A 144,179-nucleotide genomic window follows, 5' to 3' on the forward strand; every position below is an offset into this window, starting at 1 on the left:
AAACTAATGGGCCAAATTAATCCAAAGTTGGCCACAATCATCTTTGGGGTATCTAGTTTGAAAAATGTGTGGCGTGACCCGGTCAACCAACCAAGATGGCCGCCACGGCTAAAAATAGAACATGCAGTTTTTGGCTTATAACTCAAAAACCAAAGCATTTAGAGGAAATCTGACATGGGGTAAATATGTTTATCAGGTCAAGATCTATCTGCCCTGAAATTTTCAGATGAATCAGTCAACCCGTTGTTGGGTTGCTGCCCCTGAATTGGTCATTTTGAGGAAATTTTGCTGTTTTTGGTTATTATCTTGAATATTATTATAGATAGAGGTAAACTGTAAACAGCGATAATGTTCATCAAAGTAAGATCTACAAATAAGTCCACATGACCTAAATGGTCAATTGACCCCTTAAGGAGTTATTGCCCTTTATAGTCAATTTTTTTTTCTCTGTTACTAATGGGCAAAGTTCATTATAGATATAATTGTAAGAAGCAAGAATGTTCAGTAAAGTAAGAACTTCAAACACATCACCATCACCAAAATACAATTTTGTCATGAATCCATTTGTGTCCTTTGTTTAATATGCACATAGACCAAGGTGAGCGACACAGGCTCTTTAGAGCCTCTAGTTAAGAAAACATTTCAGATACATGTACATGTATAAAATTTTATGGGTGGATTGCTGATAAGCAATATAACCCATAAACTCATACTAAGTAGGACTGTCAAACTGTCATCTAAGATATGCTTTTTAAAAGCTTTGTTCAATTCATGCCTAACAAATGAGTTGAAATGTAAACAGTAATTGTTTACGTTTTCAGATAACATAGATGTCGAAAATATCACATTAGGCATTTAGTTTTAATTAAAGTGCAATAATGTTTGTCATATTTGAACCATTTTATTAAGCATGTCAACCATTTGTTTTTAATAAGCAGTAGTCATAGTTTTATTATGATCTCTTATATTTATTTAAAAAATAAATAAAATTTGATTTCCTGATAAAATGTGAGTTGTTCTTTTTGACTCCAGTCATTGGAAAAGGATAAAGGATCACTTTATTTAACAGAATGTGATGAAGTTAAGCAAGTCACCAAAGATTACTGGTTTATGTCAATTACTTGGAGTTTTTTACAATAAAATTAAATGTCACAGAAATGTAGACAGTGGCATGCATCTCGCTGGTTTTGGGTCAAATTTGCTTAATTGAGATGCAACCATAGTTTTAGAAAACAATGTAATTGAAAAAAGTAAAAATCTAAATTAAATTTTAAACCTAAAAAGTAAAAATCTAATTTAATAATGTAAATCATGCTATTGCTGAGGCAGTTGCTCAATTAATACCACATATGATGATAAATTTCATTTACAAACTGGCAGCTATGAGATATTGTATAATGCTGTAAGATGTGTTACAACACCAAAAAAGCAATCAATTCATCAACAAGCAGTTAGTTCCTGACAGTGACAGAAAATTTGTCCAGAAGTTAGGATGTCTATTTCTAGAAGTAAGCAATCTCTCTCTTTATAGTGAGAGAGACCACAATGTTTCCATACTTACAACTGTTTTTTATGAAGCTTTTTTGATGGATTCTGGATACGGAAAATTGCTCAATTATAATGCGAGATTTAAATTATTTTTTTTTACATAAGAATGTTTGTTTCATGAATATTAATCAGTTGTTGGTTCATATGACTATAGTCATTGTACAGAGTTAGTATATATGAATCTTCTGCTAAAATCGTTAAGTCATTTTTGTTTAAACTACTTGAGAAGGACAAGGTATATTTATATGGCCATGTAAGTTTAAAAAAATAAAATAAAAATACTGTACAATCATTATTAATAGTTCAACTTGAACTATGTCAAGTTCTACTTCTGTAATCACTCAACCAGTCAACGTTGAGGTTGTGACTTAGAACCTTCTTGTGCAAGTAATTTTGACTCCAATCTTAATTGACAAGGATTATCAGTTTTACTATTGAAGGTCAGTGGTTTTCTCAAGGCACTCCGGCTTAATCTACTAATAAAAACTGGCCGCAACCAAATAGCCCCACAGAGGCCCTAAAGAATGGCGTTAAAACATCAACAATCAAACAATCAAGTTAAGAAAATTGAAATATTTGTCAATATAAAAACATAGAGATGTGGTATGATCATCCACGGGAAAACTATTTATCGAATCCCAGATGAAGTAACTGAGCAATTATATGCATCAATACAGCTTTCAACAATGAGAAAAACTCAAGCTTTGATGACACAATTTGTCTCTGATTTCATAAATGGGACATTCTACAGCAGAGTTTTATAATTTTAGTAAAAATAGGCTAATTTAAGAACGTTTGTATAATTTCACCATTTTGGTTAAATTTCATTTACTAGTAATTTTTAGCTGTACAAGACAAGGAATTGGTTTACATTTTTAAACAAAACTACAACATTTAATAAATAATACATTTATTCAACATTTGCAAACTAGAGGGTGTATTAAGTACATTTTACTTTAATATCAATTTGACCCAAACCTCTTCTTAGTTCTATACCAGTTTATATTTATCAGGAAGATGATGTTTCTTCCAATGATTCCATTGTAACTCACATAGCAACAGAAACCAAAACTGACATATAAACAATAACTCTGACCAAGGATGTATAACTAACAATGACATATAACTATCTAATATAAGTCCTTGCTCTTATTGAGGAAAGTGGGGGATCTGTCAGAATTTTGGAAATCTAAATTGTGATATACATATCTTCTAAATTAAACTTTTATGTTATCATCATTTCATAGAACTTTCATGGATCAATTAAGGCATACAAAGTGCAAACTGGGATGAAGTTAAGCATTTTAATAAGAATAATAGGATAAAGGACATTTTATTTTCAATTTACATTAAACAGTCATCCAGCATGATCATAAAAAATAGGTTTTTTTTAATAAAATTATCAAGATTCAAGTCTACCGGTAATTTACAATGACCAATGCACACAACTATTACAATGATCAAGGTAGAGTGATCAATGCAGACAAATATTACAATGACCAATGCAGACAAATATTACAAATGATCAATGCAGACAAATATTACAATGATCAATGCAGACAAATATTACAATGATCAATGCAGACAAATATTACAAATGATCAATGCAGACAAATATTACAATGATCAATGCAGACAAATATTACAATGACCAATGCAGACAAATATTACAATGATCAATGCAGACAAATATTACAATGATCAATGCAGACACAGTACATATTACAATGATCAATGCAAATATTACAATGATCAATGCAGACAAATATTACAGTGATCAATGCAGACAAATATTAAAGCGATCAATGCAGACAAATATTACAGTGATCAATGCAGACATATATTACAATGATCAATGCAGACAAATATTACAATGATCAATGCAGACAAATATTACAATGATCAATGCAGACACAGTACATATTAAAATGATCAATGCAAATATTACAATGATCAATGCAAATATTACAATGATCAATGCAGACAAATATTACAGTGATCAATGCAGACAAATATTAAAGTGATCAATGCAGACAAATATTACAGTGATCAATGCAGACATATATTACAATGATCAATGCAGACAAATATTACAATGATCAATGCAGACAGATATTACAATGACCAATGCAGACAAATATTACAATGATCAATGCAGACAGATATTACAATGACCAATGCAGACAAATATTACAATGATCAATGCAGACAAATATTACAATGATCAATGCAGACAAATATTACAATGATCAATGCAGACAAATATTACAATGACCAATGCAGACAAATATTACAATGATCAATGCAGACAAATATTACAATGACCAATGCAGACAGATATTACAATGATCAATGCAGACAGATATTACAATGACCAATGCAGACAAATATTACAATGACCAATGCAGACAAATATTACAATGATCAATGCAGACAAATATTACAATGATCAATGCAGACAAATATTACAATGATCAATGCAGACAAATATTACAATGATCAATGCAGACAAATATTACAATGATCAATGCAGACAAATATTACAATGATCAATGCAGACAAATATTACAATGATCAATGCAGACAAATATTACAATGATCAATGCAGACACAGTACATATTACAATGATCAATGCAAATATTACAATGATCAATGCAGACAAATATTAAAGTGATCAATGCAGACAAATATTACAGTGATCAATGCAGACATATATTACAATGATCAATGCAGACAAATATTACAATGATCAATGCAGACAAATATTACAATGATCAATGCAGACAAATATTACAATTATCAATTCAGACAAATATTACAGTGATCACAATCTGATATATTAAAAAAAGATCCCATGATCATGCTTTGAATACAAGGATCTGACAACACTCACTTCTGAACTCTGTTCTGAATATTATAAACATCAGCATATTAAAAATACCAGGCTTAAAACTATTGAAGATGTGTTTCATTGCGACAAGATCAAAGGAGTCAAAAGGCTTTTAAACAGCAGAAAGTGTAGAAGAATAGTCAGACTTTGCTTGAACAAAGTGTCTGTATTTTAATAAATTTCAATGATCAAAGCAATACAGACGAATTTTATGAATTGATTGCATTGCAAGCTCGGTAATAGGTAATGTATTTACCTCCCCTTTTCAAGATTATAATGCGCATGATCGTAAATATGGCAGATGAAATCCAGATCGTCATGAGCAAAAAACGACGACTCATCGATCAATAACAGCCTTGTAACTTCTTAAATATATAGAAATAATGGCACAGTGCAAACAGAATGCACAAGAGTTTGTGCAGAACACGTTTAATCCACATGTTGCTGTGTTATGCAGCCGTGATGCGGAAGTCCTATGTCAGAAAAATAATTTGACATTTGTGGAACTTGTTCAACCTTTTTGCCGGTTAACGTCAGAAGGTGAATCTTCTTTAGTATATTAACCACACTTATATATGCTTTGTCTTAACTCTGAAGAATGATTCCGTTTCATTTAGATAAGTTCTTGAGCATAATCAGTAAAAGGGGGCGGACCTTATGTCATACTTAGTCCCTATGTTTATTATTTTGCAATATCAAAACAGCATGACATTACTTTTCTGTTAAAAGTTGGTCAATGACAACTGCAGCTGCAAAAGGAATTATCACACTGCACGCTTTATGTATCTTTCTTACCCGTTATATTTTAAATCAATTTTCAAAACTGAAAGTGACACACATACATCACTTGTCAAACTGACTGCCCTTATAATTATTAAATCCAAAGATGAGAAGTAGTTGGAAGGGTATACAGTTTATCTGTTGGATACTTAACCCAATACTTTGTCAAGTTGCAGCTACTTGAATAAATGTACTGTATTGACAGTAAATTGAACCTAATGATGATGGTTACTTAGTGGTAGTCCAAATAATTATGACGTCTTGAAAGGCTATTATAATTTTTTTCTTTGACGCCTAACTTCGACCTCAATGCTGAAGCCGCCATTTTCGGTTGGACTTTGAAAGCATATTTTGCTCTCAACTTTGAGACCCAATTGAGCCAGCAAATTTTCATTGAAAGCTAAAAAAAATTGCATACATAAAGATTCTTACCTTTTATGTGTTTGTTACTGTTAGTGCAAAATATTTCAAATTAATCCCTTCAAAAATAATAATATAAGTAACAGTTCCATCTGAGGCGGGAACATGTCGACTGCATTTTTTAAAACGTTTTTCTGATTTCTTTTTATGAGATTATAAAATAATTTTTACACCAAACTCAGACCCGAATTTCTGGAACCTTTGTTAAACATTATCTGGAAATTCAGGTCCGTCAAAATGTACCGAGTTTGGTTCAAAAATATGTTTTATACTCCTAAAATGAAGCATCTTGAGGAGAAATCAGCTAAACGTTTTAATAAAGCAGTAAGTTCCCTCTTAAAGTCCAACGGAAAATATGAGTTTGGCGTTATGACGTCGCACTAAGGCGTCAAAGAAAAAAATTATTATAATAGCCTTTCAAGACGTCATAATTATTTGGACTAACTTAGTGGTAGAAGAAGAAGGGAATTGGCTGGAAATTTATTGTCTATGAAACAGAATATGCCCTGTTCTAATTTTTGATTATAATGGGTTTTGAATTATATGTAGCATAATGCTAATAATGAAGGAATTAAGTAAAATTGAAAATGGAAATAGGGAATATATCAAAGAGACCACAACCTGACCAAAGAGCAGACAACAGCCGAAGGCCACCAATGGGTCTGCAATGCAGCATGAAAATCCTGCACCCGGAGATGGTCTTCATCTGGCCCCTTAAAATTGAGTACAAGTTCAGTAAAAATAGAAGTGACATTTAACTCCAAACTATATAAATGGGCAAAAATTTAAAAAACATTAAAAAAACATACAAGACTAACAAAGGCCGGAGGCTCCTGACTTGGGAATGGTTAAAAAATGTGGTGGGGTAATACATGTTTTGTGAGACCTCAACCCTTCCCCTTTACCTCTAGCCCATGAAGTCTCAGTCTGATGTTAGAATAGGTAACAAAAGAAACTATAAAAAAATGATAATGATGTATATATAAACAAAGGGCTACTAGCAGTTCCTGACATGCCAGCTCCAGACCTCAATTAAACTGAGTGAAAGATTGCAACACTCTCCTTGTGAAATACTTGTGCATTCTATGGCAATTCTTCCTGACATTATTGGGCTTGAATACTTTGATAGTAGAATCTTAACTGGAAATTTTGATTACATTTAAAACCTTCAAATTGTTAATTGTCAAAATATCATTAAATTTATTTCTACTGATAACGAATGCTTCATGTTTATTCAATCATTAGGACTTATGTACACTTCAAATATCTACTAACTTTTATTCAATATAGTGAATTTTTGAAACAAAAGGGAAAAAAATTAGTGGAATGACCCAAATATATTACTCAATTTATTTCACTTGACTGGGCCGAGTTTATCCAGTTCGCTCATAATAAACCAGTCCATCTATACATAGGTGTTTTAGGATACACTCATCAATGCATTGTCCAGTCATTCTTTTGTAAATTCCTTTGAGGTCACTGTTAGGTGATTAGAAATCAGTAATAACTATAACGGCAATCATCGTAATCACACACATTTTCAAATCGACTGTCCTCATGCAAATGAAATAACAATGAGAGAAATGTATATTCAAAAATGTATAACTAGTGTTTGTATACAAAATTGGTGTTTTAAGGCATTCCTTACTTTTACTATAATTATTGTTTACCTCAATGTAGACTAATAAATTTCAAAATGATAAGATTTGAAGTATTTGTATGACAATGAAGTTCTATTTACAAGATTAATATTGAGAAGGACATATTGCAGGTTGTAAGCACTTTAGACTGTAGGTAACTTTTCACACTGCAAATTTCCATAAAATACCATTATAGGAATAATAATTCATAATACAATTCTGTGTCATTTGCATCATTTATTTAAAGCAAAACAAAATCTGTTATAATTAAAATTTTGAACAAAACTGAAGAGTTGTTTTATTCAGGTGTAATAAAATAAACCTTACTCTACTAGTAGCATGGTAGTCTATATCAATCTATTTAGTTAAAGATCTTTCTTAAAAACATTTTTTAAATTATAAGACTATTAAAAAAAATCTGTAGGTCAAATAAATGATATAAAAACTTCAGAATAAGTTACAGACTTCATATTTTAAAAAAGCATTGATATTAATATTTGAAAAATATATATAATTTTACAATTTATATTATTAAACACAAATCCTTAACTGTAACACCATAAAAGGTACATGTAATTGAAATGTAATTCAAAAGTAATTGAGCATTACATGCTTTTTTCGATGTAATTAATTAAATTACCATTACATGTAATTAAAAAAATGCTCAATTACACATTACATTCAATTACATGGAAAATTGTAATGCATTACACTTAATTACCATTACATTTTTAATTACCCCATCCCTGATGGTAGAGCACTTGTACATGTACAAGAATACATGGTTTTATGTTTTTTGTTATTAGCAATAAATGGTAAGTAATAAAAAGATGCACATTGTGCTAGTGTCACCACTCACAATACAGACAGAGACGGAAAATCATACCTTTTGATAATTCACTGTTATGAGATTATCTCCCTTTCAAATAAAACATTTCTGCGCCTATGATTGAATGAGGTTTGACCCATAGTTTGCTGTTTATTGAACATGACAATATTGTAGTAAAAATAGGGCTCATTGAAGGTCATAAAATTCACTCTAAATACGAAGGAAAGTAAGGTACATGTAATATAAACTGTTTAAGAAAATCCACGTTACAACTTCAGAATGCAACAATTATTGTTTTGATTGTGAATTTAATTCGATTTGTCTCTGTCTGTACTGTATTTTAGTGAAAAAGATCCTAGCATATCACAAAAAAACATATCCTTAGCCTTTTTCCTAATTTATATTCAAGTCTGTAGAAATTTTTGGTTATATCCACAGACCACAGACAGAAAATGCTGTGATGCACACTTAACAAATTAATTTAAGATGAAATAAAGCTGCACTTTTAGTTACTAGATTTTAAAAAATGCATGCAAACAGAGATGGGTCGGATTTCTTGCAATGTTATTGATTAAATTACAATTACTAAATGTCAATTGTACGATTAATTTAAATGAATAATTAATAAATGTTGAAACAACAGTGAAGGATTTTTTTTTACGACATCTAAGTACATTTAATTGAATTGACACTAATGGAATATATCAATTTGTTTCTGTCCTAATAGAACTGATTGCATATTGGATATGAATTTCGAAACAAATTCAAATATGAAGCACTTTGAAAGGATTAATAACCTATGCTGTATTAAACCAAACCATACCAAAACTAAGAACAACATATTGGTTTAGTTTACTTGAGATTTGGGGTTACAGGGAGTTCAAACTGAAAACCTTTTCTTGTCAGGTGAAGATTTTACATTTATAAATTAACAAGACTTATTTTATTCAAAATATGTATATATGCATAGTTTTAGAAAATAACTTTTGTATTTGTAGTTCACATACGGGATCCAAACAATGTTCCTCACACGATTAGACATTTGAAAATCACCATGAGGGACATGTCAGCAACTTTGCCGCAGCAGTCGGTAGCAAAGAAAATCCTCAATGATATTGTAGCTGGAGCACAACCACAGCTGGTAGAGGGAAACAGAGGGAATGTGGTATCTGTTGGCAACTATGATCTACAATTAACATGTATGTTTTCTAAAGTGTGTAGTCTTGTGTATTCCAACAATATTCAGTCTTTTTTTAATTAACCTAGCAGGGGAGCATGTTTAACTGGTTTCATGTCCATATTACACACATTTGTTTTGTGGGTCTTAATATTGTAAAACCACAATTTTGTTTTGTTTAGTCCAGTTAAACAGTAGTCTTGAATGTACATAGTTATCATACTTGAGATGGCCACTCATTAGCATAAAGTGTTGTCATAGCCATTGTTTGTTATTCAATCATTGTTACCAGAACATCTAGAGATATCAGATATTGAGCTCATTTTGGGTTCATTTCTGTTTAATGCAAAATCATAGATCTAGTTTCTGTTTTGTTTTATTATGATTAATAATTAACTGCACTTCACGTCACTTGGCAAATGGTTGAAAGATTTCAACATCCCTGTTTCAATGTATTAAGAAATGTGTATGAACTATGATGAAGTACCGTAAGTGAAATTATAACAATTCGCAAATAATAGTTTTTGCTTACAGAAAAAGAATATTAACATTGGTATTTTCAATCTAAGAGAATTGTAGATTATCAAAGTTATACTCATATATGCAATACTACTGCTTTTGATATAGCATGCCAAGGGTAATCATTTTAATTCATCATATAATATGTTTTATCATTCTTAACAGGAACAAAAGATATTACAAACTAAGGCATATATTTTTATGTGTTACAGCTACAACCCCATGGTTTGAGGCATACAGAGAAAAGTTTCTGCAGATGTTACCACCAAGTGACCATGACTTTCTCAATCATTGTTTAGGATGTATCCTTTAAGATAACTAAAGTAACATCTAAAGGTCACAAGTTTAACCAAGTGACCATGACTTTCTCAATCATTGTTTAGGATGTATCCTTTAAGATAACTAAAGTAACATCTAAAGGTCACAAGTTTAACCAAGTGACCATGACTTTCTCAATCATTGTTTAGGATGTATCCTTTAAGATAACTAAAGTAACATCTAAAGGTCACAAGTTTAACCAAGTGACCATGACTTTCTCAATCATTGTTTAGGATGTATCCTTTAAGATAACTAAAGTAACATCTAAAGGTCACAAGTTTAACCAAGTGACCATGACTTTCTCAATCATTGTTTAGGATGTATCCTTTAAGATAACTAAAGTAACATCTAAAGGTCACAAGTTTAACCAAAGTAACATAGTAACATCTAAAGGTCACAAGTTTAACCATAGTAACATCTAAAGGTCACAAGTTTAACCAAAGTAACATCTAAAGGTCACAAGTTTAACTAAAGTAACATCTAAAGGTCACAAGTTTAACCAAAGTAACATCTAAAGGTCACAAGTTTAACCAAAGTAACATCTAAAGGTCACAAGTTTAACCAAAGTAACATCTAAAGGTCACAAGTTTAACCAAAGTAACATCTAAAGGTCACAAGTTTAACCATTTGTTTGTAATTAATGGTTATTAGACTTTGTGTTTAATAAAGCATATTGTGTTATTCTAGCCAAATAATTTTTCGCTTAGCAATTAATCTCAAGAGACCAAAACTGGAAACTAAAAGATTGAAGCTAACATCTGATTCAAGAAGAACGCATGAATGTATTGGATACTTGACTACAGAATGACAGAGGAAATGATCAAGATTATTTTAAATGAATATGCCTGACAACAAAATAAACAACATTATGCCAAATTTTGAAAGTTATGTTGGACATCCATTTACAAGTATATTATTCTTTGGTTTGAGTTGATAGATCACATAGTTAAAGGTCAAGAATAATGAAATATATTTCATGCATTTTTACATAAAAAAAAGTAAATTTCCATATTAAGAGTACTGGTAAGTAATGTGATATGTGTCACGTAAATTGTAAGTGAAATAAAGATTTCCAAAATTCCTTAACAATTTGAAGGTGTATTTGTTGTTTCATCAGGACATACAGATCCACTGAGCATGTTCAACAGTCTAGTGAACCAGCAGTCGACACAACAGACTCAGAATCCCAGTAAAATACCCCGATGGTTTTGTCCTGGTACCCTACGATACTATGTTTTACTTCATGATGTCATTGAAGGAGAGGATGCAAAGTATGACATAAATCAGTATCAAAGTCTAGGCGTCAGGTGTTTACCAAACTTGATGTTGATTGGTCATTTGCTATGTGTGTTGTCATGTTTTATTCCACCATTTTGTTTGGTTGTTCTAATCTACATTTTATTGTATTTTTCTGATTGTTCTGTTCTAATGTGTTGTAATGGTTTGTTTTCTTCTAATAACTTTTCATTTATTTATTGTATGGTAGGTACTAATTTTTGAGGGTTATTGTTGTTGAATTTAAGGATGTATTCTTCTGACATTTCAGTCTCATGCAGTCTCATTGAAATCTCGTTCTGGAATTATTTCAAAAATATGTGATACAAGTGGAAAATTGCAATGAATTTGATATTTATCATAATCAAACTTAACTCTGTGAAAGAATTATGTATTTCCAATAAGTAGTTTTTGAGTAATGAAATTTGATAATTTTTTTACTAACCAAGTCAGTCTTTTTAGCTGAAATTTTGAGAGAAATGGGTAAGGGGAACATAAAATGATTTTACCAGAAACATAAACATCCAATATAACTTTTTCTTTTCAAATTTCCTAGATATGTATTTTGTCAATCATTTATAACAAGGAAGTTGAAATAATATGCATTTTATTCTTTAAACAGAGAAAAATCACAAATACCAAATTGACAACATGGTAAATTTGACAAGAAAAAGCATCAAAATATAATAAAACTTTCTTATATTAACACCTACCTATAGTTTTTTTAGTTGAATTTATTCAGATTGGTCAACTAAGCACTTCATCTTTATTGAGAGTATGAAAAAAAGTTTAATTGTGGAACTGTGATTTATTTTTCACGATAATAGCCCAAAAATGGGAAAATCATCAAAATTAGTTACTTTCAAAGGGCCGTAGCAAAAAAAGAAGCACACCACCATATGATGTTTTCTTCACCAATTATTTTTTTACAGTCATATAAACCCAAAAATTAGGTTTAGAAAAAAAGTTTAGATTCTAGAAATTTTTGGCTCCTCAGAGGTGTACATCCTTAAGTGCTAAACGAAAAAATGTTATAAACCATTTTAATTTGTTTCTCAATCCATAAATACCTGTACATTTGTAGTTCCCAAGAAAAAATATGAAATCTTAGTATTTTGCATGTCATATCTTCAAAAGATGTTGTTTAGCTTTATGTGAAATCTTTTTAAACAGTTTGGTAAAATTTAAGGCACTAGACTTACACTAAAAAATAAGATTACTAAAAACACTGTACAATTAAACTAGCCAATGATTGAATGAAACAAGTACATGATCACCTGATATCTTATAGACATAAAACTGTTTAAATGGAAAAGCTAAGTGCTTTGTTCATTCTAGATTGTAAATCATCATGCAAACATTTATTTTTTTCCACATGTCAGTTGTATTTGTAACTATTATGTCCAGCATCTATTGACATAGTATGGGGTAAATACATGTTCAGACTTATTTTCAGTTTATACCTTAGATTTTAATAAATTCTATTTATACCAATTTATTCATCTAGTACATTTTAAGAAGTTTTAGAAATAATAAAAAAAATCTTATCAGATGATACTTGGAATTTTTAACCGCAAACTCAAAATTATATTCATGACCCACCAAGGCAATATTTGAACTTAAAAGTGGTTTACATGTAACTGAAAACACTGTTCATTATAGATAATTGAATCAACTTATTTGGTTTTGATTTCAGAGCGGATGCTATTTACCAAAGTATGAAGTCTACTTACGGAGCAAATGTGTGCCATCTTTTAAACATTAACTCCAGAAGTATCCATACAGCTGAGAGTCTAAAGACAGACAATAACCTTCCTGATCCATGGAGTCAGTTCCTTAACAAAAATAACACTGAACAACCTGTGGTAGGTTTAAGATTAGATACCGTCATACTGCTTAGTACATTTAAAGTTTTTGCAAGACTGGTATTCATTAGCTGCTAGACTGATTTGTAACTTATTACTATGTGTGCAATTTTCTTGTGAAAATGATTTTGCTGATACTAAAATTGATTTTCCATTACTTGTAGTTAGACTTTTAAACAAAGTCCTAGATGTTTCTAATAGAACATAGTCTTTTTGTGTGTTTTAGTACAATTAATTAATTATTGTTCAAGGGAAGTAGAAAAATTGTACTGTTAGTATGATTTTCTCACTTTATGGCAATTCATATTCACATGTGATGTATAAAAGAGTTTTATTAAATTGATATGAATCTGCAAAATTTTTGTAAAGACATTTCTGTTTTAAGAATGGTTTGTTTATGGTTTTTGCCTTTGGTATTGATTTATGTACATATTTTTTAAAATGAAAATTAAACTTCTAGAATATGTTACTGGAGATAATTAGTTTCTATAGCTGTAACTAGATAGTTTAGTTAATTTTAATTCCAGAAAAAACAACAAAAAACTAGATATTTCATAGCATGGGTAAGTCCATTGTATGTGGGGTCGTTCTTTTTAGCTTTATCAATGCTGTCCATGTATTTTGTTCATATTGTAATAACTTTTTTCTTTAATTTTGTAATTTCTTCACTTTATAGGTCACAATCAATCAGTTTTCTGTCAAAAACTGGAAATAAAGCATTTAAAAATAGATATTTAGCTGATAAAAGTATTATTCATTGACAGCTTGTGTTTTTGTCCAAATAGTTTGCTAGTTTAGATGCATGGTTTAGATTTTTGTAAACAAAACAGATTAAGAGAGTAATTTGAAAATCTGTAAGAATTTTTATCATTTATTAAAAAAACTTGTTTAAAAGGGAATAACATATTTTATCAAAGTGTATTTATATATGTTTTGTTCATTAATTTTTTTTTGCATTCAGAATTAATTTTGTTTAATATGCATATACATTTGTTTTTGATGTATTTGCAGTTTTTCTGTAATTTGGTTCTTTTGGCCTTCATTCTACTGTAGAATTTAATGCATGGATGTGCTTTCTATTGAGATAATGCATATTTCAAAATATCCTTAGTTACCTTTTTGTGCATGAGCTAATTCTTTTTTAAAAGGAAATACACCAAAAAGAAAACCTCAATGCAGTCATGTGCAGGCATTTGAGAGGTTTATTGGAAGCCTCTTTTATTTCTTTACTTGTTGTCATTCTGACATTTGTTATGAGGATGTAGTTCATTCAGTGTTTTGCATTTGCGCCGATCTGCATTTCATTTGCGCAGATTTTTTTACAGGTAAATTACAGGTGAATAGATATAAGAAGATGTGGTATGAGTGCCAATGAGAGAACTTTCCATCCAAGTCATGTTATTTTTCATCTATCATTATAGACCTCTTCCGTTAGCCACTTGTACAAATTTAAGGAATTATCAATAATCACATGTATATAACTAGGGTTCCCTGCTCACCACGGGGAGGTGGAAAAAGGCCTACAAGATACATCTCCAGACTTTTTCCTTGGCCGTACCTGTAGTTCTTTAGCCTCTCTCTTTCGGACATCTGCCACATGGTTATGCTCGTTCTGTGTTTTGAAAATAGAATCCGTGGTGACTCTAGCTTTACACGATTTTATGGTACATTAGTAAGATATGTTGTTATGTTTCAGGACACTGACCTCATGATATGTTTGGCCCTCGATGATTAAAGAATTGACTCCTCTGCTCGTTTCTGTGTGCAATATGTCCATCATGTTACAACCAAGTTCCATAACAATATGAATCAGAATTAACATAAATGAACAACATTTTTAAGCAGATTTTACCAATGGTATAGTACAGTACATGTACAACAAGTATTAATTTACCTGTAAATCTTATTAGGAGCAAATATAAAATCGGCGCAAATGAAAGAATGAACATTATCAAATTTGGCGCAAATGTCATACCCCAGTTTATTGTCCAATTATAAACTGTCCTTCCTATTTAGGAATTGGTAGGCAAGGGATACTGTTTGTCATACTTTACAAATATCTAAAATAAAAACAAAAGTTGTAAATTAGATAATGACCTTTTGTATACAATATATTCAGCTATATAAGTGTATAGATGGACATGATGCAGGACATCTATTTGTGTCTGTGTGTTAACATCTGACTCCAGCACATCCCTATCACATTTTTTTCAGCAACAACACATCATCAGTTCTTGATCTATGGCAAAAAGCTTCATCTGGTTTTGACATATAGTGTGACAAGTATGTAAGCTCTTTCAGTGTTTCATTTCCTGTCTGCCAAAAACTCAAAATACATATGAAATGTTCATCCCTTTTAATTCGGCAGTGGTCTAATAATTAAACAATACCTGACAGTGTAAGCCTTACATATTTGTAGGAAGGAGCAGATTATGATATAACCAATGGAAGTGGTGCTGATGATGCTGGCTTTCCTAGTAAAGTGACGGAAGGAAACATTGATCAGACTAGTGTCACGGACAGTATGATGGCAGACCTGTCAGATACTGGTGATGGTGCGTATTTTAGAATTGTCTCAGCCATGCATTTACATTATTGAATCCATAGAAAGGAGTAGGTCGGGTAAGGTCCGATTTTGGCCTCAAATTTCAGGTTCATCTAACGAAAGATTTTGGACACTTTTTAAACACTTAAGTGTCTATTTCAGTTGATTCAATTAGTTTCTGTACAAGACTTAACTATTGTAGTCATTAAAAACGCTCCGATTCAGGCTAAAATATGAAAAATCTATCAAATATGCCAAAAATGATGTTTTTTGTCAAAAATGAAAGTGGCCGCATCTGTGTTCATCTTCAACATTTATATGTTATGTATTATCATCAAATACAACTTACATTTCAATATTGAGAATGAACACAAATGTGGCCACTTTCATTTAAGGCGGAAACCGTCTAAAATTTGACTAAATTACTAAAATTGTAAAGATTTCAGTAATTTAGCATGACTGGATGATGCTGGTACCCGATATATGTGCATTGTATTGTCAAAAACCGCCCATATTTATGTAGCAGAAGCATTCTTCCTTCCAATAAATAACTAAAAGTTTACATTTTAACAATTTTGTAAAACTGCTATATTTTGGGGCCAAAAAAGGGTCTTACTGGACCTGACCTACTCCTTTATATATACATTTAAAGTCTGATTCAAAATATCAGTTTTTAGATTGCTGGTAGTTTTAATAGTATAATATCTTCAAGGCCTTAAGATTTTAAGTTTTATACGCCAGTCTTGACTTTAAAAGGCTTTATCAAATAACCCATTTACTTTCTAATATTCAAAGAATTTTGTGATATATTTTAGAAATTGTATTTAAATTCTTTGTAACTGTTAAATTATTTTATTTCTTTTTATATTCAGCAGCTTCTTCAGGCTCCAGTGATTTATTTGACCATCCACTGTCATTGATGGACCATTCTTCAAACTCCATCAATCATATAGATGATCAGCTGTCACCAGATGGCACCTCATCTCCTGAATCAAGTAACAATTACTCTTATTCAAAAAACAAATCATCAGATAAGAACAAACCATCTTCAGGACATGGAATGTGCTTGACAACCAGTGATCAGGATAGACTTAAAATATTTATACATGAATTCTGTGTTCGAGCATTGATCCCATGGGCAGAAAAGCATATGAGGATTCTAAATGATCAGGTTGGTGTGTGATGAAAACACTGTTGGATGTGCCAAAACTAAATGTATGGATGGGACTAGGGGGGATTGGAAGGTTTATTTACCAAGCCATGCATAGAAATCTAATTGATTCTTTCCAATAATTTCCATGATATCTTTCTAATTTATCCACCACCCTTCAAATTATATTAAAAGTGCCTCCTACAATAATTTTTGGAACCGCCCTAAGATTCTCTAAATTACTGTTAATACAGAAACATTTGTACAGAACTGAATGTCAAAATGTCAAATAGTAGGACATTAATGTGACATGTTTTTAATAGATCAATATAGAATTCATCAAAAAAACATTTATTGTGCTCTCTGTCTATCCGTCAGAGTTATAAAATTCACTTATATAACAAATTTTCCACATTATTTTTCATCATGCTTTAAGAAATAGACCTGATATTTGTTATATAGCTTAAACCATGACAAGTTATAAATCAAGTTAGCATTTTGTTCCAAAACAATGAATTTTTAACCAGTAGGGGACTATATATTGCCAAGCAATACTAACAGAATGCTTGTTTTTCTAATTTGACCCTTGTCCGTCTGTCCATCCATTTGTATGTCCCAAAATTGGTTTATGTTCTCCAACTAAGTATGCCTCAACCAAATGTTATGACAATGCTTACCTTAAAACACACCAAGTGTGAATTTTGGTGGCGTCACTTTTACCTTTCTAGTGTTATATATACTCCATTATGAATGAAAAAACACTGTATTTTTCATTTCCATTCTTTAGTTTTCCTCACACCAAATGTTATGAATAAGCACAATGCTAATTACCACAAGACACAGATCAAGTACAAATTTTGATAGTGTCACTTTTACTGTTCTAGATTTATGTCTCTTTATAACGTTATATACAAGTGGGGACATCATCTTGTCCCAGGGACATATTCCATATTTATATATTTAATAAATGAAATGTTGTATAGAGTGGGGTGCTCATTTTCGCCGGGGACACAATTTCGCCGTTTAAGGATTTTGAGGTGTAAAAACTTCAAAGGATGGCTGAAATCGAAGAAATGTACCCGTAAATTATATTTTTATAACAAATATAATATTTTTTTAAACTGAGACAAAATTGCGGCTCCTACCGAAAATGACCGAAAAACAGACAACGATTTTCGGACAATTTCCTGAATAAAAAACATGATTTCAAAGAAGTATTTCTAAGTAAATATTTGACTGAATGCCCTTATTTTGAATTCTTTATACCTTTGAAATGTCTGCTATTCATCTAAAATGCAATTGATTTGATAAAAATTGTTAAAAGCTGCGGTTATTTGGTTTTAAATAGATGTGTAAAAACGGCGAATATGTGTCCCCCATTGACAAAATATCCGGAAATTTCAAACACCCTTTAATCTAACTTTTCAGATGATTTTCTTAAAACAAACCGGTTTTCAAGCTTAAGTATACTTTGCATTTGAAGTTATCTTCATATAGAAATATCAGTATACTTCAAAAATATTAAGACCTGAACATAAACTGTAGAAAACATGGAAAGATGTGGCGAAAATGAGCACCCCACTCTATGTCAAACATTTTTAAAAGACACAGATTTGGGAAATAAGAAAGTAAATGTCCTATAGTCTTTATTTGTTTCTTAAACTATGGTAGTATTTTAGAAATTAAGTGATCCCTTATTATTCATATTTCATTCCAGCTTACCTCAAGGAAGGGCATCCACAGGTCATTATTTAGTGCTACAAAGAAATGGTTTGGTGGAAACAAACCTGTCAACCAAGCAGCCACAAATCAGAACACCACTGTTGTGTAAGTTTTATAAAAACAAAATCTTAACAACAACATTAATACTTCTGGTTATTTTAAAAGTTTGCTTCTTTAGTTCAAAAGGATGTATAAATTAATGGTTAGTGTTATGCAGGCAGTTTTCAGACATTTCAAGATAAAAAGATGTGAGAATGAACCCTGCTTTGTACAAGACCTAAGCATGGACCTGATTATCAACATGCCAACTCAAGGGAAGATATGTTTCCAATCGATATATTTTTTTATGGCTCTTAGCTGACAAAGTGTGGAAGTTTTATTTTTATAAGATACCATAAACAAACAAATTTGGTGAATTGGAAGTAGAAAAATAATGTGACCACTATAAATTATAGGGAATGTGTCAAATTTGGAACTTGCATGATCACAACAAATTTTGTAATCTGTCTGTACTACTTCTAAAAATATTAAGGTTCTATTTATATAAAGGTGAAAGGAAAGTACAGGATGCACATTTAAACTTCAATCATTTGGACTGGCAATTAAATTTATAATGTATATTGGACCAGTACAAAAGTATAGAGTTTAATTGACAACTTATAGAACAGCAGCTTTTAATATGTTTTTATCTGATGTATTTATAGATACACAACAGAAGCACCTGAGCTACAGATGAGAAGATTAGCAGATTTAGCCTTCCTTTTCCAGATGTATGATTTTGCCTACAGAACATACCATACGGCCAAGAGAGACTTCAATAATGACCATGCATGGCTTCATTATGCTGGAGCTTTGGTAGGTTTAAAAAAACATTTCTTAGAATTTTCAATAGTTGATGTATTTTAAATTATCAAGAGGTAGCAGTTAGTTAATCTTGAAATGAAAACTAGACAAAAAAGACAAATGTAAGAGTCTTAAAAATATATAGGATCTTTGATTGACAAAAGTATAAATTACTTATTTTTGCATACAAGTTGTTTTGTGTGTATCTTTGATAAGTATACCCCTGCTTTAAAAAAAGAGGGGTTATACTTTTTTTTTACCTCTGTCTGTCCTTCCATCCAACCGTCTGTCCATCAATCTGTCCCATGAATATTTTTCGTCACATTTTTCTCAAGAACTATAAAACAAGGTTTTCTGAAATTTGGTTTCAGGATTTATATATAAAAGCAGCTTTACCGTGTGATGCATTTTCAGATTCTTCCCTCAACAACTTCCTGTTTACCGAAAACTTGTATCAATTTTCACATGATAGTATAAAATTTTTCATCACACTTTTTTCTGGAACTACAATACAAGGACTTTTGAAATTTGGTTTCATGGTTTATATATGTCAGCTATCTTGTGTTATGCGTTTCCAGATTCTCACTCAACAACTTCCTGTTTACTGAAATATTTGGGGGAGGATATCATCAGTGAGCAGTAGCTTACAGTTTCAAGTATTATTCTTTTAATTCAAAAATATTTTCTTTTCAGGAAATGGCCTGTATAGCTATGTTTATGGATCCACAGGAACAAAAGTATCCTTTCCATTATATGGAGAGTGCTATACAGACTTACCTACAGACCTGCAAGTATGTCATGGAAAATTTATGTTAATAGAAACATTCTTATGTTCAATACTTCTTTTTAGTTGAGGATTCTGGTTTTATTTTTAAATGAATGTGTTCCAGTGCCCTTGAAACTAAATATGTGTATACTTGACAATTTGAATTAATGTATTGTTTGTTTTGATGATGGTAGTAGACAAATAACTGCTTATATTTTTGGTGTTTTGTGCAATTTAAAACAAAGCTGAAAATATTTGTTAACTACCTATAAAAAAGTAAGTCCCCACAAACCTTGCTTTTTCTACTGGTGCTAAAAATTAGTACTAACATATTTTTCATATTCCCAGAAATCCCCTGTATGCTGCTCGGGCCACAGTTGTTAGTACAGAAGCTTTAAAGAGTCGACGGATGTACCATGAAGCTGCTTTACAGTTCATCAAATTAACTAGTGAGGTAAGTTAAACTGTCATGTCCTCAATACTGAACTTTGTACTTTGAAAGAGTCTCTGTCTTTACATTTGAAACAATAGACAATTTAACCACTTTTCTTGTATCTGTTTGAAAATAAATCTAATGTTAGAGCTATTTGTATTTAAACATGTCGAAGTCACTGTTGACCATTTTGAATTCACTTTCATTGGTGGAGTACTTATTTTGTTTGATTTAATGTTTCGTCTCTCATAGTTCTTTTAAGAATGGCACATGCATTCTAAATTTTATATTGTGTATTAAACGTTGTATCAAGTTTATACTTGTATGTATGTGGTGAGACTTTGAAAAATGATTGAATCTTGATTGATGTTTATAGTTGAACCATCAATTAAGATACTTAACAAACTTACAATGTCTATGCTATACTGTAAATTCAGAAATTATTGGGTGCATTTATTATTGCTTTTTTGTCATTTTAGACTCAAATGCGATTTAAATCTTTGCGATATTGAGAAAAATCCTTTTTTATTCATATAAAATATTTCAATATGCAAGTTTAAATTATTGCGATTATAACCCTTTCGCATTTTTCGCAATAATAAAAATATCGCAATAATTTCTGAATTTACAGTAGTTGTTTTCGGTATTGGACAAAATTATTAAATCAAGAATCCATATCACTGCAATTTTTTTCTCTCACTTTAATAAACATTTGTACTAAAAAAAGAAGGTTTCCACAGTTTATGATTTTTTATTGTGACATGTGAACACAAGTTGTACAGATAAGCAAAGTTTTTTTTATATAAACTTTTCAATAGTCTACCATTTTTTATTGCTTTTCAGGTTCAAATTATTTACCAATTTAGCTTATGTTGTAACTTGGAGCTGATTAATTTATTCAACCTTTTATCAGATCTGAACAACTGATGATTTTTTTATTTGCTATATGTTCTAACTCTTACTGAACATTAAACAGTTAATATCAATCATATTTCTTTCCGACTTGATTGTTTTTTTTACATCATTTTTTTAGGATTCTGACTTGAGAAGTGCCTTACTACTAGAACAAGCTGCTCATTGTTACATTAACATGGAAGTTCCTAAAGTCAGAAAGTATTCATTCCACATGATATTAGCTGGTCATCGATTTAGTAAAGCTGGACAGGTAAGAGAAACTCAAAATTGTTACACAAAATGTCATGCATTGTTGATAATAGATTGATAATTTTAGCAGGAAAATGATACTGGAACACTACTTGTCATTACTTGTGATCAACAAATTGAATGATAGATTATGATTGAAATCTCTCTTTTTTTTCTTTTTTGATTTTGAATAGGATAATACAAATTGAAGGGTAACATTATGAGCCAATATCCCTTCGAAACCCTGAATAACAATATTATACTTGAGTGTCTGGATTTCACCATTCATAACTATTCTGATCTTCATTTTGTTCACAGGGTATTTTTGTCTCATATACCATGTCAATTTAACCAATGAGAGTGTATGGTTAACCGGTAATCTTCACTCCAGTACAATATATTGAAAGGTCTTCAACACCAAATATGATATGTCTGTTATCTTAAGAATCATTTAGAGGAAAATACCAAAGTGGATATATGAAAAGCTCATTATTTATATCAGCAACTTAAAAAAAGCCTCAATCTATACTACAGTTTAATTTTAATATTGAAGAATGATTTGTTATAACCATGTCCAAATGGTGTATAGTGTCTACTTGTGAGTTTGGAGAACAAACGGAATACAAACTTGATCATAAGCTGAAAAAAGTTTGAACATGGAACTCTTCGTATAAACTTGAAATTTAAATTATCATTTCTTTTCAGCGTAAACATTCCTTACGGTCATATTCCCAAGCATTACAAGTTTACAAGGGAAAAGGATGGGCATTAGCTGAGGTGAGAAAACGATCTAAAATTTAACAATTAGGAGATAACTGTATTGTATTTTAAGCTCCGACGGCATCAATTGGGGATTTGATGGTCGCAAATTAAGTTTACTGGCGACGCGTTAGCGGAGACAGTAAACGGGTATTTGCGACCATCAAATCCCAAATTGATGCCGTCGGAGCTTAAAATACAATATTGTTATCTCCATTCTAATGAAACTGACAGAAAACAACGATAAAACATGTATTTAAAATCTGTCAAATGCCGTCTGGGCTTGCGCGTACGTCCCATAGCATCAATTGTCAATTGATGCCATGTAAGAAAGTGACGTTATCCAATCAAAATGAACGTTACAAACGTTGTTGCATTAGAATCAGGAATTAAAATGATCCTTGATGTTTATTTTATGTATTGAGTAAAGTGAGTTTACAGATCATTGTTAGGCCTCGAATTTGAAATGTTCAACAAAATATAATTTTTTAACAGCCTTTTATGTAAAGTTTGTTAAAAACCATGAAATATATTCATTAGTTATTTTTTAATTTTTTGGTCGTATATTGCTATCACGTTGGCGTCGTCGTCGTCGTCGTCCGAATACTTTTAGTTTTCGCACTCTAACTTTAGTAAAAGTGAATAGAAATCAATGAAATTTTAACACAAGGTTTATGACCACAAAAGAAAGGTTGGGATTGATTTTGGGAGTTTTGGTCCCAACATTTTAGGAATTAGGGGCCAAAAAGGGCCCAAATAAGCATTTTCTTGGTTTTCGCACTATAACTTTAGTTTAAGTGAATAGAAATCTATGAAATTTTGACACAAGGTTTATGACCACAAAAGGAAGGTTGGGATTGATTTTGGGAGTTTTGGTTCCAACAGTTTAGGAATTAAGGGCCAAAAAAGGGCCCAAATAAGCATTATTCTTGGTTTTCGCACAATAACTTTAGTATAAGTAAATAGAAATCAATGAAATTTTAACACAAGGTTTATGACCATAAAAGGAAGGTTGGGATCGATTTTTGGAGGTCACAACAGTTTATGAATTAGGGCCCAAAGGGTCCAAAATTGAACTTTGTGTGATTTCATCAAAAATTGAATAATTGGGGTTCTTTGATATGCCGAATCTAACTATGTATGTAGATTCTTAATTTTTGGTCCCGTTTTCAAATTGGTCTACATTAAGGTCCAAAGGGTCCAAAATTAAACTTAGTTTGATTTTAACAAAAATTGAATGCTTGGGGTTCTTTGATATGCTGAATTTAAAAATGTACTTAGATTTTTAATTATTGGCCTAGTTTTCAAGTTGGACCAAATGGGGGTCCAAAATTAAACTTTGTTTGATTTCATCAAAAATTGAATAAATGGGTTCTTTGATATGCCAAATCTAACTGTGTATGAAGATTCTTAATTTTTGGTCCAGTTTTCAAATTGGTCTACATTAAGGTCCAAAGGGTCCAAAATTAAACTAAGTTTGATTTTAACAAAAATTAAATTCTTGGGCTTTTTTGATATGCTTTATCTAAATATGTACTTTGATTTTTGATTATGGGCCCAGTTTTCAAGTTGGTCCAAATCAGGATTCCATATCAAGTATTGTGCAATAGCAAGAAATTTTCAATTGCACAGTATTGCACAATAGCAAGAAATATCTAATTGCACAATATTGTGCAATAGCAATTAATTTTCAATTGGAGTTATCTTTCTTTGTACAGAATAGTAGTTGATAATATATGTTGGAAATTTGCCAGACATGACTATGATGTCATTTTCTATTTTTATTTGCCAATAACTTTATGTGAATAATTTCATTGGAAATTTGCCAATATAAAATGTTGCTGATGAAGCTTTTTTTCCTTATCTTATCTAAAATGTTTTTAGATAATGTATGTTGGACATTTGCCAGACATGACTATGATGTCATTATCTATTTTTATTTGCCAATAACTTTATGTAAATAACTTCATTGGAAATTTGCCAATATAAAATGTTGCTGATGAAGTTTTTTTTATTGTTTTATACAATAAACAATGTATATTCACTTTTACTACCTACCAATCTTTACCATCCAGTGATAACAAGCACTTTATTTTACATTTTAATATTTTATGATGTATTTAAAAGAGTAGTTATTGTTGCAAACTCCATTAGAAATTTGAATTGATATCAGTTTTGGAAAAAGGGAAACGGGGATGTGAAAAAAAAGGGGGGGGGGTTAAATTTTTCTCATTTCAGATTTCATAAATAAAAAGAAAATTTCTTCAAACATTTTTTTGAGAGGATTAATATTCAACAGCAAAGTGAATTGCTCAAAGGCAAAAAAAAACTTTTAAGTTCATTAGACCACATTCATTCTGTGTCAGAAACCTATGCTGTGTCAACTATTTAATTTTAGATTTAAAAAGTTTGAAGAAAAAATCTTTAATTGATTTGTAAAATCTTGACATTTGTTTTGTGTAAAAAAAAAACCCATGTAATGTCAAAAATTTGATCACAATCCAAATTCAGAGCTGTATCACCCTTGAATGTTTTGTCCATACTTGCCCCAACTGTTCAGGGTTCGACCTCTGCGGTTGTATAAAGCTGCGCCCTGCGGAGCACCTGGTTTTTTTCTATCTTCTATCCTCTGTCCTAAAAAAAGTCATATAAATTAATGAATTCACAGTATCAGAAATTGAAAGATAATTCATTGTGAAATCTCTTGCATTTTTAATCATGTGCAAAGACAAACTAATTAATTAAGCAAATGTCAATACCATGATTTATACTGTCTTGCTATTTGGTCCGGAATTTCTAGGTTTGAATATTTTTGTACATTAAAGTTTCTCATATTCCAGGATCACATTAATTTTACTCTTGGTCGACAGTCTTTCAACTTAAAACATTTGGAGAATGCTACTGCTGCTTTCAAGCACTTACTGACAGAAAACAGTAAACAGACAGCTGGTCAGCAAGGAGCCTTCTTCAGAGAGTACCTCTTTGTATACAAGGTTTGTTATTATATGTTAGATTTTGTCCTTGAGTGACGAGGACCTAAAATACTCTTTGGGTGTCTGTCTGTCCTTACATCATGTCTTTTAAGCACTCTCTGGTACAATTATTGTCAGATTTTGATCAAACTTTTATCAGTTATCTTCAATGTCTCCAACAAGTCAAAAATCAGTACCTATCAACTAGTTTAAAGAGTTGCATCCCCTTGGAAATATTGATTATATGGAAAATAACATTGTAAGCCTACATTTCTCTAAGATATTAAAGAACCATTACCCCATGGCAGATAAAATATTTGCCTTGGGGTGTACGCTAATCATCATTTAAATGATAACTTCTCATTAAACCAGGTTGACATATCATTTATAATTATTTTGACAACTCTGTTATATCAATTGTGTTGAAAAGTTGTGGAAACAAGACCTCTGCATGTTGTTTCCAGACAGTTCTCAGAGGGTGTTTGTAAAGGCCACATGCAAAATATCTTTGTTCACAGTTTGATTATAAATAATGCTGAAAAAAACCATAATACATGTACATTAAGAACATTTAATGAATAAATTATAATGAAAATGATAAATTTAACCCGAAGTATGGTTAATTTTATTTAAACCTAACACTTCGATATATTTCAGCAATTACTTACCCAGGAAGCAGGAGAATTAGGTGACCATTCTGGACCTTTACCTGAATTACCACTGCCAATTGTAGACTCTAACGAAACTAAAGTATTATTAGGCAGTAGGCCTCAACCTAGTCAAGGTAAAGTCTTAACAACCTTGTCTATATTATTGGTACATTGTTTTATGCTTAATGGAATCAACTAGATGATACCTGCCAGAATTTGATGTTTTCATTATGGATTTTGTGTCATTAATTTATACATCATGTCCTTGATAAAAGGTCTATTAATCCTTTGCATGAAGATTTTTGCAAAATTCTGAGTGGAAAATTTTAAATAGTATTTTAATACTTCCTCAAGAAGATGATAAAATATATATTTTCTAAATAAAGATTCAATAATTGGTGAAAAAGGAGGAAATATTAAATTTTAGTTTTAAAATCACAGTTAACATTCTGAGATATTTTTTCAGAACCGGAGAAAGTATCTATTATAGGATTAAACACCTTTTTAAAGGAATTTATTGGTGTGTAAACTCGACCAGGTCACTCACAAACAAATAATAGTTGGTAGGACTTGATGATATGTTTGTGAGTTAAAAAAGCGTTTAATCCTTATAATTCTTTAAAATTGGAGATAGGGAATGTATTTTCTCCCACTCGTTACCTCTATCACACGTAAATTTTATATTTATGTCATTGAATAGGTCTGGCACATGAATATATTTGTTGGTTGATGCAAAAATATGTACTTAATAAATTTTGCTATCTGATAAAAGAATAAACTACAAAAACTCTTATTAGAATCATTCTAACAAATGTTTTTGTGTTTATTATTTAATTTCAAGATTAATGTGCAGTGAAAATCAATTTTTTTTATGTCGATATTATTATCGCCGTCATGTTGTTTACATTGGATACGAAAAAAAGTTCAATCAACGTCATCTATTGAAAAATAACCAATGTCAAGATCAACTACCGGAAGTCCTCTCGACCAATCATATCAATGTATTCCCTTATATGCAAATCAAATAAGAATTATCATTTATTATTTATTATTTTCCAGTATCTGACAAAGTAGCTGTGTCAGGTGTATGGTTTGATCACAGTGAATGCAATCATCCACGGTGGACTCAGATGGAAGAGAGGCTGGTGTCCTCAGCTAATAATGGATTCCTTCCACCAACATTTCGACCAACACTGCAGGTCTTCACAAATAAAACTAACAACAAATATAATCCAGTCGGTTTTGTAGGTGGTGAGTTGATATGTATTTGTATTATAACAAAGAAATTGATTACATCATGTGGCTGGGGCGTAGCTCCATATACGCTGTCACGCCATGGCGTGCACATCGCGGGGTCTAAAAAAATAATTTACGCCGAAAAATAAAATAAAAATACAAACGAGTAAAAAATATAAAATTTAACTTAAACAAGAAACGAAGACAACGATACAGTATAACTATTTTAATTTCGTCACAATAATATTTCCGTATATATCAACCCTGACCGAAATACTTTTTAATTTATTCGTGAGAATTTTTTTTCTGGTACTCAAAGTAAAAAAGCAGCGTAAACATGAGCAGTTCAAAGCGTGACCAGCCGAAAGGGCAAACTTTAGACAATTTTTTCACCAAAATGCCTACTAACAGTACCAACGGTGATAGGCATGCAGAAACACAACCAGCAACAAATCAGGACAATATAGACTCTGAAACGTCAAAGGTTACGATGAACCGGTAGCATAAGCGCCACATCAGTGTCAATGTCAAAGCCAGTACAAAAATATCTGGGACCATCTTATCCAGATATTTCTTTGTTGAAAGATTCGAAATCATTAGGAAAAAATGTAAAGTTACAACTTTTGACTGACAAATGGAAAGATGTCCACACCTTCAAATTTCCGACAAGGTATATTCAATAAAAAAAAATGTAATTCACGTCGTTGAACTAACAGCACTGCAGGGGTTGTAAATCCACGTTTTTATTTGGATGAGGGTTGTAAATTTATATAATTTTGGCAAAAAATGACCAATTGACGTTTGTTTCATTTTTATTCTCTCAACTTTGGATCCAACCCTGAACAATTTAACGAATTACAATAACCTTTATATGAGTTTGACTGTCCTTTTGGTATATTTCGCCCCTCTTTTATATGTAAATTACGATAATGGTAAATATTAATCTGAATTTCCTCTTTAAATCATTGTGTTGAAAGGCTACTTCATATTGTTCTGTTTTGACACCTTCCTGTCGAAATAAAGCCTCAATGCATTAAAAATAAAATAAAATAGCCTTTCAAGACTTCATCCGATTCCGCAGTACTAGTCGTTACTGAAATGTTGCGTTCCGAGCGAAATGATGATAATGAGTGTTTGGAACGAGCTATACCAAATCGCTCTAGATATAGCAGAGGCTTTTGATATAGTTGAAATTGTTCCTAGGTGGTGTTGCAGACAAACCTCGAGAGCTAGCCATCCAGCCGAAACACCTAAGGATTACTGGCGAATTTCTCTCTACTCTACTATCCGTTTCTGGATCATATGATGACGGAACTCGATTCTCGACTTCTGAATTCAGAAAACCATTTTCATGCACAGTATCTTCTTCCGTGTGTATAGTCTGACAAATAAATAATGACCAAATTGTCACAATTTATCAGACATACCTAATAGATATCGGGTTGTCTTTAGAAGACTACAAGAGAGAGGTTGAACGCTGGAGAGCTCGCTGTCGAATCCTACCTAGTGATAAAGTGCCGACAACACTGTGTCAAACGCTTGATATAGTTAACCCCGCATTGTATCTGTCTATTGATACAATACCTGTTGAGAAATGACAGATTATCTGCTTTGGGTTTTATGCACATCCACCGTGATTTTGAGGTCAATTTAGACAAGACCATGGACGTTTTTGTTGCAGCTATAAATGCGAAGGGCAGATTTTTGAAAATTATTCAGGATGTTTCTAAATAAAAATGATGAAATACAGTCCTAATAATTTGCTATTCAAACCAATTTTAGGCCCTCAGAACGCACCTTTTGCATCTAGCCAAAAAAACAAATCTTGGGGGAGGGGGATTCCCCATAACGCCCCTGGGTGGCGTGCACTTCAAAAGGACCCAGCTACGCCCCAGTGTGGTGTGTTTGATTATGAATTGAATAAAATAATTTAGAGGTCAATTTTGTCTTTAAAAAATCTATAAAAACTACTTGTTAAATTTTTATTAAATAGTGCTTTTGGAATGTTTACATATATATTTACAAATTACATAAGATAAAATCAAAAAGCCTTATGGAAGTGATCATTTTCTTTTATTGGATCAAGAGAAGTCATTTAATGAAATAAAGATTCTCTACATGAAATTCAAGACTGCTTTTAGAATGACAGCACACCACTCTCTTTTGCATTTAACCACAGCTAGACAAGTTGTCTTACATGGACAATAGACTATTGTTAATTGGAACATCCCTGGTGTCATTGAGGAAACATTGTGAAGTTCTGTATGGATTGAGTATACGTCACAGCAGAAACAGTATTTTCAAATGGACCCTGATAATACAATGTTGATATATTAATGAAAATAGATATTAGATGGCCAATCAGATTTTGAAGTTTTATGTTTTTGGTAAAAAAACCAAAACATACCAATTTAATACGCTTAATATAATGAAGATGTTTATTTTCAGAATCAATTGTTGTTGAAGCACAGCTAGTGAACCCATTGAAAGTGATGTTAATGTTGACGGAGGTGTCCCTATTGTGGACATTCTTACCAGCATTACCAGGAACAGAGAAACCACAGCTCATTACCAATGAAGTTCTCTCTAATGTAAAGGTAATACTAATGTGCAATTTCAATCATTCAATTAGTACAACTCAAATAAGAGATTTTTCTTTAAGAATCTTATTATTTCATTAATCAAAATAAATAAAAATTATTGCAGTTTGATATTGTCAAAATATTTATGGCTTGTTGAAAATCAAACGAAAAATATTTATTTTATGCAAATTTGTTGTTCTCCCTAAAAATAATGAGAAAACTAAAACCATACAGAAAATTTCAAGAAATGAATGATGGTATTTTTTTTTTTGAAATATTTAGTCATATGGTTAAACATTGTGTTTTTTTTCCAGAATACCTTAGCTAATGAAATCATCTACACTCAAGTAATAGATAGTGTTACTCTTCAGGCTAATGAACAGTTACCTGTAAGTTATTTTATAATGATTCAAACACTACTACTCAAGTTTATTTTACTGTTTCAACTCATCCTATATGTATTTTCGCACTTTGATACCCAATTAAGTTTTCACATACTTATAAAAAGCAGCATCTTTTTGCAGATCATTTGATATGAATGATTGAAGTTGTCTGCATATCATTTGAAAATCATTAGAGAAACAGATTCCAACACCAAATCTTAGGTAATACGATATTTATCCCCTCCAGACAGTTAAATTTTAAATTTGAAAATTTAACTGTCTCGAGGGGATAAATATCATATCACACACAACCTTAACCATAAACAGCAGTAGAATATTTATTTATCTTAAATACCTCAAAATAAAAATACCAAAGGGAGATAATGTCACTTTTATTGCTGTTCTTCATATCATTAACATTGTCTGCATTGATGAGGGAAATACTCATACTTTAAGAGCAAGTTTAGGTTACTCCTACATTAAACAAAGCTGTATTTGTATTGTAAAATTTAGCAGGATGAAGGATTATTGAAGTGTACTTCAAACATTGTGTATCTGAAAAACAGTTAAAAAAAAATTATGTGAAGGACAAATTTAAGATCGCTGTAATCTTTAAAATAACTAGTAAATTATGCTCATCTTCCATGAAAATCCATGAAAATTAGTATCCTTTAAAATAAGGATAAATCCATGACAATCTTTTAAATATATCTCAGTAAATCCTAAAATGTGTTATGATTACTTGATCACAAAGCTCAATTTAATATTTTTTTTATAACCAAGATTAATGACAAATGTATACATGTAGAATGACATTTATATGATTTGACTATAAGTATAATTTGTTTGATTATGAAATTTAAGGTGCAGTTAGTGCTTGTTCCTCACCAAACTGGAGAACTTAGAATAGTTGGACTTGCATTCCATTTAGGAACAGCACAGACTGAAGGACCCAAGTCTTCCAATACTTTATATGTTCGTGGTAAACAAAAACTTGAAGTTCAAGGACCTCGATTAAATAATTCAAAAGAGGAAAAGGCCAGTAAAATGTATGGACCTGATCGTAGATTAGATTTAGTTATTCAACAAGAAATGCCACAGTTACAAGTGTCGTTTTGTAATTTCCCTCAGACGTTATTGTGCGGTGAGGTGCATGCCATCATGTTACAGTTTACGAACATTGGTTCTAGTCCATTACACAAACTCAAAGTAGGATCATCCAGTCCTGAATTTTTTACGTTAGGATCTCACGGTGAAATACCCAAATTTCCAACTGTGTATCAGGAGTCATCTGAAGTGCCAAATAAAAGCTCATCTTGTGAATTTAATTCCAAAATGACAAACATTAAGTCATGTGTCGTAGACATTGCTCTTCCAAATGGTGTGTTACAACCAAAAAATACATTATCTGTGCCAGCCTGGATACGGGGGAATGATATTGGAGGAGTACACGAAACACATTTTATGTTTTATTATGAACCTATTCATTCAACACCAAAACCAAGGTAAGCTTTATATTTTAAGTAACATTAGAACTGAAGGCATTTCTAAATAGTTACTTGTTATTGTTATGATATGCTTTATATCTAAATTTATGATAAAAAAAAATTCAGATACTAATTAGTTCAATAAATATGTTTGAAAGGTTGGCTAACTGAATTTTTTGGATTATCTGAATATATATCATAGGAAAATTGAGAATTATCATTTTCTATGTGGTATAGGGTAGTAATAAGAAATTCCCATTATTTTTATTTTTTATATAGATAAAAAATGATACACTTTTCATTGATATTGTTACCTTTTTACGTGGCATTATCAATCTTGGTTGCCTTTTCCCTTATTGTCACTTTGGCAAAATAAAATAATGGTAAGGAATCTCAATGTTATTTACAATAGCGATGTCAGTATCTAATTGATTACTCAAAGACGACATGTTTCTGAGGTTGAATCACCAACATTACTTACACTCACTGTGTAAATCTCCAAGAGTGGTTTGAACTAAAGCATGTGCATGTTGTCCATTAATGTATTTTACATGAATTGAGAAAAGTTAAGGTTTCATATCATTTCAGGGTATTTATAACTGTTAATTGTAAATATTTCAGATATAGACTGTTAAGACATACTGCTGTGATAAACACTTTAGAATCCCTCAGTGTGAGAGCTGTAGCCAGAAGGGGAAATAACTCATCACAAACAGGGGGCACAACTGGTTCCTGTGTTGTTTTCTGTGAATTGGAAAATTTGAGCCAGGTTAGTTGTCCAGTATATTTTTAAAAATGATATTATTTCCAGGTCAATGGAAAGCATATTTGTTATGAATATAACGTTTCTGCCCATTTAGATGAAGTAGCAGGGCAAATTATATCTTTTCTTTATATATTCCACGTCCAAGTGTCAATGGAATTAACATACTCTTGGAAAGTAGCAATTTTGTTTTAGGTGAAAGGTAATTTATTAATTGTCTTTGAATTTTGATAAAGGTAAATTTTAGCTGCTAGTAATACTTCTTTACAATAATTTATTTGAGTGGTTTTTTTATGCCCCACCTACGGTAGTAGGGGGCCATTATGTTTTCTGGTCTGTGCGTCCGTTCGTCTGTTCGTCCGTTCGTCTGTTTGTTTGTTCGTCCGTTCGTCTGTTCGTCCGTTCGTCTGTTCTCCGTTTGTCCGTCTGTCCATCCGTCTGTCCCGCTTCAGGTTAAAGTTTTTGGTCAAGGTAGTTTTTGATGAAGTTGAAGTCCAATCGACTTCAAACTTGGTACACATGTTCCCTATGATATGATCTTTCTAATTTTAATGCCAAATTAGAGTTTTTACCCCAATGTCACGGTTCACTGAACATGGAAAATGATAGTGCGAGTGGGGCATTCGTGTACTGGGGACACATTCTTGTTTTAAAATATCATTTTCTATTTTACAACAGGTCCAAGCACAAAGAGCCCATGTTAAAGAAGTACAAATTAACCAAGTCTCCTGTGCCAGTGATAGATGGACAATACAACACCTCAGTTCTCAACAAAAAAAATCAGGTAAATAACTTTAAACAAAATTAAGACATTCAGTTTTTGTCGAGCCTGCAACTTTTGTTGCAGAAAGCTCGACATAGGGATAGTGATCCGTCGGCGGCGGAGGCGGCGGCGGTGTTAGCTCACTTCTTAAAAGCTTTATATTTTAGAAGGTGGAAGACCTGGATGCTTCATACTTTGTATATAGATGCTTCATGTCACCAAGTTTCCGTCAGTCACATGTCCATTGTCTTTGACCTCATTTTCATGGATCAGTGACCACTTGAAAAAAAAGTTCAAATTTTTTGTAATGTTGAATTCTCTCTTATTATAAGTAATAGGATAATTATATTTAATATGTGTGTACCTTGCAAGGTCCTCATGTCTATCAGATAGTTTTCACTTGACCTCGACCTCATTTCATGGATCAGTGAACAAGGTTAAGTTTTGGTGGTCAAGTCCATATCTCAGATGCTATAAGCAATAGGGCTAGTATATTCGGTGTATGGAAGGACTGTAAGGTGTACATGTCCAACTGGCAGGTGTCATTTGACCTTGACCTCATTTTCATGGTTCAGTGGTTACAGTTAAATTTTTGTGTTTTGGTCTATTTTTCTCCTACTATATGCAATAGGTCTACTATATTTGTTGTATGGAATGATTGTAAGGTGTACATGTCTAGCGGGTAGATGTCATGTGACCTTGACCTCATTTTCATGGTTCAGTGGTCAAAGTTAAGTTTTTGAGTTTCAGTCTTTTTATCTAATACTGTATGCCATAGGTCAACTATATTTGGTGTATGTAAATATTTTATGATTAGTTGCGCAGGTTTTATTTGACCGTGACCTCATTTTCACGGTTCATTGCACAGTGTTAAATTTTTGTGTTTTGGTCTATTTTTCTTAAACTTTAAGTAATGGGTCGACTATATATGTTGTATAGAAGCATTGTTAGCTGTACATGTCTGCCTGGCTTGGTTCATCTGACCTTGACCTCATTTTCAAGGTTCATTGGTCTTTGTTTAGTTATCTTGGTTAATGTTAAGTTTATGTGACAGTTGTAATAAAGCTAAGCTTTATACTTAGGACTATCAACATAATATCAATGATTAGTATAGAAGGCGAGACATTTCAGTGTGTGCACTCTTGTTAAAAACTATGTGAAGATGTTTACAAATTTGACATATCATTACAGTATCACAAGCTTACTGGTGGTATAACAGTTATATAATACAAATACATTATTGTTTTGTAGAAATACAAGTGGGTAGTAGAGAAACTATGCAAATATGTTTAAAAGCAATAAGAAGTCCTACCAATATAGGTGAGTGTAATTTAGAATACAAAAATAAATCTTATATTTATACAAATTTTTGAAGAAACAGACCATGCAGACTAAACTCAGTCACAAATGCATTAGATGTTTATGAATTTGACCAAAACAATATTTGTTATACTCCACCTACGATAGTAGAGGGGCATTATGTTTTCTGGTCTGTGCCTCCGTTCGTCCGTTTGCTTCAGGTTAAAGTTTTTGGTCAAGGTAGTTTTTGATGAATTTGAAGTCTAATCTACTTGAAACTTAGTACACATGTTCCCTATGATATGATCTTTCTAATTTTAATTCCAAATTAAAGTTTTGACCCTAATTTCACGGTCCACTGAACATAGAAAATGATAGTGCGAGTGGGGCATCCTTGTACTTTGGACACATTCTTGTTTTACAATGTTTTACTTATCTTAGAAGCAATTAAATTTGAATGGGTTGTAGCACAGTAATATTTTGGGTAAATTTTCCAGCCCAGGTTGTACATATATTTTTTGCCAACTTAAAGGGAGCACAGAGGACACCCTTTTCACATCCATGTTATATTATTCAACTATAGTATGTTCTGTATTTAGACAAAATCAATCATTACAAACTGTTTTTATATAAATAATTGTATTTTTAGAATCAATAAAAGGGAAAGACTGTGTATTATTTAGTGATGTTTCCTTTGACAATCAACAGGTAAGTGGTAATTAATCTGTTAGTCGGAGAAGAGAATTTTGTTTCCCATAGAACTTACTTCCTGTTGTTTCTGATTCAAACTAGGATTCTAAAATGTTTCTTTATAATAATAAGGATGACATAGCAACAAGTATAGCTTTTTGCATAGAATTCATTCAAACTTATATTGAGAAATTAAAAAAAAAATTGTTAAATGTTTAGTTATGAAATAAGATGAAATCTTTTCAGGAATTTAAAAAATTATTAATTATGCTCTCCTTTTAGAAATTTTTTAAAACAATGGAGGCTGCCAAAAAATTCGCTTTTATGACAAATAATGCTTGACTCTTTATAAAGTTTGACCGACATAAAGGAAAAGCTGATTTCTTTGTTGTGTGTTTGTAAAATTTGACCCATTAATGAACTATTTAGATTAAGCTTTGATGCTGTAATGCATAATAATATCTGGAGACTGCAGTACTATCAGGAATCTAGCGTGTAACAAAAGATATTGTCTCCATCGTTCAAACATCATTGGTATTTATGATCAGTGACACGTTTTATGAGCCTTTGTTTTGTCACGCTTTAGTCATCGTATCACCATACAAAAAAGAAGATGTGGTATGATTGCCAATGAGGCAACTGTCCACAAGAGACCAAAATTACACAGACATTAACAACTATAGGTCACCGTACGGCCTTCAACAATGAGCAAAGCCCATACCGCATAGTCAGCTATAAAAGGCCCCTATAAGACAATGTAAAACAATTCAAACGAGAAAACTAACAGCCTTATTTATATAAAAAAAATGAACAAAAAACAAATATGTAACACATAAACAAACGACAACCACTGAATTACAGGCTCCTGACTTGGGACAGGCACATACATAAATAATGTGGCGGGGTTAAACATGTTAGCGGGATCCCAGCCCTCCCCCTAACCTGGGACAGTGGTATAACAGTACAACATAAGAACGAACTATAAAAATCAGTTGTAAAAGGCTTAACTCATCAGATGGACAAAAATACAAGTGGACGTAGCCGGGTACTTATACATCCCGACACAAAAAGACACAATGAACAGATCTGAGAGTACTGGCAGTTATCTGACAGCTAGTTCAAAGCCACTAACAACGAATAAAAAAAATTATGCATCTAAGACTAAACTATCAATCAGTACACATCCAACATCCAATGGATTTAGTTTAAAGACGTCATAAACAGCCAGAGAGAAACATGACCTTGTGCAATGCCAAGTTACAGGTATCGACAGATTGTAGATCCATGAATGTATATATGTATATAACATACTAGTAATATTTAGTTAGCTTTTAATTTACTGGTAACAAAATCAATATTTATACCAATAAAAACAATATTCAATGATCTTATTACAGTGTTGAATAGGTAACCTTTTAGAATAAGTTTCTTTAAAGGAGCGACAAGTTTACATGGATCATTTCTAAATTTCCATGCCTATTTTACAGATTTGTAGCTCATTAACACCTTGTGCTGACTTCTACTTCTGCTCCAAGGCCAAATTATCCTCCGATGATACTCTAGGTAAAACTGCTGGAGAATTTAGTGATCTGAAATGTGCAATACAGATAGGATTAACACTAGTAATAATATGGAAGGTAAGCTTTAATTGTCAACACATATTTTTAACACATATTGGTAAGCCTTTTATGATGTTTTGAATGTATGAACACACACTCATGTTTTGTTTTTTACAGAGTTGTTTAATCATTGGTACATGTTGAAAGTATGTTTCATGTAGGTTTTTAAACCAATAACTCTTCAGAGTGGTCTAAAGAAGATCAGTTTTAACCATACCTGATTTACCATTGTTAATATGAACGGTATCATTATACCCCATCAAAATAATTTGGCTAGTGGGGGTATAGAGGAAGCACCTTGTCTATTCAGCATCAATGGAACGGTAACCCTGCAACACAAACCAAAAATAAACATTCAGATTCTCAACTACATGACATTCAGATGTTTTATTTATCACTTTTTCATACTTTAGCTAAGGCTGAAAATAAAATGGAAGCTATTCAGATGTGTTTGTTGTTTAGTGTAAAAACCATGAATTTATTTGTAGGCATTTGTTATCAATGATACTGGTGAGGTACAGATTAGAGTGGGTCAGCACCATGTACATATAGAAAAAATTGACACTATATTTACATCTTATCCTATAAAAGTAAGTGTTAAACATTCTGATATCCAGTTAGTTTTATATATAACCTATGTTTGGCATTTCTTACTGTGTGAATGACAGGAACCCTGGATTCTTCATTAGCTAGTGTAGATAAAGACACAAACTTGTTGGACAGGTCATATGTTATTCTTTTGTTACCTGTTTCTATAAATCTGATTTGTAAAATAAGAATAATTAGAATGCTACTTTTCTGTAGGTACGCATTCAATTAAATATTTTGTAACAAAATTATTAATAAAGGATAAATTTAAGTTATTGCTTTTTTTTTAAAATTTGCTCTTGATTTATTTTTCGTTATAAATAATTTGGCATATATCACTTCTACTGGAGTGATATGAATTTTAATGCCCCACCTAGGGTATTGTTTTTTTCGGTCTGTGTGTCCATTCGTCTGTAGGTCTGTCCCACTTCAGACTTCAGAGTTTTTATTCTGGGATTAAATTAATTTATCATTCAATTTTTGATTTTTGATGAATTAACACAACCAAGTAACACCTAAAATGTGCCTTTCCCTTGAAGAGCATTTAATATAATCAAAGCATAGATTTGAAATGAATTCGGTTTTTATTACGTGTTGCATCAAATATGAAAGTGTTTAGTATATTTTAATATTTTTACCTCTGATTAGGATGATTTAGATACATCTTATCAAGGATTACCTCAGGGATTAACTGTGGTAGGTAATGCATATGTTCTGTGACAAAGAATGTCTGATTTATATAGCATCTCTAATACAGAATGATATTTGTTCAGACTTTCTGTTTGGAGAAATGTGTTCTTTTGTATATACTCTGCTTATTTCGTTTTTTTTGGATTTACATCAACTGAGTCTGGAATTGGATATACCTTTTCTTTATTTACACTTCCAACAAAGTAAATGCAGGTTTAACACAATTAATTATCATTTCCAAAGTACTGACAGATATTCACTAGAATTTATTGTCAGATATCATTAATGATAAAATTGGGAAAACATTATGTGTATTAGACCTGTGCACCACTTATTGCGGACCTGTTTTTGCATTGTTATGAGTTACAATTTATGACTAAAATTAGCAAAGACCCATCAAAACAACATTTGATACAAAAATTTAACAATACTTTTAGATATTTGGATGATATATTGGCTCTAAATAATGACGACTTCAGTATGTATACTAAAGAAATTTATCCTGTAGAACTTACTTTAAATAAAGCTAATGATAACAATGACCACTGCCCTTTCCTCGATCTTGATATCTATATCATAAACGGGAAGCTTAATACAAAAATTTATGATAAAAGAGATGATTTTTCATTTCCTATTGTTAATTATCCATTTTTAGATGGTGACGTTCCCTTGTCACCATCTTATGGTGTTTATATATCTCAACTTGTACGATTCGCTCGTGTATGTAACAATGTATTAGATTTTAGCGAGAGAAATTTATGTATTACTGAAAAATTATTACACCAGGGTTTTCGATATCACAAACTGGTCAAAACATTTACTAAATTTTATCGCCGGTGTCATATGGTATTTTGAACCCCCTAAAAATTGAACCCGGGGTCAAATTACCATGCGGTAAAATGACCCCGGGGTCATTATACCGCATGGTATTTTGACCCCGGGGTCATTTTTCACATATGGTATTTTGAACCCCCCTGCAGTATATTGAACCCCTCTGTTTTTGATAAATAATATTGCAGATAATTTAATTTACAAATTATTGGCTATAATTTTTTTTAATTTGAGGTCTATGGTAGGGGGTTCAATATACCGCAGGGGGGTCAAAATACCATGGCTAAGTAAAATTTTCAAAATATATTTTCCAGCATATTTAATACATACAAACTACTTTTTGGGGTATTATAACTATGTTAAGGAGTTAGAATAGCTAAAATTTTTGAAAATCAAGGTCTATAGTAGGGGGTTCAATATACCGCAGGGGGGTCAAAATACCATGGCTAAGTAAAATTTTCAAAATATCTTTTCCAGCATATTAAATACATACAAACTACGTATTGGAGTATAATAACTATGTAAAGAAGCTAGAATAGATTGAGTTTTTGAAATTCAAGGTCTATAGAAGGGGGTTCAATATACTGCAGGGGGGTCAAAATACCATGGCAAAGTAAAATTTTCAAAATAACTTTTCCAGCATATCTAATACATGCAAACTACTTATTGGATTATTATAACTACATTAAGGAGTTAGAATAGCTAGAATTTTTGAAATTCAAGGTCTATAGTAGGGGGTTCAATATACCGCAGGGGGGTCAAAATACCATGGCAAAGTAAAATTTTTAAAATATCTTTTCCAGCATATCTAATACATACAAACTACTTATTGGATTATTATAACTATGTTAAGGAGCTAGAATAGATTGAATTTTTGAAATTCAAGGGCTATAGTAGGGGGTTCAATATACCGCAGGGGGGTCAAAATACCATGGCTAAGTAAAATTTTCAAAATATATTTTCCAGCATATCTAATACATACAAACTACTTATTGGATTATTATAACTATGTTAAGGAGCTAGAATAGATTGAATTTTTGAAATTCAAGGTCTATAGTAGGGGGTTCAATATACCGCAGGGGGGTCAAAATACCATGGCTAAGTAAAATTTTCAAAATATATTTTCCAGCATATTTAATACATACAAACTACTTATTGGGGTATTATAACTATGTTAAGGAGTTAGAATAGCTAAAATTTTTGAAAATCAAGGTCTATAGTAGGGGGTTCAATATACCGCAGGGGGGTCAAAATACCATGGCTAAGTAAAATTTTCAAAATATCTTTTCCAGCATATTAAATACATACAAACTACGTATTGGAGTATAATAACTATGTAAAGAAGCTAGAATAGATTGAGTTTTTGAAATTCAAGGTCTATAGAAGGGGGTTCAATATACCGCAGGGGGGTCAAAATACCATGGCAAAGTAAAATTTTCAAAATATCTATTCCAGCATATTTAATACATACAAACTACTTATTGGGTTATTATAACTATGTTAAGGAGTTAGAATAGATTGAATTTTTGAAATTCAAGGTCTATAGTAGGGGGTTCAATATACCGCAGGGGGGTCAAAATACCATGGCAAAGTAAAATTTTCAAAATATATTTTCCAGCATATCTAATACATACAAACTACTTATTGGATTATTATAACTATGTTAAGGAGCTAGAATAGATTGAATTTTTGAAATTCAAGGTCTATAGTAGGGGGTTCAATATACCGCAGGGGGGTCAAAATACCATGGCAAAGTAAAATTTTCAAAATATATTTTCCAGCATATCTAATACATACAAACTACTTATTGGATTATTATAACTATGTTAAGGAGCTAGAATAGATTGAATTTTTGAAATTCAAGGTCTATAGTAGGGGGTTCAATATACCGCAGGGGGGTCAAAATACCATGGCTAAGTAAAATTTTCAAAATATATTTTCCAGCATATCTAATACATACAAACTACTTATTGGATTATTATAACTATGTTAAGGAGCTAGAATAGATTGAATTTTTGAAATTCAAGGTCTATAGTAGGGGGTTCAATATACCGCAGGGGGGTCAAAATACCATGGCAAAGTAAAATTTTCAAAATATATTTTCCAGCATATTTAATACATACAAACTACTTATTGGGTTATTATAACTATGTTAAGGAGTTAGAATAGATTGAATTTTTGAAATTCAAGGTCTATAGTAGGGGGTTCAATATACCGCAGGGGGGTCAAAATACCATGGCAAAGTAAAATTTTCAAAATATCTTTTCCAGCATATTAAATACATACAAACTACGTATTGGAGTATAATAACTATGTAAAGAAGCTAGAATAGATTGAGTTTTTGAAATTCAAGGTCTATAGAAGGGGGTTCAATATACCGCAGGGGGGTCAAAATACCATGGCAAAGTAAAATTTTCAAAATATCTTTTCCAGCATATCTAATACATACAAACTACTTATTGGATTATTATAACTACATTAAGGAGTTAGAATAGCTAGAATTTTTGAAATTCAAGGTCTATAGTAGGGGGTTCAATATACAGCAGGGGGGTCAAAATACCATGGCAAAGTAAAATTTTTAAAATATCTTTTCCAGCATATCTAATACATACAAACTACTTATTGGATTATTATAACTATGTTAAGGAGCTAGAATAGATTGAATTTTTGAAATTCAAGGTCTATAGTAGGGGGTTCAATATACCGCAGGGGGGTCAAAATACCATGGCAAAGTAAAATTTTCAAAATATATTTTCCAGCATATCTAATACATACAAACTACTTATTGGATTATTATAACTATGTTAAGGAGCTAGAATAGCTAGAATTTTTGAAATTCAAGGTCTATAGTAGGGGGGGGGTTCAATATACCGCAGGGGGGTCAAAATACCATGGCAAAGTAAAATTTTCAAAATATATTTTCCAGCATATTTAATACATACAAACTACTTATTGGGGTATTATAACTATGTTAAGGAGTTAGAATAGCTAAAATTTTTGAAAATCAAGGTCTATAGTAGGGGGTTCAATATACCGCAGGGGGGTCAAAATACCATGGCTAAGTAAAATTTTCAAAATATCTTTTCCAGCATATTAAATACATACAAACTACGTATTGGAGTATAATAACTATGTAAAGAAGCTAGAATAGATTGAGTTTTTGAAATTCAAGGTCTATAGAAGGGGGTTCAATATACCGCAGGGGGGTCAAAATACCATGGCAAAGTAAAATTTTCAAAATATCTATTCCAGCATATTTAATACATACAAACTACTTATTGGGTTATTATAACTATGTTAAGGAGTTAGAATAGAATGAATTTTTGAAATTCAAGGTCTATAGTAGGGGGTTCAATATACCGCAGGGGGGTCAAAATACCATGGCTAAGTAAAATTTTCAAAATATATTTTCCAGCATATCTAATACATACAAACTACTTATTGGATTATTATAACTATGTTAAGGAGCTAGAATAGATTGAATTTTATAGTAGGGGGTTCAATATACCGCAGGGGGGTCAAAATACCATGGCAAAGTAAAATTTTCAAAATATATTTTCCAGCATATTGAATACATACAAACTACTTATTGGGTTATTATAACTATGTTAAGGAGTTAGAATAGCTAGAATTTTTGAAATTCAAGGTCTATAGTAGGGGGTTCAATATACTGCAGGGGGGTGAAAATACCATGGCAAAGTAAAATTTTCAAAATATCTTTTCCAGCATATCTAATACATACAAACTACTAATTTGAGTATTATAACTATATTAAGCAGTTAGAATAGCTAGAATTTTTGAAATTCAAGGTCTAGTAGGGGGTTCAATATACCGCAGGGGGGTCAAAATACCATGGCAAAGTAAAATTTTCAAAATATATTTTCCAGCATATTTAATACATACAAACTACTTATTGGGTTATTATAACTATGTTAAGGAGTTAGAATAGATTGAATTTTTGAAATTCAAGGTCTATAGTAGGGGGTTCAATATACCGCAGGGGGGTCAAAATACCATGGCAAAGTAAAATTTTCAAAATATCTTTTCCAGCATATTAAATACATACAAACTACGTATTGGAGTATAATAACTATGTAAAGAAGCTAGAATAGATTGAGTTTTTGAAATTCAAGGTCTATAGAAGGGGGTTCAATATACCGCAGGGGGGTCAAAATACCATGGCAAAGTAAAATTTTCAAAATATCTTTTCCAGCATATCTAATACATACAAACTACTTATTGGATTATTATAACTACATTAAGGAGTTAGAATAGCTAGAATTTTTGAAATTCAAGGTCTATAGTAGGGGATTCAATATACAGCAGGGGGGTCAAAATACCATGGCAAAGTAAAATTTTTAAAATATCTTTTCCAGCATATCTAATACATACAAACTACTTATTGGATTATTATAACTATGTTAAGGAGCTAGAATAGATTGAATTTTTGAAATTCAAGGTCTATAGTAGGGGGTTCAATATACCGCAGGGGGGTCAAAATACCATGGCAAAGTAAAATTTTCAAAATATATTTTCCAGCATATTTAATACATACAAACTACTTATTGGGTTATTATAACTATGTTAAGGAGTTAGAATAGATTGAATTTTTGAAATTCAAGGTCTATAGTAGGGGGTTCAATATACCGCAGGGGGGTCAAAATACCATGGCGAAGTAAAATTTTCAAAATATCTTTTCCAGCATATTAAATACATACAAACTACGTATTGGAGTATAATAACTATGTAAAGAAGCTAGAATAGATTGAGTTTTTGAAATTCAAGGTCTATAGAAGGGGGTTCAATATACCGCAGGGGGGTCAAAATACCATGGCAAAGTAAAATTTTCAAAATATCTTTTCCAGCATATCTAATACATACAAACTACTTATTGGATTATTATAACTACATTAAGGAGTTAGAATAGCTAGAATTTTTGAAATTCAAGGTCTATAGTAGGGGGTTCAATATACAGCAGGGGGGTCAAAATACCATGGCAAAGTAAAATTTTTAAAATATCTTTTCCAGCACATCTAATACATACAAACTACTTATTGGATTATTATAACTATGTTAAGGAGCTAGAATAGATTGAATTTTTGAAATTCAAGGTCTATAGTAGGGGGTTCAATATACCGCAGGGGGGTCAAAATACCATGGCAAAGTAAAATTTTCAAAATATATTTTCCAGCATATTTAATACATACAAACTACTTATTGGGTTATTATAACTATGTTAAGGAGTTAGAATAGATTGAATTTTTGAAATTCAAGGTCTATAGTAGGGGGTTCAATATACCGCAGGGGGGTCAAAATACCATGGCAAAGTAAAATTTTCAAAATATCTTTTCCAGCATATTAAATACATACAAACTACGTATTGGAGTATAATAACTATGTAAAGAAGCTAGAATAGATTGAGTTTTTGAAATTCAAGGTCTATAGAAGGGGGTTCAATATACCGCAGGGGGGTCAAAATACCATGGCAAAGTAAAATTTTCAAAATATCTTTTCCAGCATATCTAATACATACAAACTACTTATTGGATTATTATAACTACATTAAGGAGTTAGAATAGCTAGAATTTTTGAAATTCAAGGTCTATAGTAGGGGGTTCAATATACAGCAGGGGGGTCAAAATACCATGGCAAAGTAAAATTTTTAAAATATCTTTTCCAGCATATCTAATACATACAAACTACTTATTGGATTATTATAACTATGTTAAGGAGCTAGAATAGATTGAATTTTTGAAATTCAAGGTCTATAGTAGGGGGTTCAATATACCGCAGGGGGGTCAAAATACCATGGCTAAGTAAAATTTTCAAAATATATTTTCCAGCATATTTAATACATACAAACTACTTATTGGGTTATTATAACTATGTTAAGGAGTTAGAATAGATTGAATTTTTGAAATTCAAGGTCTATAGTAGGGGGTTCAATATACCGCAGGGGGGTCAAAATACCATGGCAAAGTAAAATTTTTAAAATATCTTTTCCAGCATATCTAATACATACAAACTACTTATTGGATTATTATAACTATGTTAAGGAGCTAGAATAGATTGAATTTTTGAAATTCAAGGTCTATAGTAGGGGGTTCAATATACCGCAGGGGGGTCAAAATACCATGGCTAAGTAAAATTTTCAAAATATATTTTCCAGCATATCTAATACATACAAACTACTTATTGGATTATTATAACTATGTTAAGGAGCTAGAATAGATTGAATTTTTGAAATTCAAGGTCTATAGTAGGGGGGGGGTTCAATATACCGCAGGGGGGTCAAAATACCATGGCTAAGTAAAATTTTCAAAATATATTTTCCAGCATATCTAATACATACAAACTACTTATTGGATTATTATAACTATGTTAAGGAGCTAGAATAGATTGAATTTTTGAAATTCAAGGTCTATAGTAGGGGGTTCAATATACCGCAGGGGGGTCAAAATACCATGGCAAAGTAAAATTTTCAAAATATATTTTCCAGCATATTTAATACATACAAACTACTTATTGGGTTATTATAACTATGTTAAGGAGTTAGAATAGATTGAATTTTTGAAATTCAAGGTCTATAGTAGGGGGTTCAATATACCGCAGGGGGGTCAAAATACCATGGCAAAGTAAAATTTTTAAAATATCTTTTCCAGCATATTAAATACATACAAACTACGTATTGGAGTATAATAACTATGTAAAGAAGCTAGAATAGCTAGAATTTTTGAAATTCAAGGTCTATAGAAGGGGGTTCAATATACCGCAGGGGGGTCAAAATACCATGGCAAAGTAAAATTTTCAAAATATCTTTTCCAGCATATCTAATACATAAAAACTACTTATTGGATTATTATAACTACATTAAGGAGTTAGAATAGCTAGAATTTTTGAAATTCAAGGTCTATAGTAGGGGGTTCAATATACAGCAGGGGGGTCAAAATACCATGGCAAAGTAAAATTTTTAAAATATCTTTTCCAGCATATCTAATACATACAAACTACTTATTGGATTATTATAACTATGTTAAGGAGCTAGAATAGATTGAATTTTTGAAATTCAAGGTCTATAGTAGGGGGTTCAATATACCGCAGGGGGGTCAAAATACCATGGCAAAGTAAAATTTTCAAAATATATTTTCCAGCATATCTAATACATACAAACTACTTATTGGATTATTATAACTATGTTAAGGAGCTAGAATAGATTGAATTTTTGAAATTCAAGGTCTATAGTAGGGGGGGGGGGGGGTTCAATATACCGCAGGGGGGTCAAAATACCATGGCAAAGTAAAATTTTCAAAATATATTTTCCAGCATATTTAATACATACAAACTACTTATTGGGGTATTATAACTATGTTAAGGAGTTAGAATAGCTAAAATTTTTGAAAATCAAGGTCTATAGTAGGGGGTTCAATATACCGCAGGGGGGTCAAAATACCATGGCTAAGTAAAATTTTCAAAATATCTTTTCCAGCATATTAAATACATACAAACTACGTATTGGAGTATAATAACTATGTAAAGAAGCTAGAATAGATTGAGTTTTTGAAATTCAAGGTCTATAGAAGGGGGTTCAATATACCGCAGGGGGGTCAAAATACCATGGCAAAGTAAAATTTTCAAAATATCTATTCCAGCATATTTAATACATACAAACTACTTATTGGGTTATTATAACTATGTTAAGGAGTTAGAATAGAATGAATTTTTGAAATTCAAGGTCTATAGTAGGGGGTTCAATATACCGCAGGGGGGTCAAAATACCATGGCTAAGTAAAATTTTCAAAATATATTTTCCAGCATATCTAATACATACAAACTACTTATTGGATTATTATAACTATGTTAAGGAGCTAGAATAGATTGAATTTTATAGTAGGGGGTTCAATATACCGCAGGGGGGTCAAAATACCATGGCAAAGTAAAATTTTCAAAATATATTTTCCAGCATATTGAATACATACAAACTACTTATTGGGTTATTATAACTATGTTAAGGAGTTAGAATAGCTAGAATTTTTGAAATTCAAGGTCTATAGTAGGGGGTTCAATATACTGCAGGGGGGTGAAAATACCATGGCAAAGTAAAATTTTCAAAATATCTTTTCCAGCATATCTAATACATACAAACTACTAATTTGAGTATTATAACTATATTAAGCAGTTAGAATAGCTAGAATTTTTGAAATTCAAGGTCTAGTAGGGGGTTCAATATACCGCAGGGGGGTCAAAATACCATGGCAAAGTAAAATTTTCAAAATATATTTTCCAGCATATTTAATACATACAAACTACTTATTGGGTTATTATAACTATGTTAAGGAGTTAGAATAGATTGAATTTTTGAAATTCAAGGTCTATAGTAGGGGGTTCAATATACCGCAGGGGGGTCAAAATACCATGGCAAAGTAAAATTTTCAAAATATCTTTTCCAGCATATTAAATACATACAAACTACGTATTGGAGTATAATAACTATGTAAAGAAGCTAGAATAGATTGAGTTTTTGAAATTCAAGGTCTATAGAAGGGGGTTCAATATACCGCAGGGGGGTCAAAATACCATGGCAAAGTAAAATTTTCAAAATATCTTTTCCAGCATATCTAATACATACAAACTACTTATTGGATTATTATAACTACATTAAGGAGTTAGAATAGCTAGAATTTTTGAAATTCAAGGTCTATAGTAGGGGATTCAATATACAGCAGGGGGGTCAAAATACCATGGCAAAGTAAAATTTTTAAAATATCTTTTCCAGCATATCTAATACATACAAACTACTTATTGGATTATTATAACTATGTTAAGGAGCTAGAATAGATTGAATTTTTGAAATTCAAGGTCTATAGTAGGGGGTTCAATATACCGCAGGGGGGTCAAAATACCATGGCAAAGTAAAATTTTCAAAATATATTTTCCAGCATATTTAATACATACAAACTACTTATTGGGTTATTATAACTATGTTAAGGAGTTAGAATAGATTGAATTTTTGAAATTCAAGGTCTATAGTAGGGGGTTCAATATACCGCAGGGGGGTCAAAATACCATGGCAAAGTAAAATTTTCAAAATATCTTTTCCAGCATATTAAATACATACAAACTACGTATTGGAGTATAATAACTATGTAAAGAAGCTAGAATAGATTGAGTTTTTGAAATTCAAGGTCTATAGAAGGGGGTTCAATATACCGCAGGGGGGTCAAAATACCATGGCAAAGTAAAATTTTCAAAATATCTTTTCCAGCATATCTAATACATACAAACTACTTATTGGATTATTATAACTACATTAAGGAGTTAGAATAGCTAGAATTTTTGAAATTCAAGGTCTATAGTAGGGGGTTCAATATACAGCAGGGGGGTCAAAATACCATGGCAAAGTAAAATTTTTAAAATATCTTTTCCAGCATATCTAATACATACAAACTACTTATTGGATTATTATAACTATGTTAAGGAGCTAGAATAGATTGAATTTTTGAAATTCAAGGTCTATAGTAGGGGGTTCAATATACCGCAGGGGGGTCAAAATACCATGGCAAAGTAAAATTTTCAAAATATATTTTCCAGCATATTTAATACATACAAACTACTTATTGGGTTATTATAACTATGTTAAGGAGTTAGAATAGATTGAATTTTTGAAATTCAAGGTCTATAGTAGGGGGTTCAATATACCGCAGGGGGGTCAAAATACCATGGCAAAGTAAAATTTTCAAAATATCTTTTCCAGCATATTAAATACATACAAACTACGTATTGGAGTATAATAACTATGTAAAGAAGCTAGAATAGATTGAGTTTTTGAAATTCAAGGTCTATAGAAGGGGGTTCAATATACCGCAGGGGGGTCAAAATACCATGGCAAAGTAAAATTTTCAAAATATCTTTTCCAGCATATCTAATACATACAAACTACTTATTGGATTATTATAACTACATTAAGGAGTTAGAATAGCTAGAATTTTTGAAATTCAAGGTCTATAGTAGGGGGTTCAATATACAGCAGGGGGGTCAAAATACCATGGCAAAGTAAAATTTTTAAAATATCTTTTCCAGCATATCTAATACATACAAACTACTTATTGGATTATTATAACTATGTTAAGGAGCTAGAATAGATTGAATTTTTGAAATTCAAGGTCTATAGTAGGGGGTTCAATATACCGCAGGGGGGTCAAAATACCATGGCTAAGTAAAATTTTCAAAATATATTTTCCAGCATATTTAATACATACAAACAACTTATTGGGTTATTATAACTATGTTAAGGAGTTAGAATAGATTGAATTTTTGAAATTCAAGGTCTATAGTAGGGGGTTCAATATACCGCAGGGGGGTCAAAATACCATGGCAAAGTAAAATTTTTAAAATATCTTTTCCAGCATATCTAATACATACAAACTACTTATTGGATTATTATAACTATGTTAAGGAGCTAGAATAGATTGAATTTTTGAAATTCAAGGTCTATAGTAGGGGGTTCAATATACCGCAGGGGGGTCAAAATACCATGGCTAAGTAAAATTTTCAAAATATATTTTCCAGCATATCTAATACATACAAACTACTTATTGGATTATTATAACTATGTTAAGGAGCTAGAATAGATTGAATTTTTGAAATTCAAGGTCTATAGTAGGGGGGGGGGGGGGGGTTCAATATACCGCAGGGGGGTCAAAATACCATGGCAAAGTAAAATTTTCAAAATATATTTTCCAGCATATTGAATACATAAAAACTACTTATTGGGTTATTATAACTATGTTAAGGAGTTAGAATAGCTAGAATTTTTGAAATTCAAGGTCTATAATAGGGGGTTCAATATACTGCAAGGGGGTCAAAATACCATGGCAAAGTAAAATTTTCAAAATATCTTTTCCAGCATATCTAATACATACAAACTACTAATTTGAGTTTTATAACTATATTAAGGAGTTAGAATAGCTAGAATTTTTGAAATTCAAGGTCTATAGTAGGGGGTTCAATATACCGCAGGGGGGTCAAAATACCATGGCTAAGTAAAATTTTCAAAATATCTTTTCCAGCATATCTAATACATACAAACTACTTATTGGATTATTATAACTATGTTAAGGAGCTAGAATAGATTGAATTTTTGAAATTCAAGGTCTATAGTAGGGGGTTCAATATACCGCAGGGGGGTCCAAATACCATGGCGAAGTAAAATTTTCAAAATATATTTTCCAGCATATTTAATACATAAAAACTACTTATTTGGGTACTATAACTATGTTAAGGAGCTAGAATAGATTGAATTTTTGAAATGCAAGGTCTATAGTAGGGGGTTCAATATGCCGCAGGGGGTCAAAATACCATGGCAAAGTAAAATTTTTAAAATATCTTTTCCAGCATATCTAATACATACAAACTACTTATTGGAGTATTATAACTATGTTAAGGAGCTAGAATAGATTGAATTTTTTAAATTCAAGGTCTATAGTAGGGGGTTCAATATACCGCAGGGGGGGTCAAAATACCATGGCTAAGTAAAATTTTCAAAATATCTTTTCCAGATACAAACTACTTATTGGAGTTCAATTACTATGTTGTGCATTAAGAATAGCTGGACTTTTTAAAATTGAAGGTCTATGGTAGGGGGTTTGTATGTATAAAACATGTCTGAAAAGAAATTTTGAAAATTTTACCTTGCCATCTTATTTTGACCCCCTGCGGTATATTGAACCCCCTACAATAGACCTTGAATTTCAGATATTCTAGCTAATTCTAACTCCTTAACATAGTTATAATACTCCAATAAGTAGTTTGTATGTATTTAACATACTGGAAAAGATATTTTGAAAATTTTACTAAGCCATGGTATTTTGACCCCCCCTGCAGTATATTGAACCCCCTTCTATAGACCTTGAATTTCAAAAACTCAATCTATTCTAGCTTCTTTACATAGTTATTATACTCCAATACGTAGTTTGTATGTATTTAATATGCTGGAAAAGATATTTTGATAATTTTACTTCGCCATGGTATTTTGACCCCCCTGCGGTATATTGAACCCCCTACTATAGACCTTAAATTAAAAAAATTCAAGCTATTCTAACTCCTTATCATAGTAATAATACTCCAATAGGTAGTTTGTATGTATTTAACATACTGGACAAGATATTTTGAAAATTTTACTTAGCCATGGTATTTTGACCCCCCTGCCGTATATTGAACCCCCTACTCAAGACCTTGAATTTCAAAAATTCAATCTATTCTAACTCCTTAACATAGTTATAATACTCCAATAAGTAGTTTGTATGTATTAAACATACTGGAAAAGATATTTTGAAAATTTTACTTCGCCATGGTATTTTGACCCCCCTGCGGTATATTGAACCCCCTACTCAAGACCTTGAATTTCAAAAATTCTATCTGTTCTAACTCCTTTACATAGTTATAATAGTCCAATAAGTAGTTTGTATGTATTTAACATACTGGAAAAGATATTTTGAAAATTTTACTTAGCCATGGTATTTTGACCCCCCTGCGGTATATTGAACCCCCTACTATAGACCTTGAATTTCAAGAATTCTGGCTATTTTAACTCCTTAACATAGTTATAATACCCAAATAAGTAGTTTGTATGTATTAAACATACTTGAAAAGATATTTTGAAAATTTTACTTAGCCATGGTATTTTGACCCCCCTGCCGTATATTGAACCCCCTACTCAAGACCTTGAATTTCAAAAATTCAATCTATTCTAACTCCTTAACATAGTTATAATACTCCAATAAGTAGTTTGTATGTATTAAACATACTGGAAAAGATATTTTGAAAATTTTACTTCGCCATGGTATTTTGACCCCCCTGCGGTATATTGAACCCCCTACTCAAGACCTTGAATTTCAAAAATTCAATCTATTCTAACTCCTTTACATAGTTATAATACTCCAATAAGTAGTTTGCATGTATTTTACATACTGGAAAAGATATTTTGAAAATTTTACTTAGCCATGGTATTTTGACCCCCCTGCCGTATATTGAACCCCCTACTCAAGACCTTGAATTTCAAAAATTCAATCTATTCTAACTCCTTAACATAGTTATAATACTCCAATAAGTAGTTTGTATGTATTAAACATACTGGAAAAGATATTTTGAAAATTTTACTTAGCCATGGTATTTTGACCCCCCTGCGGTATATTGAACCCCCTACTATAGACCTTGAATTTCAAGAATTCTGGCTATTTTAACTCCTTAACATAGTTATAATACCCAAATAAGTAGTTTGTATGTATTAAACATACTTGAAAAGATATTTTGAAAATTTTACTTAGCCATGGTATTTTGACCCCCCTGCGGTATATTGAACCCCTACTCAAGACCTTGAATTTCAAAAATTCAATCTATTCTAACTCCTTTACATAGTTATAATACTCCAATAAGTAGTTTGCATGTATTTTACATACTGGAAAAGATATTTTGAAAATTTTACTTAGCCATGGTATTTTGACCCCCCTGCCGTATATTGAACCCCCTACTCAAGACCTTGAATTTCAAAAATTCAATCTATTCTAACTCCTTAACATAGTTATAATACTCCAATAAGTAGTTTGTATGTATTAAACATACTGGAAAAGATATTTTGAAAATTTTACTTAGCCATGGTATTTTGACCCCCCTGCGGTATATTGAACCCCCTACTATAGACCTTGAATTTCAAGAATTCTGGCTATTTTAACTCCTTAACATAGTTATAATACCCAAATAAGTAGTTTGTATGTATTAAACATACTTGAAAAGATATTTTGAAAATTTTACTTAGCCATGGTATTTTGACCCCCCTGCCGTATATTGAACCCCCTACTCAAGACCTTGAATTTCAAAAATTCAATCTATTCTAACTCCTTAACATAGTTATAATACTCCAATAAGTAGTTTGTATGTATTAAACATACTGGAAAAGATATTTTGAAAATTTTACTTCGCCATGGTATTTTGACCCCCCTGCGGTATATTGAACCCCCTACTCAAGACCTTGAATTTCAAAAATTCAATCTATTCTAACTCCTTTACATAGTTATAATACTCCAATAAGTAGTTTGCATGTATTTTACATACTGGAAAAGATATTTTGAAAATTTTACTTAGCCATGGTATTTTGACCCCCCTGCCGTATATTGAACCCCCTACTCAAGACCTTGAATTTCAAAAATTCAATCTATTCTAACTCCTTAACATAGTTATAATACTCCAATAAGTAGTTTGTATGTATTAAACATACTGGAAAAGATATTTTGAAAATTTTACTTCGCCATGGTATTTTGACCCCCCTGCGGTATATTGAACCCCCTACTCAAGACCTTGAATTTCAAAAATTCTATCTATTCTAACTCCTTTACATAGTTATAATACTCCAATAAGTAGTTTGTATGTATTTAACATACTGGAAAAGATATTTTGAAAATTTTACTTAGCCATGGTATTTTGACCCCCCTGCGGTATATTGAACCCCCTACTATAGACCTTGAATTAAAAAAATTCTAGCTATTCTAACTCCTTAACATAGTTATAATACCCAAATAAGTAGTTTGTATGTATTTAACATACTGGAAAAGATATTTTGAAAATTTTACTTAGCCATGGTATTTTGACCCCCCTGCGGTATATTGAACCCCCTACTATAGACCTTGAATTTCAAAAATTCAATCTATTCTAACTCCTTTACATAGTTATAATACTCCAATAAGTAGTTTGCATGTATTTTACATAGTTATAATACTCCAATAAGTAGTTTGCATGTATTTTACATACTGGAAAAGATATTTTGAAAATTTTACTTAGCCATGGTATTTTGACCCCCCTGCCGTATATTGAACCCCCTACTCAAGACCTTGAATTTCAAAAATTCTATCTATTCTAACTCCTTTACATAGTTATAATACTCCAATAAGTAGTTTGTATGTATTTAACATACTGGAAAAGATATTTTGAAAATTTTACTTAGCCATGGTATTTTGACCCCCCTGCGGTATATTGAACCCCCTACTATAGACCTTGAATTAAAAAAATTCTAGCTATTCTAACTCCTTAACATAGTTATAATACCCAAATAAGTAGTTTGTATGTATTTAACATACTGGAAAAGATATTTTGAAAATTTTACTTAGCCATGGTATTTTGACCCCCCTGCGGTATATTGAACCCCCTACTATAGACCTTGAATTTCAAAAATTCAATCTATTCTAACTCCTTTACATAGTTATAATACTCCAATAAGTAGTTTGCATGTATTTTACATACTGGAAAAGATATTTTGAAAATTTTACTTAGCCATGGTATTTTGACCCCCCTGCCGTATATTGAACCCCCTACTCAAGACCTTGAATTTCAAAAATTCGATCTATTCTAACTCCTTAACATAGTTATAATACTCCAATAAGTAGTTTGTATGTATTAAACATACTGGAAAAGATATTTTGAAAATTTTACTTCGCCATGGTATTTTGACCCCCCTGCGGTATATTGAACTCCCTACTCAAGACCTTGAATTTCAAAAATTCTATCTATTCTAACTCCTTTACATAGTTATAATACTCCAATAAGTAGTTTGTATGTATTTAACATACTGGAAAAGATATTTTGAAAATTTTACTTAGCCATGGTATTTTGACCCCCCTGCGGTATATTGAACCCCCTACTATAGACCTTGAATTAAAAAAATTCTAGCTATTCTAACTCCTTAACATAGTTATAATACCCAAATAAGTAGTTTGTATGTATTTAACATACTGGAAAAGATATTTTGAAAATTTTACTTAGCCATGGTATTTTGACCCCCCTGCGGTATATTGAACCCCCTACTATAGACCTTGAATTTCAAAAATTCAATCTATTCTAACTCCTTTACATAGTTATAATACTCCAATAAGTAGTTTGCATGTATTTTACATACTGGAAAAGATATTTTGAAAATTTTACTTAGCCATGGTATTTTGACCCCCCTGCCGTATATTGAACCCCCTACTCAAGACCTTGAATTTCAAAAATTCAATCTATTCTAACTCCTTAACATAGTTATAATACTCCAATAAGTAGTTTGTATGTATTAAACATACTGGAAAAGATATTTTGAAAATTTTACTTCGCCATGGTATTTTGACCCCCCTGCGGTATATTGAACCCCCTACTCAAGACCTTGAATTTCAAAAATTCTATCTATTCTAACTCCTTTACATAGTTATAATACTCCAATAAGTAGTTTGTATGTATTTAACATACTGGAAAAGATATTTTGAAAATTTTACTTAGCCATGGTATTTTGACCCCCCTGCGGTATATTGAACCCCCTACTATAGACCTTGAATTAAAAAAATTCTAGCTATTCTAACTCCTTAACATAGTTATAATACCCAAATAAGTAGTTTGTATGTATTTAACATACTGGAAAAGATATTTTGAAAATTTTACTTAGCCATGGTATTTTTACCCCCCTGCGGTATATTGAACCCCCTACTATAGACCTTGAATTTCAAAAATTCAATCTATTCTAACTCTTTTACATAGTTATAATACTCCAATAAGTAGTTTGCATGTATTTTACATACTGGAAAAGATATTTTGAAAATTTTACTTAGCCATGGTATTTTGACCCCCCTGCCGTATATTGAACCCCCTACTCAAGACCTTGAATTTCAAAAATTCAATCTATTCTAACTCCTTAACATAGTTATAATACTCCAATAAGTAGTTTGTATGTATTAAACATACTGGAAAAGATATTTTGAAAATTTTACTTCGCCATGGTATTTTGACCCCCCTGCGGTATATTGAACCCCCTACTCAAGACCTTGAATTTCAAAAATTCAATCTATTCTAACTCCTTTACATAGTTATAATACTCCAATAAGTAGTTTGTATGTATTTAACATACTGGAAAAGATATTTTGAAAATTTTACTTAGCCATGGTATTTTGACCCCCCTGCGGTATATTGAACCCCCTACTATAGACCTTGAATTAAAAAAATTCTAGCTATTCTAACTCCTTAACATAGTTATAATACCCAAATAAGTAGTTTGTATGTATTAAACATACTAGAAAAGATATTTTGAAAATTTTACTTAGCCATGGTATTTTGACCCCCCCTGCGGTATATTGAACCCACTACTATAGACCTTGAATTTCAAAAATTCAATCTATTCTAGCTCCTTAACATAGTTATAATACTCCAATAAGTAGTTTGTATGTATTTGATATGCTGGAAAAGATATTTTGAAAATTTTACTTTGCCATGGTATTTTGACCCCCCTGCGGTATATTGAACCCCCTACTATAGACCTTGAATTTCAAGAATTCTAGCTATTTTAACTCCTTAACATAGTTATAATACCCAAATAAGTAGTTTGTATGTATTAAACATACTGGAAAAGATATTTTGAAAAATTTTCTTAGCCATGGTATTTTGACCCCCCTGCGGTATATTGAACCCCCTACTCAAGACCTTGAATTTCAAAAATTCAATCTATTCTAACTCCTTAACATAGTTATAATAACCCAATAAGTAGTTTGTATGTATTAAACATACTGGAAATGATATTTTGAAAATTTTACTTCGCCATGGTATTTTGACCCCCTGCGGTATATTGAACCCCCTACTCAAGACCTTGAATTTCAAAAATTCTAGCTATTCTAACTCCTTTACATAGTTGTAATACTCCAATAAGTAGTTTGTATGAATTAAACATACTGGAAAAGATATTTTGAAAATTTTACTTCGCCATGGTATTTTGACCCCCCTGTGGTATATTGAACCCCCTACTCAAGACCTTGAATTCCAAAAATTCAATCTATTCTAACTCCTTTACATAGTTATAATACTCCAATAAGTAGTTTGTATGTATTTAACATACTGGAAAAGATATTTTGAAAATTTTACTTTAATAGCCATGGTATTTTGACCCCCCTGCGGTATATTGAACCCCCTACTATAGACCTTGAATTTCAAAAATTCAATCTATTCTAACTCCTTTACATAGTTATAATACTCCAATAAGTAGTTTGTATGTATTTAACATACTGGAAAAGATATTTTGAAAATTTTACTTAGCCATGGTATTTTGACCCCCCTGCGGTATATTGAACCCCCTACTATAGACCTTGAATTAAAAAAATTCTAGCTATTCTAACTCCTTAACATAGTTATAATACCCAAATAAGTAGTTTGTATGTATTTAACATACTGGAAAAGATATTTTGAAAATTTTACTTAGCCATGGTATTTTGACCCCCCTGCGGTATATTGAACCCCCTACTATAGACCTTGAATTTCAAAAATTCAATCTATTCTAACTCCTTTACATAGTTATAATACTCCAATAAGTAGTTTGCATGTATTTTACATACTGGAAAAGATATTTTGAAAATTTTACTTAGCCATGGTATTTTGACCCCCCTGCCGTATATTGAACCCCCTACTCAAGACCTTGAATTTCAAAAATTCAATCTATTCTAACTCCTTAACATAGTTATAATACTCCAATAAGTAGTTTGTATGTATTAAACATACTGGAAAAGATATTTTGAAAATTTTACTTCGCCATGGTATTTTGACCCCCCTGCGGTATATTGAACCCCCTACTCAAGACCTTGAATTTCAAAAATTCAATCTATTCTAACTCCTTTACATAGTTATAATACTCCAATAAGTAGTTTGTATGTATTTAACATACTGGAAAAGATATTTTGAAAATTTTACTTAGCCATGGTATTTTGACCCCCCTGCGGTATATTGAACCCCCTACTATAGACCTTGAATTAAAAAAATTCTAGCTATTCTAACTCCTTAACATAGTTATAATACCCAAATAAGTAGTTTGTATGTATTAAACATACTGGAAAAGATATTTTGAAAATTTTACTTAGCCATGGTATTTTGACCCCCCCTGCGGTATATTGAACCCACTACTATAGACCTTGAATTTCAAAAATTCAATCTATTCTAGCTCCTTAACATAGTTATAATACTCCAATAAGTAGTTTGTATGTATTTGATATGCTGGAAAAGATATTTTGAAAATTTTACTTTGCCATGGTATTTTGACCCCCCTGCGGTATATTGAACCCCCTACTATAGACCTTGAATTTCAAGAATTCTAGCTATTTTAACTCCTTAACATAGTTATAATACCCAAATAAGTAGTTTGTATGTATTAAACATACTGGAAAAGATATTTTGAAAAATTTTCTTAGCCATGGTATTTTGACCCCCCTGCGGTATATTGAACCCCCTACTCAAGACCTTGAATTTCAAAAATTCAATCTATTCTAACTCCTTAACATAGTTATAATACTCCAATAAGTAGTTTGTATGTATTAAACATACTGGAAAAGATATTTTGAAAATTTTACTTAGCCATGGTATTTTGACCCCCCTGCGGTATATTGAACCCCCTACTATAGACCTTGAATTTCAAGAATTCTGGCTATTTTAACTCCTTAACATAGTTATAATACCCAAATAAGTAGTTTGTATGTATTAAACATACTTGAAAAGATATTTTGAAAATTTTACTTAGCCATGGTATTTTGACCCCCCTGCCGTATATTGAACCCCCTACTCAAGACCTTGAATTTCAAAAATTCAATCTATTCTAACTCCTTAACATAGGTATAATACTCCAATAAGTAGTTTGTATGTATTAAACATACTGGAAAAGATATTTTGAAAATTTTACTTCGCCATGGTATTTTGACCCCCCTGCGGTATATTGAACCCCCTACTCAAGACCTTGAATTTCAAAAATTCAATCTATTCTAACTCCTTTACATAGTTATAATACTCCAATAAGTAGTTTGCATGTATTTTACATACTGGAAAAGATATTTTGAAAATTTTACTTAGCCATGGTATTTTGACCCCCCTGCCGTATATTGAACCCCCTACTCAAGACCTTGAATTTCAAAAATTCAATCTATTCTAACTCCTTAACATAGTTATAATACTCCAATAAGTAGTTTGTATGTATTAAACATACTGGAAAAGATATTTTGAAAATTTTACTTCGCCATGGTATTTTGACCCCCCTGCGGTATATTGAACCCCCTACTCAAGACCTTGAATTTCAAAAATTCTATCTATTCTAACTCCTTTACATAGTTATAATACTCCAATAAGTAGTTTGTATGTATTTAACATACTGGAAAAGATATTTTGAAAATTTTACTTAGCCATGGTATTTTGACCCCCCTGCGGTATATTGAACCCCCTACTATAGACCTTGAATTAAAAAAATTCTAGCTATTCTAACTCCTTAACATAGTTATAATACCCAAATAAGTAGTTTGTATGTATTTAACATACTGGAAAAGATATTTTGAAAATTTTACTTAGCCATGGTATTTTGACCCCCCTGCGGTATATTGAACCCCCTACTATAGACCTTGAATTTCAAAAATTCAATCTATTCTAACTCCTTTACATAGTTATAATACTCCAATAAGTAGTTTGCATGTATTTTACATACTGGAAAAGATATTTTGAAAATTTTACTTCGCCATGGTATTTTGACCCCCCTGCGGTATATTGAACCCCCTACTCAAGACCTTGAATTTCAAAAATTCTATCTATTCTAACTCCTTTACATAGTTATAATACTCCAATAAGTAGTTTGTATGTATTTAACATACTGGAAAAGATATTTTGAAAATTTTACTTAGCCATGGTATTTTGACCCCCCTGCGGTATATTGAACCCCCTACTATAGACCTTGAATTAAAAAAATTCTAGCTATTCTAACTCCTTAACATAGTTATAATACCCAAATAAGTAGTTTGTATGTATTTAACATACTGGAAAAGATATTTTGAAAATTTTACTTAGCCATGGTATTTTGACCCCCCTGCGGTATATTGAACCCCCTACTATAGACCTTGAATTTCAAAAATTCAATCTATTCTAACTCCTTTACATAGTTATAATACTCCAATAAGTAGTTTGCATGTATTTTACATACTGGAAAAGATATTTTGAAAATTTTACTTAGCCATGGTATTTTGACCCCCCTGCCGTATATTGAACCCCCTACTCAAGACCTTGAATTTCAAAAATTCGATCTATTCTAACTCCTTAACATAGTTATAATACTCCAATAAGTAGTTTGTATGTATTAAACATACTGGAAAAGATATTTTGAAAATTTTACTTAGCCATGGTATTTTGACCCCCCTGCCGTATATTGAACCCCCTACTCAAGACCTTGAATTTCAAAAATTCAATCTATTCTAACTCCTTAACATAGTTATAATACTCCAATAAGTAGTTTGTATGTATTAAACATACTGGAAAAGATATTTTGAAAATTTTACTTCGCCATGGTATTTTGACCCCCCTGCGGTATATTGAACCCCCTACTCAAGACCTTGAATTTCAAAAATTCAATCTATTCTAACTCCTTTACATAGTTATAATACTCCAATAAGTAGTTTGTATGTATTTAACATACTGGAAAAGATATTTTGAAAATTTTACTTAGCCATGGTATTTTGACCCCCCTGCGGTATATTGAACCCCCTACTATAGACCTTGAATTAAAAAAAATTCTAGCTATTCTAACTCCTTAACATAGTTATAATACCCAAATAAGTAGTTTGTATGTATTAAACATACTAGAAAAGATATTTTGAAAATTTTACTTAGCCATGGTATTTTGACCCCCCCTGCGGTATATTGAACCCACTACTATAGACCTTGAATTTCAAAAATTCAATCTATTCTAGCTCCTTAACATAGTTATAATACTCCAATAAGTAGTTTGTATGTATTTGATATGCTGGAAAAGATATTTTGAAAATTTTACTTTGCCATGGTATTTTGACCCCCCTGCGGTATATTGAACCCCCTACTATAGACCTTGAATTTCAAGAATTCTAGCTATTTTAACTCCTTAACATAGTTATAATACCCAAATAAGTAGTTTGTATGTATTAAACATACTGGAAAAGATATTTTGAAAAATTTTCTTAGCCATGGTATTTTGACCCCCCTGCGGTATATTGAACCCCCTACTCAAGACCTTGAATTTCAAAAATTCAATCTATTCTAACTCCTTAACATAGTTATAATAACCCAATAAGTAGTTTGTATGTATTAAACATACTGGAAATGATATTTTGAAAATTTTACTTCGCCATGGTATTTTGACCCCCTGCGGTATATTGAACCCCCTACTCAAGACCTTGAATTTCAAAAATTCTAGCTATTCTAACTCCTTTACATAGTTGTAATACTCCAATAAGTAGTTTGTATGAATTAAACATACTGGAAAAGATATTTTGAAAATTTTACTTCGCCATGGTATTTTGACCCCCCTGCGGTATATTGAACCCCCTACTCAAGACCTTGAATTCCAAAAATTCAATCTATTCTAACTCCTTTACATAGTTATAATACTCCAATAAGTAGTTTGTATGTATTTAACATACTGGAAAAGATATTTTGAAAATTTTACTTTAATAGCCATGGTATTTTGACCCCCCTGCGGTATATTGAACCCCCTACTATAGACCTTGAATTTCAAAAATTCAATCTATTCTAACTCCTTTACATAGTTATAATACTCCAATAAGTAGTTTGTATGTATTTAACATACTGGAAAAGATATTTTGAAAATTTTACTTAGCCATGGTATTTTGACCCCCCTGCGGTATATTGAACCCCCTACTATAGACCTTGAATTAAAAAAATTCTAGCTATTCTAACTCCTTAACATAGTTATAATACCCAAATAAGTAGTTTGTATGTATTTAACATACTGGAAAAGATATTTTGAAAATTTTACTTAGCCATGGTATTTTGACCCCCCTGCGGTATATTGAACCCCCTACTATAGACCTTGAATTTCAAAAATTCAATCTATTCTAACTCCTTTACATAGTTATAATACTCCAATAAGTAGTTTGCATGTATTTTACATACTGGAAAAGATATTTTGAAAATTTTACTTAGCCATGGTATTTTGACCCCCCTGCCGTATATTGAACCCCCTACTCAAGACCTTGAATTTCAAAAATTCAATCTATTCTAACTCCTTAACATAGTTATAATACTCAAATAAGTAGTTTGTATGTATTAAACATACTGGAAAAGATATTTTGAAAATTTTACTTCGCCATGGTATTTTGACCCCCCTGCGGTATATTGAACCCCCTACTCAAGACCTTGAATTTCAAAAATTCAATCTATTCTAACTCCTTTACATAGTTATAATACTCCAATAAGTAGTTTGTATGTATTTAACATACTGGAAAAGATATTTTGAAAATTTTACTTAGCCATGGTATTTTGACCCCCCTGCGGTATATTGAACCCCCTACTATAGACCTTGAATTAAAAAAATTCTAGCTATTCTAACTCCTTAACATAGTTATAATACCCAAATAAGTAGTTTGTATGTATTAAACATACTGGAAAAGATATTTTGAAAATTTTACTTAGCCATGGTATTTTGACCCCCCCTGCGGTATATTGAACCCACTACTATAGACCTTGAATTTCAAAAATTCAATCTATTCTAGCTCCTTAACATAGTTATAATACTCCAATAAGTAGTTTGTATGTATTTGATATGCTGGAAAAGATATTTTGAAAATTTTACTTTGCCATGGTATTTTGACCCCCCTGCGGTATATTGAACCCCCTACTATAGACCTTGAATTTCAAGAATTCTAGCTATTTTAACTCCTTAACATAGTTATAATACCCAAATAAGTAGTTTGTATGTATTAAACATACTGGAAAAGATATTTTGAAAAATTTTCTTAGCCATGGTATTTTGACCCCCCTGCGGTATATTGAACCCCCTACTCAAGACCTTGAATTTCAAAAATTCAATCTATTCTAACTCCTTAACATAGTTATAATAACCCAATAAGTAGTTTGTATGTATTAAACATACTGGAAAAGATATTTTGAAAATTTTACTTCGCCATGGTATTTTGACCCCCTGCGGTATATTGAACCCCCTACTCAAGACCTTGAATTTCAAAAATTCTAGCTATTCTAACTCCTTTACATAGTTGTAATACTCCAATAAGTAGTTTGTATGAATTAAACATACTGGAAAAGATATTTTGAAAATTTTACTTCGCCATGGTATTTTGACCCCCCTGCGGTATATTGAACCCCCTACTCAAGACCTTGAATTCCAAAAATTCAATCTATTCTAACACCTTTACATAGTTATAATACTCCAATAAGTAGTTTGTATGTATTTAACATACTGAAAAAGATATTTTGAAAATTTTACTTTAATAGCCATGGTATTTTGACCCCCCTGCGGTATATTGAACCCCCTACTATAGACCTTGAATTTCAAAAATTCTAGCTATTCTAACTCCTTAACATAGTTATAATACCCAAATAAATAGTTTGTATGTATTAAATATGCTGGAAAAGATATTTTGAAAATTTTACTTAGCCATGGTATTTTGACCCCCCTGCGGTATATTGAACCCCCTACTATAGACCTTGAATTTCAAAAACTCAATCTATTCTAGCTTCTTTACATAGTTATTATACTCCAATACGTAGTTTGTATGTATTAAATATGCTGGAAAAGATATTTTGAAAATTTTACTTTGCCATGGCATGTTATTTTGACCCCCCTACCATGGTATATTGAGCCCCCTACTATACATCTAAAGACCTTTAATGCTAAAATATCTAGCTCCTTTCCATATTTATTATACTCCAATAAGAAGTTTGTATTTATTTTAGTAGCTTGAAAAGATGTTTTGAAAATTTTACTTTTTAGATTAACTGAGCCATGGTAATTTGACCCCCTCCCCCTTTTTTTACCATGGAGAATCAAAACTTAAGTCTACCATTCTATATAAATATTACAAATTTCAAAAAATTAAAGTGTCCAAGCTACATGGTCTAGTTATAATGCTTTCAGAAGTTTTTTGATTGAAATTTTGTTGGTTAAGACTTCAGAGCACTTATACCAAGCAAATATTTTTCTTTTAACCAATCATTGAAAATTGACCTCCCCTTCTTGTATTAATGATTTTTAATATTTGATTAGCTTTTATATAATGTTAAATGTTTTATTAATCATCTAGAATTAAAAAAACAGGGGGGTTCAATTTACCATGGGGGTTCAATTTTCCATACAGGGGGGGTTCAATTTACCATGGGGGGGTTCAATTTACCATAGCGGTATTTTGACCCCGGGGTCATTTTACCATGGGGTTCAAAATACCATATGACACCGGTATAAGGAAATAATTCGTAAATATAACTCAACATGCAGACATCTTATACGTTCAGGTATTTCACATCCAAAATTTTATGGAAATATTCTTTATAAAGCACAAAAATGTCAGTATTCTCCTCAGAAACTAACAAAACCTTTAAATAGACTTATTAAAAGGGGATATAGTTACGATACTGTTGTCAGGTCATTAAAGATTGCATATTTTGGCTTTAACATTGATTCACTGATAGGGTCTTTGCATCGGAACTAAACACATTTATTTCTAAAAAAACAGTTGTTGGCATGACACGGGTTATGTTCTTCTCATATATTTTATGATAGTATGATACTAAACCCCTAACGGGAGGGATTGTACCTGATATTCATATGATGAAGACATAATCTTTCAATCAGTTTAATTGAGGTCTGGAGCTGGCATGTCAGTTAACTGCTAGTAGTCTGTTGTTATTTATGTATTATTATCATTTTATTTATTTTCTTTTGTTACATCTTTTGACATCAGACTCGGACTTCTCTTGAACTGAATTTTAATGTGCGTATTGTTATTCTTTTACTTTTCTACATTGGCTAGAGGTATAGGGGGAGGGTTGAGATCTCATAAACATGTTTAACCCCACCGCAATTTTGCGCCTGTCCCAAGTCAGGAGCCTCTGGCCTTTGTTAGTCTTGTATGATTTTAAATTTTAGTTTCTTGTGTATAATTCGGAGTTTAGTATGACGTCCATTATCACTGTACTATTATGCATATTTTAGGGGCCAGCTGAAGGACACCTACGGGTGCGGGAATTCTCGCTACATTGAAGACCCATTGGTTGCCTTCGGCTGTTGTTTGCTCTATGGTCGGGTGGTTGTCGCTTTGACATATTCACCATTTCCTTTCTCAATTTTATCTTCATAGTTCTAGCCTTTAAAGAATAACATCAAAAAATGTAAATTATGTTTTGTTATGTCTTAGTGACCTTTCTGTACTAAATTATCCAGACAAAACATTATTTTGCATTTATAAACTATTTTTTAAGAATTTGACAGTTTTTTTGCAAATTCTGGAACCTTTTATTGTGTCTATTCCTCTGGTTATTGATTGGTCGTTAAAGTACAATTTGTTTGATATGCGCAATATGCTTAAATTGTATTATTTTAGGGCAAGGACAGCTAATTCCTTTGACATGTATGAATGCTTGAAAACAATGTTACTATAGAATTGAGAATGTCTGCAATGTAAAATACAGATATTTTCCTAGAATTTGCTGTTGGTACTCATTTTGCATTTCCATATATATAAGAATGATTTTTTTTCTTCCTCTAGAATAATGACTATTTTTTGCATCATGTGACCATCTTTCTCCTTTGATATAATACCTAATAGCATGTTTTTCATGAGCTGATCTACTGTAGATTCATTTCCTTTTTTATAGGGTACCAATTTCATGGATTTCGTCACCACTAATTTAAACAATAGATCAAATGCGATTTTTATAGGACCGCAAAATTTAAAAATTTTTTGGTCGTATATTGGTATCATGTCGTTGTCAGTGAGTCCGAAGACAGATGGTTTCCGGATAATAACTTTAGTATAAGTGAATAGAAATCAATAACACAATGTTTATAATCACAAAAGGAAGGTTGGGATTGATTTTGGGGGTTATGGTCCCAAGGGTTTAGGAATTAAGGGCCCAAAGGGGTCAAAACAAGCATTTATCTAGTTTCAAGACAATAAGTTGTGTATAAGTATTTCAATTGCTCTGAAATTGTACAACACTGTTAAATACCATAATTAGAAGATTGGAATTTAATTTAATGTTTATGGGGCAAACAGTTTTGGAATTAAGGGCCAAAAAGGGGCCAAAAACAAGTTTTTTTTCTAGTTTCAGGACTATAAGTTGTGTATAGGTATTTCAATTGCTCTGAAATTGTACCACAATGTTTAATAGCATAAACAGAAGGTTGCGATTTAATTTAAGGGTTATGGGAAAACTAGTGGAGGAATTAAGGGCTAAAAACAACTTTTGGTTAAGTGTATGGATCTCTCTGTCATTGTACCACAATGTTCCATATAACTAAGGGAAGACTGGGATTCAGTTTGTGGTTGATTTCCTGGAATATATAGGAATAAGGGGCAAAAAAAGGGCTAAAAACAAGCATTTTTCTGGTCTCCAGACAGACAATAACTTGTGTTTAAGTGTATGGATCTCTCTGAAATTGTACAACAAGGTTCCATATATACTACAATGGAAAGGCTAGAATGGATTTTTGGGGTAATTGCTCCAAGGGGGGGATCAAAAAGTTGGAGGGGGTCCAATTTTTTTATGGGGTTAAATTTTTTTTCTTCTTCAAAATTTCTCAAATTTCATATTTTTGAACAGTTACAAGAAGAAATTTTTAATTGCACTGTATTTCACAATAGATTTGTAAGATCTTGACATTTGTGTCAGAAACCTATATTATGACAAAAATTTGATCACAATCCAAATTCAGAGCTGTATCAAGCTTGAATGTTGTGTCCAACTGTTCTGGGTTCAACCTCTGCGGTCAAATCAAGCTGCATTAAGTTACTGTAATAGCAGCAAATGATGAAAGCATGAAATTAATCACCCTGGAAATAGAATTTTTTCTTCTAACACAAAATTGGTAACATTAAATGAATCCACAGTACATGCAGTATAATGGTTGAGATTTATTTTTTGCTGGTAAGGTCAGTTTGATTGATATCCACTTTCATATAAATCTATTTTAAAAACTTTCTATTATGTGTGTCCCTCAATGTAATTGAGTGAAATATATCGTCTTTTTGAAAAAAAATAGGTGTTTAAGAAAGTATACATAAATCTTGGATCTGAAGGCAAAAATGGCTGTGACAAGGGATATAACGATTATTTACTTTCATTAATAACTGAATCCTACATGAAACAATTAATTGACTATTTTTTAATTAACTGTTTCAGTTTAAGGATTGTTTTCTTTACATGATAGATTGTATGAAAAATTACAATCTTTGCAACAAAAAAACATGCAGTTTGTCTTGTGATAGCATTTTTACTCTGAAGTCATGATTTAAACTAAGAACTAAGGCTAAGTCAAACCAAGGATTAAGCAATGTTGATTGGTTTTGTATTCAGAACAATATTTCCAGATGCAATTGCTTGTCTTTCTGGTGACTTATCTTGTAATCTAGCTTTAAAAAAAAATTGGACCAGCTTGTCTGTCTTGGTTAAGGTTTATACTCTACTCATATCACATGTTTTCCCCCTGAAAATGATTGAAATAATGTCGGGTGGATGTTTTGAACACCTGTGATTATAATGTTTAAATGTTTTAGCATTTAAGCCATTGGCAGTATTGTTCTTGTGTGATCATTATTATGTAAATGTTGTATACTTTGACTTTAATTGTAGATAAAACCTGATCCACCACCTTTAAAGTTTATAAAAACTGAAGAAGATGAAGATGAAAACAAAAAGTTAGATTCAGAAGTAACTACACAACTGGTGGATATTAGTTTTAGCCATAAAAGTAATATAACACACAATTTTCGGACATCAAGGTAATCAATACAATATCTTTTAAACTTTTTACCAAATTCATCTCAAAACTTTATATGTTGTTTCCGATTACAAAATCAGACTTGCAGTTTGAACTTAAGACAATTTCATACTTCTTAACACAGTCATTTATTTAATGTGTATGAAAATTGTTCATTGTTCTAAAAGTTTAATGCCCAATCCTAAAAAGGTCACTTCAAGGTTAGTTCGGCCATATTGAAGAGGGGGCAGACTTTTTTTTGAAAGAGGTGAAAATAGTATGATAAGACGGGCAATCCTCTGCAACTGCTCCGTTTTAATGATGTTTTCTCATATTTTTCAAACCATTTTAACCTCCATTATGAAAATCTGCCATCTATTCAATATGACCAAACTAACAGTGATGCCTATCAAATTGACAGGTCCAGGCTGTGGGTTGTTTCATTGAGATATAAAAAGACCTCTATCTATTGTATCATGCTATTTAAATGAAAAGTAAAATAACAAAAATACCGAACTCCAAGGAAAATTCAAAATGAAAAGACCCTTATCAAATGGCAAGATCAAAAGCTCAAACTTGTCAAACAAATGAAAACAAATGAAAATACTTTACTTGGTACAGGAGCCATGAACATTGTTATTATTTACATGAGAAAACTTTTCTTTTATTTTCCAGAGTGTGTATTGTACCTGTGGTTGTGATGCTACACAACTGTTCCAAAGTTCCTGTAGAGGTGTTAATAGACACCAGTAAATCACCTGACAGGTAAATAGTTAATGTTTGATCTGAATTCTTGTCTAAATGTCAAAGCTTAGTAGGATTAATATTGTACTCATGATTGATTTATTTTTAGATCTTGGATCAAAGGATTTAAAAAAAAAGAAATTGTGATAGTTTCCAACCTTATATTTACTTACTTTAGTGACAGATGGACAAGTTTCCAAGATGAAAGCTAAAAGTTTTATTTTGCAAGCATTTATTCTAAAGTTCAATCAAAAGATGTTTGAGTTACAAGGATATTTAGTTATTAAGGGTTCCTTTTTATAAAATTTACACTACAGGGACTATTTTTATTTTATAAAATGGCATGATAGTTATTGATGTACAAGAAGACAAGTTCTACTGTAGTGTTCAAAGACACATATCAAAATGGTATTCTTAATTTAATGTATGTGAGTTAGACGATTATTTTGCAAGGATCTTCAATATTAAATTTTTTTTCCAGATTGAATTCTCGACCAGAAAATCTTTTGACAAACCAAGCCTACCCTAGTCACAGTAGCTGTTTTAATTGGGTGAGCCAGACTATGACACAACTGAAAATAGAACCTAATCAACAGAAACCTGTCAGATTGTCAGCAGGCTTCAGTAAACCAGGGATATTCAACCTCAATAGACTATCAGTGTTCGTAACCTACACGTCAGACTCTAGTCAGATGGTGCTGCAGAAACATAACTCTCCGAGTGTTATTGTCGTCAATGATGTATCATGATATTGTTCTATTGTTATATAAAGCTTGTTATTTGTGTAAGAGTTGTATGCTTTTATTAGTGATATACATTGTTAGATAAAGTTGTCCTGCTTCAAGAGTAAAAAGTTAGAAATTGGGAAGGCTCTTTACATATTAAACTGTAGAAAGGGGGAATCATTGATAGAAAATTAAAGCACAGACTAAATTTTATAACAACTTGAGTAAAATTATATAATTGTATTAATAAACCAAATTTAAAAGGTATAATTATATACACAATGTCAGGTTCTTGGCTTCTGTGGTTTGTTTCTACCAATGTTAGCCTTATAAGTAAATACAAGTTGAGTGAATTTCATTCACACTTTCTTTTGAAGGTATATACACAGTTGCTTAAAATGTAACATTTTTTCCAATATTGGATAATATCTATTTTATTTGTTAATGAAAAGCTATAGTATATATGTGTTTTGTGTGCCTACCATTAAAAGTTATTATTTGCATAGTATAAACAAAGTTCAGTGCATAAAGACTGCATTTATAGAAAAAAAGCATGCCTACATTTGATTAAAGACAATGATTGTAGAGCCGTCTGTTATAGCTCAGGACATAGTAGCTACAATATTATGGCGCTCTAATATCTTTTATCAGATATGCTTATTGGTAGTGTTTATGCTGGTATATCTTATAGTCACCATCACGTAAAATTGGCACCATGTTTTTTGTCAAAAAAAAATTAAATATCAGCCGCGTTTACTCAAGATGATGTTTTTCATTTAGCGGAAGTAAAATCCTTTCCAAATATCCACTACTGTCCTACCTTTTATTGGGTTTGCACTGTATAATCCTGACCTTCACATAATCCAAGATTATTTACATTGTAAAACTGCCATCTTGGTTTCTATGAGGATCCCCTATTCCATAACATTCGTTACTCTCCGGTAATATCATTGTCATTGATGATACAATTTCCCGCACTTTTTTTCGTAAAGATGAGGAAAAGCTCCGAGAGACACAAGAAAATGGAGAGGACTTGGAACTCCGGTAATAACAATGTCGGATTCCATCATACAAAATAATCTTGGATTATGTGAAGGTCAGGATAATACAGTGCAAACACAATAAAAGGTAGGACAGTAGTGGATATTTGGACAGGATTTTTCTTCTGCTAATTGAAAAACATGATCTTTAGTAAAGGCGGTCAATATTTAAGAAAATTGTGACAAAAAACATGATGCCAATTTTACGTGACAGCGACTATACAGCTAGTGCCATGAAGAAATATATTTTAGTTCAGTTTTGCCTTTCGTAAATAAAGTAAACCCTTCAAAATTTCAAAAGAAAATGTAATTTTTATGTTCAGATTGTGTCAAGATCAACTTAAGTAAACCCTTCTAAATTTCAAAAGAACATATTATTTTTATGTTCAGATTGTGTCAAGATCAACTTAAGTAAACCCTTCTAAATTTCAAAAGAAAATATGATTTTTATGTTCAGATTGTGTCAAGATCAACTTTTTTATAGTGCAATTTGGGGGAGAAAACAATTATATGCTTGAATAGTGTTAGAAAATTGTTAATATGAGTCATTTTAATATTTGAAATCTGTGATACTTTGTTATTTTGCATTTTATTAAATGTGTTCATGATATGTTGATTGTGGTATTAGTTTATCAGTGTTTAATGTTTTATGTAAAGGAAGTCTAGTTTTAGTCATTAGATCAATCAATTACACAGAGGTTTCTCAGGAAGCATAGTAACAATTATAGCTTAATATTTATATATTTTTTGGTCAAAGAAAACCACTTCAATTTAAAAAAAAAACAAAAAAAAAATGTTCCAATTTCCTTTCCAATTGCATTTTATGTATATATGTCAGAGAGTCTGTTTTTGAAATAATTTAAGTATCAGCCTGTTGAGAAACCTCTGTAATGAACGAGAAAATATTTGAACTGATTGGTTTTTAAAATAAAGTACAGAAAAAATGAAAGTAATGATTTTGATAAATTATATATCCCAATCAAGTTGACATGGATCCTTTTCAACGTTCAAGCAAAAACTAATGCTAATCCGTTTTTGCAATATTTATTTCTATATTTTTAACTTCAGTTATTCACCTTGCCTAACTTCCATAAAGCTTTCACCTTCGTATTTGTTTTTCTTTTTCTCATTTTGTCGTAGATTTGAATTTTGAACTTTTTCACTGGTTAGTGGATTCAGTTCAGGGGTAAATAGAAAGAATGTTAGAAAATATAACATCATAAAATAACATTTATTTTAAGGAATGGAAGTACAATTTTACCTATTTAAAAGATTATTTGATTATAAAATTGCAGCAAAATACATACAATTTGAAAGTACCAGAAACAAATTAAACTCACAACTGGACATACCGTTTTAGCCTGGCTTATTGACCATATATAATTTTGAATGAGAATGGATATGAGTAACCCAGATAACGATTAACTATAAAAAAAAAAATCAATACTAATGATTAATATTTTAGTCCATTTAACACATACAGTAACTGACAAATGCAATTTGAAGAATCTTTTATGTTTTACCAAATACAAAAGAAGGAAAATCTTTGTAATTATGACAAATGAAATTTTGGTATTAGAAACCTGAGCACTCTCAATATACATGTTTTGTAGATTGTAATGAAAATCAACTTGATTTTTCAGTGGAACAAAATCTTTCAGCAGTCATGATATTCTTTGTGTGTATTGATGCAGGGAAAAAAGTGAAATAACAAATAAACCAAAATCCAAGGAAATTCAAAACATAAAGTCCCTTGTTAAATGGCAGAATCAAAAGCTGAAACACATCATATGTATAAATGGAAAATAACTGTCACATTCCTGGGGTTGAAGTCATACAACTTAAATCCAACATTTTGATTGGTTGATTTTGGAGTATGAGTACAAAAAACTGACTGGAAAGTTTTATGACTTTAAGGCCTGACTTGGTACTGGCATTTCTTAATGTAGGAAATGATGGATTAATTCTGGTTTAATATACATTGCCATTGTGTTCAGATTGTTTAATTAGCATAATTCAGGGCTGATATCAAAGTGATTTGTGCTAAAAGTAATGGTTCCTGGTATATGTATATGATTTAATGGTGTGTTAGTTTAATTTCAATCTGTAGGACATCATTTTAGTCTGATTTGTTGTTTGTTCTGGCAAAAAGGTTTTAATGGTGATTAAAAATGCTTCTTTTATCCCATGTTCCAATACAGTTAATTATGATGTAGGTTACGAAAACATACGTTTCCCCACATTTGTATTTGCTATGAAATCTGTGAAAAAGGATCTTCTTCCTGTCAAAATCTGTTTTTCCAATTACACAGGTGTCATGGATTTTTTTGATTTCTGTTTTATTCACAAATCAAAATACTAAGGAATTAGACTCACTCTATTCATATAATGATTAAACGGGTGTGGTAGTGAGATTATCCTTGATTACTTTTACCCTCTTTCTCATATTGTATCAAATTATTTATTTGACAGTGTTTAATAGTAAATTAGATAATTATAGTAACTGTTGTTTGACAACACACATTGACAGGTTGGTGAGGGTTTAAAAACTTAAGTAACTTGTATGTACAGACCTAGCATTTTTAGTAGAATCAGAAGCAAGTGTTGGATATTTCATCTATACTATAGGATCATTATACTTTCTTTTTAAACTTTCTAAGTTTTTTTTAAATATTTTTTTATCACATTGATATTGAAATTTCTATCAAGCTTTATAATCTTCTCCCATTTTGAAGTGCTGTTATTTGTTAGCTCCTCCCATTTTAAAGTAGAATCTATTAATGTATTATGTGACCCATTCTCCTTGGACTGTGGTTTTTGTTATAACACATCTGATGGTTTTCTGTTATTGTTCGAAAATCATGTTAATTTTTCAGAAGCACATGCTTTCATCACTTGTGTTGTGATATCATCTATGTTGTACTGATTTTATTCATTTAAGAACAGCAAAATTCATCTGCTAAAAGTATAAAAGTGAACAGAAAATTTTGTACAACACTGTTAGAAATTGCAAACAACAATTAAATTTAATCGGTTGTAAGAGGATTTCAATAGTTTGCTCATGGGTATAAACAATCAGGTAAAACCACTTTCCAAAGACAACATGGGTATCACAGAAACAGTTTTTCATTAAGATGTTGTTAATATTGTTTTTTTGCATTCCAGGGTATCATGTTTTTTTAATGTATACTGCAATAAGCAGATTAAAGGTTGAAAATTGTACACATAATCATTAATATAACATTTCTGTATATACTCATTAAATGTAAATTGTGATCATTAATATAGACCATGATCATTAATGTAGAATCATGTATTTATTATGTCAGTGTCTGTGATTTAATCAACAAATTTCAAATAAAACAAATATGTATCTTAGCTTCTTATCTGGTGTTAGTTCTTTTATGTCAGTATACACATTGAAAACTAAGATTTATTTCTTATTTTTATACGACCCATAAAATTAAAATTTTTGGTAGTACATGTATATTGGTATCACAGTGTCATTTTCGTCGTCGTCGTCAGCGTCGTCCCAAGATGGATTGATTCCTGATAATAACTTTTGAATAAGTAAAAAGAAATCAATAAAATTTTAATACAATGTTTATAACCACAAAAGGGAGCTTGGGATTGATTTTGGGGGTTATAGTCCCAAAGGTTTAGGAATTAGGGGCCCAAAGGGGCCAAAAACAGCATTTATCTAGTTTCAATTGTTCTGAAATTGTACCACAATGTTTAATACCATAAGTAGAAGGTTGGGATTTACTTTAAGGGGTTTTTGGGAAAACAGTCTAGGAATTAAGGGCCAAAAAGGGGCCAAAAACAAGCACTTTTCTAGTTTTCAGATAATAATTTGTTTGTAACTGTATGGATCTCTATGACATTGTACCAGAAGTTTCCATGTAACACGGGAAAGGCTGGGATCCAGTTTGGGGTTAAATTTTCCAAATATGTAGGAATAAGGGGCCAAAAAAGCGCCAAAAAGAAACGTTTTTATGCGACCGCAAAAATTGAAAAATTTTTGGTCGTATATTGGTATCATGTTTGCTAGTCCGTGATTACTCTGACGTCCAACGGCTGTTTTGCCAGAAAATCAGGGGCCGTGGGACGTCAGAGCTCGTCCCATATCAAAAAGTGTATATTTGCCCACCCAAAATAGATGCGCTGCTTCGTCGCTTCTGGTGCCGACTGATGGCCTTGGAATTATATAAATCGGGCATCAATCTGTTCATTTTTCTTTTATGAAATTATCTTTTCATTTATGTAAGTTTCACCTACCTGCCAACCTTTATTTTTCCATATTTTAACAGTTTTCACAGAGACCCATCGATTTCTGCATTTTGACTTTCACTTTCAAATGGATGTCAAGTTACAAGAGAGTTCATGGCCTCGAGACTCAAATATGCAAATATTTATACTTTTTCATCTCCTTTGTATGAGATCGATGTTTAACATTTAGTAGCCAACCACGATTTTTCACCTCCTGTACAGGAGATCCGTGATAATCTTTGAAAATGAAAGGCAAAATGCAGAAATCGATGGGTCTCTGTGAAAACTGTTAAAATATGGAAAAATAAATGTTGGCAGGTAGGTGAAACTTACATAAATGAAAAGATAAATGAAAAATGAACAGATTGATGCCCCATTTATATAATTACAAGGCCGTCAGTCGGCACCAGAAGCGACGAAGCAGCGCATCTATTTTGGGTGGGCAAATATCCACTTTTTGATATGGGACGAGCTCTGACGTCCCACGGCCCCAGCTTGTCTGGCAAAACAGCCGTTGGATGTCAGAGTAATCTCGGACTACATGTTGGCATGTCGTCGTTGTCCTTAATCGTCGTCGTCCGAAGACATTTGGTTTTCGCACTATTACTTTAGTAAAAGTAAACAGAAATATATGAAATTTAAACACAAGGTTTATGACCATAAAAGGAAGGTTGGAATTGATTTTTGGTGTTTTGGTCCCTACAGTTTAGGAATTGGGGGCCAAAATGGGCCCAAATAAGCATTTTTCTTTGTTTTAGCACAATAACTTTAGAATAAGTAAACAGAAATCTATGAAATTGAAACATAAGGTCTATTACCACAAAAGGAAGGTTGGGATTGAATTTGGGAGTTTACGTCACAATAGTTTAGGAATTAGGGGCCAAAAATAGGTCCCAAAATAAGCATTTTTCTTGGTTTTTGCACAATAACTTTAGTATAAGTTAATAGAAATCTATGAAATTTTAACACAAGGTCTATGACCACAAAAGGAAGGTTTGGATTGATTTTGGGAGATTGGTCCCAGGAATTAAGGGCCAAAAGGGTCCAAAACTAAACTTTGTTTGAATTCATCAAAAATTGAACTATTGGGGTTCTTTGATATACCGAATCCAACGGTGTATTTAGATTCTTAATTTTTGGTCCTGTATCCAAATTGGTCTACATTAAGTTCCAAAGGGTCCAAAATAAAACTTAGTTTGATTCGAACAAAAATTGAATTCTTGGGGTTCTTTGATATGCTAGATTTAAACATGTACTTAGTTTTTTGATAATGGGCCCAGTTTTTAGAGTTGGTCCAAATCAGGGTCCAAAATTAAACTTTGTTTGATTTCAACAAAAATTGAATATATAGGGCTCTTCAATATGCTGAATCTAACCATGTATTTAGATTTTTAATATTTAGGACCGGTTATCAATTTGGTCCACATTGAGGTCTAAAGAGTCCAAAATTGAACTCTATTTGATTTCATCAAAAACTGAATTCTTGGGGTTCTTTGATATGATGAATCTAACCATGTATTTAGATTTTGGATATAGGAATACCACAAAGGGATGGGAAGAATTGTCTTTGGGAGTAATGGCTCAAATTGTTAAGGAATAAGGTGCAAAAAAGGGGGGAAAGGGTTTCCAGGTTAATGGGCAATTAAGTACAAAACATAATTTAAAAGCAGTATAGGGTTGGTAATTGAAACTCATTTTAATAGTTCACATAAACTGCTCTTAAATTATGTATATTGGAAATTTGCCAAAAACTTTGTTATTAATGAATTCCATTGGAAATTTGCCAAAAACTTTTAGTTTAATGAACTTCATTGGAAATTTGCCAATATAAAATGTTGCATTGTAGTCAAATCAACTTAAATCATGACTATGACATTTTATATTTTATGATGTATTTAAATGAGTAGTTATTGTTGAAAACTCCATTAGAAATTTGAATTAAAATCATTTTTAAAGGCAGTGCTTTAAGGCCTGACTTTCAAGTAATGAGGTACATCTTTTCATACGCAACGTCCAACAAATCTATGTAGGAGGTCATTTTGCCAAAAATAGATCCGGAAATGTTCAATTTTCTCCTCTCCCTTTTATGGTATGATGTGGTTTTTGTTTCTTTCATTTACATTGGGAAATATAAAAACGATCAGTGTGTATTGTTCGTTTTAAAAAAAACTTGTTATTAATTATTTTGCATTATAAGCAGTCAACCTGATTACAAATTATCATTATTTGTATTCCGTGTGGAAAAGAGGTCGGGTCAATTTCGAGTTTTATCTGCCATCTAAGGATATTTTTAAATAATTTCAGTCGTTGATATTCAGTACAATTAAAAGTCGACTGAACATGAATTATATTGCAAGTTATACAATTGAAAAGCATATTTCCGTACGTGAAGCCGTATGACGTTATAGTTATTTCGGTCTCAGTTATATAAAGTATGAATTCATGAATTGATCGTTACTGAATATGTGGCGCTGTTGTAGCCGATCTGGGTCTCACTAATTAGAGACACGAAGCGTCAAGAATACTACTTGGCGACAATTAAGAAATATATACTGTTATTTATATAATCGCCATGCAATTAAACCAGTCTGTTTGTAACCGCACTTATCGTTTTAGAATTAAAAGAAATGGGGTTAATTCAAGACGTCATAATTTTTGGGATTACGATTCAATATGATCTGTTTGAGATTTATTGGTGAATGCTACAATAATACGGTTTTCCTATAAGAGGTATATCATACTCAGAATTATTTTAGCAGTAATTATGTTAATTTATGATGTAATGACAGGAATGCATAGCATAGGCTTTCTTGAAAAATATCAATGACATGAATGATGCTCTCTTCTATATTATAGTTATTTAGGTATGTGTGTTGCATAAGTCTTTCACAAGTTTTTAAAAAGCTAATGTTATAAAACTTTTTCAGGGCACAAACCCACCATAAAGAGACATATGTCTACTGCCATTCCCAGTCTATTTTCATGCACCATTTGCAAGCAAGAGACTGAATGGTTTGCAAAAATAAAAATCAGGACAGTGTCAAGTTAAACCAAAATAACTAAACTGGATTAATATTGTAGGAGAAATCTGGAGGAAAGTTTTGATTTGTGAAATTAGTTTTCCTGAAAAGTCATTCATCCTGCAGAAAGGATATATGACTGTCCACCAACGACTGACAAGCTAATGTTGAGCTTCACAGATGAAATTACGCAAACACCATCAATGCCTATGTTTTCAGCACAGATTTCGCAAATCATGACACAGCCGTGCATTTTATTTTACCTGTTATTAGTCGCATACTAACTTTTATTTATATATAAATAAATTTATATTGTGTAATTTAAGAACTTGTATTTTTTCAAAAGGATGCATAAATGAAAGTGGTGCAATTCATTTTGCTTTAATAAATAGATTTGAATTACAATTGTCAATGTTATTGTAATGCATAGAAAAATAAGGAGATGTGGTATATGCATGATATTTAGTGAGTTTATCAAACTTACGTGCATAAGAAATGGGTATAAGCAGTTACAGGTACTACTGTACAATCTCCCAACAATGAGCAAAACTCATACTGTAAAGAAAATTTCATAGATTTACAAGTAAGTTTTGTTTTTACGTTGCATCATTTTTATACCACCGCAAAAATTTTAATTTTTCGTCGTATATTGCTATCACGTTGTCGTCGTCGTCTGCGTCGTCGTCCGAATACTTTTAGTTTTCGCACTCGAACTTTAGTAAAAGTGAATAGAAATCTATGAAATTTTAACACAAGGTTTATGACCACAAAAGGAAGGTTGGGATTGATTTTGGGAGTTTTGATCACATTTTAGGAATTAGGGGCCAAAAAGGGCCCAAATAAGCATTATTCTTGGTTTTCGCACAATTACTTTAGTTTAAGTAAACAGAAATCAATGAAATTTAAACACAAGGTTTATGACCACAAAAGGAAGGTTGGTATTGATTTTGGGAGTTGAGGTCTGAACAGTTTAGGAATTAGGGGCCAAAAAGGGGTCCAAGTAAGCATTATTCTTGGTTTTCGCACCATAACTTTAGTTTAAGTAAATAGAAATCTATGAAATTTAAACACCAGGTTTATGACCACTAAAGGAAGGTTGGGTTTGATTTTGGGAGTTTTGGTCCCAACAGTTTAGGAATAAGGGGCCCAAAGGGTCCAAAATTGAACTTAGTTTGATTATATCAAAAATTGAATAATTGGGGTTCTTTGATATGCCAAATCTTACTGTGTATGTAGATTCTTAATTTTTAGTCCCGTTTTCAAATTGGTCTACATTAAAGTCCAAAGGGTCCAAAATTAAACTAAGTTTGATTTTAACAAAAATTGAATTCTTGAGCTTTTTTGATATGCTGAATCTAAACATGTACTTAGATTTTTTATTATGGGCCCAGTTTTCAAGTTGGTTCAAATCAGGATCCAAAATTATTATATTAAGTATTGTGCAATAGCAAGAAATTTTCAATTGCACAGTATTCAGCAATAGCAAGAAATTTTCAATTGCAAAGTATTGCGCAATAGCAAGAAATTTTCAATTGCATAGTATTGCGCAATAGCAAGAAATCTTCAATTGCACAGTATTGTGCAATAGCAAATATTTTCAATTGCACAGTATTGCGCAATAGCAAGAAATATCTAATTGCACAATATTGTGCAACAGCAAGAAATTTTCAATTGATTAGAGTTATCTTTCTTTGTCCAGAATAGTAGTTGAATCAACTTAAATCATTGTTTTATACAATATACAATGTATATTCACTTTTACTACCAACTGATAAATTAAAACAATCTTTACCATTCAGTGATAACAAGCACCTTTTGTTACATTTTAATATTTTATGATGTATTTAAATGAGTAGTTATTGTTCCAAACTCCATTAGAAATTTGAATTGAGATCAGTTTTGGAAAAAGGGAAAGGGAGATGTGAAAAAGAATGGGGGGGGGGGGTAAATTTTTCTCATTTCAGATTTCATAAATAAAAAGAAAATTTCTTCAAACATTTTTTTGAGAGGATTAATATTCAACAGCATAGTAAATTGCTCAAAGGAAAAAAAAGTATTTTAAGTTCATTAGACCACATTCATTCTGTGTCAGATACCTATGCTGTGTCAATTATTTAATCACAATCCAAATTTAGAGTTGAATCCAGCTTGAATGTTGTGTCCATACTTGACCCAACCGTTCAGGGGTCAACCTCTGCGGTCGTATAAAGCTGCGCCCTGCTGAGCATCTGGTCTTCTATTGTCATGATTGTCTTAATTGCAAATAAGGGAAGTGGTTAAAATGCTAATGAGACAGCTCTTATAAATGACCACCAGATGTCATTGTTTTCTTAATTAAAAACTCCCTTTTCATTCATACCGGTAAATTACTTTACCATTTTTATACTGAAAAATAATTTTGCTTTGGAGTTAGAAAAAAGAGTTGACATGTGATTATGTACATTTACCATTATGTTACTTGATGTTCTTGTAATACACACAGGACGGTGACTAGTCAATCTTTGTGAACTACTTTTCATAGGATTGGAGTCATTGAATATGCGTATATAATCAATAATTAAAAATAGTCTATTTATGTTAATAAGGAAAAGATATTTTATGTCTTAAAAATGCATTTCATAGCGAGGTACAGAAAATATACTGAAATAGTAGACTATGAATATAGGTGAACTAGGTACAAGAGAACTCTTTATCTTAAATACTATAAACCACCTCTTTACTATGGAAGATAATGATATAAAAGAGGGACGAAAGATACCAAAGGGACAGTCAAACACATAAAATCTAAAACAAACTGACAACGCCATGGCTAAAAATGAAAAAGACAAACAAACAACAGCACACACGTCACAACATAGAAAACTAAAGAATAAACAACACGAACCCCACCAAAAAACTAGGGGTGATCTCAGGTGCTCCGGAAGAGCAGATCCTGCTCCACATGCGGCACCCGTCGTGTTGCTTATGGGATAACAAATCCGGTAAATAGTCTAATTCGGTAGGTCACATTCATGAAAGGGAAGGGGATTGTAGTTACGACGTAAGGAACATATCCGATATCATTTGTGAAACGGTTATTCCATAGCGGTCAACCAACTCGTGATGGCGTCCGTAAAATTTACGAAGGGATGATTTCAACTTCACCATTTGGAACTCTTGGTTTAATAGCTTCCTTGTGATCAGCAACCCTCTATCAAGAAAATCATGATAGGAAATGCAAGCACCGGAATATAGTATCAATTGGGAGATATATACCCCGTATGCAGGTGCTGCTGGAATGTTGCTACTTAGAAATGGAAAGTTCACAATTGGACAGCTGAAATCATCTCTTTTGTCGTAAAGTGATGTTTTCAACCGACCCTCATTGTCAATTTCTAGATTTATCTCTAGGTCGATTGGATAGATACGTTCCACATAGTCACCAAATTTTGAATTATTTAGTGAAAGAAAATCATCTATATAGCGAAAAGTAGAGTTAAAGGATATTGCTAACTTCTTATCTTTCTTCCTAAGAAGTTCCTGCATGAAGTCAGCCTCATAATAATAAAGAAACAAGTCGGCAAGTAGAGGGGCACAGTTTGTTCCCATTGGAATGCCGACAGTCTATAACTTGACTAGAAATACACACAACCTGTAATCAACTGCCTTTACAGCGCTTTCGCGCTTTGATTAGAATAAGGGAAAGGGGGACGTGAAAAAAAATAAAATTGGTGGGGTTTAATTTTTTCTATTTCAGATTTCAAAAATGAAAAAGAAAATGTCTTCAAATATCAAAGGATTAATAATCAACAGCATAGTGAATTGCTTAAAAGCAAAAAAAAAACCAAAAAACAACAATTTAAGTTCATTAGACCACATTCATTCTGTGTCAGAAACCTATGCGGTGTCATCTATTTAATCATTATCCAAATTCAGAGCTGTATCCAGTTTAAATGTTGTGTCCATACTAGCCCCAATCGTTCAGGGTTTGAACTCTGCGGTCGTATAAAGCTGCGCCCTGCGGAGCATCTGGTTCTAGTTTACAGACAATAACTTGGGTTTAAGTTTATGGATCTTTATTAATTTTTACAAGAAGGTTCAATACCACTAATGGAAGGTTCGGATTGATTTTTGGGGTTATGGTCCCTATAGTTTAGGAATTAGGTGCCAAAAAGGGGGCCCAAAATAGTAATTTTTGTAGTTTTCAAACAATAAGTTATGTTTAAGTGTATGAATCTCTCTGAAATTAAAACACAAGTTTCCATACCATGAAGGAATGGTTAGTTTTGACTTTGGGGGTTATGGCTCAAAATTTTTCGAAATTAGGGGCAAAAAGGGGAAAAACAAGGTATTTCTGGTAAATGGACAATTTAGACAATTTAAAAGCAGTGTAAAGGAGGTAATTCTAAAACATTTAACATACAATGTTGGGTATGTTCGGATTTACCTCCCTTACACTACTTGTATATTTTGTATAAAGAAATGTCAGGTTTTAGACATATTGCCAAAAATAGGGGGGTGGTAGTTGTTTTCCTTTTTTTCTTCAAATTTTTCAAATTCGAAATTTGGATGTGCCTAAAGAATTTATAACAGTCTCCGGGACAAGTTTGCAATTCCGCTGAGTGCAAAAGTTGTCACCTTAATTTTTGGAGTTAAGTCAAAATGAGGTTGATAACTTGGTTGGCATTGGCTCCCTGATATTTGTCCTAAAATTTTTTGGCTCTAGCACCACTGTTGAAAAAGTTATGCCCCTTTTTTCAACAATTTCCTCAGAGGAAAAGTAGTTTTCCTCAAGGGAAATCAAATTTCCCTAAAGAAAAAGATTTTTCCTCAAGGGAAAAAGATTTCCCTTAGGGAATTTGTTGCATCAACAATCCTATGAGGAAATTCTATTTCCTTAGAGGAAATTCTATTTCCTTGGAGGAAATTCTTTATCCTTTGAGGAAATTTGCGGCTTTAAATTTTCCTTTGAGGAAATTTGCGGCGTCAAATTTTCCATAGAGGAAATTCTTTTTCCTGTGAGGAAATTTGCAGCTTCAAATTTTCCTTGGAGGAAAAACTTTTTTCTGTGAGGAAATTGTTGACAAACACTTTTCCTTGAGGGAAAATTAAAGACATTAAATTTCCACTAAGGAAGTCATTGTTCTTCAAATTTCCTCTAAGGAAATTTCAGAACATCAAATTTCCCTTAATTTTTCCTAGACTGAATTATTGATACAAAAGATAATTAAAACTTTAATACAAATTTTCATGGTGAGTATTTGACATACAAAAACAAAAGGCTGACTGTTTAGCATGTTTAAGACAATACAATAATAAGCAAAACGCTATGAATATCATACCACTTGTGATGTTATTAATATTGTGCTCATATTTGCATATTAAATAAAATAAACACTTTTCATGTTAAATTAACTTGTCTTCTGTTTCAGCTGCTGTGTACAATTTTTCGACCCCCTACATAACAGTTCATAAACAGTGCATAAATAATTCCATCCACAAGACATCTTCCTTCAATTGGTTGAATAAATTTTGGCAACTTGTTCTTCAAACATCTTCTCTGTATATTTGATATGACCAAGGACGTATATTAGAAGGATAGGAAACTCCCGATACCGTCTTGATGAAATCCGAGAAGTGCCGCGAATCGCGAGAAAACACGAGATCTACAGAAAATTTCAGCGGGAACCGGCGCCTCGAAATTTCTTCATCAATTTGTAAGTATAAAACATTATATGAATAATTAGTTATACGTCCTTGCATATAGTCATTGCTTTCTATTAAAGATTCAGCTAATAAGGATGCCTTTCATAGTCAGTAATAAAATCGCCGTCATTTTTATTTTCAAATTCACAATGATTTTTTTTTTATCTTGGGATGAAAGTGATCTCAATTCTTGATCTTTAACGGAGTGATTATACTGCATCAGATATTGAATCTGACGATGACTACGTCTCTGCTGAAAAGACTGCAAAAAACTACAAAAGAAGCAGCAACCGCAGGTGCTTGTCAATCGAAACGTCAAGCTATATATCAGTGGCCCGAGTGTGACAATACTTAATGTTGAAGGCCATACGGTGACCTATAGTTGTACATGTCTGTGTCATTTTGGTCTCTTGTGGACAGTTGTCTCATTGGCAATTATACCACATCTTCTTTTTTATATTATTCTTTCGTTTCTGGTTTCCATGGCCATTTAAGAAAAAGATCATTCTTATCAAGATAAATAAGACTCTCCTCAGAGACCAAACAACACAGAAGTAAACTTGAGGAATTCCGAAATCGAACTGCCTCAGAACAATGACCAAAACCCATACCATAGTGAACTATATTGATAGATGAAATAGTATATTTTTGTTTCAAAATCTTATGTTTAATGGCAACATTTACAACGACTTGTTTATATTAACAGGAATTGTCTAGAACAAAAACAACAAATTTGAATTAATAATGAAATCCTTTTTTCAATTTGATCAATGAACAGTATGGTGAAGAATTGTCAAATTTCAATTTCTAAGCTACATGAGAGCATCAGTGGCAAATATTTCTCGAATATGGGGTTCATTGCGTTTTTACAAAATCTTTATGAGATCTTGTGACATACATTATAATGTTTTGTACCCTAGTAATTGAGGTTGTATGAAGTATCTAAAACTCAATTTAATTTGTAATATCACATTGTTTTCGTTGACAATTTCCAAATATTACCACGCCTCAACTGAAGAAGTATTTTTGGTGAAGTGTATTTCTTGGTGTAACAAATCTAGTTATATATATACCATTAAATGTATAGTGCAGTTCCAGGTTTAATGACACAAGATGTTGTTAAAGTTTTCGACATGATTTAGTGAATTGAGAGTAGATTACCGTGAAGAGGAACACTGTGGGGATTATGAAATTAGTTTAGTGTTAAAGGAAAATATTAACTGAATCGATTCATATAAGGTAGGTATTTTTAGCATTAAGTTGAAGGGTAGAAAAAGCATCCGAAGCGGAGACTGTCGTGACCAAAAAAAAATTTCGTTAGCCACCTTCTTCTATTTATATGGATAGTCGACCTTCCTATGGACAGAAACAAGTGCCTGTGTGAAAAGGTGATGAATTTTGCCATGTAAACTTGTGTAAAAAATAAAAATTACCAATCCATTATAAAATCCGTCAGCCCAGTCTCATCCAGTGAAATAAATTATTGTCTGTTTTCGAAAGGGCCCCCTTTTTTTGGCTGATCAATGCATTTGAATGGGAGCATATAGTTGGAACCCCCCCTTTTTACTCTGTGTTGGGAACTCCCCCCTTTTTTAAAATGGCTTGATCCGCCACTGTTTATTTATATTCTGTGGCGGGTCGAAGGAGAGGGAGGGGGTTGGAAAAACAGTAAATTTGAAAAACTTGCCTTTTCTTTCCCAGTGCAAACGAAGACAAGTTAAAGCATACCCAACTATATAACAGATAATTTTTAAAAATTTTAGTGCTTCATATATATGTTTTGGTACTTTGCAAGATACATGTATATGCTATTTGCTTAGAGTTAATTTTTGGTGCTGCTTTTTATTATTTATTGCATGCTGCATGCCTTGTTTTATTTGTTATTGCATATGTTTTTATATTCGGTGAAAAGCTCATTAGAGCTTATGTTTGTATTGTTTGTCAATATGCCGAATCCAAATAAAGTTTTACTTACTTACTTACTTACTTATATCAGTCCTATTCAGGATCGATAACTCTGTCGATAAATATTGGCGGGTATAATCATTTTTTTTACACAAGTTTAACTTGCAATATCGATTTATTTAGTGACTGGATTTTAAATATTTAATTAATAAAAGTAAATGACAAAATCAAATGCAATGAAATCTCGTATAATTTTCTATGAAATAAAAAAAATCTATTGATATAAAATTTGAATCAGAATATTTCTTTAAAACAATTATCGTAAAACATAAATATTTGATTATGTTTGAAACAAAAATCAACTTTTCAAAGAATTTTTCATATGATATTCATATTTTCTTACAGTTCTTTATGATATATATTTCTTCTGTTGTGTACACGAGGAAGAGAAGATATTTATTGTACATTTATGAACACTTTTGTATATCACAAAATCTAAAAAAAGAAGCGAACAATTATTTTATTATAAATTTTAGTGTTAACAATTTTCTGGATATCTGTCAAAATAAATGTTCCCGTGTTATTTTTATCACTTCACACTTGAAATAATTCCTTTTCCATCAAGAAATTTTGAAATCAATCATATCAAAATATCATCAAAGAAAATAACAGAAACAGCACAGATTCTGCACGAAAAAAAACCACTTTTTAAAATCGATGTGGGACGGAATTTGCCCTAAAATTATACTGTTTCAAGTAGAATATTTCGTAAGATATATGTTTTAATATTCTGAATCGATTTGCAAAGTATTACTTTTATTTACTGAATTTGTGAATTTGAAGTACAAGTAGACATGGAATCGCTAGATTTCAACATTGAGTCAACGGGGAAACAACGAGAAATATGAGATTTTTACGAATCTCCAGGGACGTAATGTATTCAAAAATTAAACTGTCAGAACCATTTTTTTTACACAAGTTAAACTTGCAATATCGATTTATTTAGTGACTGGATTTAAAATATTAATAAATAAAGGTAAATGACAAAATCAAATGCAATGAAATCTCGTATAATTTTCTATGAAATAAAAAAAATCTATTGATATAAAATTTGAATCAGAATATTTCTTTAAAACAATTAACGTAAAACATAAATATTTGATTATGTTTGAAACAAAAATCAACTTTTCAAAGAATTTTTCATATGATATTCATATTTTCTTACAGTTCTTTATGATATATATTTCTTCTGTTGTGTACACGGGGAAGAGAAGATATTTATTGTACATTTATGAACACTTTTGTATATCACAAAATCTAAAAAAAGAAGCGAAAAATTATTTTATTATAAATTTTAGTGTTAACAATTTTCTGGATATCTGTCAAAATAAATGTTCCCGTGTTATTTTTATCACTTCACACTTGAAATAATTCCTTTTCCATCAAGAAATTTTGAAATCAATCATATCAAAATATCATCAAAGAAAATAACAGAAACAGCACAGATTCTGCACGAAAAAAAAACACTTTTTAAAATCGATGTGGGACGGAATTTACCCTAAAATTAAACTGTTTCAAGTAGAATATTTCGCCAGATATATGTTTTAATATTCTGAATCGATTTGCAAAGTATTACTTTTATTTACTGAATTTGTGAATTTGAAGTACAAGTAGACATGGAATCGCTAGATTTCAACATTGAGTGAACGGGGAAACAACGAGAAATATGAGATTTTTACGAATCTCCAGGGACGTAATGTATTCAAAAATTAAACTGTCAGAACCAAAATTTTTAGATATAATTATGTTCGAATACCAAGGATTGATTTGCAAAAGTTAAAAAAACAGGTCTAGTTGATGAGAAAATTGAACTTTATTGAAGCACCTATGCAATTAAATAGGACATAATAATTCAAAATGGCGGCTCGCTGTACGTCACCAAAGTCACGTGATGTCTTACTTAGTTGGATATGATAGGGCCAACTTCTCCCAAATATATTTCAATACCCAGTCAATTTCAAAAAATAAGTTTCAAAGATTTTGAAAAAGTTTGAGTGCAATAAAGACCAAATTTTATCTGAAGTAAAGTTATGATGTGCCTTTCAAAAACAAACTCCTTAATTTTTTACGTCAAATTTTACCAAAAGCACGTAAAATTAAGGGAGTACAGAAATTTATTGTAACAGAATTGTCTACATCGGTCATGTATATAGTACTATTGCTATATATAGATTTTATTGATATTGCGTAAAATTGTTTATGTATGAAACATAGACCTTGAGAAATTAATGTGATGCAATATTAATGGAAACATTTTGTAAAGAAACATTAGCACTGAAATTTATTATTACGAACCTAATTCCGTGACATTGGGTGCATAGATTAAATCTTATTTTAAATGTGATTTGTCTGTGCATTATGTAATTTATGTAGTTTAATTATTATTTTTATGTTGTTACCTAATGTTGTTATTACTTTTATGTAAGCTGTCTTATTTTATAATGGACCAAATTTTAATTCTGATAATGACATATATGAATATCTTTTACTTGTTTGTATATACTCATCGTACAAGCTGTTAGACGCATTTGTGGTAACCCATTCCGCTAGTGCGCCGTTGTATTTTGTTTTGTTCTTTTTTTGCATTGATAAAATCATCGCAAGAATTTCTGAATTACCAATAGAATTCATGCAATTTCTGATTTTTACTTGTTTTTGATCACATAAATAAAAGAAAAAAAAAATGAAATTTATTTTAGGATCCGCCAAAAAAAAAAGAATATCAAGGAGATATTTGTTTGAATAATCAATTTGTTGACGTTTTCCGTTGGTGTGAAGAAACGTTTCATTTTTTTTCCAATTGCAGTGACATTTTCAGATTGTTGGTCAATACATTATGTAAATATATTTATCAATTAGGACTTTTGACGAGGTCAATACGTTATTTATGGACCTGTTCAGATTATACTGACCGAGGACGAAGTACGAGTGTCAATATAATCTAACAGGTCCATACAATGTATATAAAGTATTGACTGAGTGAAAGTCCTTAATTTATATATTACATATGTGAATAATGTATTAGAAAAATGGTGTTTGGATTTTTCGGTGTAATTTTAAATTGTATTTTGCAATAATTTTAACATATTATGAAAATATTGTTGCGTATTTTCTTTTATTGAACATCCAGTCGGAGCCCAAGAGATCCGTCGGGAGATCCGTCAGGAGATCCGTCCATGGATCCGACGAGGATTGGTATATAAAGGCCGGGAATACCGTTACGAGAAAGACCGGAGAGCGAACTTTGGTAGAGTAAAGGATTACATCTAGTGCTACAAAGAGTGACTATTCGCAATGCTATTATTTGGATTTAAGTGAATATACGAGTTTGATGGATATAGTAGTTCAGTAGAGGATATGTGCGGGTTATAACATTACTGACAATCATTTGATGTATATTTTGATTTATGTGATTTTAGTAATAGAACATATCAACTATTTATTTTTGTTTGACTCTATTCTGCCTTGCCCATAAAGGTTCACGTTACAAAATGGTGGCAGCGGTGGGATCGATGATTCCAAAAGATGAAAGAATAAAGTACCTTTAGTGCAAGATTTATTATGTTTAAATTGTGATGGGAGATTCAAACGGAGACTATACGAAATATGGCACTTATCCTATGGATTTCACTTGTGTTGATAGGGATAATAATAATCAATATACTCGACCTGGAATATTTACTCCTAGAAATCCGGGTTGGAATATTAATCAAAATCCGTTTATTCCGCCCTACAGTCAGACGACACCGATGTTTGTTTCACAGGATCAGGGTCAGACGACTCCGCCTAGTAAAATACCTTCTGTGTCGAGTCAATATTCGTATCCGCTTATGACCAGTACACCAGTAACCGAGCAGTTTAATCATTTGAGCGGCAATAGCGGTAATTTAGCAGGTGAAAATGATTCAAATGGATGGAAAGGATTTTTCCTGAAATGGATTTTGGGAATTGTGTTTATTAGTGTATTGATAAGTGGTGCGGTAAATATGTATCCGTGGCACGAGCTAGTGTGCTGGTTAAAATCAAACTTTGTAGTGATTTGTACGACTGTTTTTATTCTATTTTTGTTGACAGTGATTGTAAAAATGTTTGAGGGAGATAAAAGACGTAAGCATACATTGTATGAACCCTGTACAGTGCAGCCGATGGATGGAAGCAATTTTACTCCTCCAGAAAGGACTTATCAGGAAAAAGATCAGAAAGTGCGGAAGAAATTGTCATTCGAGCCAGAAGAACGTTTTGAGAAAATACATGTGAAAAGAACCTTTGATGGGACTACCCAAGATGTTTGGTCTGACTTTTTGTGGTATTACGAGAACATTGCTACACTGAACAGCTGGTCAGATGAAAGAAAACGGATGGTTTTTCTTACTGCATTGAGAGGTCAAGCGGAAGCTTATGTGCATGGATTACCCAATAGTGATATTATTAACTGGAACTCTCTTTTACAGAAAATGGAACTTCGCTTTGGGCACTCTAATATGAAGGAATCGTATCTGGTAGAAGCAAAGTTGAGAAAAACGTAAATCTGGAGAGACTTTTAGAGACCTAGGACAATCTATTGAAGACCTGTACAGACGAGCTTATCCTTCTAGTCCTGACACAGTTCAGGAAAATAGTATAAAGACTTTCCTTGACGCCTGTGGTGAATCAGAAGAGTTTAGATTATCAGTTAGACGTTCTCGACCCAAAACTTTACAAGATGCTGTGACGAGTGCCATGGAGGAAGAATGTATCAGGCTTAGTGAAAGGCACAAAAATTCGATGAAAAAGTCTGTGTATTCCGTTGAAACAAATAACAAGGATCAATATTCAAGGAGAAAGAACGATAATTCACAAAGAGGACGACGCGTCCCAAATACCGCGAATTACCGTAAAGCGAAAGTGGAAGATATCACTTGTTATAATTGTGGAGAAATTGGACATTACAGAAGTCAGTGTGGTCGACTTCTAAGGGAAAATATTGTTCCGCCTGTGAAAACGGAAAACAGAGCACGGTCGGAGCAGTAGGCCATGCTCCGACCGCAGCTCATATGAGGCCTAGCACACATGTAAATAGTGATATTTCCAGTAGGGAAAGTATGTCTAGAGGGGATATATGTGAATGTGCAGGATATTCACTAGACGATTCTAAAAGGAATATTTTAAAAGCCATTCACGATTCCCATGACAGCCAACCTGAACAGGAAAATCCGAGTAGTGAATATTTAAAAACGAACGACAGGCAAGATAATGTAGACGTGATAGCTAGTGTGAAAGGAAGTTCAAGGATGATGATAGATGGAATGATTGAAGGATCCGCTATTACATGGAAAGTTGATACCGGATCAAGGAGAACATTTATCACAGAACAGAGCTACTATAGTATCATGCCGGAGTGTAGACCTGTGCTGAGCCGAATAGATACACAATTTGAAACTGCAGATGGAAGTACACTGAATATTTTAGGCACGGCTGTAATGAACATTAGTTTTGGTGAATTTTGTGCTGCATTTCCAATTTATGTTGGAGGTGTTAAAATTAATTTATTAGGTGAAGATTTTATTTCTAAATATCGATGTCAATGGAATTTTGACTCGGGATCATTAAATATTTGCGGATTTACAGCTCCGCTTGAGCAAGATAGTGTCAATGTGCGATCTAGTCGTGTTATAGCAATGGAAACCATAGACATTCCTGCGAGACATGAAATAATTGTAAAAGCTAAGCTCACTAGAGAAGTTAATGCTGAAAATAATTCAGAAGTGTTTGGAATTTTGTGCCCTGATAGTAGTTTCATGAGGGAATATGGATTAGCTATTGGAAGAGTTTTAGTGAATGCATCACGTTCGCATATTTATTCGAGGATCCTAAACCCTTGTGATACCGATATTATTCTTTATAAAGGCACTCATATTGGATTGTTCGTTCCAGCTCAGAAAATTGTGAGTGACATTGGATTGATGGAGGAAGAGACCGTTTGTAATGTTCGGGAAATGGACACGGATCCACAAGAAATTACACAGTATATGGCGGAAATGTTTAGTAATGGAAGAGAAAACCTCACAGAGAGTGAAGGTGAGAGCTTTAAGGAAATCCTGCTGAAGTACAGAGATATTTTCTATGATCCAGCAGGAGAACCAGGAAAGACAACAATTGGTATGCATAGTATCAAATTGAAAGAAGAAATTCCAGTAAAGGAACCCCCAAGACGAGTACCTCTTTATAAACGTCAGGCAATTGAAGATGAAATCAAGAAATTGGAGGATAAGAAACTTATTGAAAAGTCTAATAACCCGTGGTCTTCGGGCCTAGTTTTAGTGCAAAAGAAAGATCTTTCATGGCGGCTGTGTGTTGATTACAGGAAATTGAACGATAAGACGATAAAAGATGCCTATCCGATCCCTAGAATAGAGGATAATATAGACGCACTCAGTGGAGCAAAGTGGATGTCAGTTTTGGACCTGAGTATGGCTTATCATCAGGTGCCGATGAATCCAGCAGATAAGGAAAAGACTGCATTTTCGACACCCAGAGGTGGGTTATACCAATATGTTACGATGCCATTTGGATTGTGCAACGCAGGAGTTACGTTTCAAAGGATTATTGAGACAGCAGTGCGAGGATTGCAGTGGCATGTTCTAGTTTTGTACCTAGATGATATTATAGTGTTTAATGAAACATTTGATGAACATTTGGTTAATTTGCAGAAAGTCTTTCAGAGGTTATCAGATGCTGGATTAACGCTCAAGGCTGCAAAGTGTAGTTTTTTTAAACACGAGGTAGAGCATCTCGGACATATTGTGTCAACCGAGGGTTGCGGACGGATCCTTCTAAATTACGGGCAATAGCCAAGATGGAGTCTCCGCAAAACGTTTCCGAATTAAGATCTTTCATTGGACTAGTTTCTTATTACAGAAGATTTATCAAGGATTTTTCGAAAATTGCTAAGTGTCTTTTTGACTTATTTCAGTCAAAAGCTCACTGGGAGTGGACAAGTGGTTGTGAACAGACTTTCCGGTTACTTAAAGAAAAGCTTTCAAGCTCACCTGTACTTGCATAACCAGAAATCGACGGAGAAGAGTTTATATTAGATGCAGATGCGAGTCATTTTGGAATTGGAGCAGTTTTGTCTCAAGTTCAAGAAGACAAAGAACGATGTGATTGATCACCTGTGTAGGATTTTATATTTTATTTGTTAATGTGTGTTTCTGGAATAGGAATTCCACAGTCCTGGAAAGGGGGTATTGTTGCGTATTTTCTTTTATTTAACATCCAGTCGGAGCCCAATAGATCCGTCGGGAGATCCGTCAGGAGATCCGTCCATGGATCCGACGAGGATTGGTATATAAAGGCCGGGAATACCGTTACGAGAAAGGCCGGAGAGCGAACTTTGGTAGAGTAAAGGATTACATCTAGTGCTACAAAGAGTGACTATTCGCAATGCTATTATTTGGATTTAAGTGAATATACGAGTTTGATGGATATAGTAGTTCAGTAGAGGATATGTGCGGGTTATAACATTACTGACAATCATTTGATGTATATTTTGATTTATGTGATTTTAGTAATAGAACATATCAACTATTTATTTTTGTTTGACTCTATTCTGCCTTGCCCATAAAGGTTCACGTTACAATATCAATATTCTATAAACAAATTCATAGCTTATTCTTAGCGTCTGCATTTAACATAAAAATCATGAAATCTCCTAGTAAACTTGCAACATTTCTTTTCGTCTGCTGCAGCGCTTCCTCCATGGTTGTTATGTGTGACGTCATGACGTCATAAATCTAAATTTAGCAAGATTTTTTTATATATATATATTGACCATCAGTATACATACAAATGAAACATAGCGTCAATATATACTTAAAAATAGAAACAAGGCTTCGGATAAGTAAAATAACCTTTGAAACACGTGATCGTTATATCCAATAAAAACAGTAGAATGCTACACCATATGTAATATATATATATAATATTTAAATGATGACCACTCATGTGAAGATATAAAATTATATTCCCCTTGTTTAGTTAATGTCCATGGATATGACCCTGATAACGTATTGAATGAATATAAAGTCTTCGAGCTTCTAGTATTACTAATATGGAATTGAATTGACGTATTTGGTATAACGGTAATCACAAAGAGGGGGTAAATTAAAGCACAAGGAATTATAAATATATACAATTGAACAGGGGTAGAGTGCATGGAGGAATGGGAATTAAAAGTATCACTTCACGATGATCGAAAAAAGTATCTTGCACGTTATTATTTTCATTATCTTGTCTGAAACACTCTGAATAATGAGCAGCACTTCAAGGCGAAAACAATTAAGTCATGTGAAATACTCATAACATACACGTTGCATGGACAAACCGTTAAACCCCTCAACAAAAATTGTTTAATTCATGTCATATCAAATAAATTATAGCGCGGAAAGGTAACTGTAATTTAATATCAAAACTAAATATTTGTTATATTTTTTAATAAATTTATAAATCTTAATTAGGCATGCGTCAGTTCCATTTCATGAGACCTACAAGGATTTCTATAAAATAAATTTAAATAATAATACAGTTTTCACTTTTTTCCGATATAGATAAAAAAAAATGTATATAATCGTTTGGGAAATAATACGATTTGGTTGGATTATTTCACTTCATAATAGTGCATTATTTAATTTATTTAATTGTTCTCTGTATTCTGTCATATATATATATATATATAAAAGCCTATAAAAACGACCAACCAGCAAATTTACTATGTACCGGATCGTCTAGAATAGGCGATACTATGCAGATAAGGAAAAAGCATCCTTTTCACAAACGCCTCAATGGCCATAGGAGTGATATCTCTAAGAAGCCACTTCTCCCAGTTTCTCAGCACTTCAGACAGTCGGGTCACAAACCTGATGACTTTAACCGCATGAAAATTCTAGTGATTGAACAGAACATTCACTGGAGTGATGCCCAGCGACAGGTTCGGGAAAGCTTTTGGATAAAGGAACTTAATGTACATCATCCAAACGGCATCAATAAGAAATACTAACGGTTTTGTTTTTCACTCATTTTTATTGTTAATATACACAGTCACGTATATTGAATTATAGTGTTTTGTTTATGTTCCAGACCGTATGAGTATTTGGACCGTATGGGTACGGTCTGGACCGTATGCGTACTTTTTCAAAATACTCATACGGTCGGACCGTACGCGTACGGTCTGACTAATATTAAGAAGTTGGCAAAGTTAATTAGATGCATATAACAGATCAATATAACTTAATTCTCAAATTGATATAAAAAAGTTTAATTATAATTGAAAAAAACAACCTTTTAGTATACCTTTAATACCTTGTCTATTGTCTATATTTTATTGATTTAAAAAAATCACGCTAATTGTATCTGTTAATCTCTTGTATTTAGCATGTCGATCACTCAGTAAAATAATTGAATTATGATCACTAAAATTGAAAATATTGGAAGTAAATATAATGGAAGGACAATTGTTTTAGAATATTTAGCAACTTTACAAAAAATGCAAATGCTAAGGAACATACACGAACTGCAAAAATGTAAATGTAAAAAATATTAGTACGTTACTTGTGGTAGCAAGTGTAACATTGGTTGAGAGTACCAAAATTAGGATCAAGATATAAACAATTAAACAAATATTTAATTTCAATTGTTCATTTGTTCATTTTAACTGTGTAATTGTAATAATATTAATTAGTAAACCTAAAAAAATTAAGATTGTGATTAATGTTAATTTGTTTAAATTTAACCCATATGATATAATAACATGTATAGTTAGCTGGTTAGCTCGTACTGGACCATACGCGTATACTCATACGGTCCGACCGTACTCGTATGGTCGGACCGTACGAGTATACGTATACGGTCCGGACCGTACGCGTACGGTCCAAATACTCATATGGTCTGGGACATTTATATTATGATATTCAGGATTTTGGATTAAAATCAATCGACCAAAACTTACCTGTATTATTACTGATCTATTTTTACACCTTATACATAAGTATCAGCATTGTTAAAACTTGTGACACTTGAAGAAGGCCATTTGTTGAGCCGAAATATTTGTCAACACGATTTAATAACAACATTTTCGTATTATAACATCTTATATCAGTACCGTTGTGCAAATCTTTAGACTGATATATATATATGCCTATGCCTTGTATTAATGTTGTTGTTAATGCAATAAAGATTAATTCATTCATTCAATAATGATAAATCCTTTAGTTCTTATTTTTTTTAATTAAAATGAATATTTCAGTTTAATCTCAAGATAAACTTTTTAAATTGTATATAGTGACATGGTCAGTCACCTGATTAGTTGCATGGCTGATTACCATCTTACAGGTGACCCAGTAATTTTCCATATGACAGTAGTGTTTATATATACCCTAGGGGTGTGTATAACTTTTTTTTCTAGGGAACATCCTGTCCACGTGTAATACTAAGTAAATATATTGCAACGGATGACATTACACAAATTTTCTTTGTAGCATCGGTGTCAATTTCATGTTCAACCACACAAAAAATTATATTAAAAAGATATTATGATAAAATCATAAGAAAAAGTTTTAAAAATACTAACAAATACATTTGGCATTAAGTAAACGGGGATTCGGGTTTAAAGAGCTTATTTCCAGTGGACAATAACAAATGGAAGTGTTTAAGGACCTTCACTGGCTATACAGCACTTGCAAGCACGGTCGGTCCAGTGGACATTCATACTAGATAACTTATAGCAAGGAATTATATATCTAATATATACAATTCCTTGCTTATAGCAAGGATTTCATAGTAAGAGGTTACTATACAAGTCCTTGCTTATAGTAATTCTTTTTATATATACAAGTTAAAAAGAAGAAAAAGGCTCAAAACCGCATTTTTTTTGTTCTTAGTGCACTAAGGAGGTCCTTTGCGGTATTTCTACGGAACCCGGCTGTATTAGTAGCCTGGTATAATGCCAATTTTCTGTCCATTCCTTTTCAGTGGCAGTCGAAAATATTCCGACCGTATTACTGGCGGTCTCAATTACAAGACCCACCTATCGTATTTATTGTTAATTTTGTTAATTTCTTTTCTTCCTGAACATACATGAACATTATTTTTTTTGAGTACTGTTTAGACGCACCCGACATTAATCAGTATAAATCAATAGGGAATGATCGAGTATCTCCAACATTCAATTGTCTCTTGAAGGATCAATTTTGAATTTCTGCCATCCGCACCAAACATGTATATTTACGATGTAATTTGTTAAATGTGGGAGTTTGGCAATATACAATCAAAGTAAGCAATATACAACGTCAGACAGAAGATCTGTATTTGTAAATTGGTATTTTGATATCACCTGATTAGGAAGTGTCTCTCTGAAATTTTCTGAAAAACTTACACACACATAATCTGCCTTTTTTTCGTATGGTTATGAGATCTATAGGAATATAGAGCTATAGGCCTAATTGCATGCAAGTCTTTACAAATTATATATTTTGGTATGCTATAGTTGATTTTTTTTTATAGACTACTAGTCATTTGGTAGGATTTTTTTTTTTATTTGCGGATTGACTTGAGTGTGATATATGATGTAGATTTTGTGCTGCATTTAACAATTATTTACAACCATGCTGCATGATACACATTCATCACTATACCGCATCTAAATAAAGCTTTCTTGCTAAAAAAAATAAGGAGATGTAAACAATTAAAGGATTCGTAATGAGACAACTATCGACCAGAATTTAAAATACCCGATATAAGAATTGTGACTTTCTTACTTTTATAACCGGAGAGCACGAATTTACTCTACACATTCATATCGTCACCATCGGGATTCGAACCACGGTCGTCTGCGTGACAGTCAGTGCGTTAACCCACTGAGCCAAAGAATCGATTCTCTAGCTCAGTTGATTAAGACTGGCTTTATATGTTCTACCTGTACGGAGGGGAAGCAACCCTGCTACACTATCCCCCCACCACAAGAGTCATCATATCTTCATATATGACTCTTAACAACACAAACCCTGGCTATATTCCAGATAAACATCATAGATTTTTTAGTCGGGCGCCAAATATAACCGGAGAGCACGAATTTACTCTACACATTCATATCGTCACCATCGGGATTCGAACCACGGTCGTCTGCGTGACAGTCAGTGCGTTAACCCACTGAGCCAAAGAATCGATTCTCTAGCTCAGTTGATTAAGACTGGCTTTATATGTTCTACCTGTACTGAGGGGAAGCAACCCTGCTACACTTTCTTCATTCAGAGTGATCATGAATTAATCAGATAAGCTGGGGGAGGGGTGGGGCTTTATATTAAAAGAAAAGAAAATAGCACTAGCTTTTTGTGATAAATATATATAATACATTCACAGTAACAGACATAGATCATACGAGAAAATAAGCTCTTCAAAGCTCTGTCAGATCCCGGTACTTTTAACTGTTTCTTGACGCGTGCAAAAAAAAAATGCAGACTGAGTACCGGGTTACAGGTGTTTATTGACAAATTATCATCTTTCGATTAAATGATCTTTTAAAAATCTATATGGTCGTAAATTTTAAAGCAGAGACATATATATCTGTGTATATGTCTCTGTTTAAAGTTATAAAATCTAAATGTTAAGTGATCTAAAATGTTTATTACCAATGAGTATTTTCGATTTTTCTGTGAAATGAGTCCAAGGTCGTCTAAAAGTATATTATACATGTGTATAATGAAAGTCAAATTAATGTGCCGTGAAAACGGTAAAGGAAGTTTAGCGGGACACGGGAAATTACAAAAATATCAGAATTGCTTACTTTCATAGTGTAAGCGGGATGCGCGAATCTAAAAAAAAAAGTAACTAAGCGGGATCCGTGAACAAAACCCTCAATGAAACCCCCATAAGTTGTGGCTTATTTTGGTCTCTCTCCCTTACATTACTTGATCGTTTTTGTAAAACAACTACACTCGAGGTCCTACAGTATTTTACCAAGAAATTTTACAAAATATTCAGAAAGAAGGCTTAGAAAATTTAAAGATTGGTATGCACACATGTTAACCTGTCAGCACAGACAATTATATTTTTGTTAACGCGCCAAACTCGTTTCTTCTTTAGCAAAAAAATTATATTGATGGTGGTGAAAACCTAGTCCAAATAATTATCATGACGTCTTGCAAGGCTATTTTATTTTTATTTTATGAGGAGGACAGATTAAAATTGACACTCCGTACGATGTGTGTTTAACCAAACTAGCTAAGGACATTTTTACCACATGGTAGATTGTGGTTTGTCATTATGTCGTCTAATCTTTTTTAAACAATGTTCATTTGCCTTAATTTTGCCATTGTAGGTGACTGCTTAGATTTTTTCCCCGTCAAAATGTTTATCAAAAGTGCAGCCTTTTTTCTAGGAGTCTGAGGAAGTGCTCTCTTAAGTTTTTTCATTGCTCTGGATTTTTGCATTCTATTTGTAAAATTCGTTACATCTTCAATTTCTACAATTTCAAGATTTTCTTCACCTTTTCTTTTTTCCCTAAACCTTCTGACATTATGCAAGTTTTTTAATCTCCTAGCTTCAGCTTTTTGCTTAAGTGAGTTGTGTTTTTCCCTTTGTCTTCTCTTTTTTTACAGCAGCTATGGAATTTTTGTATTCTTTTATTCTCTCATTTTGTTTCATTTCGTAGTATAATTTATTTCTCTCACTTTTTTGTTGTTTTTTTCTTTCTCTATACATTTTCATTTTGTCAATTTTACCTTTTGATTTCATGATGGAACCTACAGTTGCAAAAATATCTTTAATTTAAAACACATGGCAAATTAAATACATCGAATTGACGCATAAGAAAGGTGACGTTAAAAAAAGATAAATTTACGTTGAAATACGAAAAAAGACGTAGGGGACATTTTGTAAGTCTCAGAAAGTTAGAAATATTATTAATTAACTAAACGGCTATATCAATACAATGGGTACCATTTTAAAGCTTAATCCATGAGCAATCTGATAAGCATAAAGTACAAAGTGTGAAAGCTTCGCATTCTTAACTGAGATGACACAATCTAAGAAAATGTGTAAGGAAACGTTGAATGTAGAATAAGGGGACATTTTGTAAGACTGAGAAATATGGCTTGTTTGGTTTTCAAAACAAACACGATTTTGAGCAAACTTTTATACGTTGAAGTATAGTTTATGAGCCGTCTTTCTATATTTTTAAATAGTGTTAGTCATTTAAAATATTGCAATTATTTAGAGAAGAAACTTTTATATGCAAAGCGAGTGACGTTAAAATCAAATGATTACAATGCTTACCTTTATTGTTTTCCGCCACCATTTTGCCTATTGACATGACTTTTTCGCCAAAAAAGACGTCACAATTAATTTGTTAGTTATGACGTTACTGAGTGAAATTTGGCGGAATTTATGCAATGTTTGCAATATTTTTAGATTACTAGAGTGATTACGGTAAAATTTTGTTACATCTTACAAGTTATTTTCATAACAATTTTGGTTTAAACAGGCGGATTGACAAACACACATTTTATAAAACGACTATCTAATTTAATAATGATAAAATACAATTAAAACGGAATATTTTGGTATATAATGATACAGTTTTGTTTTACTAACTGAAGTACATATTCGCCATCCAAATGTTAATACACGTCAAAGTAAGAAGTGACACCAGTATCGTGCGTAACGTCTCCTGTGTTTTACTGCCTAATCTATGTTCCCGGCGTTTTACTGCCTAATCTATGTTCCCGGCGTTTTACCGCCTAATCTATGTTCCCGTTACACTATGAAATTTTCATAAAATCATTAAATAGAGATATAAACACTTTCGCAGAGGCGTAATATGGAAATATTCGATGTCGAAAAACAGCTGACTTTTACTAAATTAACATCGCTTATAATAAGTTAAAAAAATCAATATAACAAATTTTCAATTATAATATTTTTCCTTTTTACTATTTATTTTACATTTTTTATTCCTAGGAATTTAGATCTAATGATATGCAAATAAAGAAATGTTAAAATTGAGAATGGAAACGGGGAATGTGTCAAAGAGACAACAACCCGACCAAAATAAAAAAACACAACAGCAGAAGGTCACCAACAGGTCTTCAATGTAGCGAGAAATTCCCGCACCCGGAGGCGTCCTTCAGCTGGCCCCTAAACAAATATATACTAGTTCAGTGATAATGAACGCCATACTAATTTCCAAATTGTACACAAGAAACTAAAATTTAAATAATACAAGACTAACAAAGGCCAGAGGCTCCTGACTTGGGACAGGCGCAAAAAATGCGGCGGGGTTAAACATGTTTGTGAGATCTCAACCCTCCCCCTATACCTCTAACCAGTGTAGAAAAGTAAAAGCATAACAATACGCACATTAAAATTCAGTTCAAGAGAAGTCCGAGTCTGATGTCAGAAGATGTAACCAAAGAAAATAAACAAAATGACAATAATACATAAATAACAACAGACTACTAGCAGTTAACTGACATGCCAGCTCCAGACTTCAATTAAACTAACTGAAAGATTATGATTTCATCATATGAACATCAGGCACAATCCTTCCCGTAAGGGGTTTAGTATCATACCATCATAACATATATGAGAAGAACATAACCCGTGTCATGCCAACAACTGTTTTTAGAATAAATGTGTTTAGTTCCGACGCAAAGACCTTATCAGTGACTCAATATTAACGCCAAAATATGCAATTTTAAATGACTTGACAACAGTATCGTAATTATATCCCTTCTTAATAAGTCTATTCAAAGGTTTTGTAAGTTTATGAGGTGAATACTGACACCTTTGTGCTTTATAAAGAATATTTCCATAAAAAATTGGATGTGAAATACCTGAACGTATAAAAAGTCTGCATGTTGAGCTATATTTACGAATGATGTCTTCATACCGATGATAAAATTTAGTAAATGTTTTGACTAGTTTGTGATATCGAAAACCCTGGTGTAATAATTTTTCAGTAATACACAAATTTCTCTCGTTAAAATCTAAAACATTGTTACATACACGAGCGAATCGTACAAGTTGAGATATATAAACACCGTAAGATGGTGACAATGGAACGTCACCATCTAAAAACGGATAATTAACGATAGGAAATGAAAAATCATCCCTTTTATCATAAATTTTAGTATTCAGCTTTCCGTTAGTGATATAGATATCAAGATCGAGGAAAGGGCAATGGTCATTGTTAGTATTAGCTTTATTTAAAGTAAGTTCACCAGGATAAATTTCATTAATATACATACTGAAGTCGTCATTATTGAGAGCCAAAATATCATCCAAATATCTAAAAGTATTATTAAATTTGTTTATCAGATGTTGTTTTGATGGGTCTTTGCTTATTTTTGTCATAAATTGTAACTCGTAACAATACAAAAAGAGGTCCGCAATTAGTGGTGCACAGTTAGTCCCCATTGGAATTCCGATAATCTGACGATATACGGAATCCCCAAAGCGAACAAAAATGTTATCTAGTAAAAATTCAAGGGCATATATAGTATCAAAGCATGTCCAATTAACATAGTTTTTTTGTTTATTGCTACTAAAAAATGACCTAAAAGAGTTTGAACATATATATTCACATTCTGATTTTTTGAATGCCCATTTAATTAGGTGTGTGAATTTTTTCTTAATGAGAATGTGAGGCAATGTGGTATACAGAGTAGAAAAATCAAAACTTTGAACAGATTCAAAATCACCAATATAAGCATGCAATTTATCAAGTACTTCCAACGAGTTCTTGACACTCCAAAAGTAATTTATTCCACTATTTTCGAAGGCCTTATTTGAACAATTTATTATGAGGTTTTTAATTGTACCTAGTGTGCTGGTAAGAATAATAGACAATTTAGTAGTTGAACAATGGCTCGAAGACGAAATAAATCTATATTTGTAAGGGGTTTTGTGTAGCTTCGGAAGCCAATACATAGTTGGGACTTTCATTGTATTTGGCTCTGCTTGTAAAGCGGTGGCTAAAAGTTTATGTTTGTTACAGATTTCGTTTTCTGAAAATGGAGTCAGTTGGAATGTTGGTGAATTGGTGATTTCCTTTTTCAGAACCTTTGTATGATTATGAAAAATCTATCAAAAGTCCGGGATCTAAATCTTCGAATTATGCCACCTTATTTTCAATCGCAAAATATCAGCCATCGTAGTGATGAAGTGTCACCAATTTTGCTCTTAAAAAGAAGTTAATGTTCTTTCAGACCTATTGCCAACTTTAAGGAATTGTCTGATTGGTCGTCATGGGGAATTTTCAAATGTTTAAAATATCTAAAAAAAACAAAAAAACACTCTTCAATGTTATTATTTCGTGGTAGGTTAGACTAAGATAAGTCAGTGGTTGTAGATGGCGTTAGACAACACACACAAGATAAAATATTCTTTAAGTTATGAACAATAAAAATCTACGACAAAAGTCTGTCGTCAAATGGTTTTAGCAATCATTTAAGGGAGTGTTTGTGAATGGTGTGTGTGGCTTTTCTTTTTAAGTATATTTCATGAATACAACAGTTAATATATCTAAATTTTAATTGAAAAATAAGTGACAATAATTTGAAAAAACACAAGTCAGAAATACACTTAAAGTTTTAATGATTTTAGTAGCACAAATCTATTTTGTTTGTTACTCAAACACACCTGCTCGGCTTTTATGACTAATTAGAAAATTGTTACACTTGACCCATAAATTTTATCAATTCATTTGTATTTCATTATTAAGAAACTAAGGTTTCAACTCCTTCAGGCAAAGTTGGCTTTGGATGAATCTGGCTATTTATTTTTGGTATTTTTGACATATAACTCTTCAACGGTTTCGGTACTTATACATCTTCGGATTTCAAATGTTTGGCTTTGAGCGTTCCTGATGAAGGTTAATCCAGAAAAGCATTTAAATATTAAAACATTTAAATCTTAAGCAATGCAATAATATCACATATTTTTGCTTGATACGTTGTTCAGCTGAAATACTTAAAAAGATGTTCCAGGCTGCCTCTTTTTGATAAGATTAGTACCCATTTTTAGAATTGTTCCTCTCTCCAAAACAAGAAGCGGTTGTCGTTGGCAGCAATGCAAATTAATACTTTAAAAAAGATCAATCTTTTATCTTTCTGAGGAATATTTTTCGTCGGAATTTATGATAAATCACAAAAAGATCCCGTGTCTTTGCACCTACCATTATCGACAGTTTTTATGAAATTTTTCTTAATTCTAAAAGTATAAAAATGTCTCGAATCATAATTTTATAATTGGAGTATAAATCAAGTAAATTAGAATCAAAATCAATTCCTAAACTATGCATCTACATTGGACTTTTATCGGCCATGAAAACTAACCCCGAAAAATTATCCCGCTGTATTTCCATGTGTTTTTCATATGTCATGAATATCGACAATGATACCTTGCATCTAAGTCACGTTTCATTAATGTTCTTTCTGCAGGAGTAGATAACCTTAGCCGTATTTGGCACAACTTTTTGGAATTTCGGGTCCTCAATTCTCTTCAACTTTGTACTTGTTTGTTTTTTTAACTGTTTTGATATGAGCGTAACTGATGAGTCTTATGAAGACGAAACGCGCGTCTGGCGTATTAAATTATAATCCTAATATAGTACCTATGATAAATATTTTATATGTCATGAATATCGACAATGATCACGTTACATCAGTGTTCTTTCTGCAATATGAGCTTTGTCTTAGATCAGTGTTCTTTCTGCAATATGAGCTTGGTCTTACATCAGTGTTCTTTCTGCAATATGAGCTTGGTCTTACATCAGTGTTCTTTCTGCAATATAAGCTCTGTCTTACATCTGTGTTCTTTCTGCAATATAAGCTTGGTCTTACGTCAGTGTTCTTTCTGCAATATAAGCTTGGTCTTACATCAATGTTCTTTCTGCAATATGAGCTTGGTCTTACATCAGTGTTCTTTCTGCAATATAAGCTTGGTCTAACATCAGTGTTCTTTCTGAAATATGAGCTTGGTCTTGCATCAGTGTTCTTTCTGCAATATGAGCTTAGCCTTACATCAGTGTTCTTTCTGCAATATGAGCTTGGTCTTACATTAATGTTCTTTCTGCAATATGATCTTGGTCTTATATTTTTTATCTCTTCTCTGTTTAAAAATCGTGATTGAATTTTTGAAAGAAACAAAAAATCTATCGACAACTACTAAATTAAAGATATTAGCAACAATTTTATCAGCCGATTTTCTAACTCAACCGAATAACCAGCAAAATAACATGAGTTAAATAAATAATTATGACAAGGATTATAAGGAAATTAAAATATAAAAATATTTCACCGCTTGTTTAAATATAAACATTGGCCTTACTTTGAAGCAGTAACTGTTTAATTTATTCTCCATTGCACATCACTGAACACCTACAAAATCATTATTTTTAAATTCATTTAAAATTCTAAATGTATACCAGAATAGTTTTGAAACTAAATATAATGTTGACGTTTGACATAAAAATTAAATCTGTAAATGAGAAACGTATTTTGAGAGAAATTTGTCTCTTAAAATTTATATTAATTTTTGGTATTTTTGACATATAGCTTTTCAATGGTTTCGGTACTTATACATCTTCGGATTTCAATTGTTTGGCCTCGAGCGTTCCTGATGAAGGTAAATCCAGAAAAGATAAAATATTAAAACAATTAAATCTGAAGCAATGTAATGGTATCAAATATTTTTGCTTGATACGTTATTATCATTGTTATTGGCCATTGTTATATTATAGTTCGTTTCTGTGTGTGTTACATTTTTACGTTGTGTTTCCTTTGTGCCGTTTGTTTTCTCGTATTTTTGAGTGTGAATTCACATTACTATAAGACGTGTCACGGTACTTATCTATCCCAAATTCATGTGTTTGGTTTTGATGCTATATTCGTTATTCTCAAAGGATTTTGTCTAATGCTTAATCCTTTTCTGTGTTTGTGTGTATGTGTTACATTTTAATGTTGTGTCGTTGTTCTCTTATATTTAATACGTTTTCCTCAGTTTTAGTTTGTTACCCCAATTTTGTTTTTTGTCCATGGATTTATGAGTTTTGAACAGCGGTATACTACTGTTGTCTTTATTTATTCAGCTGAAATACTTAAAAAGATGTTCCAGGCTTCCTCTTTTCGATAAGATTAGTACCCATTTTTAGAATTGTTCCCCTCTCCAAAAAAAAAAAGAAGCGGTTGCCGTTGGCAGCAATGCAAATTAAAATGCTTTAAAAAGATCAATCTTTTATCTTTCTGAGGAATATTGTTCGGCGGAATTTATGATAAATCACAAAGCTTGGTCTTGATGAATAAATTTATCTACACTCTAGCTAGACACAGATTTAATAGAGTTTGTTATTTTGCATTGCCTATTGTTGAGGACCGTAGGTTAAGGTTCCACTAAAGTCAAAATATAGGACAACTTCATAAACATATTAACTCTGCCTGTATTTTCAACCTATAATGAATAAAATCATAAACTATGGGCACATATGTTCAGTAAAACATACTTAACCTATACACACTGTGTAAATTGTAAATAAACTTGAAAATATTATGTGGTGGCCAAACCGGGTGAACACTTAATTTTCTAAAAAATCTGGAGGCCTGTGAGACGACTTTATTTGATCAAAATTGTTAAAGACGAATACTATTACATGTAATACAGTACAAGCTAATGTTGTTTTGTTACATAAATATGTTGCAATGGCATAGTTGTCCAATTTCTGTATTGTACCTTCGATATTCGTTCACTTAGATGCAAGCAATTAACTGAAACTCGTAAATCAATACATTTTTTGAAAAATCAATATTAGTTTGTACTACATTACATGTAACAGTATTCATTTATTCCAATTTTAAACAAATTAAGTCATCTAGCAGGCCTCAAGATTTTTTTTGAAAATTTAGTGTGCACCTAAAGAACCGATTTGGCCACTACCTTACAATTTCAAGTTTATGTACAATTTACACAGTGTGTAAATGTTAAGTATGTTTAAATGAACATATGTTCTCATAGTTAAAGCTTTATTCATTATAGGTTGAAAAATACAGGCAAAGTTTAGATGTTATTAAGTGTCCTATATTTTGACTTTAAAAAAAAAGTTGAACGGGTTACCTTAACTTCTTGTTGTAAATCATGTTTTGTGCCGTTTGATTGTTAGCTTTATTTTATATCCCCTTCTATTCATATATTACAACATGCTGATTATTTAGAGAAAGAGCAAACACATAGCGGTAACTAAAACATCTTTAAATAATTCAATTTTGGATGTGACGCGTAGTCTGATTGGCTGATGTCATTTTGTTATCAACCCATAGACATAATTTAGTCATGTGACCGTGACGTCATCAACGTTTTTTCATGATTTTCTACTGTTTAAAATGGAATTTAGAATTAAATTATAAGAAATGACTGTAATATTTCTTCTGTCTATTCGAAATAACATAAAAAATGTGGTGCACATTGTAAAATAACGCGATATGCGCGTTATTCAGTGTGCACCGAAGTTTTTATGTTATTTTCATAGACAGGAAAAATATTACAGTCATTCCTTAAATATACTCAATGAAATCACCTGATTTCTGCAGTAATCATATGCACCCCATATGTTAAAGCCTAAACAGGATTCTACACGTACCACTACAGAATCTATTGCCGAAACAGTTTCATCACATCAGTAAATGATAATGACGATTATTATAAAAGTATTTAAACGGTATGTTATGAATTGCGTCGTTAGATAGACCCCCTTTGCGCTTAAACAGGAACCATTTAATTTATTCTCCGTTGCACATCACAGCATGTTTATCAAAAGATCTGTTTTGAAAGTCATAAATGTATATCCAAATAGATTTAAATCTAAATATAACGTTGACGTTAACTGTAAAATGTAGGGCTTTACGTGAAAAAATAAAACATATCTTTCTGATTGGTCCGTCACCGATGGTAAATTGAAGTATTTAAAGTGTTCTGTTTTGTTTAAATGCAACATGCGCTTGTGTGTTTTTGTTGAATAGTTCAGTTTATTTCATTAACAATGCATTGGTAAGTTTTCTTATGATTCTTGTTTTCTAAATCTGCTTCTTTTCAGTTATTTTTTTGTGCATGTATATATATGTGTATATATATATTTTACGCACATATGTTTTTATTGTCATTTAATTAATTGACTCGTTTCATTTAAAGGGGCACTAGCTACGAGATATGAAAAAAAATTAGGTACAATTATATTGTTCAATCATAAATGAAAATGAAATAATGAAATAATAATTCGCTTTTAGCAGCCAGTATGGTTCAATTTTGTGAAATGAAGCTAAAACATTGATAATGAATGATCTACTGGCAGGTAATAATTCAATAGCAGTACATTTTTGAAGATTTAGATAAAAAAAAAAGGATTTAAAAAAAAAACCAACCGTGTAGTTAAACATTTTTATAATAATCTAAGCCATTCAAGTATAAGAAACATTGATTTAAAGTATTATATGACAAATTTTTTATTCAAAGCAGTCTTCCGACGGAGATAACAATTTCACGCTTGTATACAGGTTTCAATGAGATTTCACGATGTCTCATACGTTTGATCTAAACAATTGAAATTATCAAATGTTTGAAGGCTTATATACACCATTTTTTAAATTTTACATTGCATTATCAATTGATTAAAACAATTTATTAACAGGAGATAGTTACATGCATATGGTGATGTAAATACACCCCATATGTTATACATTTATCCATCAGATGTTTGGCTCTACCAAATAAACTTTTGATTTGAAGAAGACTCGACGTTTTATTTTCCTCGAGGTGCTTGCAATTTGGTAGTTCAGGACAAATTCCTACGAATTGATTAAATACACAAATACACAAAACAACTGCCCCCACCCCACCTCGCCGTATTTAGGAAAAGAGGATGCCTATCTTCCTTATACTCTTTTGATGATATATTTATTTTCATTTATTGGTTGTATATTAACATAGATGCAACGTACTTCGTGCTGATTAAAGAGATTCATGATAACACCTGCTTATGACTTGAAATTTCTATGAATGAATGTTTTGTTAGTGAATTTCGAAGCAAATCACGAAACCCTACTCCAACCATCTTCACACATGATTTCTAATCAATTACCTTGACACCCAAGCTGGTTATCTCAAAAGAGGCATTCGAGTATCTGAGCTAACATACAAAGAACATTCACGTCAAAACATTGAAATTGGAGGAAAAAAGTCAGGTCTGATTCCCTTATCTAACTTTTTGCCATTTTAAGAGAAACCTAAAAAACATTGAAAGTCATAACAGTCTTTTATTTAAGGAAAGCAGATTTACAATTTCAGAAAATTTAGTTTGGTTCACTATTATGTAGTTTTGTCCGTTTAACAGTCAGGGGCGTTACTTAAACAAATTATTTTTTTTAATTACTTATATAAGTAATTTTTTATTTTAAAAATAATAAAATTACTTAATAGAGTTATTTTAATTTTCAATAGAAACATAGACTTAATGTAATTTTCATGATTTTAAACAACATTTTATATCATAAAATAAAGAATTTATCAGATTTGAAAGGAGTATAGAGATTAAGGGTTACTTTGAAAATAATGACAAAAATATTACTTGAATAAGTTATTTTAAACATTTTTGAAAAAAATAGCAATTACACTTATCTAAGGCACATATGTAATTGATTTAGGTTACAAATTATAAATAACTTCAGGTCTAAATTAATTCACAAGTATCTATCTATTTAAATCAGTCTACCTTCAAGATTTTAGAGGAAAATGATAATTTAATAGTCCCAAGAGAGCAATCTTTGACCCAGAAGCGTCAGTATGAAAGATAAGTGCGTCGGAAAGTTAATCAGTATTTCTGAACAATTAGTTTTTATATATCAAAGGAAAAATAACCGGATAACTGTGAAAATTTTTTAAAGCTAGTAAAATCTGTATTCTTGGACACCTATACAAATAATATTCAGAAAAATAACTTATATAAGTTATATTTAAATTAGCCTCGTTTTCAACATTACTTGTATAGGTAATTTTAATTGTTACTTGTTTAAGTAATGCCCCTGACTGTTTAATTTTTATGATTAAATAATATTGGATGTTTATTAAAGGATTCTTTCTGCAGTCATAAACCTGTGCATTGCATCAGTAGCATGCTATTCATCTTTTCAAAACAATATTCCAAATGGCAACAATGTTGACCATCCATGTCAACCGAATATGAAATGGCAAGGCGTTGGACATTTGAAAAAAGAAGGTGGTGGTCCAAGAAATCCTTTTGGTTTAGATGTTGCTGCTAACAATATGGTAATATATTTTTACAGAAGCGAAAAATAAGGGCACAATTTGGTAAACAGAATCATAAAACCTAAATTATAGAATCATTTAGATCACAAAACCGTTACAAATACAAAGCTACGAAACCGTAGTTCTCATGTTCCTTTGATATTTTTTGACAATTTAAAACTTACAAAAACGGAAACATAATGTAAAAAAAAATGCACAGAAATAAACAATCGTACACAAAACACTTTAAAGAGAAACTAAGGATTGATCAATGCAAACCGTACCCAAAACCGGAAAGAAGATGTGAGGTCGAGACAACGTGCCGTTTCTGCTGCATAAGTGATACTTATTACGTTGCACGTGACATGGGACAGTTTGGTAAAAAAAAGCCATCATTAAAATAAACAGGTTTATCTGTAAAAGATTCATTTTAAAGTTATAAAGTTACATCACCATTTCCTGACGTACTTTATTTGTTGCATTAAAATTTGCGATTAACGTGTTGTGACAAAATCAGAGAGGTCGTTTAGCATATGCATAATGACTATAAGGGTCTCATTTAGTTTGATAGGATTATAACGTCAGAAAATATGTTTTTAAAAAGTTCACAATTATAAGTTATAAAAACAACGCTCTATATGTTATATTTGAACATTATAAAAAAATATTAACTTCAGCATTTCTCTTCAACCACGTACTTTATTTGGCTCTTTTCACTTTTTTTTTTATTCGAGCGTCACTGATAAGCCTTTTGTTGGCGAAAGGCGCTTCCGGCGGAAATAAAAGAATATCAATTCTAGTATCTATAATCAGTTTATCTAGAACAAACAATATGGATTCTATGTGAATGAAATAAAAGTGAGAGGTTAAGCTAGCTATAAAAACCAGATATTATCCACAATTTCCTTCTTAAGGAATTGCATAAACAAGTCAGAAATAAGACAGTTGTTTTCCCTTTGTTTGATGTGTTTGAGCTTTTGTTTTTGTCATTAAATTGAACGATCCGTTTTGAATTTTCATTGGAATTTAGCATTTTGGTTGTTTTACTTTTTATATCAATTTTATATACACAAAGAAAAGAGTTTCGACAGACATAATTCTTATTTAATTTCATAAAAAAAAAAAAAAAAAAAAAAAATAGAAATTGACTTTCCGTGACCAAGCAAAAAATAATAACATGAGTGCATTATCTGTTGAATTTGATATCTTTTTGGAAAGGGTCTCTGTAAAATAAAATATAAAGTAATTTAATCAATTAAGGTATGGGACACAACTCTGTGTCAAATGGATTCAGATGGGGATGGAATGACGAATGGCTATGAATTAGGAGACCCAAATTGTGTTTGGGTAGCAGGACAAGGAATTACACCGGAGAGGGTCATAGACATCACTCACCCCGGTAAGTATTGAACAAAAATCATCTGGAACGAAACATTACTTTTAGTACAGTGAAATAAATAACTTGTTGATCGGGGTTTAGTCTTAAATAGTTTTCACTGTAGATTGTGGAAAACCATGAAATACAGACATTTAAGGGTTGATTTTAATTATCGAAAGGAGGGAAATATTGTCCATGCGGTTATAAAGTTAGACACTTTTGACGAAGTAGAATCCTGACTGGGTAAAATGGAAAATGCTAAGTGTAATTTTGTAAATGGTTATAAATGGAAATTACGTTTGGCAAATTGGAATATTGATAACAATGCTCCAAACTGCTGGTTGAAATAACATTATTTATTTTTAAATGAAGGCCTGTATGTATCAAACTGCGGCTGTTGCAGGATTACGAAAGGTGTCATATCTTTTGTTTACAGCTGTAGTAATCATTTGATTTTAGTTTGTTTTAGGAATCTGCGATCCTTTTAATGCTCCTCAATGCTACCAAGCGAACACTGACTTCACAATATCATGTACATCAATCCAATTTAACTGTCCTGCAACTCGAGATCCTGGTGAGTAAATATCTCACAATAGAAACACTTTCTTTAATATTTCAAACTGACTGAAATTATTTCCTTTTTGTACTATTCTCGATAAAAAAAAAAACTGCAAGTAGCAGTTACGCAAATCCTTTTTTTAACTTAATAGTTATCAGAGGTACCAGGCCTATAATTCGATACACCAGGCGCACGTTTTGTCTACATAAGACTCATTAGTGATGCCCAAATCAAAAAAGTTAGAAAGCCAAATAAGTACAAAGTTTAAGTGCATTGATGACCCGAAATTCCAAATACGGCTAATTCAATATATGCCTTGAATGAAACATGGAATAAGAAAACAGAACAATATTATACCATTAAACATTAAAAAACTCTTATAATGTACTATTGATTGTTTGATTTTTGGTTGTTTTACACCGCTTCATCACAAAAGGGTATGTAGTGGCGATCCTTTTAATATAATAAACTTCAGGTGGGATTCATGATAAACTCGCCGTGAAACGTAAAAGTGCTAATTACTTGGACATTTTGACTCAAAATTTCGGTATTTTGTTTTGTCATCCAAATACAGTGGTTTGGATTTGAAGTTTCGTTATTGTAGCATCTGATTTTTCAATCATATGCCTTTTTTTTTTAAATTTTAATTTAAAAAAAATAGAAAAATTCGCGTAATGGCATAATGAAAACATATAGAACAATAACAACCAAATGCTAATATAGGCGTATATTCAGGCAAAAACATAAAAAATAACGGTACCAATTTCATTTCATTAAGTATGCATTTCGACAATAGTGTCTTTTCATTGTTGCACGTGACCAATTTTATTTGAAAGTTCAAAACTAACTACAAACGTTGATTAGCTTATAAAACCAAAGTAAAGCTAACCTCTGGCAAGTAATCAGAGCTTTGCAAGAAAGAGAAACTTTAAAACTAAAAAATTGAATTGATTAATACCAGTTCATGCCAGTACTGAAGTACTTTGTTGTAAATGACCAGGCACATTTACTCTAGAATGATAATACATTGTCTTAAAATGTTTGAATTATTTGTACGAAGTTTGTAGAAACAGGAAGATTGCAAGTGATTTGTCAAGCATTTATCTCTTGTTTCAAGCACACCATTAGCAAATATAATTTAAGTTTTCATACAACGTATGCTGCAACCCTAGTTTCAAACGAAAATGTTAAGATCGAAAGAAACAGTTTTGAATTTTGAACGGACAATTCAACAATTCCGCGAACCTGCATTTTCCACGATGTCTTTGATCAGATTTTACGGAAGTACATTATCAATATTTTAAACAAGGCTTGATATGGTTATTGTTTTAATAAAGTCAACAATATAAAAGTTGCCCGGGAAATTGAAGTATAAGGTCACATATAAAAATGAGAAAGGAAATGGGGAATGTGTCAAAGCGACAACAACCCGACCATAGAGCATACAACAGCCGAAGGCCACCAAAGGGTCTTCAATGTAGCGAGAAACTATGATCACTTCTGTCGTTTTGCCTCATATCCATTTCAAACCCGGCAATAATCACATTCGTTGTTTATTTAACAGTTGCGAAAAAGCGGTGTAATATTATGTGTTTGTTATATGTTTAACGATTGACATAATTTCTTGTTAATTCCTATTTTGTCTATTTTTGAAGGTGTTACCAGTTACACTTACTCTCTCCCTCCGACGCAAGTACCAGTTAAGGAAACAACATATATGTGCATGGTATTTGATTTTCCGCAAGGGCAAGACATTCACCAGATTGCGTATGAACCATTTATAGACAACGCAAATGTGTTGCACCATATGACGATCATGGGGTGTATGCCTGGGCGTATGTATTTCATTCCTATACGTAAAATACGAGACCTTGTACCAGTCATTAGCTTGTGGTTGTGTTTGTCTTGTATGCCACACTTAGTGATATTATGCTTTTCGGTCTGTGAACCGTCCGTTCGTTTTTCCCGCTTCAGTTTTTGGTCTATGTAGTTTTTGATGAACTTGAAACTTAGTCCACATGTTCCTTATGACATGCGCCTTCTAATTGTAATGCCAAATTAGAGTTTTGACAACAATTTGACGGTCCACGGAACATAATAATGATAGTGCGAGTTTGACATATTTTTGTTTTCACATGAAAATGATCCAAATAGTTACCAATGATAGTTCATATATTCGGGAAGTCTCCAATGTACCGGTTTACTGTGACTTGACTGTTAGTGTTGCTCTCCATCAATTGCAACTTATTCAAAATTCTGACCAAATTGCGATTTGTTTTATAAACCCAAACTGTTCAACTGGTCAGAAACTTAAGCAAACTGCTTGAGAAAGCCACAGCCAAGTCATGAAAGTGCAAGGTGATATAATAAAACATACTTACAATAATATAAGACTTTAACTCCACTTTAATGATGTTGAAACAATTTCAGTCTATCAGTTTGTATAGGTATATATCATAATCATTACCATGCTAAAGGTGAACTTGTTGTTTTAAATTTCTGTAAGAATGTCCAAACTCAGCTTTCATATAGTTTTTCTTTTGAAAATTATTCTACATTCATAAAAATCAGACATTATGAGAATTAAAACATTTCATATTCAGTAAAATATGTGTGAAATAACAATATGTTTGTAGGAAGTTTCCATGGGGAAAAACTCCCAAAATCAACAGTTAAAAAAAAACTGTGAACAAGGCAAAGATAACACATGGCAAACACATGGGAAGATTAAAAAGACGAATGTTTCGTATAGAGCAGGAATATAACCTATTTGGAACAATTGACTTCCTATCTATTCATTAGTATAGGGCTTGTTTGTTCGGACAGTTTTCTCTGTTGTCGTTTATGGACTTATATTATATATACTTATATTGTTATGCGTTTACTTTACTACATTGGTTAGAGGTATAGGGGGAGGGTTGAGATCTCACAAACATGTTTAACCCCGCCGCATTTTTGCGCCTGTCCCAAGTCAGGAGCCTCTGGCCTTTGTTAGTCTTGTATTATTTTAATTTTAGTTTCTTGTGTACAATTTGGAAATTAGTATGGCGTTCATTATCACTGGACTAGTATATATTTGTTTAGGGGCCAGCTGAAGGACGTCTCCGGGTGCGGGAATTTCTCGCTACATTGAAGACCTGTTGGTGACCCTTTGCTGTTGTTTTTTATTTGGGCGGGTTGTTGTCTGTTTGACACATTCCCCATTTCCATTCTCAATTTTATTGTTTGTGTTTCCGTGTTGTTTTGTTGTTGTTGATGTTGTCATGGTCTTATCACACAGTAGCGGCAAGTATTTCATGCACGTGCAGGAACGATAAATCAGTAAATCGTGTTCTGTTAAGTAGATAAACAAAAATAAAACGTCTGATAATTGTTCAATCATTACTAAACTGAACAAAGAAATCGACGGGTGCCGTATACGGTGCAGGAAATGTTTACCCGTGGTATCCAAAAGTAAGTTCGTTGGGATTAATTTTCGTGGTTTTTAAGTTTAGAAAACAATGATGTAAATGCCACTTTATAATTCACAATACTAAATAAAACTGATCTTAACTTTCACCGTTGGGAAGAATCAATAATTGCAATTCATAGTAACAGTGAGCACTAATCAAGTGTTGTAACCTGCACACACTAACTAGCTTTTACACACCTTTTGTTGTAAAGGTGCATTTACGTGCACAGAGCACGACACTCAATACAATTTACAGTAAAAACATGGCTGCGTTTCATAAAATAATTGTGAGTATGCAACACGTAGCGCATACATCACTTCGTACTTACATTGACCATTGTGAATTATTTAATGTTTTAGAAACAGTTCCTCCTAATGAAGTTGGCGTTCCTCATGAATGTGGAATGGGAGCATCAAGTTCGTGTCAAATTGTATTAGGGGTATGGTCTTTGGGATTCTCAGGTCATTGTCTGCCTGATGAAGCTGGAATCAGAATTGGACCAAACAAGTATACACAAGGCGCTATACAAGTATGTATATAGTAAAATTACAAAAAAATATTGAACTGCGGGGAACATTCAAAACGGAAAGTCCGGATTCAAAAGGCAAAATAAAAAGCTCAAACACGTCAACCGAATGGATAATAACTGTCACATTATAAAACCTGTAAATATATGATTTATGATAATGATAGGATAATTTTTTTCCCAAAGAATTTAGACAAATAAATAAATTATTACTGTTTATAAGGATTTCGAACATTAATGTGAGAAAGTATGCCAATTCCAAGCTGAATGCCATGAGTGGCTGAACGCAACATTAGCATGGAGAAAATCAGATAGAAGGTGGAATTTTTTAAATGACAGGCCTGGTTAAAGCTGAAATATATAATCTTGCACAAGACAGGATGACACTGAATATTCTACAACAGTATATGCCGAAATCGATCGTGAATAAAATTTAAAAAGTAGCATGCATACTAACAGATGTAAATGCACATTCAATCCCCTTCCCAAGCATATCAATTGGTTTTTATTTCTACGCCAATTCAGATGACACCAAATGAGTAATAGTTTTGAGTTGTATTGGGATATTTGTTCATTTCATCCACAATTCAACGTCCGATAAAGGTTTACCAATCTTTAAAAATACCGGTTTGCTTTAAATATGATACCATTTGTATATTGTTACAGTTACACTGGACAAACCCGCTTCTTTCGAACAGCCTTGTCGACGGATCAGGGATGAAACTATACTTTACACCTAACCTCCGTCCAAATGACGCTGGAATTTTCATCACCGGTCAGATTTATCTTAACATACCATCGGGTGTTGAGAGCCACCAAGAGGAAGGCGAATGTCCATCCGATTGTACAAATCAGCTCTTCACAGGAAATATTCATGTGTTTTCAGCTTTGAATCATATGCATTATTTAGGTAAATTAAATTAAATTATTCAATTATTTTTTTTTATATTGACTGAATATAATCCCGAACAAAACACTTAAGTATATTTTAACTGTCAAAAAGATTTCCCAAACATAGACACGTTTGAACAAATGAAAATCAATAACAAATAATTCAGCAACCGATATATACTCCGAAATAAATAACTACAAGGAGGTGAACATCACAGGTATTACAATCTTATACAATAAATAGTTAATGTTTCGATTTAAAAAAGTGTCAATCATTTTATCATTTTTGTTCTATCATCTTATCGACGTCTGTATTTTGTTTTGGATTTTGCACACATTTTGGACTTGAAGAACACACTGAAAAGACACATGCGCATCTGGTTTAGTTATATTGGTTCCGTTATAGTGATTCTCGAGGTATATCATTTAATAAATATAAAATAATAGAGTTTTATGTAAAATTGATTGACAAAATATCAGGTTCCTGTAAGTTATTGAAAAATAATTTCACTATTCAATGACTGATCATATATGTCTAACTTAGTTATATACTCGTATAAAACAGTCCAAGGTTACGAGTGAGCTATACAAGTTGCATAGGCAAATATCTGTAGACTGCATTTCACCATTTAGTTATCATTTGTGTATTATAGTCGTTAGATTGCTGTCTAATGGACCTATATCCAACTACTCCTTCAATCATATGTTGTTTGAATCATTTCTGTATCTTTTTCATAGGCAGTGAGATGAAAGTACAATTACATAGGAACGGGACAAAGATTGCAGATCTAACAGATGATCTCATATATGTTTATGATTCTCCTCAACTTCACGAGTAGGTATTCAACATTTAGTCATTTTTTCTAGCTTGTTTTACTGGGTATCTTTATTACCAATAATCAAGTTGAAGGACAAGCACTTCGGTCCTCTATTGATATGCCTTTTTCTTGAGTATATGACATACATTTGTCTAAATTATGTTCAACATTCCCGGTAACCAGAATTACCAAATAGAGCTATACAACACAGGTGCTCCGGTAGGATAAACATGCCGATTTTATGGTTTAAAGAAGGTTTTAATTGGGTATCGCAGCTATTTCATCATATTTATATTTCATTTGTTTTAAACAAATAAGTAATTAACACATAGTGAACCAACATTAATTGTTTTTTCGTAAATCACTATAATAATCATTATATCAAAGAATGAAATTGTGTATTTCTAGGTTTTCTCCAGCTATTGAAGTTATGCCTGGTGACAGTATCACCACTAAATGTACATATAAATCAACATCTCGTTCCGGAACAACGTTAAATGGTCAATCAACCTTTGATGAAATGTGCTTTGGTTTATTATATTACTACCCAGTGGCAAATTTAGCAGGCGCGTGGACATGTATCTCGTTCAAAGGAATTTCCCAATGCGAAATTAATTCAGGAAACGTCGATGGTTGTAATATATTTGATTTCTTTAATTTTGGTAATCAAGTAAGTCAGAATAATATCAATAATTGTCCAATATTTGGTGCCGGTACATACAATTGCATGGCTGCGCAGATGTCCATAAGAAACGATCCCTGCATGGCACCGGACGTATATGATTTGATAATAAATAAAAATAATGGTTGGTACACTGCAGTTGCCTTCCATACTGCGATGTTGACACACAACCGCTGCTTCATGTTTTACGATTTATCAGTGGAAGAAAACGAGCAGTTTTATAATTCTATCGTAGACAATTGCGAACCATGGGGTAGTTGTTTGGAGCAATGTGACTCAGCTATTGATGCTCAAATGAATCATGCATGTATGCGCCATGGTACGTATGAACATTTAAGATCTTACGCGGTTATCAACCAGAATATTCAGTGGATTAAATATTTTGCAGCCGTCGCATCTTGTAAAAACATGTAACATTATAATTTTTATTTCTACGTATATATGTATAATCTACCATTACATTACCAATTTAAGATCTATTGTTCGTAATATATATTCAGTTAGTAAATGTGGTGTTCCCCCTTTCTCTCTCTCTCTCTTTGTTATGAGGATCTAATATGACTTAGTAATATTAATTGATAGTTTATATTAAATTCACTGATTCACGGACTTTATGTATAGGTTCAGATAGAAAGATCGACTAATTTTATGTAAAGAATATTCTATGTTGAGTGGACTTTTTTCACAGCTCTTCTTCTTAAGGATGTACTTAGGTGATCTATGTAAAATAAGATAAAATAAGAATTCAAAATTGACAATTGAAGCTGGGAGAGTATTAGTTAAAGTATAAGCTAAAATATTAAAAAGACATGGAGCTCCATTTCGAGATATTTGATTTAAAGAATATGGCGGAAAAAGGCTGCCTCGGACTTGCATATTAGGTATTATTTGGGTCTCAAATCAAAAGAAAGAAAATCAAAAATTTGCTCAAATTTTGACAAATGACCTTTTATGAGCTATCAAGTCTTATGTTAAAAGATAAATAGGTGTTATGGAGCAAAATAAATTACCTTGTATTGTATGGAAAAACACCGAAGAGTCCGAACATTTGAAACTTATTCAAAAAACCTCACCTAAGTACCTTCTTAACATGATTTAAAGATAAATTGGGATATTTATTCCCGTTTAATCCGGGTAAAGTTAACACCGAATCCATCCCATTTTATCTTTTCTTCGTTTTGAGTCAATTTTGTTGTAATATGTATAACATCACAGGTGTCATTCGGTTTAACGAGAGCAATGATCGTGAAAGAATATCTTACGGGGGTCAAGTATTGCGAGACGATCGTGAAAGCTCTGGTAACGGATCGTGAAAGAAATTTAACCGAGAAGAAATATAAAAGGTCATTAAATAATGTAATTTATTTAATTACACAAACAAATTTACAACAAAATAAAACTGTCTGTGAAAATGGTTCAACATTATGATTAGTATGTGAGAATATCCAGTTTTAAAAGTATATAGTTTTTACAATACAACAATAGGCAGAGTGCATCTCGACATTTCAATGCCATAAAAAATGTAAACAAACATGATTTTTTTCACAAATTCGGATAAAATAATTATTTTGTATAGACATAATCTGAAATTTGATAAAGAAAGAAATATTTACACAAAATTGATTTTTCTGATCGTGAAAGATAACGTACCGCTTTTCTGAAGATCGTGAAAAGGATCGTGAAAGATCAGATGCTACGAAGACTTTCAAATTATCTTAAATTATATGATAATTAATATTTGTTATAGGTATTGAGAAAAACTAGATAGGCAAAGATCCTCAATAAATTGAAGCATGTTATGTATAATGCTATTATCCTGTAATTTACACCCGGCACTTGAAACTTTTGTTCAAACGTAGACCTCGAAGAGGAGCCAAAAATGAACTGATACTCATAAAGACAATCCATATTATCGCTTGCTCAAGATATAAACGGGGTAACAGGAGATTTTATTTGTACAAGTACGATCGTCTCGCAATACTTGACCCCCGTTAGATATCCATTCACGATCATTTCTCTCGTTAAACCGATGACACCTGGGACATGGGCCAATTGTATGAATCTTATATTGTTATTTGTGTCAATTGTTAATCAAATGTATTTATAGTTTACAATACACTCATCATAGATACCAGGATTGAAACTTTGTATTTACGCCAGACTTGCGTTTCGTCTACAAAAGACTGACCAGTAACTTTCGAATAACAAATTGTTACGAAAAGATGATTTCAACAATTGAAAGTTTAAATGCCAAAAAAAGTAAAATCATCAAATTTCTGAACTCCGAGGAAAATTAAAAACGGAAAGTCCCTAATCAAATGGAAAAATCAAATGATCAAACACATCAATCGAATGGACAACAACTGTCATATTCCTGACTTGGTACAGGCATTTTGAATGAAGAAAATGGGTGATTAAACCTGGTTTTATATCGCTAAACCTCTCACTTGTTCGACAGTCGCATCAATTTCAATTATATTGTCAATGATGCATGAGCAAAATGTCACAACTAGGGTTAAAAAACCCACACAGACCATACCAAAAACTAGGGATGATTTCAGATGCTACGGAAGGGGAAGCAGATCCTGCTCCAAATGTGGCACACGTCGTGTTGCTCATGTTATTACAAAGCCGGTAAATGGATATAGGAAGATGTGGTGTGAGTGCCAATGAGACAACTCTCCATACAAATAACAATTTAAAAAGTAAACCATTATAGGTTAAAGTACGGCCTTCAACACGGAGCCTTAGCTCACACCGAACAACAAGCTATAAAGGGCCCCAAAATTACTAGTGTAAAACCATTCAAACGGGAAAACCAACGGTCTAATCTATATTAACAAAACGAGAAACGAGAAACACGTATATATTACATAAACAAACGACAACTACTGTACATCAGATTCCTGACTTAGGACAGGTGCAAACATTTGCAGCGGGATTAAACGTTTTAATGGATCCAAACCTTCTCCCTTTTTCTGAAACAATAGCATAACATCACAACAAAGAAAAACATACGATAAAATATCAATTGGCAGACTGAACTCAATCAAAAAACGTATGATTAAACAATGAACGATGGTCTTATTTGGTAGGTCACATTCGTGAAAAGGGAAGGGGGTTGAAGTTACGACGTACGGAACATACAGATATCATCTGTATAACGAATAATCAACTAAAGTTTTGTTTGACCCTCATAGTCAATTCCTAGATATAAGTTCAAATGCTTCTAACATACCTACGCAATATTTATGACGATATAAAATGTCAGAGAAAGGATTTTTAAATTGGCACTGTCTGAAGATGCATTCAAGAAACTTAAGCAAACTTAAGAAATCTGTCCAACTGAATTATTGATATTTTAAAGACGGGCTTCAAAGTTATTGTGAAACTGCCTATTCTAGAGGTGGCGTGAATCAGATGTGGATACTTAAAAATTCCAAAGATCTTTTAGAGTACATACAATCTAACTCTCTTTTATCTTGTAACAGTATTAAAACATTTGACTTTTCTACTCTTTACACAAGTATTCCACATTCCAAACTAAAAGACAAATTGAAAGAGTTGGTATTGCTTTGCTTCATAAAAAAGAATGGCCAACGTAGAAACAAGTATCTTGTCTTAGGGAGGGATAAATCCTACTTTGTAAAGGATCATTCTGATTCAAACAAAAAAATCTCTGAAACTGATATTATCAAGATGCTTGATTTCTTGATTGACAACATATTTGTTACGTTCGGGGGACGTGTTTTTCAACAGACTGTCGGCATTCCAATGGGAACAAACTGTGCACCTCTACTTGCCGACTTTTTTCTTTATTATTATGAGGCTTACTTCATACAGGAACTTCTTAGGAATTAAGATAAGAAGTTAGCAATATCCTTTAACACTACTTTCCGCTATATAGATGATGTTCTTTCACTAAATAATTCATAATTTGGTGACTATGTGGAACGCATCTATCCCATCGAGCTAGAGATAAAGAATACTACAGATACAGTTAAGTCGGACTCATATCTTGACTTACATCTAGAAATTGACAATGAGGATCGGTTGAAAACAAAACTTTATGACAAAAGAGATGATTTCAGCTTTCCAATTGTGAACTTTCCATTTCTAAGTAACAACATTCCAGCAGCACCTGCATATATATTTCACAATTGATACGATAATCCCGTGCTTGCATTTCCCATAATGATTTTCTTGATATAGGGTTGCTGCTCACAAGGAAGTAAAGTTCCAAATGGTGAAGTTGAAATCATCCCTTCGTAAATTTTACGGACGCCATCACGAGTTGGTTGACCGTTATGGAATAACCGTTTCACAAATGATATCGTATATGTTCATTACGTCGTACATGTAACTACAATGCCCTTCCCTTTCATGAATGTAACTTACCGAATTAAACTATTTACCGGATTTGTTATCACATAAGCAACACGACGGGTGCCGCATGTGGAGCAGTATCTGCTTACCCTTCCGGAGCACCTGAGATCATTCTTGGTTTTTTGGTGGGGTTCGTGGTGTTCATTTTTTGGTGGGGTTCGTGGTGTTTATTTTTTGGTTTTCTATGTTGTGTCATGTGTGCTGTTGTTTGTTTGTCTTTTTCATTTTTAGCCATGGCGTTGTCGTTTTGTTTTAGATTCAGTTTGACTGTTCCTTTGCAGGGGTGTGGAAATATTTTTTGTGAGCACTTGTCCCTGGGCAAGTAAAACTAAAAACTTAACTTGTCCGGACAAATTTTTACTTGCCCTGATGATCCCAATAAATATTGAAGTATTTCTTGTTAGCTAATATATGATTCTTTCTTAGCACTATTGTGCATAACAAACAAATAAAATCCATTTGTTTATATGTGTCAAAAATTTAGAAAAGTAGGAAATGGGTTAACATCAATAGGACAGAAACCTAACAGCAAACCAACCAATGAAATGACATGTAAAGGACAATTTTTCTTGATTATTTATTATTGTCTTGAAGTTCAATTAAAGCGTCCCTTCTATTTACCAGTTTGACAACAAATAATGTTGACCTTTCATCTATAAATAAGACAAAACTTAATTTATTTTCCGAATTTCCATCTATAGATATCCAGGGGCAATCTGATATCCACAATGTCTGAAATTCTCGCTTCCGTTTTTTTTTAATACTCTGTGTCCTCCGTTTGCATTTAGGTTTTCTACTCGACTCACGATTCTTTTTGCCTTGCTTGCCCAGCTTTTTATTAAGTATTTGTCAATCTGAATCTCGATACAAAATTTAGAGAAATGACACTTCCAGTAAATGATGGATGAAACTTAATCGACGATCCCGGGTCAATGGACAAAGCCAATGCAATGTTACGCGACTCGGGTTCGCATACTTATTTTTATTTATTTTGGTAATCGATCTATTTCCGGTATCATGTAATATTTATCGTCATGAACATTGATGTTTTTACTTGCTGCATGAACATTGGTTTATTTTACATAAATTAAACATCTTTATACGTTTTGAAATTAATTTTATGTTTTTGTTGGATTTGAACTTTGTCTTGTATATTTTTTTACTTGTCCACGGGCAACCAAGACAAAAATAATTACTTGTCTGGTTGTTCAAATGTACGAGTCAGGCGAGTCGGGCATAGCATTTCCACACCTCTGCTTTGGTATCTTTCGTCCCTCTTTTAAGAAATCTGTCCAACTAAATTATTGATATGTTACTGTAAAATAGTTTGTGCATTAATGTGAGTGGAAATATATTCTTTTTCGTATTTTTCTTCGTATTTGTGATGAAAATTTCTGTAAAAAATAATCTGTAACATATACAGATCTATACTTTGCAATAAATATGTGTAGTCCTTATCAAGATTTCATATATGTAAAATAAAGTAAAGTCACAAATATACCAAACCCTGAAGAAAATTCAAAAAGGAAAATCCCCTAATCAAATCGAAAAATCAAAACTCAAATACATCAAACGAAGGGATAACAACTGTCATATTCCTGGTTTGATACAGTCATTTTATTATGTAGAATTTATTATGTAGAAAATGGTAGATAAAACCTGATGTTACAGCTTGCTAAACATCTCATTTGTATGACAATCGCATCAAATTCTATTATATTTTGACAACGATGTGTGAACAAAACAAACAGACATAACAGGTAATAATGTCGATTGAAGTGTATACTTTTTCAAAATTAAGAATGATTGCATTTAAATAACCAGTTTACCCATACATGGGAGTCGGGAACAACAAAAGCTCGTGATTAGTTGTAACATCAAGTGAGATTATTCATACATTCCACGAATAATTAGCTGAATTGCCATTCATTTTATACATATTTTATTACAAAGTTTAAAGTAAGTTCTGTAATTTAATAGGGAAACTAGTAAAAATCACTAAAAATATCTAGAACAATTGAAAGTCATATGATGTACAGTTTATTTGACTTGCATATATTTATAGAATGTTTTTTTTATAAATTCATTTTTCAAATTTTTACGATAATGTCTGTTAATATATGATATATTCTAACATAATATATTAAATTTGGGTCTATAATTCAAAAAGTTGTCCATTTAAGGGGCACTAGCTACGAGATACAAAAAATATAAAATATGATTGTTTTGGTTCAATTATTTATGAAAGTGAGATAAATAAGAAATATTGATGATGAATTTATTACCTGCAAATGAATAATTCGACCTCATTGAATCCGTATTCATGTGAACTTCAATTTTAAATCTTAGCAAGGGATAGATAACACAAGAATCGTGCGCGCTCAGTTATTTGTATGAAAAGAATGTCAACATTGAAAGTGAAAGAAAGATAGAGCATTTGATTGACGGATTCGATCCACAAATATCATTCTTTTACAGGTAAAAACAATGATTAACATTCATTTATAATCTATAATATGAAATCAACCAGACCTAGAAAATTCTATTTCTATCTTTATCTATGTTTTTATCGCTTATATGCATTTCAGAGGGTAAAACGGATATACCGTAACGATCAACCAACTCGTGATGGCGTCCGTGCAACTATCAATTAACCAATCAATTTTGACATGTTCTATTTCTTCTTTAATTTTGTGCCGGTTTGTCTTACTTACCCATTCCTCATATCTTAATTCATATCCGTCTTAGATAATACTAACCTCCATGTTGAAGTCCTCATGATTTTATTTAAATAAACGTACATGTACTATACGTCGAATATAATCTTTGTTTCAGGTATAAGGTACATGCAAAACAAAAATAACAAATCAAATGCGTTTGTAACTTTAAAAGTAAATTTTATTTGAAAGAGGGACGAAAGATACCAAAGGGACAGTCAAACTCATAAATCTAAAACAAACTGACAACGCCATGGCTAAAAATGAAAAAGACAAACAGAAAAACAATAGTACACATGACACAACATAGAAAACTAAAGAATAAACAACACGAACCCCACCAAAAACTAGGGGTGATCTCAGGTGCTCCGGAAGGGTAAGCAGATCCTGCTCCACATGCGGCACCCGTCGTGTTGCTTATGTGATTACAAATCCGGTAAATAGTCTAATTCGGTAGGTCAAATTCATGAAAGGGAAGGGGATTGTAGTTACGACGTGAGGAACATATCCGATATCATTTGTGAAATGGTTATTCCATAACGGTCAACCAACTCGTGATGGCGTCCGTAAAATTTACGAAGGGATGATTTCAACTTCACCATTTGGAACTCTTGATTTAATAGCTTCCTTGTGAGCAGTAACCCTCTATCAAGAAAATCATGATAGGAAATGCAAGCACGGGAATATCGTATCAATTGAGAGATATATACCCCGTATGCAGGTGCTGCTGGAATGTTGCTACTTAGAAATGGAAAGTTCACAATTGGAAAGCTGAAATCATCTCTTTTGTCGTAAAGTTTTGTCTTCAACCGACCCTCATTGTCAATTTCTAGATGTAAGTCAAGATATGAAGCTGACTTAACTGTATCTGTAGTATCCTTTATCTCCAATTCGATGGGATAGATGCGTTCCACATAGTCACCAAATTTTGAATTGTTTAGTGAAAGAACGTCATCTATATAGCGGAAAGTAGAGTTAAAGGATATTGCTAACTTCTTATCTTTCTTCCTAAGAAGTTCCTGCATGAAGTCAGCCTCATAATAATAAAGAAACAAGTCAGCAAGTAGAGGGGCACAGTTTGTTCCCATTGGTATGCCGACAGTCTGTTGAAAAACACGTCCTCCGAACGTAACAAATATGTTGTCAATCAAGAAATCAAGCATCTTGATAATATCGGTTTCAGAGAATTTTTTGTTTGAATCAGAGTGATTCTTTACAAAGTAGGATTTATCCCTCCCTAAGACAAGATACTTGTATCTACGTTGGCCATTCTTTTTTATGAAGCAAAGTAATACCAACTCTTTTAATTTGTCTTTAAGTTTGGAATGTGGAATACTTGTGTAAAGAGTAGAGAAGTCAAATGTTTTAATACTGTTACAAGATGAAAGAGAGTTAGATTGTATGTACTCTAAAAGATCTTTGGAATTTTTAAGTATCCACATCTGATTCACGCCACCTCTAGAATAGGCAGTTTCACAATAACTTTGAAGCCCGTCTTTGATTGCTGATAAAATGGATGTTAATAATTTAGAAAGAGGTTTTGTGGAGCACTTGGAAGACCCAGCAATATACCGCTGTTTGTAAGGACACTTATGTAGTTTAGGTATCCAATACAGTGATGGAAGATCCAGTTCTTCATCTTTGGTTGAAATACCAAAGGAACAAAGAACAGACCTATGATTATCCAGGATTTCCTCTTTGGTAAGTGTCGTGAGGGTATATGTTGAGTTTCCAAGTGAATTGTCTATACCTAATTCGTTTATCAAGCAATTAATGTAATGACTTTTACAGACAAAAATGATGTTATTTGGGGCTTTGTCTGCGGGGACAACAACATATTTATCATGGAGGTCGGATAGGTGTTTAGCAACATTTGGGTCTTTAAAAATTGACGTAGCATGGGCATTGATGGACCCATTCAGTTTCTTAATTCTGATTTGTATTAAGGACCTCACTGCCTTTATCCATTCGGATAGAGTGTCTACGTCTTCCTTCTCGCGCTTAGCCCATTGCCTGGCATAATCCTCGACTGAATCCATCAAAATTTTAAAGTTGTATTTCCAATTGATGGATTTAGGCTCACGATATTTCGGACCTTTCGATAACACGTTTCGTAGAGAAGTGTTATTAACAATGTTAAGGTCACCGGTAATAACGTGGCCAGCGGGATTATATGTGAATAGGGAACTAGCACAAGTGCAATCAGGAGGTTTAGACTTGAAGTCGTCAATATCGAGATCCTGCAAAACGCGTTTGTAATTGAAAATTTTAGTTGCAATAGGTTTGGTATAGGTATAAGAAATTATTGGTACAGACTGGTCTTTAAAATAAGGAGGTATTTTCGATTGAACTAATTTATGATGAAGGATATTGCCAAGGTTGACGCCATCGAGACCTTTGTTGGCAAAGGAAAGATTTAGAAAATATCTTTTCTCTTTTTCATCTTTTCCAATGCGAACTGGCTTGAAAAGTCTGTGACTTGCAATATCCGAAATTATAGCTTGAAGTTTGTATTGGTTTGAATGAGGGTTTGTAACAGTGGATTCCAAACATAAATTGAACAGAGAATGAAGTTTTGAAAGGGGTAATGAATAAAGTTTCGTGCGAATGTGATGAATACCTAACGGTTTTTGTATGAATGGCAGCAAGTCATTAATAGAGACATCATGCAGAGAGGGTGATGTATAATGACGATGACCATGACTGCGTCTACGTCGAGGAGTCGAGTTGAAAATATTCATCACATTCACCGAGTTACACGAAGGACTAGATAGAATACCTATACCATCAATTTTGTCATTGCAGCCATACGGTGTTGCAGTTCCCAATTGTCTAATCCAGTAGTCTTCTTTTTGTCTACGGAGAGTCGTTGAAAGATTAGGATTGTTAGAGCTATGGTATATGTTTTCGATAATGCGAACTGTCATAGAAACGATGGAATGATCGGGCTGATTGAAATGCTGGTATAGAATGTCGTTAGCATTGAGGTTAATGTCTGATCTATGACCGCACATCCGTTTGTTTAGCCTTCCTTTCGTTTCACCGACGTATACCAATCCGCAAAGGTTGCACTCTAATCCGTAAACGACATTTATCGATTTACAATTCAGATCATCGTAACTTCTGGTAAAATATGACTTCTTGGTCAAATTGCTAGTGAATTCAGCATCTGTAATTAAAATAGCACAAGTTTTGCAGCCTTTGGTCTCACATTTTGAAATGCGACAGTGTTGTACTGTGTCATCAAAAACCAAAATGTCTTTAAGGAGAACTGAACATGGCTGTATATGTGTAATGTTGCTGCTGTCACTAGGACGATGATCTGAATGAGTCGTGTTTGGGATATTTGTCATGTCTGGTGATGAGGGGACACCTGCCGTATCAGACGACACCGTGTCCATGGTGACGTCTGTTTCGGACCTTTTTATACTGGGCGACGTCCGAGCCAGTTTCCTGTTAGTTCTTCGTAAGTTCATGCAATTGTAGTTTTGCTACTGGGCGGATGATGTCCTCGGGGACAAAATGTCCACCAGCAGAGACATCGACCCAGTGGTAATAAAACATTCACTGCTTATTGTTGTGGGCCGAAACGTAACGTCTGTAAGGCCTTTATGATAATATGTAGACAGTTAACGTATCCTAACTGCGCTAAAAGTGTTATAAACATCAAAAAAACTCGATGCCAGATTGGTCATTTGTACCCAAATCTTGTCCCCTTCTACCAGTTGAATGTTGATAGTTTGGGAAGCCATATCATATTCTTTGTTTGTGAATAGCCACACCAAAATAGCTTCATTCTTCCTTAAAGTAGCATGAGCGGTAACAGTGCCTGACATCATGGAAACAGATACCTAGTAAACACCACCCATTCCAGGGGGAACAGTAAACATACGTTTACTGTAAGCAGGAGTGTCTAAAAGCTTAATCGGATATCCGATAAAAGAACCGTTCTGATATGGATGAACACCTCCGGGGAATGTCGCTGTGAATGCTGTAAACAGAATTTTAAAGGTTCAAAAATTGAATGTTTAATATACACATAAACATAAGCGCACATACAGTTCTAAAGAATACACATGCAATAGTCAATCTCTAGTAAATTTATACTGCATTTAGCGGTTTTATTGTACGTGTGAATGGTCACTGAAAGATCCCAGAATATTTACATTATGTATTCTGGTCGTACAAATGCATATTTTGTATTGGCTGCCAGAAAAATCCTCTCACTCTGTCAAATGTTTCCAATTTATATTGAAGCAACACAATCTTATATATAATTTGATAAATATGTAACAAGCTATACACTTCAATCTTCTTCGAAATCGAGCGCTGCAATACGTTATTACGTAACGTATACAAGATTCCAAATCAAAAATTAACTTGTTTTTTTCAGACGACAATTAATGCCGTAATTATGGTATTTTGTGTAAAAGTTTTTTTTGCATTATAATTGTTTTTTTTTACATATGGTTTGTTTTCATGTCATAGATCAGCGAAAGTAGGAGTTAAATGTTCTTTTGTTTATAATGTATACGATTTGAAAAGAAGAAGAAACAATTAATATTAAGAACGCTTCGAGAAAATGTAAAGTGGAATTGTTTTTATAACGATTCAATTTTTGCAAGAACATCATTCAATTTTATAATATTTACAATAGGTGTTCAATAAAACCAAATTCTGATCTTTTAAATACTTGAAGACAAATCGGATGATTCCTTCACATGTCTCAAACAACGACGCAACCTAAGATTTACGAATTATTTTCAGAACAGTTCTAAATATAAATTTTGGTATGCTGATTACAATTGAAATGAATAGAAAAATTACAGAAATAATTAGCATAATTAATTAATTAATTGTTAATTTATTTTAAGAGCTGGGTTAAAAAAATAAGTATCGTTTTGTTTAAGAATTTGTTAAGACATAAGTGTGAATTTGATTGATGGCATAAAATGAGGATACTACCCTTTGCAATTTAAGCTTAATAATTAATCAAGTATAAATAATACAAAGTGCATAATAATTTACTCCACCTTAAGTCAATCAAAATAGAACTGTATGATTTAATTGAAGAAAATCACTTGCAGTATCAATTATTGGCACTTCGAAGTTCTATATGTTTTTCTATTATCCTATGTAAATTCAGCCTACTTTATATTTTATTATCAGATTCGTACATTCACAATGAGTTTAAAAAGAAATACTAAACTAATATAAATTCCAGATATAAGCCTCAATCTCGTCGTTTTTGTTTTGTCTGCCTGTCCATATTTCTTTAATAAGATTATGTTGCTTTCTTTATGTGAGACAGTTATCAAAGGTACCAGGATTATAATTTAGTATTAAGTTGAAGAGCATTGACGACCCCAAAATTCAAAAATGTTGTGCCAAATACGGCTATACAGGTAATCTATTTTTAAGATGAGAAAATCCGTAGTTTTTCAAAATACACCAGAGTTTCCTTCCCTGGCAGATCTCTTTTGATGTAAATAATATTGATGTCATGTGGTCAGACAATGCCGAACTTTAGTTTATTCATCTTTTGTGACGATAAATATGAGTATTCTCAGTATTGTAAGGATGAAAAAGACAAAAGGCTAATTAAACAATGTTGTAGAACTGTTGCACCAATTCTATAAGTTTAGAATATGCAATAATCAAGTTGAAGAGACTTTAGAGATTTTTACTGTACTGTCTATTGGGATCTTTTCCAACATACAATCTAAAACACTGATAAAAACTATGGATATGCATTGAGTTTAGAGAAGGAGATGCACAAACCAATCGTCTCTTAAAGGAAGATAAAATTCAAAACCAGACAAAGCAGTGTCCATCCAGATTATCAGGGCATTTTCTTGGTTCAACTGAATATTAACATACCAGGTACACTATTTACATATCATTCAACATGTTAAATATACTTTGGGCATAAACCATTCTTCACCTAACATACTTTTAATAGCAAATGGAAAATGGTTCCGTTTCAACATGAATATAAAAGAGAAGTACATTTTTTTGTACTTATCTTCTGTATTTTGGCAGATACTTTTCTGTTAGATTGAAAAAAAGTAAACGAAGTCTTACCTGGACATTCTGCTCTGTTACAACTTATTGAGCTAGTATCTTCACCATCACATGGCTTTCCGTTCAGTGAAGGAGCAGGATCATTGCAAGATCGTGTTCTTTCCTGTACTCCTTCTCCACAAGTTACTGAGCATGGTCCAAATATACTCCATGTTCCCCAGTTTCCATCGACTGGGGTAAAAAAAACTTTGATTTATTTAAGAAGTCTAAGAAATTTGGTTAAAATGTGATTCTTCCTTAAATTGTCCAACCAAATATTTCTTACAAATTTCAATAAGTGTTCTATCTCGACATGCCTGAGTAGGATGTTGACAAATATGTGAAATATATTGCTGCATTTGATTTTAGAGTTTAACCTTACTACCTTACTACTTGATACCTTTTAAGTCAGGAACTGTTTTGTAGAGGGCGTTTCCATTTGTGATTTGCAAAGTATGCTTTCAAAAAATACAAATGATTTAAAATGCAAATTCTTTTTTGTGACTAATGTATTCTTAACGGACATGCATTGATCTTTCTTTAGTTTGATCATTGATTTATTAAAATCGACTATTATTTGAATGTGGGATATTCTTCATAGTCAATTATGATAGAAAGAAGAAAATCAAACATGCCATGGAATAAATAAAGCAAAACTTAAATGAAGTCTTACCTGGACATGCATTCTTGTTACACGAATCGGTTTCTATATTAATACCTCCACAAATACTACCAACTTTACATGTTCGTTCTCTTCGCTTCCTTCCACGTCCACAAGAGTTTGAGCATTGTGCTCAAGGAGCCCATGTTCCCCATTCTCCATGACTGGATATAAAAATAACTTATATTTTTTTAAGATATTAAAGAATTTTGGTTATCACTCGTTACCTTTCAAGTCATGTATTTTTCGGGTGAAATTGATTTAATATGTAATGGGTAAAGTATACTTTAAAAATACTACTAATTTATTAAACTGCAAGCTCTATTTTGTATCCATATGTAATGGGTAAAGTATACTTTAAAAATACTGCTTATTTATTAAACTGCAAACTCTATTTTGTAACTAGTGTATTATTATACGAACTCATAGTGATTTTTATCTTACCTCCTATACATTTCCAGGAATATGATTGGTTAAAAGCGTCCGCGTGTAAACCGTGTATATTTGATATTAGGTTAGTAGGGAGGCGGGGCTTATCTCATACACGGTTAGTAGTGGAGTTACGTCCCTTTATATTCCTTATTAGGTAAGAAGGGGGCGGGGCTTATTTCATACACGGTTAGTAAAGGTGTTATGTCCCTTTATAAAAAACAAAACGGTACTGAGAAAAAATCTTAAAAGTTCCAACAGACGAAGAAATTGATGACAAAAATTCATAAAACACATTTAAACCTTACAAGTCGTTATTGTTGGCATCTGTTTTTGTAGGATCAATGGAAGTATTTTCTTAGTAGACTTTCTCATTTTGAGAATCACTAGTCTTAATTTCACACGTTAAGATATTCGGTAAGATAAATTCGTTACATAGTGTGCTAGTGACGTAATACGGTATATATGGGGTCAGTAAATTCCATATGGGGATTCGAGCTTCGCTCTCACCCCATATGGAATTTACTGACCCCATATATACCGTATTAGGTCACTAGCACACTATGTAACTAATAGTATTGACTTTAATAATCTGCCAACGGTATATACATTAATTATTTACTTTACTACTATGTGAAGCTGGGATATGCTTCAAAGACAATTATAATAGAAAAAGAAAAATCTAGCATGGTACGGGCCAAATAATTTATAAGTATTTTAAAACGTCCTGCCGTAATTTTGATATCGGTTCTGCAAGTCATCTTTTAGCAAGACCATTTCGAGTTATTTCCATTGGAACGGAATAAAAATGTAAATGGCCGACATTTGATTGAATTTCGTAATTATGTTTGAACAGTTTGCAGCGACAGAGTACAAAAACGATTCATGACAAATGTAAAATACTGACAATTTAAAGGGGATCCAGGCGATCGTTTAAGTTTTAATTTTTCGATGACAAAATACCAATGATAATGACGTGAACAATCCGATCTTTGTTTTTATACTATTCAGTCGTTAAAGACCTACGAATTTGTATATGAATTCACGACTGCTTTCATTCGGTTGTTGTCTTTATATAATTACAGTAAAGAATATAGTTGTGAAAAGTACAAAAAATCAACAATGTTCCAGAAAGAAAAACAAACAAAAACACACAGATGGAAAAAGGAATAGCAGCAGAATAATATTTATAATAAGCTATACAAATCTTTGAATATCCAGTATTAAAAAGTTTATAACTGGAATTATCAAATTTCAATGACTTGGTTAAGACATTTTTTTATGTACAAATTGGTCAATAATACCTGATTTTATAGCTAGCGACAACTCTGACCTGCAAACTCTATTTTGTATCCATATGTAATGGGTAAAGTATACATTAAAAATACTACTAATTTATTAAACAACAAACTCTACTTTGTATCCATATGTAATGTTATAAAGTTTTTTAATCTCAATTCATCTGTTTTGTTGATCAGGTCAACACTAAAGGTAAATAGACAATTGTTCCAGTTTACACTAAAAATATATGTTTGAGTCTAAATTATATATCGTAAGCTACATCGATCATAATTTCCATCTCCCTGTATGTGCATAAAAGACATTAACTATGTAATGATTAACAATTAAAAAATAAGATAACAAAAATGCTGAATCTATGGAAAATTCAAACGGAAAGTCCCTTATCAAATGGCAAAATGTTTTACCTTTGTGTTAAGGCATTAAATCAATTAAATATTCTAACAGATGTATAAAATATTCTAGCAGTTTAAAAAGTGACATAAAATATCTTATTAAATAATACGATTAAAACAGCCCTAATACTACCAAAACGACATGTGCCATACTGATGACGTCGTCATGGTCATATAAATCATGCGATCTATATTGCTTTTCGGCCCAGTCCAATATTTACAATACAGACTGGCAATGAATCCTGAATAACATGTAAACATATATTGGCATTCAGATCAAGTCTGTATTGTAAAAAAGTTGGATTATTTAATAAAAGTGTAATGAACTGACTGTTTCTGTATTGGCACTGGTACATATTCTCGGTCAGCTACGGATCTCGAGGCCAATACAGCAAACCTTGAAGAGAAACATGAGAAAAGCAAAGGACATAATGGGGGTTACTAATAATTTTGAAAACAAATTCCGAAAGGATTTTGCATATTCAAGAAGGTACTTATTCAGGAAAGTTACCATGGCTTAAACAAGACAAAAATGTCTTGGCTTTACATATGACGTGTACTTGTTTGCTGTTTAAAATGTTTTTATTGATCCTGTTAATTCCACTCCTAAAAAAAAATGACTATATTAGTTTGTATCAATTTTGTTATTTGTATTTACCTTCAACAGACACGACTTCCTCTGCCTCTTTTTCAGACTTAAACCTCGAATTTGACATACACAGTCATCTCAGTAAAAGAATCTATGACAAACTAGACGATTTTTATTTTAAAATTATTAATTTCCCCAACCTTAGTAACAATATACAAACTTCACCTGCATATGGGATTTACATTTCCCAACTTATTCGGTATTCATGATCTTGCAGCTCCTACAGTTGTACTCAGACTTCGTAAAATGTCACCAGTGTCTGAGCAGAAAATTAATGAATCAGGGGTATGTAAAAGAACATCTTGTTCTTTTTCTAAAATAATTTGAAGATACCAAGACCGTGTTGATAAATATTCCGTATCAACTTCACAAATAATATAAGATAGTCTAGCAGTATAGATTTTGGGTACTGACGTTGTTTATCATCTTAATAAGGTGTTAAAGTATTCTTTAATTTGTCTTTTTAAAAACTACGTTTACTGATCAGTGTATTTTTTGTAATATCCATTTGACGTGGCTCAAAACTTTTACATCCCTTCATTGTATTATTGTGCTATTGGAAATGTTTGCATTTCAGTCTTTCAGTTTTGTTTATGTGTTTTGTTCAATTGTATCATGGGATTGAACTATCACCGCACTTAGACTTTTGAAGTCATATTTATATTTTTGCCTAGTATTCTTTCGTTCTTTCTTGGATGTTTATGTTGTTCATAGTTGGAACGGCTTGCTAAATATACATTTTTTTTTCGCCAATCCCTTTTATTTTTGTATCAATGGATGCGTGTTAATCAGATTGAGATATATCAAATATCATCAAAGTGATCAAGTCTTCGATATTTAGAAACTACTTCCGATGGTCTGTACAGAATTAATGACAGAAATAAAAAGTTATTAACTTTTAATGCGTTGCATAACAGTATGAAGAAGCTTATTGATTTCTAAAAATAACCCCCTAGAAGTTGTGATATTATGCAACATTAATCCATGGCACTGATACCATACACTTGTAGTGAAGCTAAAGTGAAGAATTCAGTCAACACAAACAAAATAAGATAAATTTGATAACGTATATAAGTCGTCCTAACAAGTATATGCATTGAGAAACATTCTAATAGCAAACTCTATGAAAGTAATATGTCCCTTTTCATAACCATAACACATACATTTTTCCTAAAGGGAGAAAAAACACAACACTTGTCACTTTGTACTTTCCAACAAAGGTTGCTGACAAAGAAAATTGATAATCAACGTTATTATTCATAATTTGTTTACAGAACATATGATTTACTTAACAATCCCAACTATATAATTTTTCTATGTTATTTCTGTGAAAGAAATCAAATTATTTCATTGACATTAAAAGGTATTTTACAGTACTTTTATAGGTGTCATACCACCAATTAAAAGTCCCTATCTGTTCAACCAAATTTTACAATTTTCACAGCTTTCTAAATATTTTACCTTAAGTTTAACTTCATAAAAACCAGGTATATCCTGAATCGTACATGTATCAGCTTTCTACATGCCAATTTTCAACAGGTGTTTAAAATCATATAAAAAAGAAAAGTCTTCCGAATAGAGGTACCACTAAAAATAACCCCTGGTTTTTTGGAAATCTTAAATTAGTATACTATGGAGTGCATTAATCCTCAATTTTGAATGCTAACTCATAAACAAGTAAATTTTAGCTCAAAATGGTCTTAATATATTTCTCTTTAACCAAAAGTTTCATTTCTGCCAATTTGTTGGTTAGTTTAGGTAAACAATGACATCAAATGCACTATTTTTTGTTCGATTAGGCCTACTTTCACATACGTTCTAAATTTGAGGGAGTAATTGGTGGTATGACACCTAAAGTCTACTACATGTACTGTTAGATATGAGTTGTACAAACTTTAAAAAGTTCAGATCCTAAATATCTGCTTTTTACGTGGTAGTTGCGTCAATGGCAATCAAATCACATCTTTTTATTTAATTAAGTAAAGTTATTTGAAATCTTTCAAAAGTACAGATGATACTTGGTATGATGTGTGCTCTCTTTAGGCACAGAAAAAGGATGGATACAAACGAATTGAACTATTTGTTATCCTTAGAACCAACATATCTTGTTCTGCCTTTCAAAATATTTTTACCACACTCCTGTTCAAAGATAAGGTAGTAGTGTATAGAAAATCTATACTAGATTTCAATTGATCAAACATAATCATTTGTTTACACTTAATATATGAATAAGAGATAAGAGAAATTCACAACAGCGTAAATCTACATATGATAGATACAATCATATGTCAAACAAACTATTCATTATTGTATCAGATAGACTATACTAACTTATCAGATGTGATTCTCCACATGGCAAGTAAGCACACATATTGTGTTGTGATATACACATGTAATTAAAAAAAGATTTAAAGACATTTATTTCAAAATGATCCTTGATAATGTGTCAAAATAAATATAAGGGTATACGAATCTACGTTATTACATGCATTGAGTCATAATTGAATTTATAAATAAGTACCGCTTTAGCTTAAGGTAGCACAATACAAAGATTTTATAACTCCAACTCCCAAGTTTCAAAATGCTGTAACTTTCTTAATAATGCTTGAAAATTTATAAAAGTGGTAGTTTTGGATAGCTAACAGATTACTCTTTCAAATTAATGCCATGTTAGTGCAACAATTATGTAACCAATTATAATGTTAACTGTGTCTAAAATATTTTTCAGCAAATTTCCACTTTCAAATGAAATTAGCTTCTGCATAGGTATCCCTAGAGGGTTGATTTTATTATATGTTGTTCCTATGGTCATTATCTACAAAAGGGTGTCTCAGATTTCAGATAGAATATATAGAACAAATTTTACACCTAATTAAAAATTATCTCTTTTATGTGGTTAGGATGTTTACACTAATTAGAGATTTATGAGAGAATGGAATACCATAGAGACAATCTGAGACACCCTTTTGAAGCCCTTGATGTGTTGATTAAGATTTCGTTAAAATTTTCTGTATAGTTAAAGAGATGATAGAGCTAAATTCATTCAAGTGAACTTACCCAGATTTTGCCACTAATTACATAATAATTGATTACATAATAATTGCATAATAAAAATATTGCATTTATTTAAAAGATTAATCTTTTATCTATCCATATATACCTCTTTTATTATTTTCTATGCATTCATAAGAAAGTTACAGCATTTCAAAGGTTAGTGATTGGAAGTAAAAAAATCTTTGTATTGTGCTACCTTAAAGAGTATAATGCCACTTTATTAATTATATTAGTTGTTTTCAAACGAATTTGTTGAACTATGATTACACTGATGCATACATAATTAAACAGGTATAAATACACGTTCTTTATTGTTTCTTTGTATGATTCTTGAAATTTCGTATACAGATTTATAAATTGATGTTCCTAATATTTATTTATGACAAAGCGAACAAGATGAATAAATGTGATATCATAGATAGCTAAAACCGAAATACTTCATTATGGTTATGAAATGGCTTTCTGATAATCAATTTTTTTAATGGCAAAAAATATAGAATATAGAATAATGGGAATTAATTTTTGTTCGCACTTGACACAAATAGTATGTGAAACGATATGATTGCAAGTCTTCTAGTCATGTTTTACAAGAGCAGACATCAATTTTTTTGATTGTCCTCAGTAAATTGATGAGAAGATAAAATTAGTGTAAGACACAATAGTTGATTAAAAATATTCACCAGTTTGAATTTTAATTTGAATACGGTTCAGTGGCAATGACATAGTTTGAAAACGGATATATTAAGAAGCGTTGTCCATAGGAACATTTTTGTGTCTGAGAACGTACTTTGTCGGTAGTTCACATAGATTTTCTTCAACTAATGAATTCATAAATTGATTTTCCTCAGAATTCAGTATTTTTGTGATTTTACTTTTTACATATCTTCGTCCCGAATATAAATGTTAAAGGCAAGTGACTGCTCAACTCCAAACCACTTCGATCAGTAACTGTATATAATTAAAAATCAGAATAAGTATTTAACGGACATTTAGCTACTAACAGTTGATGATATGAAAGATAAAATCAGAAAAAAACCTATTTTGTCTCAAATAGTTTTTAATGAACATATAGCTTCAACTGTAGTTTAAACCAGAAAAAAGTGTATCGGACCATGGACTTTCATAAAAGATGAACGAAAGATACCAGAAGGGACATCTACACTCATAGATCGAAAACAAACTGCAACGCCATGGGTAAAAAACCAAATAAATAATAGTACACAAGACACAACATAAAATAATATAAGACTAAACAACATGAACCCCACCAAATATTGAAGATGATCTCGGGGTCATATTCGTAAAAGGGAACGGGATGGTATTTACGACATAAGGAACATATCCGATACCATCTGTGAAACGAATATATCCGTAACTGTCGACTTACTCATGATGGGGTCCGTAAAATTTACGAAGGGATGATTTCAACTTCACGATTTGAAACTCTGGTTTTAAAAAGCCTCCTTGTAAGCAACAACATTGTCTCAAAGAAATCAAAGGAAATACAAGCCATGCATATTGCTTTACATTTGTTTTGTAATTGGGAGATAACCTCCGTATGCAGGCGCTGCTGGAATATTGCTTCATAGAAATGGTAAGTTCACAGTAAGCTGAAATGATCTCTTTTGTTGTAAAGTTTTGTTTTCATCCGACCATCATTGTCAATTTCTAGATGTAAGTCAACATAAGAGGCAGACCTAACTGTATACCAATGTATTCTTTATCTTTAGTTCGATGGGATAGATGCGTTCAAAATAGTCACCAAATTTTGAAATATGTAGTGAGACCACATCATCTGTATCGCAGAATGTAAAGATAAAGGATATCGTGAATTTCTTTTCTTTCTCCCTAATAAGTTCATGTACGAAGTTAGCCTCAAAAGAATTAAAGAACAAGTCAGCAAGAAGGGGGAAAAATTGGTTCCCTTGTGAATGCCGATATCTTGTTGAGAAACACGTCCTCCAAACGTAATAAATATTGTGTCAATTAAGAATTCAAGCATAGTGAAAATGTTAGTTTCAGACTATTTTGTGTTTTAATTAGAGTGATTCTCTACAAGGTAGGATTTATCCCTCCCTAAGACAATATATTTTTATCTCGTTGGTAATTCCTTTTTATGAAACAAACAAATACCAACTGTTTCAATTTGTCTTTTAGTTTGGAATGGGGAATTCTTGTGTAAAGCGGACACAGGTAAACTATTTCAAAACTTTTGCTACCTCTAAAACAGGCAGTTTCACAATAACTTAAATGCGGATTGCTGATACAATTGAGGTTAACAATTTAGAAAGAGAATTCATTGAGCTCTTGGAAGACACAGGAATAAATCTTTTTTTTTTTCATTTGTAAAATAGAGCTTTCCACGAGTGTTTTAGTACTTTAATTATCGTTTTCACTAAGATTTTGTTTTGTATTGAAAATAAACAGCAGTTGCAATATAAAATGACCCATGTTGATAAAAGATGAATATATCAAAGTGAACTACTATAATAGCTCAAAGAAACATAAAAAAATCAACAAACGGTAAATAATTAAAAAAATATGTAGTATACAATTTAGATCAACTCCGAGAAAAAATTTAAAACGGAAAGACCAAAATCAAAAATCAAAATCAAATGATAAAACAGATCAAAGGAATGGACAACAACTGTCATCTTCTTAACTTGACACAGGCATTTTCATATGTAGAAAATGATGGATTGAACCTGGTTTTATAGCGCTAAACCTCTCCTTGTATGACAGTCGCATCAAATTCCATTATATTTACAACGATGCGTGAACAAAACAGACATAATAGGTAAAGTTGTCAAAATAGGGGTACAGCAGTCATCGTGAAGTATACTTGATATGAAAACATATATAAATATACATTGATAATTGAATGATATTAAATAAACTTTATGCTAATAAAACTACATTAAATTGTAACATATAAAATTGGAATTTACAATTAAAAAGTTTAATAGTCAAGTCCGATCTAGTCAATTGATTATCAAATTCTAGAACCTTGATTTAATCAAAAGGTAGGATTGCTAACTTTAAGGTTTGTTTGTTTGCCACTTTTGGCTGTTAAAGTAAGGTACATAAGTACGCAATTACGAAAACTTTTTTTTCTTCATTTTAGTTGATATTTATGCTCATTAAAATGTCATATATATTCAATTATTATTATCCAAGGCATATATTACATAACCGTATTTGTCACAACTTATTGAATTTTGGGTCTTCAATGCTTTTCAACTTTATATTGGTTTGTCTTTCTAATTATTTTGATCTGAGTGTCAATGGTGAGTCTTACATATATGCAGACAAATCGTGCATCTGGCGTATCAAATTATATTATTTACGAAAATAAATGAATATAATTGAGATATCAGGGTATAAAAAACATGCTCCAGTAAAGGGAGACAAAAATTATGAATCTGAACAAACAATTTGATGTTCAAATTGATAGATTTACTCGGTACTGAACGCTACTGAAAATATCCAAACAATTATGTTATTGATGAACTTACGTGTATCTTAATGTACCTAACAGACCCAGATTGAACACTCGGCGTTTGTTTCTTAATTATCTGAACCAGTACTTACTGATTCTAAGTGAAGTGTGATTGTTGATGTACTGAACAAGTACTGAATAACTTAAAACAATATTGACCGTTTCCTGCGCGGTCAATTCAGGCATTTCAGAGTTGTTCAGTTTAAAATAACCGTTTCAGTAGTTAAATTCGTTACTAGTGAATGCATCTAACTTAACTTAACTTAATTTTCAATTTCAAAAAGAAAACCAACTTAAAATTAATGTTTGTTTTTTAAAGAATGTTTGTGCCTTAATCGCCTCTCCCTTTTTTGCTCCATCTGACTCGGTCCAGGGTGTTTTACTTTATTGAAACAGTTATTTATTTTTATTGTGATTAAGATACTATTACAATGTTGACTGCTGTACCCCAATTTTGACAATTTTACCTATTATGTCTGCTTGTTTTGTCCAAACATTGTAGTTGAATTCCATAAGACAACACACAAGTGAAAAGTTAAGCTAGCTATAAAACAAGGTTTAACACTATGTTTCTCTATATATTGAAATGTCTCTCCTAAGAATATTACAGTTGTGTTCTTTTAGCGTGATGTGTTTTACCTTTTGTTTTTTTTCCATTTTATAAAGGACTTTCTGTTTTCAGTAACCCTTGTATTTTGTATTTTTGTTATTTTACTTTTTGATGTATTGTTTTTGTAGTTATTCTGGTGCAAAATACGGCATAACTGAACAATTTTTGTTATGTTTTCAGAACTTCTTTACATGTACATGTATTGAGCATGTCCCTATTTGATACTATTGGTTTCGGATGGTTAAATACGAGTATATTTATTGAAAGCTGCACACATCGTACATGTATATATAAACAATGCCACACATCGTACATGTATATATAAACAATGCCACACATCGTAAATGTATATATAAACCATGCCACACATCGTACATGTATATATAAACAATGCCACACATCGTACATGTATATATAAACAATGCTATCAACATAAACTAATTCGACAGAAGAACACACTACTTATATTATACATGCAAGTATCAAACTACTTGATTAAAACCCAAATAAAAAGTAACATGACTATTCTAAAGATTGTTATGCAATTAGGTCTTTTTAATTAAAAATAAACTGTTGAAGAAAAACTAAATGAGATTAATCTACTCACACTACTACACCATTTTTGTATTTTCTTTTAGTCAGACTTTTTTTTATTCTTATCTAAAATGCTCGTAGGACATATTGTTGTCCTTTGTGTTTGAGAGGTTGTTAAGTTAAAATACAACCTGATTTTAATCGAAAATTGAAACATTAAAATAACTTTTACTACGATGTCTCAGAAATGTTATTACTTAAACAATGAATCGAAAACAAAAGGCTTTTGCAACTTTTAGCGATTCAATTCTTTACTAGTGCTTTTTAAAATAATATTTTTGTTATGAAAATAGCATTTTTTTTTGTTAAAGGCAAATTATACAATATACATGTATATAGACTGTTACATGTATTTAAAGGAAAATATCATGAATTATGAACATGTTTTTTGATTATTCACCTACACGTTCGAATGTAATGTAAAGTACACGTTCTTGTAATTAACAGATGTTAGGATTGGTATATTAAGCTGCATAAATCATGTATATGAATATGTAAATCGTGCAAAAATGAATCCCGCGATAAGTTTTGTTATTCTTGGAAAATATTTTAAAACACAATAACAAATATTTCATCAATTAACTTGAGAATATCCAGCTCTGTGCAACACGGATTGCTTCATGTACAGAGGAGGGAAACAATGGAATTAATAAATTGTATACTGAAAAAAATATCCGAATGAAGAAGCAATCATTGATTAGTCCTTTTTTCATAAAATTTTGATACTAAAACACCAGATTATCTTAGACACGCTATGCCCGTTTCAGTAGAAAGTATTCATGACTACTCTACAATACAACGGTATAATGTTATCCAATATAATACACAGACCTTTATACTAAGAGTAGTTTTTCCCAGCGACAACAAAATTATAAATTAAACTACATAAAAAATGTGAATCTCTTTCAATTAGAAACAAATTTGTACTCAAATAGTAAAGTCGCTTAAGTATGAACTCACGATTTCATCTATGGAGAGTTGTCTCATTGGCACTCATACTACATCTTCATATATCTATGTGGTGATACCAGTAGTTATTTCTACTTAAAGATGTAGTGTTGATGTTAAAACTCTATAAAGGAAAAAAAAGAGCATCAAAATATTACTAAATACATCTTTCAAAGAGATGATGACTTCCGACATGCAACTTAACATATGGCTGAATATTTGTCCTCAAATTTGTATAGTTTCATCAAGATCTAGACTGGTTGTGTTCTGGTATAAAATTCAAAACGGTGAAAGGCTACTATCACCATGTGAATCATAAAAATAAAGAAGATAACCAATTGCATGTGATGAAAATGAAATTGAATGCAAAGTAAATCAAATTAGTAACAAGCATTTATTGTTGTGGCGGTGGTTAATGGTCTCCTGTTACATGTGAAGTATGCATGCAATGACCGTATCAAAACATCTGAAGTAATATTGAATTGTTAGTTCATAATAGTATTATCTTCTTTTTATATTTATTGGCCAAAATGCATAAAGTATCATTGAATTAAAAGATACATACATAGTAAAAAGTAAAATAACAAAAATACCGAAATTCCAAGGATAATACAAAACGGAAATTCCCTATGCAGATGCACATAACAATATGAAGAAGCTTTTTGATTTCTAAAAAAAACCTCTAGAAGATGTGATGATATGCCAAATTAACCCAAGACAATGGTACAATCTACTTGTCCGTGTTGGCTATAGTGTAGCTAAAGTGAAGGTATTCAGTAAACACTATCAAACAACTTTGAAACTTGATAACGTCTACTAGTCATCATTACAAGTATATGCGTAGTAA

At 32.0% G+C, this 144,179-nt stretch overlaps 2 protein-coding genes across 13 annotated transcripts; both read left to right on the forward strand.

Annotated features, from left to right (window-relative positions):
* Nucleotides 1–4,706: 4,706 nt before the first annotated feature.
* LOC139523725 (trafficking protein particle complex subunit 8-like) lies at nucleotides 4,707–69,488 on the forward strand. 12 transcript variants are annotated; one of them, XM_071317960.1, is made up of 30 exons: nucleotides 4,713–4,979; nucleotides 9,107–9,307; nucleotides 10,017–10,106; nucleotides 11,219–11,429; nucleotides 13,094–13,262; nucleotides 13,790–13,825; nucleotides 15,682–15,817; nucleotides 16,680–16,978; nucleotides 18,675–18,784; nucleotides 19,384–19,534; nucleotides 20,216–20,313; nucleotides 20,637–20,742; nucleotides 21,755–21,886; nucleotides 22,570–22,641; nucleotides 25,464–25,616; nucleotides 26,253–26,379; nucleotides 27,305–27,496; nucleotides 29,930–30,078; nucleotides 30,378–30,452; nucleotides 31,311–31,951; nucleotides 32,555–32,702; nucleotides 33,375–33,480; nucleotides 34,711–34,779; nucleotides 35,408–35,466; nucleotides 36,936–37,085; nucleotides 37,556–37,657; nucleotides 38,304–38,351; nucleotides 67,830–67,978; nucleotides 68,632–68,721; nucleotides 69,182–69,488. In XM_071317960.1, exons 1-30 carry the CDS (start codon nucleotides 4,823–4,825, stop codon nucleotides 69,447–69,449), a joined length of 4,494 nt encoding a protein of 1,497 aa, XP_071174061.1. In that variant the 5' UTR covers nucleotides 4,713–4,822; the 3' UTR covers nucleotides 69,450–69,488. The 12 variants fall into 12 exon arrangements, with proteins under 12 accessions (XP_071174068.1, XP_071174069.1, XP_071174071.1 ...); XM_071317961.1 differs by having other exon boundaries at nucleotides 16,683–16,978; XM_071317962.1 differs by having other exon boundaries at nucleotides 11,219–11,393.
* A 37,877-nt stretch (nucleotides 69,489–107,365) lies between these two features.
* On the forward strand, nucleotides 107,366–120,165 carry LOC139523726 (tyramine beta-hydroxylase-like). Its single transcript, XM_071317973.1, has 9 exons — nucleotides 107,366–107,472; nucleotides 109,548–109,743; nucleotides 110,983–111,121; nucleotides 111,570–111,674; nucleotides 113,315–113,494; nucleotides 115,471–115,640; nucleotides 116,304–116,547; nucleotides 117,267–117,363; nucleotides 117,755–120,165. Exons 1-9 carry the CDS (start codon nucleotides 107,465–107,467, stop codon nucleotides 118,440–118,442), a joined length of 1,827 nt encoding a protein of 608 aa, XP_071174074.1. The 5' UTR covers nucleotides 107,366–107,464; the 3' UTR covers nucleotides 118,443–120,165.
* The last annotated feature ends 24,014 nt before the right edge of the window (nucleotides 120,166–144,179 follow it).

This window comes from Mytilus edulis, chromosome 5 (assembly GCF_963676685.1).
Source record: "Mytilus edulis chromosome 5, xbMytEdul2.2, whole genome shotgun sequence".
Classification (NCBI taxonomy): Eukaryota; Metazoa; Mollusca; class Bivalvia; order Mytilida; family Mytilidae; genus Mytilus; species Mytilus edulis.

Excerpts from the sequence above, each read along its gene's own strand:
- LOC139523725 (XM_071317960.1), top strand. The coding sequence starts at position 4,823 with ATGGCACAGTGCAAACAGAATGCACAAGAGTTTGTGCAGAACACGTTT. Across the intron at positions 30,453-31,310 it reads AGGCTAATGAACAGTTACCT|GTGCAGTTAGTGCTTGTTCC; the intron begins GTAAGTTATTTT and ends ATGAAATTTAAG. Across the intron at positions 32,703-33,374 it reads AATTGGAAAATTTGAGCCAG|GTCCAAGCACAAAGAGCCCA; the intron begins GTTAGTTGTCCA and ends ATTTTACAACAG.
- LOC139523726 (XM_071317973.1), top strand. Across the intron at positions 115,641-116,303 it reads ATACACAAGGCGCTATACAA|TTACACTGGACAAACCCGCT; the intron begins GTATGTATATAG and ends ATATTGTTACAG. Across the intron at positions 116,548-117,266 it reads GAATCATATGCATTATTTAG|GCAGTGAGATGAAAGTACAA; the intron begins GTAAATTAAATT and ends TCTTTTTCATAG.